Source organism: Pinus tabuliformis, chromosome 4_2 (assembly GCF_031772625.1).
Source record: "Pinus tabuliformis cultivar Carrire ecotype Pingquan chromosome 4_2, CPIR1, whole genome shotgun sequence".
Taxonomy (NCBI): domain Eukaryota; kingdom Viridiplantae; phylum Streptophyta; class Pinopsida; order Pinales; family Pinaceae; genus Pinus; species Pinus tabuliformis.
Genome location: NC_142304.1, coordinates 444122076 through 444266254, shown reverse-complemented (window position 1 = coordinate 444266254; position 144179 = coordinate 444122076).

The following is a 144179-nucleotide window of genomic DNA, read 5'->3' as shown; positions in this document are numbered from 1 at the left end:
CACACAAAGATTAGGATTTTATTCTATCAAATGATGCAGCATTTGAAGAAAAATCGGAGGAGTACCATACAGGGTACATGAATGCCTTGTCCACCCAACAGAAGCAATATTCATTAAGAAATCGAGATGTGCCCATGAATCCCATTCAGAAGAAAAAGGAGATTTCGGCAAAAAATGTTTCATCTGTACCACAGAAGAAAGGAAAATAGGTAATTGATCCCACGCCAAGTAAATCTTCATCAGCAGATAAGGTAAAACAGCTACCAAACACAATGAGGGATAAAGCTGAAAAAAGAGAAGTTCCGGTCAAAGAAGTTGAAAAGGTTTAGGCATTTAGTTTGGAGAATGAAATTTCAAAACTGAAAGTATCTATTCCCTTGACTGAAATCACGAAGAACAGCAGCTACCGAGGTCAAGTCTCCAAACTTCTAAATTTTGATCCAATGTTTGACACAGTAAGTGTTGAAGATGATCAGCCAGAAATGATTTTTGGGCCTGCTTTAGATGGTGAGTCTCCTGAAAGTGATGTTCCTCCCTTTTATATCAGTTTGAGGTTGCATGAATATGTTTTACACAATGCTATGTTTGACTCGGGTGCTTCGGACAATTTGATGCCAAAAGAAATCATGGAAAAGTTGGGATTAGTCATTACAAGAAAATACCATGATTTGTATTCATTTGATTCCAGCCGTGTAAAGTGTATCGGATTGATCAAGGATTTGGTGGTAAGCTTGGATCAAATTCCAGCGAAGAATGTCTTGATGGATGTGGTTGTGGCAGACATTCCTCCGCGTTTTGGTATGTTGCTTTCAAGATCTTGGGGAGCTAAGTTGAAAGGTACACTACAGCTAGATTTTTCTTATGCTACAATTCCAGTCTTAGGTCAAATGAGAAAGCTATATCGAGAGCAGAAAATGAAATACATGATAACAAGCAAAGAAAAACCAATCAATCACCCTGTAAATTATGTACATACAGCTTTGGAGTCGTTTGTTTTGTTTGTTGATAGTTTCAATGAGATAGATAGTCAATTAGTTCAGGCAGAGGATATACCAGAAATTGATGAGAATTTTAGAGAAGTTCTGCAAAAAGAAAGAAGTGAAAAGAAAGCTATTATGAAGTAGGAAGCCGAAGATAATGGGGAGCAAATGGGACAAACGGAGCCGACACAATTTCAGCACTTGGAGGAGGATGAAGATGGTCTTTGGACCATGGATTTTGATGGTGCAGTAGGTAGTGATGGTGCTGGAATTGGAGTGTGGATTCGAAGTCCATTTTCCACTCAAGATAAGGTTCCAATCAAGGTGAGAGTATGTTCCTACAAACTAGCATTTGATTGTTCTAATAATGAAGCGAAATATGAAGCTCTCATTGCCGGCCTTAAGATTCTTCGAAAGCTGAAGGCAAAAAGAATTGCAGTATACGGTGATTCAGAGTTGGTGATAAAGCAGGTGAAAGGTGAGTTTCAAGCCAAGCATCCTCGCATGAGGGCATATTGAAATGTAGTTTTAGATATTTTGAAACTCTTTTTGATCATACTTTGACATGTGTGCCTCGCATACAAAATGGTGTTGATGATGGGTTGGCTAAGGCAGCAAGTAATTTAAAAATTCCAATGAATTCCAGCAACAAATTCGAGATTCATGTGAAACACAACCCCACAGTTCCGGATAATCAACGATGTTGGCAAGTCTTTCAGGATGATGAAGAGATTAATGATTTTCTGCAGAATAAGGGTAAGTTTAAAGATACCTCCATAGATACGGAACATGACGACGGTAATATACAAATAAATCAAATGGATGTGCTGCAACTTAAAGATAAGATTATTCCTAAGGGATTGATTCCGTTGGGGGAGCTGTTCGACCAAGACGATGTGGCCCACAAACCGACATTGAGACCAACTGAAAAAGGGGTTGAAGAGGTAAATATTGGGACAGCTGAAACTCTCAAGATGGTCAAGTTATCAAAATCATTATCACCAAAGGTAAAGGAACAGTATGTCAGATTGTTGTCTTCATTTTGTAATGCTTTTTCTTGGGATTACTCAGATCTGAAAACATATGACACTAATATCATCCAGCATACTATCCCTATAAAACCAAATCAAAAGCCTTTCCATCAAAAGTTGAGGAGAATCAATCGTAAGCTGCTGCCATCAATAGAAAAAGAAGTGAACAGGTTGTATAAGTCAGGAATTATTGTGCCTATCAGATTTTCCGATTGGATATCAGATTTGGTACCCGTAAGAAAGAAAACCGGTGAGATCCGTTTATGTATTGACTTCAGAAATTTGAATAAGGTGTCCTTAAAAGACAATTATCCGCTGCCCAAAATGGACCATATATTGCAGCGAGTAGTTGGAGCATCAAGGATGTCACTACTCGATGGCTATTTGGGATACAATCAGATTTTAGTGCATGAAGATGATCGTGACAAAACTGCGTTCACCACTCCATGGGGAACATTTCATTATGCAAAGATGCCGTTTGGTTTGAAAAATGCAGGTGCCACTTTTCAGCGTGCAATGGATATGGCTTTTGACAATGAGAAAGATGTATTTTTAGTGGTTTACCTTGATGATTTAACCGTGTTTTCAAATTCTGATGAGGAGCATTTATATCATTTGAAAATTGTTTTCCAAAGGTGCAACAAATATGGTATTTCGTTGAATCCAGAAAAGAGCCTTTTCACCATGGATGAAGGTAAGATCCTTGGCCACATCATATCAAAAGACGGTATTCGTGTGGACCCTGCACTTGTTGAAGCCATCCAGCAAATTGAACAGCCCCAGAACAAGAAAGAAATACAGTCATTCAATGGCAAACTGAATTTTCTGCGTCATTTCATTCCAAATCTTGCAGAGCATCTTAGAGAAATCACGAACATGCTGAAAAAGGACAGTCATATAAAGTGGACAGAAGAGGCGGTCAAATCATTCAATTTGGTAAAATTAGCTCTTTCTTCAGCAATACTTTAATTAGCCTGGACTACACACAGGACTTCATTTTGTTTTCATTTGCTTCTGAACACACTTTGGCAGCTGTACTAATGCAAAAAAGGGATGGAATTGAGAAGTCCATTGCCTTTTTCAATCGTATTATAAGGGACGGAGCATTGAAATACAACATTATTGAAAAACAAGCACTTTCACTTGTTAAGGCCTTGAAAGACTTCCGTGTGTATATATTGCATTCCCACATTATAGCATTTGTTCCTAACGCAGCGGTAAAAGATGTTTTGGTACAGGCAGATCCAGAAGGAAGGCGGGGTAAGTGGATTGCTGCGTTGTTAGAATATGATGTGGAGATTAAACCAACCAAGTTGATCAAAGGTCAAGGACTTGCCAAATTAATGGCTGAAACAAATCTGCATGTTCTAGATATAAATTTGATTGCGACCATGTTTGATGAAGATGAAGAGAGTTTGGTAAATCAGGTATCTGATATGTTTGTTTCTTCTCCTTGGTATGCTGATATTATATAGGTACTTCAAAATTTGTATTCACCTCCCAGGATGCCTAAAAATAAGAGTAGAACATTGAAATTGAAAGCTGCCAAATTTTGCATCCTTAATTCTGCATTATATTGGAAAGACCCTGGTGGAATATTGCTGAATTGTTTGGTAGAGGAGGAAGCCAAAAGAGTTGTGGAGGATTTTCATAGAGGTGACTGCATAGGCCATCTTCTTTGGAAAACTACAGCGAACAAGATTCTAAGGGCAGGTTTTTATTGGCCTTCGTTATTTTCAGATGTGTATAAGGCTGTTAAGAATTGTCACGAATGCCAAATTTTTCAAGGAAAGTAGAAGCTACAGCCATTGCCTCTCAAACCAACTGAAGTCAGCGCACCATTTTAGCAGTGGGGTTTGGATTTCATAGGGGAAATTCATCAGGCATCATCAGGACAACATATATGGATATTAACAGCTACGGACTACTTCACCAAATGGATCGAAGCAATTCCCACCCGACAGGCCACGGATGCGGTAATTATTTCTTTTCTTGAAAATAATATACTGTCACGTTTTTGGTGTCCTCATAAGCTAATTACAGATAATGCAACGACATTCAAGTCAAAGAGAATGGTTGAATTTTGTTATAAGTACAATATCAGCTTGGGGCATTCGACCGCCTACCATCCGCAAGGCAATGGGTTGGCGGAATCTTCAAATAAATCCTTGGTAAATATCACTAAAAAGTTGCTGGAAATCAATAAAAAGAGCTGGCACAAGAAATTAGTGAATGCACTGTGGGCTGATAGGGTAAGTCAGAAAAATTCTATTGGCATGTCTCTTTTCGAGTTGGTGTACGGGACGGACACGGTTTTTCCTACTTCACTTGCTATTCCGGTAGTCAAATTGCTTCAAGAAGCTGATAGTGAGGAAGATCCCATGTAGCGGCGGATTAATCAAATGATTCATTTACAGCAGACACGAGAGGAAGTATTTCAAAATACTTTTAAATTGCAGGGGCGCATAAAGAAGATTTATGATAGGAAGGAAAAAACAGATAAGTTTCAGCTGGATGAGGTGGTTTTGAAATGGGACGCCTGAAATGAAGATGAAGGAAAGCACGACAAATTTGAAAATTTATGGAAGGGTCCTTATAAGATTGCAGCATATCATGGTCAAAACGCTTTTCTTCTCAAGGAAATGAATGGAGATGATTGTTTTGGAGGGCCGGTCAATGGTCGGCTGCTGAAGCGATACCATTTCTGAGTATTTTCTGCTCATTTTATCATCATTGTATATATCATTCTATTTCTGTTCGGTTGCATGTGTGTACTGATCTCTCATCTTCAGTCTGGGGCCCGCAATGAAGGCTATAATTCTGAAAATGAAGGTTAGTTGGTTTGAGTTTCATCGACTTTGTTTTTTTAGTCCTTTCAGTTTTTAAAGTTGAGTCAGTTTAGCCAGAATTGTGTTCAGTTTTCAGTCAAATCAGTGGTCAATAATTGTGTCAAAGTTTGAAATAATGACTCCATCGCCCAATGGATGAAAGCATTGGTCTGCTCTCCCAGAGATCTGCCGTTCTTGGCGTCTCCAAGGAGCCACCATCCCCATTGGAGCCAATGTTAGAGTTGGTCCTTACAGCCCTCCGTCAGAGATCTTTTCGCCTTTGCATATCAATTTAGGTGTCTCGCTTGTTCCACTTCGTTGCATTCCACACGGGGTATGCCGTTGACTAACGAGGGGGTTTGGTTGTCTTGTGTTTCCTCATGTTTGTACCTGCAGGGTTAGTGAAGAAACAAATTTTCTCAAAAATCACTGAAGTCCATAATCATGCATTCATTGTCATAAAAGTTTTGTTTCATTAAAAAGTCCTAGAGTCTAGGGTTGTTAGTCCTTTGCATATACATAATACGAGCCTGCAGGTCATGAGGTTGATATCAATAGATTCTTATGTAATGAGTTTTTCATAAAGCATTTTAAAACATTTTTAGTTCAAAACCCTGTTTTGGACTTAAAAATTGTTGATGTAAATAATTGTATTTGTTTTATCTCAAAGAGTTTCAGAGCAAGCCTTTGATCTTTTCCAAAGCCAAATTGCCAGATCCCTGCAAAAATCAACAAAAGGTGATTAGTCCAAACCTCAAAAAAGCATGAGAAAATCAAAAAGCAGTGTTGTATTAAAAGACCAAAAGTGAAAAAGTGCCAAACATTACAAAGTGGGTTTTAAATCAAATCAGATATGGAGAGATATTTTGTTTTCATATAAAAGGGAAAACAAGTCCATTTGATCACAAATTCCCAAGGCGAAATCATGTTTAAGTGTTAGAAGGCCGAAACAGTGATTACATACCTCGTGGGTAGCATTGGAGGTGTGCGCTATGCGTTGGAGGTGTGCGCTACGCACCGAGCTGAGCGCTACGCATTGGGCTCATGCGGCCAGTGTAAAAATACATAGGCGCTATGCACTGAGAAGTGTGCTACGCACTGGGTTTTTGCGCTACGCACTCAATCACAGCACCAAAATTATTTGTGCATACAACCAAATCTTATCAAATCGCTTCTAAATCGTGCAAACACCATACATATTTCAGACATTGTATTTTTAAAGCCATGTCAGACACAGATTCAGTTTATGAGCAGGAGAATGACAGTGATTCCACAACAGAGGGTAATGTGCCTCGGAGGCCTCGCGGAGGTGGCAAAGGTGGAAAGCATCTCAAAGAAGAGCCCACTTCTTTGGCTCAATTGCAGGCTTTCCCGCTTGCAATGGATTGTTTTCGCCACCAGTCATGCTATCACTATTGTGAGCTAATTTCACAAATTCAGCATCATCATGAATTAGCTCGCTTGTTTGTTCTACATTTACATGATGGCCATGTAAACCTTGCCGGAGTTAATTTCATTTTGTCACCATAAACTATTGCTGAGGCCACTGGGATACCAAATATTGGAGAGCAATGGAGTAAGCGTCAGCAGCTAGAGAAATCCTATTATGAGCCATACATCAAACCTGGGTATATGAGGTACTTGAGCAGAGTTTTTCCTTTCCAGTACCTGAATGATCAGTTTGCACCCTTGATGAAGCTCATCATTCGGTATTTCAGTTGTGAGGGCAGATTCTCTCGTCTTTATGTGTACCATGTCCGTTTGTTGATGCATTTTACAAGGTACGTCTCATCAACATTCCATACTTCATGTTTCGCAACATAGAGAGGATGGTTGTATTAGTACAAAGGAAGACCCCAGCACAGCAGCACAGGAGTATTTATCATTATGCGTTGATCAAGATCATAGTGGTTCAACAGTTGGCACAGCAAGGAATTACTTGGGAGGATTTCATTTCTCGTGACTTTTTCACAGTGCCACAGCCACCTCCCGAGATAGTTCATGATGAGGGAGGGACTTCACATCAGTTTGACATTCCTGAGACCAAGCATGTCAGCATTCCAGCATGTGTGACATATCAGCGAGGCCACAGTGCCTTATTTGCAGCTACACGGTGAGTATTATCTCCACATGGTGTGAAAGCGGTCTCGCCTTCTTTTTCAGTACAGTTACAGGTTCAGGACAAAGGCAAGGGGCCAATTTATGAGGAGGGCCATTCAGGTGGTCATGATGTTGATGATGCATTGGGTGATGTGGATAGGAGCTCTCCTAGCTCGAAGCTGAAAGAGATCATCCAAGAGCAAAAGACTGAGATTGATAGCTTGAATGAGAAGTTGCTAAAGGCGGAATGTCTAATCAAATACTTGGAGTAGCGCACTAAACAGTTAGAGGATGAGCACACACTTATAGAGCTGCAACGAATCCGTGAAGACCAAAGGTTGGCCCGTAAAAGGCCTAGTGATTTGACACTTGTTGCGCAGCAATTTTTGCTTGAGAAAGTCAATCGACATTTGGAGGAGTTGTTGGTGAAGGCCAATAGAGACAAAGACTTGCTTCGTCACACGAAGAATCATTATTGGGCTCGCATGCATGTTGGCAAAGCAAAAACGAAAATTTTGCAAAGGTGGTTGAGCAAAGCACTAAAATGGCGAAAGAGGCTAGATCCACTTCGAGTTTTGGCTGAGGCTTCTCTGGCTGAGCATGACACATGATGGAGGGTCTTCGCTCCGAATTTGAGCAAATTTGGAGAAAATTTTGTCATTTTGAAATTTTGGTCTCAAAAAACAGTTTTTTCCGCTCAATGGGTAGCGCGCCCGTGCGCTCGCTTTTGATTGGGGCACTTGCTGGAGAAAAACCTTATATTTTTGGGTTTGTCATGGTGAAATATACATGCTCAGTTATTTCCAAGGCATTTCATCAAATTCTGGATGATCAAAAGGCCTAAAAACACCATGAAAACCACCTTGCTGCCACCTTTTGCAACAGCAGGAAGTACTTCTGGGAGAATGCAGTTTTGGAGGGGCAAATGAGCTCCAAATTGGAAAATTCCACTTGGGTTGGAAAGTAGACATCTAGGGATTTCCAATGAGCTATCATGAGCTCAATTTGGATGTCAGGAAGTGCCCCCAAAATAGGCTTAGAGGTGCGCTATGCATTGGGATCAGGGCGCTACGCATTGGGGTTTTGGTCCAGTTTTCATTCTCCAGCTCAGGAATTCGGCCAGTTTTCACCAGTTTCACTCCTTGATGTGATTTTTGACCCAAAATGATGTAATTTTATGTATGTAAGGTAACATGGCACCTATATACCTTCTTCTAGATGATTCATTCACAAATTAGCAAACAATTAATGTAATGAATCAGTTTCCTTCTTTTTAGAAGCAGGTTGTTTTGGTCACCTAGATTCCTGCTCCATGTTTAGAATTTGTTGAAACTGCTCTTAGAAGGAGGAGCTCGACCCCTAGAGGTTAGGGAATGAGGTTAGCTTGATCTATATATGTAAATTTTCATTCAGTAGCAGAGGTTGGACTCTTGGGAAGATTTTGGACACTATTGTACATATTTTTCATATTTTGGCTAAGGAAAGATCAGAGATTTTGCAGCACCTGTTGGGATCCTTGTGGCTTTGTGTGTTGATGGTGTGTTTCTTTCTGTAATTTTAAGTTGTTAATGTGTATTATTTTCCTTCTTTCATCTTCTATAATTGAACAAATGAAGTGTTAAGGTAGAATCCATAGATTGTTATGCTCTGCCTTTAAGTTTGTTTGATTTTCCATGTTTTCGTCAATTTGAAGAGGATCCATATTCTCTTTTTCCCTCTTCAACTCCTTGTCATTCTGATCCGTCCATACACCTGATCAAAGGCATCAAGACTATTGCCTACCTCGCCCCAACTTGATTTCTGCAAAGATCTGACCTCAATCCCCGCACCCAAAATTGGTTTTCCCATTTCTCCAACGAGAAACTCAAAAATCTAAAACAAACTTTCCTATCTCTTTACTAGCCTAAAATCAGTATTAAATTTGAGTAATCTCAGCCCCTTTGAAAACTTGTCTGCCGAGATAGACCCCGAGAGAGCCCTCTCCTATCCTCATAGAGCTAGCTACGAGGCTGAGCTTGGTTTGATGTTGCCTCGAGTTTTGCCTTCCTCAGCCTGAGGCAGATTTGAGTGCTAACAGATCACATGCTAGGGAATATTTCAAAGAATATTCTCTATGAAGAATCTTTAAGAATCCACAGGAGCATAACTTCGAAGGTGTCAAAAATGTGTTGAGTTTATACTCATTTGAGCTAGTTTTTCGCATGGAATGTGATGGCATGATTAGTTTCTTCATCTGAGTAGCCAAATTTCAATCAACCCACATAAGAGGATATTTGAGGAATCTTTGAGATTCCTAGGTAGACTATATTTGACCGAGTCAGAAAGGGGTCAAGTTTGTATTCATATTTCATGGTTTTTCACTAGGAATTCAACTGTGTAGTTCGTTTCTTTAACAGATGTGTGTATTTTTGGGCCATTTGATCCAAACGTACATAGGAATGCAACAAATTATAAATGTAACCATAAATATAGAGATGCATCAAAAATAACACTCCATTTCATTAATATCGAACACTAAAATATGCTTACAAACAAAATGGAAATAAGACTAGCTCGGGCGATGGTAGCTTATCTCTGAGAAGAGATGTGGCGGCTACATGCCACTGAGTTGTTTTAAAATGAGGCTCGAAGGCCTATTTATTATTTAGAAACAATGGAAAACCATAAACATCCAAAAACCTAACCCTAGGAGATGAAGCGGCAAAACTATGGGCCATGTTTGGGTAAATTAGTACATCAACTTCCCAGGGTCGTAACTTTGGCATATGATCTCCATTTGATGTGTACAATACCTCGTTAGAGAGATCTGTCTAAGGAATACAACTTTTGAGTGGAAAACATATGTTGATCACTCATTATTTTCTATGTTTTCCCAAAAACATTCGTTTAGGGCCTCAAAATGGCTTCGCGAGTTCAGGACCCAAAAAATGCCAAAAATAGTAAACTATGCTACAATTAAGGAAACTGGAAAAATGAGAGAGACAATGGTGGGGGATCCAAGTCGAATAGGCGGGTGGCCACCAACATCCACCTGGATCACAATTCTCGGAAGTGGATGCATAATATGCACTAATGTCGTGTCTTCTTTTGATTTTTGCTGAGATGATGATTTGATGTTGAAATCCATGTATGCCACTTTGTGAGAGGATCACTGTATGCCACTTTATATGAGGGTTTTGATATTTTTTCATGTCAGAGGAGAGATTTTATGAGTGAGAGTTCTTATAGGAGAACATCTCATGGAGAGACATGCCACTCTAGTTAAGAAAGTTCATACTTGTATTTGACAAAAAACACATAATGTAGTCATCATCATCTTGCACCATTTATTGAAGTGGCCTCCTAGCTTGTGATACCACACTTGGAGACGTAACCCACACTGGGTGAAGTTTAGTGTTCTTTGATTTTAAGGTTTAATTTATGTTTCCTATTCATTCAATTATGCACATGTGGTTTTTTGTACTCTTTCACATGAAATTCTGCTAACATCACAAAAGTAAAATATCTTGGTTAATTCTGGTAGCTGAGTGAACTCAGATCACCTTGCAAAGTCCTATTTACAAGAGTGGATCAACTTCTCATCCCATATCAATATTAAATCATCAACATATAAAACAAGAATAAAAAACTTATCATCTACCACAATGTGATAGAGGTTTGCATTTGCTTCACTTTTGGTGAAGCCCAACCCACTAAGATAATTGTCAATCTGAGTATACCATTCCGGGGTGCCTGTTTGAGATGATACAATGCTCTTCTGAGTCTGCACACATGTGATTCTCTATCATATGTTTCAAACCATTTTGGATGATCTATTTAAATTTCCTCATCAACAACATTGTTGAGAAATGCAGTCTTCATATCTATATGGTGGATTTTGCACCCCATCTACGCATCCAATGCTAGAATGGATCTGATTGAGGAATATCTCGCAATTAGTGAAAAAGTTTCCCCACAATCCACTCCCTCTACCTGAGACAATGATTTGGCCACAAATCTATCCTTTTACTTCTCGATGTTATCATCTGCTACATGCTTCACTTTGTAGATCCATCTAGAACCAACTAGTAATTTCACTTTTGCTCTCAACAACACCTCCCATACACTATTCTACATGATGGATTGATATTCTTCCACCATGGCATGAACCCAAATAGGTTGAGAAACTTCTTCCTCAAATGAAGAAGGATCTGTCTCAATGAGATTTGTCATGAGAGCCATGTAACCAGTGTATCTATCAAGTTACCTCCTTTTCCTACCCTATGATGTGGGGGCTCCCACATTCTCCCTAGCATCCTGCAAAAATCTATTAGCTTATCTATTTCTGTTTATCCCCTCTCTGAAAGATTCTGGTAGAGTGGGTGTCTCCACTATGCCTCATGTCTGCTCCTCTACAAGTGGTTGCTCTATAACCTCTTGAAGCTCACCCTAGGGCTCCTCCTTTAGAGCTAGATGCTCCTACTCTGGTGGGATACTCAAGTCTCATTCCAGAGAGCATCTCATAGCCTTGTCCTCATCCAACTTGTCATCTCTCCTTACAATTGTCATCCTCAGTGGCGGAAAATACACCCAATAATTGTGTGGAGTCTTGGTGCATACTACAAAAACTCCCAACTCTATTGTAGACTTAAGTTTCTTCCTCGAATCCTTGGAGACATGAAAATAAATTGAAGCTCCAAAAATTATGAAATGAGACACATAAGAGTTTTTCCCAAAGAAATCTTCCTTAAGTGTGATCATACCATGTATTCTATGAGGACTCTGGTTCTGCAAGTAGACTATGGTGTTGCATGATTCTTCCCATAGATGTAATGGTAGCCTCTGGTCATGAAACATGGCCCTTGATTCTCCCACTATCTCTTGTTCTTCCTCTTAGATACCCCATTCTGCTATCAGTTGTGGGGCGCTATCACTTCTCTTTGAATCCCCTTTTTGGCACATAAATCTTTGCACGAATGCAATTTTTTTTTACCTCCATTGTCGCTCCTGAGAGCCTTCACCTTCTTTTGAGTCTGCTTTTGAACCATTACCTTGAATTCAACAATTTTTGAGAAAACTTGATCCTTATTGCACATGAATAAGATCCATCATTTTCTAGAGAAATCATCAATAAAAATAACATAGTATTTATGTTTTTTTTGTGGAGGTTGTACAAAAAGGTCCACAATCATTAGGATGGACTCTCCAAGATTGAATCTTCTCTACTATCTCATCCATAGAAGGTGAATTTGACATATTTACCCCATGTGAAACCCTTGTAGTCATCTCGATGGTCAAGAGAGACTTTAGGGAGAGTAGTGGTACTTTGTGCATGATTTATAAGGCACCATGGTGTAGAAGACCCAATATCTTGTGCTAGAGTTCTCCAACATCTTCACTCTGCACTTTTTCAACCTTACTGCTCAATGTAGTGCAATCTCCCACCTCAAGTTTGTATATGTTCTTCACTCGAACCTCGATCTACTTCACATGCTTGGTATCTATGTGTCTCAAAAATGATTTCCCTTTACTGAAAATAAAATGATAGTCATGATCCTCCAATACTGCTCTAGAGATCAGGTTCTTCTTTAGCCCAGGTACAAAGATAACATATTTGAGGTGAAGAGGGGAGGATTTCTCCCTATCAAAAGTGACAGTACCAATTCTTGTAGAAATGTACCTCCAATCATCCCCCAATTTGATATGCATATAGAGATCCTTCTCCTCCAAGCAACGTAAAAACTCCTTGCACCCTATCATATGGAATGAGGGATCAGAATCAAGGTACCACACATTACCCATAATAGTGTTAGCCATGCATCCTATTAAGGTGAAGCCTAATTCAATTTTTAAGCCAGTGCTTTACCTCATAATCCTCCTAAAGGCTTCTTGGTAGACTTCTTGTGCAGATATTTTGCTGCATAGTGCCCATATTCACGACAGTGGAAGAATTTTATCTTGCTCAATTATTTCTTCTTGCCATTATTTTGGCTAGATTCAGGTTTTCTCTGGGTCTTATTTCCTTTTCCCTTCTTCACATTTCCAACCAATGCCAAATTCTCTTCATCCTCAGCTTTGGATGATGTTCCATCTTTGTTATTTCTCCTGAACAATTCTTGAACCAAATTAAATCACAAGCTTTCCCAATTCTGTAATTTTTCCCTTCCATTGAAAGAGTCCTCGTAGTTGTGCGAGGATTTTGGAAGGCCTAGAAGAGCTAGGTTCACTAGGTCATCTTTTGCTAAATTCACGCAACCCCTCCAACCTCATATCGAACTTGTGTAAACCTAGAGAGACACTACAAAATAATGCCATTTTTCTGCATCCTGATGTTTCAAAATTTCTCTTTCAGGGCCAAATTTTTGTGGTAACTACTATTTTTGAATAGCTTAGTTAGTTCCTTCCACATAACATATGGAGTTTGTTTGTGATGGATATTTGAGATCGCACAGTCTCTCACACCTTTCAGAATAATTCTTTTGGGCTTGGCAACATCCTTTTTCCACTGGGTTAACTATTGTGCATCCGATTGTGGAGGTTTTGCAATATTAGTTTTAGCATATTCTAACACACCATTATCATCAATCAGTGCTTCCATTCAATCCTTCTAGGATATGAAATTCGAGCTATCCTCTAGGGAATACTCCAATCTTAGTTCGTTGAAGGACATTCTCCTAATCCTAAAGAACAATTGTTGCAGGGAAGCTACAAATTCGTAACGCTTGAGAGACAAGTTTAAAATAATGGTTCCAATGTGATTTCAGGGCTCTAATACCATGTATAAATTTGATAGAAATTGCAACTGCTCAAGATTTCAAATTGAAAAACAAGAGACATAATTCTACTCTATTCATCTACAGAATGGAAATCACAACGTAGAACAACATGCATAGACATGTAATAAGAAAAAACAAAAATACCTAGTGATTTATAGGGGAACCCAAATGGGAAAAAACCCTCAAGCCTCTTTGCATTAATAATTTGAATAGAGAAATGATTGCAATTTATTACTCCAGCTTTGAGCACAACTTGCAAAAGAATTTTTTTTTTTCTCTTTGCTGAATGAGAAACTCTAGCCAACACTTCGCTAATTATTTCCTCATCTAGCCTCCTATTTCCTTGCATAATTCTTGAGGAAATTAGCCCCGAAAATATAGGAATTTTCTCCTATTTTCTGGATAAATTCTCAAGGATTGATCTCCTAACTTCATGCAACACCTATACCCTCAAACTAGTATACAACTCATGTTACATTGCCTTGTCATCCCCACTTCAGCTGAGAATTCAAATTCCTTGCATGAATTAGCTATTTTGGGTTGATTGATTAGTTAACTGATAGATCTCTAAGTTAGAATGTTGTCCCATTGCACAATTGACTTTCAACTAACTCTTTCAATAGTTAGAGGTCATTTAATTGAATACAACTAAAATTAACTCAACTAGATTGCTATAATTTAGCAATCACACATGCATAACTGAACTCTAAGCCCTCTAACTTGAATTTACTGAGATAACTAAGTGACCAGAGCCATGTCACACTAGTTACCTGTCTCCAAGTTGTCCTGTTGATGTGAAAATTCAATTTACTCAATTTTACTAAGGCTAAAGTCAAATTGATCATTTCTTGCTACATTTTTTAACATTGAGCCAAAAGAGGAAAATAATCAAGGTGGTGACAACAAAGAGTGATATGTCCTTGTGTTATTTCATCATTTACACTATTGTTGTATGTTTGTTTTCACTAATTATATTATTTTTTATTCATCTTGTTGACATTTTATATAATTGGTAAGATTCACAAACATTTTTATACAAATTTTTTTAATTGTTTAGTTTTATTATTATTTTTTTCCAATGAAAACATTTTTACACTTAAAACTGAGTATTTCCATGTGTAATATATAATTTTAAAATTAAAATTTTAACATATTTGTTTGATTTTAAGTTAGTGATAAGTTTAATTTGAATTTTGTGATAATTTGGTTTTAAACTTAGTTGTTTGTTAGCTTACATACTTTTATCATTTCTTTTGGAAATATTTGAATTATGTCCGCAATGTTGACTAAAACCACAATTAATGAAGTAATTTAAAATTTCGATAGTAATCAAATTACAAAATAATGACAAGAACAAAAAATATAGGAATATTTGCATCCATAAAATTTTAGGGCCAATATAATGTTTATGATTAGAGATCATAACTTTTTTATAGTAACATTTTTAAGTTAGAAGAGTCTATTAAAACAAGAGTAAATAACACAATGGAAAATAACATTTATTGACATCTAATTGTTTTTTGAAAAATAATTTAATTAGAATGAATAGGTATGAACTATCTATACAATAGAAAAACATTTATGGTAATTTTAGAATTATAGTTTCAACCATATTAAACTTTCTAATTTATAAATGCATTTTTTATGAAAGTAAGTCGTGAGTCTTTTTGCATGTAATTTCATATATAAAATCTTGATATAAGTTCACCAATAAATAATTTTTAATAAATATATACCATTTCATAAAAATAAACATGATGATGGTAACCATCTAAAAAACATAAACATGGACTAAAATACACATTCAAATTCACTAATATCATCTAATTATATATGCCTCTAGCACATATAAACATCATTAGCTAGCATATAAATCTAATAATTGCGGGAATAATCATCATGACCACATTTAACAATATGCCATGCTAATTGTATTGTTTTTTATTTGTCTTGTTGGCATTTTATATAATTGTTAAGATATTAAATTTAATTTTAAATCGATAAGAGTTGCTATAAATATTAAATTTAAATTGCTTGAAACTCTCCTAACTTTAGTGATAAATTAAATTGTATTAAAATAGAATTTTTTAAGTTATATTAAATCTAAATTAATTATAAAAAAATCGTGACTTTTCTTTTTCAATTTAACAATAGTTTGAAGTTTATAAATAAACTTAAAATATTATTTCTATATTTTTAAATGAATATTATTGATCATAGCTTATTGATTGTATTTTCTTATTTATTAATTTAAACATTAGAAATACAAAAAAATAATTATAATCAAAATTTAAAAATACATATTAATTTAAAAATTATATTTTAAATTATAATTATAATTAATAAATATATATTTTTAAAATGATGTTTCATTCATAATTATTATTAATAAATAATCTTTAATTTATTAAATTTATAAAATCAAAAGTCCACAGGGTCTTGGATAGACGATGATTGGGTACTCTGTTAAGGCACTCCTTGATGTGAAGTCATTAATTCAATTCCCCACCCCGATTGAGGTGATATATTAGACATGATGATGATGTGGTCCCACCCAAACTAACAAAAAATAAAATTAATTGTAATGCTATTTTTATAATCTAATATTTTATGAACATTTTTTTAATTAATCATAGTTGATTTATAGATCAATAAGTTATATAATTTAATTTGATTAGAAATAATTTGAAATTTTTATTTAATGATTACATATAGCAATATACATTTTGAAAATTAATTGCAAAGATTAATTATATATTGTCTAACTCTTGTAGTATAAGTATAGGTCACAACTTTATGATTTCTACGCTTGACTATGACTAGAAAGGTAGTTTTGTTTAGAGTTTTGTACAATTTAATTGTGTAAAATTGATTTTGTTTTGCGGTGACTATTTTTTAAACATGCTATTTTTTGTTCCAGTGTTTGGTATAAGTAGGAATATGTTGCTCACAACCCTTGTTTGCATAAGAATTTAGTTAGAATGAATATGTATGCAATATCTATGCAATTGAAAAATATTTATGGCAATTTAACAATTATAGTTTCAACCATATTAAAATTTGCAATTTATAAAAATATATTTTCATTTTTTGTTTAAAGTAAATCGTTTTGCATGTTAATTTCATATATAAAATTTTGAGATAAGTTGACCAATACATAATCTATAATAAATATCATTTCATAAAAATAAACATCGTGATGATAACCAGTTAACAAACAAAAAAAACCTAAAATACACATTCAAATTCGCTAACACCATCTGTATATATACACGCCTAGCACATATAAACTTCATTAGCTAGCTCACAAATCTAATAATATAACATGGCATCATCATCGTGAACACATCTAACAAAACACAACTATTGTCTAACATCATCACCACGCACATCCTCTGCAGCATACAGGAACTCAACTTAAATAATAATCCTTATTTTTATATATTTTTTATTAATGAATAATGAATGATACATTACAAAGTGAGGGCTCTTAGATTAAATACAACCTTGGGTACCTCTTGTTGAATGGGCATGATCTTTGATCATTCCCTTTGCCTAAAAAACTAATAATTACAATTAGTTTTTACATAACATTGCCTTCCTCCCAAAATATGCTTTGTCCTCAAAGCATATGTAATGACAGATGTTGTTGATGAAATGCTTCAGCCTCCCAAGAAGCTCCTTCTTTCGATAAGACCTTCCACTTGATTAGGTATTCCTTGATTACATGAGATCAGAGCTTCTTTTTCCTAGTGAATATGATACCTTCTTGCTCTAAAATGATTCCTTTTTCATCATCTAAGCACGGAAGCATTGTTTGTGTTGATTGATGGTCACCCAGTGTCCTTTTTGAGGTAGGATACATGGAAGACGTTGTGGACATGGCTTTTATTCCGAAGGCTTAAACTATATGCAACTTGGCTAATATTTTTGTTGATCTAGTGTGGTCCATAAAACCTTGGTGCCAATTTATGTTTTCCTTTTTGTTTCAAGGACAACTGTTTTTATGGCTGGAGCTTGAAAAATACCCATTCTCCAACTTCAAATTCTCTCTCAGTTTTGTTTCGATCATCTTGCTACTTCATACGGTTTATTGCATTATCTAAATTTTGTTTTAGAGTTTGGACGACCTTTTGGGTTTCTTCTAGGTAGTTTTATCTAGATGATAGGCAGGTCCTTCCATTTTGGAGGTTCATACCTGTACAGAGCCTGAAATTGAGGCATTTTTGTTGACGTGTGGTAAGTATATTTGTACCACCATTTAGGGAGGTGTAACCACTTAACCCACTTATTTTGTTTTTTTGTGGCGTAACAATGAAGGCAAGCTTCCAGACATTTATTGACAACCTCTGTTTGTCCATTTGTTTGAGGATGGTAAGAGGAACTCATATTGAGGTAGGTTCCTATATGATTGAATAATTCCTTCCAAAAATTACCCTTAAATTTTGCATCTCTATCTCTTACAATGGCCTTTGGAAATCCATGTAATTTGTAAACATTTTTGCAAAATATCTCAGCAATTTGTTTTGTCGAGTCTGATTTATTCATTGAAATAAAGTGAGCATACTTGGTGAGTTTGTCGAATACTACCATAATTTTATCCTTACCATCAAATACAGGTAAACCTTTAATAAAGTCCATTGATATTTCTTCCCATTTCTGATTTGAAATGTTTAAGGGATGAAGTAGTCTGGGTGTCATAATGTTTTCACTTTGATTCCTTTGACATTTATCACATTCTGCTACATATTTCGGAATATCGTGATTCATTCCCTTCCAAAAGAATGATTGATGTGAATTATAGTAAGTTTTAAATAATATACATGTCCAACTGATAGTGTATCATGTGACTCTTTGAGGATCTTGGTTTTAAACCTGGAAATTGAATTCAAATAGATTCTTCACTTGTACCATAGAATATCAATCTTCCATTCAAATTTTGAGTTGTGTAGAAGGTTATTTATTATAGCACTTATTTCTGGATCATTTGCATACTCACTTCGAATCTCATTAAGCCTTTCAGGACAATAACTGAAACTACAAGTAGTGTTGGTTCTTCATCTATCCCAGACAGGGCATCTACCACTACATTGTCCTTTCCCATTTTGTGTAATATCTCCATGTCAAAGGCAACAATTTTTTCAATCCACTTTTGTTTTTCTTCAGAAAGTGTTTTTTGTTGGAGGAGGTACTGGAGACTGTTATGGTCTGTTCATATGGAAAATTTCCTAAAAGAGATTGCCTCCACTTGGCTAGTGTGCGCATAATAATAAGCATTTCTTTTTTGTATGTAGATTTAAGACATTCTTGTTTATTGAGTTTCCTACTCTCAAAAGCTATTGGATGCCCATCTTGCATTAACATTGCTCCTATATCGAAATCTGAAGCATCACACTCAATGATAAATGGTTTAGAGAAATCTGGAGTTGCCAATACCGAGACATTAGACATAACTTCCTTCATTTCTTCAAAGCACTTTCTTGCTTCCTCATTCCATTGAAATGAGTTTTTATTTAAAATTTTTGTTAGGGGTGTAGTTATATGTGCAGTTTTTAATAAATATTTTATAATATCTAGTCAATCCTAAGAACCCTCTTAGCTTGGATATATTAACTAGTTTGGTCCATTCCCTTATAGCCTTGATTTTATTAGGATCCAATTTTACTCCTTCATGGGATATTATGTGTCTGAGATATTCTACTTCTTCCTTCCCAAATGTGCATTTTGACTTCTTCGCATAGAACTGATGCTCTTCCAATAGCATAAGAACTTTCTCCAATTGTTGTAGGTGCTCCTTCCAAGTTTGACTATAAATTAAAATGTCATCAAAGAACACTAACACAAAATTCCTTAGATATGGATGAAATAACTTGTTCATAGTGGTATGGAATGTTACCGGTGCATTGGTTAACCCAAAAGCGATTATTTTAAATTCGTAGTAACCTTCATGTGTTCATAACACATTTTTTGGTATATCTTCCAACCTTATTCTGATTTGGTAATACCCTAACCTTAAGTCCAATTTTGAGAAGTATTTAGCACCGTGTAGTTCATCCAGCATTTCATCAATGAAGGGATTTGGGAACTTCTTTTTAATTGTTATTTTTTTAGTCCTCGATAATCGACGCATAACTTGAATAATCCATCTTTCTTCCGCACCAATACAGCTGGAGCATCATACAAAATTTTACTTTTTGTGATGATGCCACACCTTAAAAGATCTTGGATTAATCTCTCAATTTCATTTTTTTGATGATGTGGATATCAATATGGTTTGATGTTGACGGGTTTGATCTTGCTTTGACTTCTATTGTATGCTTGATTTCTCTTTTAGGAGGAATTTTCATGGGAAAGTCTTGGAATAATTTTTTGTGCTTCTGAATTAGTTCCTATACTTCTGGTGTTTCTTCGCTGATCAATTTTAAGGTTAACATTTCTAATCGATGACATTGTACTACATACGCTGCTGCTCCTTTTCGAATCATTTTCATCATTTGGGATGATGATATGATTTGTTTCTTAGGTGCTTGAAATCCATATAACTTGTACCTCTTTCTTTCCCATTTAAATCTTATAAATTTCTCTTGATGGTTGGTAGAGTAGGTTCCTAGGGTTTGTAGCCATTAGATACCTAAGACCATGTCCACTCCTCCTAATGGTACAGTGAAGAACAAAGTTTCTAAATTAAAGTCTTGAATCTACATTTTGACTTTATGGCATTTCCCTACCTTTTCAATTTTATTACCGTCAGCTACCATCACCTTCATGTTGGGCATGGGGAATGAGAAAATGTTGAGTCTTTTTGCCATGGTTGAATCCAAAAAATTGTGAGTGCTACCTGTATCGATCAAAACCATCACATTTTTCTTCTTAATATGCCCTTTTAATTTTAGTGTCTGAGGTTTTGATATACCTGTCATGGCTGACAGTGACACTTGTGGAATACTCTCATCATCTAGTTCTAGAGTGAATTGTGGTGAGTCTTCAATTTCTTCTATGTCAGATTCTTCATTGTCAGAATCATTGGTTGCTTCACATGTATACAAGTTCTTGGTTTCTTTCCCTTTAGCACATTTGTGTCTCGGGTCCCATTTTTCGCCACAATGCTTGCATTTACCTTCTTTCATTCTCTGCATTTCTAGATTGGTTTTGTCTCCTTCACGAAGATGTGGTGGAACATATCTTGTATTATCTATGTTTGTAGCCTGGGGAAATATTTGTCTTGAATATACTCTTTCAACTTTTGTGTTCTAAATCTTTTCAAATTTCTTTTCAACAACTTTCACTTTTTGTCTTGCATCTTCTATTGTAGTAATGTCATGAAGCTCAAGTTCTACATGTAGATGGGGTTTTAGTCATGTGATGTATGATTGAATGAGACAAGATTCTGATAATCTAGCTACTCGTGTAGCCAAGGTTCGCCATTCCCCTGTGTTTGTGTCCATGTCTCCTTTTTGTCGCAATATGGTAAGTGTTGAGAAGAACTCTTCTTACTTGACACCTTGTAAAATTTTAAAGAAAACATCCTTAAATTTCTTCCAACTTATAGGAAGTGTTGTATTCTTCCACTACATATACCAATTATATGCTTCACCTTCCATTTTCATGGAAGCATGCCTAATATTTTCTCCATCATTGTCAATATCGTAAATCTTGAAATATTCTTCTGCTTTATTGAGCCATGCAACATTGCATTTTTCGTTACCATCGAATTTGGATAGTTCAAGTTTTTCTCTTCGTTGATATGTAGCTATCATCGGGGTGAAGAAAGGGTGTTGACTTGAAAATGACATATTGGTGTATGGATTCCAGAGCTTCTTATTTTAAACATTCATGTTACTATTTCCTTGATTAAGCGTGGATGATGCCTTTGGAGACTCGAGATTCTCATGTGCATTAGATGATTTTGACAAATTTGGAGAATTGAGATGTTGAGTAGCCTCATTGTTCTGGGGTATTTAATCAGGTGTAATTTTTAACTTGTCACAGATACAGGTCAGTACCATCATCACTTGACTATGATTTTCATTCACCGTGTTTTGAAGGATTGCATGATCCCTTTTAAATTCGTTATGGTTCTGGTTGAGCTGTCTTTCTATCCTATTTGTCGTACCATGTAGCTCCTTGATCTTGTTGGAATGGATGGTAACCTTATTATCAAGATCAATTATTTTTTTATTAAAATAATTGGAATGGTTGGTAACCCTATTCTCAAAATAAGTTAATTTTTTTCTAAAATCATTCATTGTCATAGATGACGACATTGAACAGGTATGCGGTGATGTGTATTTGTCATCTAGTTTTAACTTTTTCCTTTATTTGAACCTAATTTTTTTTAATAAATTACATAATTATATTACTACATAACTATATAACTTAATTATATATTTATATAACTATATAATGATATTATTATATTACTATGATTCTGAAGGGGTGACACACGTCGAATGGTCGGATTATGGTTGAAGGGCGTGACAGGTTCCTGATGGCTGTTGGCCCATTGTGAAAGCCGACAGTCAATCGCCGATGTCATGGTAAGTCACGGTAGACAAAATCATTGGAATTCTGCAACCAGAAGATGGATGAGAAACATGTCAGGCAGAATAGATAGACATCATGAAAGCGAATGAAGGGACATGAGACAGGGGTGATCAGAACTATGGAGGCAGAAGTATTGGAACGAGACGTAGACTAGGAAAGTGAAAAAAATGGTTTGTGGATGACGGAAAAAGAACAACATAGCAGTTGATCGAAGGTAGAATGATAGAGCAATGGGTCATTGGTGGTTCAACTTGTGCAACAATAGAGTAACAGAGGATAGTCTAACTATGATACCACATGAAACATACAAGAACTCAGCTTAAATAAGAATCCATATATATATATATATATATATATATATATAGATATATAGATATATATATATATATAGTTAATGAATAATGAATGATGTGTTACAGAGTGAGAGGCCCTGGCTTAAATACAACCTTGGGTACCTCTTGGTGAATGGGCATGATCTTTGATCATGCCCTTTTCCTAATAACCTAATAATTACAATTAGTTTTTACATAACATCCTCAAATATACATCTCATGTCAAATAACTACTATAACATACACATCTATCTGCAAGCACATTAAATGAACATATCTAACATGACCTAACAATATACACATCAACACCAACATATAAATTAAGTACATCAACATGAACAAAAAAAATGCACCATATATATATAAACAAGTCAAATAATTGCTATAAAATATCTCGTACAACAATACTAGTGGATGCCTGGTCTGTAGAAAAAGACAATGGATGGTCAATTGCCTCAAGAATTGAAGTAGGAGGTGGAGGAGGAGGTGTTTTCTATGTTTTCTGAGGAGAAACAGGTAGTGGCCAAGGTGAAGGAGGAGGAAGTGAAGTAATAACAGAATGATCACCATCTTGATCATCATCTGATGGGGTAGTACTGGCTGGAGATTGTGTATCTACATGGTCATCCCTCCTCGTTATCAGTAGCTTGTTAGCTCCGATGATATGACACATAAGTGTTAGATCCCTATAATGCTAGTATACCCCTATTATTGTTATTGTCAGTGTGTCCCTCATATTGTTATTATTGTGCCCCATAGAAGCCCACTATTATTATTGTTATTCCCTTACATTATTATTGTTATGCAGACTTTAATTACATTGTGACCCCTTAGACTCTTGTATATACCAAGAACGCCTTTTCATTTATATCATTGAATAGTTGTTCATTTACGTGATGTAAAAGAGGTTCCCCCTTCAAAGAGGTTACTTTTCAAGTCATTTATATATCTTTTCATCTATTTTATGATCTAGTTGCATAACATTTGGTATCAAAGCTTTGGATTATATGGATTTGTTGCTTCAAACAGACCATCTTGAAATTTTCTCTATAACATTTTTGCTACGAGGATTTAGAAGATGAAATTTTGACCATGTGAAGTCGAAAACATGGTGACCTTCGTGTAAAAATTTTAAATCTTTGTTCGCTATATTTTATGATATAATTTTGAAAGAAGTTATGGTTTTTACATGCTCTAGAATTCAATCTCAAATGGGAAACCTAGGAAAAAATGTATAACTTTCCCTAACACAATCAAATTTGAATTTTGTAAAATGTGACTTAAAGTGCATATACTTTAGTTTGTTGTGTATCATTTTTAGAGCCCAAACTTGAAACAGTGACATGTGGAATTCTCTACAAGTTCGCTCTACTAAACTAGTTCATAATCAAGCCATCGTGGGAGATTAGGCATAAGTTTACCTTGAAGAATCCAATATCAATCTAAATTGTGGCATTGAAAAGAAGATTTAGAGGGCTACCATAAGATGGAATTCAGACCTTGGAGAGGTGAACTTATAGATATAAAATTGTTTCAATATTGATCTCCTAAAAGCAAGAAAAAGATGGGTAATTAAAAAAAAATTGTTTGAAGTGATTCAAAGAGAATAGTGAAGCATATCAATCATTATTTGTTACCAATATGCCTCATAACAAGAAAATGGATACATCTAGTAAGGAGAAAAAAATATCTAGTATGACTCATGAAGAAGAGGAAGAAATGAAACATGATATATCAAAGTTATGAGACCAAGTGCAACAAATTTTTCTATCGCAAAGAGTAGCAAAAAATGAAATGGAAGATAAGATGGATGACTTGAAGAATGGTTTAAAATATGAAATGGAAGTAATGATGAATTTAAATATGGAATGTTTGAAGGATGTTTTAGAAACAAAAATAAAAAGGGACCTAGAAGGTTTGACAAAGTTGCTACAAGATATGCTTCCTAGTTGTGACAAGGTACCCCATGAAAATCATGATGAGGAAAAAAATGAATATGAACTATGATTTTAAATACTCCAATAGCGAGATGAAGACTAACCACATTCAAAATATCGATGTGAGGAATTTTTATGGAAAGGATATGGTAACATGGATACTACAGATGGAACAATTATTTGATCTACATGATGTGCCACACACACAAAATTTTTGCATTGCATATTTATATCTAGAACAAAATACGTTTGTGTGGTATCAATGGATTTGTTCTCATAAATCAATTGTCACTTGGACATTTTTATGAAAGAATCGATAGCACATTACGAGGACACAAAGAGTAATACCTTCTATAGCCAATTGATAAATGCCAAACAAAAGGGTTTAATGGCGGAGCACATTGATGACTTCCAAACATTGGATATCAAGGTAAATGATATTCTAGAGGAGCATAGGATTGATGTCTTCATAGGGACTTTAAAGGATACCATATAACATGAGGTTCGCCTTTGGAAACCTAATTCATTGGAGAATGCATTCAAGGTGGCAAGAAAAGTTGAAAGCAAAATTATGGGAACAAGGAAGTCTACCACTCACAACTATAAAGTTGGAAGTCTTGCTACCCCTAACCTCCCACAACCTACAAGGTTGACATCACAACAACTGGAGAAAAAAATAGCAAAAGAGATTTGTTACAGTTGTGATATAAAATACACTAAGGGTCATAAGTGTGCTAAGAAGAAATTATTTTATAGAGATTGTGAAGATGAGGAAGAAAAGGAACACGAAACACCAAAAAAGAGGATATACACTAGGAACCAACCCCAGAGAAAGAAGAAATGAATCCAACCATATATTGAAATGCATTGGCAGGAATTACCACTCCTCAAACTCTCAAGATAGAAGGATATATCAAGGAAAAAAGGTAACAATGTTGATTGATTCTGGTAGTACCCATAATTTTATTCATTGTAAGATAGCCAAGGAATTGAATTACTTTCTATATCCAGCACCAAAGTTTCAAGTGATGGTTGCAAATAGAGGAACTATAAATTTTTTAGGGAAGTGTCATAATATCAATATAACCATGGGGGAATATGTAATGAATATTCCAATGCTTTCCATTCCAATGGGTGGTATTGAAGTTGTATTAGGAGTCCAATGGTTATAATATTTTGGGATGATAGCTTTTAAATTTCAATATCTTGAAATTTTCATAGGAAGTAAAGGAAATTCAATTAAGGGGAATCGTAGGGAAACTATGGAATATAATAAACTCTACTTGCCTGATTTTTTTTTGAAGAAATAACAATGAGGCATAATTGCACAATTGTGCTCAGTAGATGTTCAAACATCAAAATAATTTGTTCCTCCAAATCTCCAAAGAATCTTGGACAACCATTCCAAGGTATTTGAGAATCGCAAAGGCCTCCCACCTATTCATGATCATGATCATGGTATCCACATGATTCTAGGAAGAGTTCCTCCAATCAGACCTTACATATATCCCTATGCCCAAAAGAGTGAAATTGAACGTATGTTTGTAGAAATTCTAGGGGTAGGTATAATTCAAACTACACAAAATTCTTTCTCTACTCTAGTAGTATTGGTACACAAGAAGAATGGATCATGGCATATGTGTCCATATTATAGGGAGCTCAGCAAGTTCATTATTAAAGATAATTGTCCCATTCCTTTCATTGATGAATTGTTGGATGAATTACATGGAGAAATTTACTTCACCAAGTTGGATATTCATTCACGATATCATCAAATTAGAATGACGAATGAGGACATTATGAAAACAACATTTATAACTCTTGAAGGTCATTATGAATCTTTGGTCATGCCTTTTAGCCTTACTAATGCACCTTCCACATTTTAAGGTTTGATGAATTCCATTTTCCAACCCTTCCTTAGAAAAATTGTGTTCATATTTTTGATGATATACTAATTTACAACAAGTGTTGAAAGGATCATGTTCAACATGTTGACGTGGTGTTCAAACTATTGGAGGAGAAACAATTGTATGAAAAATACTCCAAATTTTTCTTTGGGTTATAGGAGGTAGAATATTTGGGTCATATTGTATCTCATGAGGATGTTAAGGTAGATCCTAACAAAATAAATTCATCAGGGAATGGAAAATCCCCACAACCCTAAAGCATATTCTAGGATTTCTCGGGTTGACAGGGTATTATCACAAAGTTTGTTAAGAATTATGGGAAAAAAACAACACCTCTAACAACCTTAGTAAAGAAAGATGCATTTTTTGGGACTCCAAAAGCAACTAAGTTCTTTGAACATATTAAAGACGAAATGTGCCAAGCTCCGATTTTATATACTCCAATCTTCACAAAAACCTTTATGGTGAAATGTGTTGCATCAGGAAATGGAAATGGAATTCGTGTTTTTTTAATGCAAGAAGGAAGACCCATTTCTTTTGAAAGTCATCCAATAAAGGGAAAGTATTTACAGAAACCTATTTATGAGAAGGAAATGTTGGCAATACTACATGCCTTGAAGAAATGGTGCCCTTACCTAATGGGAAGACACTTCAAGGTAAAAAAAAATCATGATAATCTTAAATACTTTTTGGAACAAAGATTATCTTCAGAAGAGCATAAAAAATGGGTCACTAAGATGTTGGGTTATGACATTGAAATTATCTAAAAAAAAGGGAAGCAAAATGTTGTTACAAATGCACTCTCAATAAGGGATGAGGATGTGGAAGCATTTATCTATGTCATTTCTATTATCCAACCTGACTGGATAACTGAAGCAAGGGAGGAATGGAAGAATGACGAAGAGGTGTGGACACTCGTTCAAAAGTTGAAACAATATCCAATTACATATGATACATTTATATGGAAGATGACTCATTATGGTCCAAAGGTCACTTATATCTATGTAAGAATTCCCAAACAAAACAAAATCTTCTTTTGGAATTGCACACCCCTTCTTTAGGAGGGCACTCAATATTTAAAAAAAAATTACCACAAGGTCAAGAAGAAATTTTTTTGGGATGGCATTAAATATGATATTCATAAGTTTGTGGAAAGATGTTTGGTTTTCCAAGCAAATAAAGTTGAGAAAGTTGAGACCTCATGTCTGTTACAAAATTTAGTTATTCCAAGTCTACGTCGGGAGGAGGTCTCAATGGATTTTATCATAGGTTTACCCAATTCCGAAGGAAAGAGTGTCATCATGGTGGTAATTGATAGACTTACTAGCTATGCACACTTTTGTGCATTATATCATTCTTTTAAATCTAGTACAGTTGCTACTACGTTTATGGAAACAATTCAAAAGCTACATATAAACCCAACGATTATTGTAAGTGACAGAGATCCCATTTTCAATGGAAATTTTCAAATGGAATTATTTTCTTGCCTTGGTACTTAATTAGCTCATAGCTCATCTTATCATCCTCAATCTTACTGTAAAACTGAGATAGTGAACAATTTTTTGAAAGTATATATTTTTTTCTTTGTATCTAATAAACAAACACAATGGGTTAACTAGATACCTTTGGTTGAATGGGGGTATAACACTTCCTTCCATACTGTAGCAAAAATGACCCCATTTATGGCAGTTTATGGATATCATCCACTGTCCATTACATCATATTTAAGAGAAAATTATAAGGTTCAAGCAGTTTAAGATCACATCGAGCATCAACAACAAGTTCTCCAACTCTTAAAGGATAACCTCACTCTCGAATAGAATTGATTGAAACAACATGCATATGAGCATCATAGTGAAAGAAGTTTATGTATAGCCCCCTTTCTTTAATTGTTAGTGTATCCTCTTTATTGTTATTGCTAGTTTATGTTGAAAATAACAACAAGAAATGTTAAAAATAGAATCTAGAAATTCTAATTTAATTTGTCCTTGAATTAAATTATGAATTAAATCGAAATTCTATTCTCATAGCAGCTTGTAATAGTTACCTATGTTAAATTGACTTAGTCTGTTTATGAAATTCAAGTTGGAAGTATATCTAGAGTCATGTAGAGTGATTCATAAATTTTAAGGGTCCACGTTGAGTTATTTTGAGTTGTAATTAATTAACTCAGACTAACTGAGTTATAGTCAGTTAAACTAGTTCTAACTGTTGGAGGAACTAGTAGGAGGTCTAGTAATGGGGATGGGCACTAGTGCATCCTCAGTGCCACACCAGTTAACTGAATATTCACTCATAAATAATTCATGCATGTCTGTTTAGAGGAAGACGCAGTTATGATTAGTGTTCAGGGACAATGTGCTATTGGTTGTATAATTTTCCAAGTTATACAAATAGTGCATGAAATCAGTTGAGGGCCTATGGATGGATTGCGTAGTTATGGAGTGAGGATTTCCCAATTAAATATAGGCTAATTCTCTCAGTAATTGTGCAAGGAAGTAGGTGTTTGGCAGAAAACAGAATTGGTTAAGTGTTTGCTTGAGATGGCTTGTGAGGCAAAAAGATAGATTATGCTAGTGTACTAATTGTTCAGGGTTGAACAAGAATTGTATTTTCTTCTCAGATCTTCTAGTTAATGAAATATAGATAGTCGGGGTTTTTAGCAGTTGCTTTCCCCAGAGAAATATTGTGTTATGTGTGATTGATATTCTTCCTTTTCTGCTTATTGTTTTCATTGATCAATTTTGGTTTCCGCTGAAGAGTAGAGTAGATTCTTGTCTTGTGTTTGATCATATCACATAAGATGTTGAATCTAGAGTAAACACTAGTACAAAATGACTAATTAGTTACTAAAAAAAACAACTAAAATTTGCATATAAACGACCATTTTTTAGTCATTGACCAATAGTAGCTAATTTACAGTATCTTATAACGCAACCAACTTTTAGTCATTTTTAGCTTAGTCATTAATTGGTTTCCTCAGTTTTACCATCTAGTAGTATATTTAGTCATTAATTTTTCATTGGTTTAGTCATTAATTGTCGTAATTAATGACCAAATATAACCAAAATATATTACTATATGAATCCTTAAGAAAAAAGATTAATGACCAAAGAAATATTACCAAAACGTTGGGCATGTTATAAGATACTGTAAATTAGCTACTAATAGTCATATAGATGCAAATTTTAGTCATCATTTAAAACCAATTAATGACCAAAGGAATATGACTAAATTTTAGTTGTGTTATAAGATGCTATGAATTAGCTACTAATAGTTGAATATATATGCAAAATTTAGTCATCATTTAATAATAAAAAATTTATCATTTGCAGTAGTCATTTATCTTTTTTAGTATGTTCATATTTATTATATAAACGACTGACTTAGTAGTTTTTATTCATTTCATTTATTCATGTTCATCATTAATTAATGTAAACTATTAATTTAGTAGTTTTATATTGATTTTATGTGTTTATTATTAATCACCATAAATTAATTAGTATGATTTTGCGACTAAGTTTTAAGAAAATTTCATACAATGTGCATGTTTATCTAATATGATAACACAAAGTTACATATGTTAATTACAAGACTAAATAATATCAAGTGAAAGTTAAAATAATTTCAACCATATAAATTTTATTATATAAAATATCAAGTATTACAATATGAGTTTCCAACTTAATATGGATTGGACTAAAATTTACACATGAAATATTGTTTCGTCATTTCAAAACATTATCACTGTGTTGCCAAAGCATTGCAAGTGAATTCACTAACTCTGAAGGCTTGACCATCAGTCTCTATGAGTGTGTCTTATGCAAGATATTGGCTCTAAGGGTATCACTAGACAGATTCTTTTCTCTCTCGTTTTGCATTTGTCACTCCAGTGTTATTGTTCTCCTATTTCTTCAATTGTTGCTTCTTACCATCAATATTGAGTTTCTCTCATGAAAATGAAAGAAGATATAATGCAGAGTATAAGACATGAAAGACGATGAATACTTGAATATAAAATAAAGTAGGCTATAAAAGATTTATATGACATATACCTCAACATTTGATAGTGGCCACTATGTGGCTAGATGACTTGTATAAACAAAGAAAATAAAATGTCACCATAGAAAATGGAATTGGAGGGGGATTATCATGCATGCTAGGATTTTTTGTGTGTGCGCACATCATATTTCTCACTTCTAATTGTATAAAAAACAAAGAGTATGCACAATGACATGTATTGAAATGTGGGTGTCTATTTGACTCAATGACATGCTTGATTTTTTAACCCATTCCAATCCTACCACAATGAAATTAAGAGAGTCAAGGACAAAATAAGGACTATCAATAAATGAAATTAGAGACTTTAGAATGCAACTCAATTGTACTTGAATGTAACGATAAGTATTTGTAGCTTCCTAGTCATCGATGAAAATAAAATCACACTATGAAAAATTCCTTGCATTATGATAATTTGGTTTCACCTGCACTAATCCTCTATAATAGACCCTTGACTGGTCTATAGAGATAATTTTAGAAACAATCCTACTCTTGCAATTCTTCCCTATATGGATCATCTTTGTCCCCCCCATATTGATAGTTATTTTTCAAGGAAACAGTATAGAACTCTCCAATTGCATCATTTCCTTTCAAAACAATACTTGAGTATTTCCAGGTGATTGTTGAACAGTCTCTACTCACGTCCATGAAATCCTTGATTTGTTTTCATGGCAAAAACATATTTTCGTAATAAAATTATAAATCCCACATCTGCATTCCTCATCCCCAATATACCAATTCTTTAAAGTGGAATACGTTATCATTGCTCCCTCGGTGCAATAGAGATCCACTACTGTGGCGTGGAGATGATTGGTGTCATAAAATGGTATAGTTCATCCTTCAATATATGTCACAAAACTCCTCTCACCTCACAAAACTCCTCTCATCTACAAAAATAAGAGTCCTCTCAAAATGCCTGGTCTCCATCTCATTCATCCTGAAATAAGTGGATATTTCCATGGGTGAAAAAGTATGCTTGGAGATTTAATAGAAGGAGCTATCACTAAAAAAATAAAAAATAAAAATGTAGCATAATAGTTATCACTAGGAGCAACAACCCTACCAAGCTACTTCCTAACTAGATAAAGATACTCTTGAATTACCTCTTATAACGAACAAAAGATAACCTCAACTACCTATAGAGTCTACATATGCATGGTAGCAATGAAAACACTGTCGAAAACAACATCTACAACAATGTTGGTCAATCTCTTCTTATAGTCAAGGGCATGCCCTTTTGAAAAGTATCAAGCAGGTCAGGGTCCACCTCATCCAGGCCCCTCTTCTTCTTCTACTCTCTCTGTTTAGGTTCAGAATAATACTAAAGGTCTTCGAAATTGATGGGTGGGTAAAAGCTATCAAACCATTGAGTTCTTCCATTTTTAATCATTGATTGTAAGAATTGAATCTAAATTGCAAAAGTCGTTCAAGTTCCTTCTTTTTAGCTGAAATTAACCTAATCTTTGGAGAGTTGTAAGGTTTAATGGATCTAAGTATATTCTACTTAAAATATAGTAACATGGTTTATAACTATAGCCATTGAGATCAGAATCTAAGGATGAAACATAAAAGATTTTATGTTCATGATTATGGTAAATTTTAATTTCATGTAACAAAGTTTGAGCAAGGTCTAGCATTTGCATCCTACCATAAAATTTTCTTGCATCACTTGAGCCCTTTCAATTTGGGCATGGTAGAGTCCATTACACAAGCAATAAACCACTAAAAAAAATGTGAAAATAAAAAATAAAATCTCATGTATTCTGACCCTAGAAAAGTTAGGGAGGAGCAATTGATCTGTACAATAAGGACATGCAAAATGCTTACTTGTGCATTATCTATCATAAACATTAAACCTTTCGTACAATAAGGACATGAAAAATGCTTACTTGTGCATTGCCTTTTGATGAATTTTTGGCTGTAATCAAGATCCTCATTATCATAATCATTAAACTCTCAACTCCAGATAAAATTTCTGATTTGATCATGTAAACCCTTAAAATTATTTACCCATAAGAACAAAAATCCTCTTTAGTAAAAAGGAAGAACATAGTCCAAATTCATACCCATGTACAAATTACCAAAATATCATAATCATTAAACCCTCAACTCTAAATAAAATTTATTCTTTGATCATATAAACCTTCGAAATTATTTACCCATAAGAACAAAAATCCTCTTTAGTAAAAAGGAAGAAGATAGTGCAAATTCATACCCATGTACAAATTTACCAAAATATCACGCACAATGACCTTGCCCTTATCATAATCATTAAACCCTCAACTCTAGATAAAATTTATGCTTTGATCATATAAACCCTCGAAATTATTTACCCATACAAACAAAAATCCTCTTTAATAAAAAGGAAGAACAAAGTCCAAATCCATACCAATGTACACATTGCCAAAATATCCATGCCCAGTGATCTTGCCTTTGCTCCATCTAATTGTTGATGCTCTCCTAAGGTGTTTCCCATGAAAACTCCATCTGGGGTTCGAATCCCATGAAAACCATAGATCACGTTGATGGCTTTCCTTCTTCTGGAATTTCCATGCAGATATACACAAGGCAGAGAAAAATACAATGCTACAATGTGATGTTGTAATCTTTGAATATTTTATTTGAACCTAGCCCTAAACTGAAAATGAAAAAGAAAAGAAATATTTATAATAGAAAAAATAAAAGAAATATTTATAATATCAAATAAAATATATAATTTGCAATTAGGTTAAATGATTTATTTTTAATAAGAATTTGTTATTTTTTCCTAAAGTGCTAAAAAAAAAAAAAAAAAAAAAGTTAAAAATGATATTAGGATGAGTTTAAACATTTAAATATGACGTCAATTAATAATAAAATTTTAAATTAATAAAAATAATAAAATTTAATTTGTTATATTTTGATTTTGTTATTAACTTGTGAATAGGCTTTGTTACAATACCATGGGCCAATGCCACGGCTTATCAATACTACAAGTCCAAAAACATAACTTATTTCACAACCAAAATATTTTACAACAATATGACAAGATTCTTAACCATGAATATTCACCCCCACATTATGGTAGATATTATTAACTTGTAAAAAATAGCCTTTGTTACAATACCATGGGTCAATACCATGGATTATCAATACCACATGCTCAAAAAACATAAATTATTTCACAATCAAATATTTTATAATATGAAAAGATTGTTAACCATGGATATTCACCCTCACTTTACCATGGATATTAACTTGTAAATCCCTTTGTTACAATACGATGGGCCAATACCATGGCTTATCAATGCCACATGTCAAAAAACCATAACTTATTTCATAGTAAAAATATTTTATTTTTATTTAATTTTATAGCATTTTTTAAATTGAATCTAAGAGGGAAAATGTTACAATTTGATATATCTAAACCCTCTATCCTCACGACTACTAAAAATATTCCCATAGAAACTAAATTAGGGTTTTAATAAAATTAAGCTAAGATGGATCTATGCCCGCAAATCCACATAGATCCATCTTAGCTAAGGATCCAAGGGACGGGAGCAAGCAAATTGACTAATTATAATAGATTAAATATAGTGCCTGATTTGTTTAAAGTTTTTCATTATTTTAATTTTTTTATTGATCCAAAATATAGGTTTAATATTTTACAACCAATACCGTGGGCCAAAACCATGGCTTATCAATACTACAAGTCCAAAAACCATAACTTATTTCACAACTAAAATATTTTACAATAATATGACAAGATTCTTAAGTGTGGATATTCACCCCCACATTACGTTAGATATTATTAACTTGTAAAAAATAGTCTTTGTTACAATACCATAGGTCAATACCATTGATTATCAATAGCACATGCCCCAAAAAGCATAAATTATTTCATAATCAAAACATTTTATAACAATACCATATGCCCAAAAAACATAAATTATTTCACAATCAAATATTTTATAACAATATGAAAATATTGTTAACCATGGATATTCACCCTCACTTTACCATGGATATTAACTTGTAAATCCGCTTTGTTACAATACCATGGGCCAATACCATGGCTTATCAATACCACATGCCAAAACCATGACTTATTTCATAGTAAAAATATTTTATTTTAATTTAATTTTACAACATTTTTTTAATTGAATCTAAAAAGGAAAATGTTACAATTTGAGATATATCTAAACCTCTATCCTGACTACTAAAAGTATTCCCATAGAAATTAAAATAAGGTTTTAATAAAATTAAGCTAAGATGGATCTCTTTGTACGTATATATATATATATATATATATATATAAAAGAACCGACATCGATCCATCATAGCAAATTGACTAATTATAATAGATTAAATATAATGCATGATTTATTTTAAGTTTTTCATTATTATATTTTCTTTGACATGATTGATCCAAAATATAGGTTTAATATTTTACAACAAATTAAGTTTTTCTAATTTACATAATTTCTTAAAAATAATACAATGTGATCAAATTTAAGAGAGAGTTGGGGAGGGGGTGGAGAGAGGGAGCGAGACGGTGAAAAAGTTGGAGGATAGAGAGAGAGAAAGAGAGAGTGATGGGGGGAGAGAGAGTGAGGTGGGAGAGAGGGAGTGAGAGGGAGGAAAGAATAAAGACATAGAAGATAGAGGTGGAGAGAGAGAGGAGTGAGAAGGGAGAGATGGAGAGAGAGTGAGGGAGGGAGGAGAGGAGGGAAGAGGAAGAAGAGGAGAGGATAGAGATAGGGAGAGAAGGGTAAGGGAGAGAGATGGAGACATAGAGATGGAGAAGGACAGGGATGAGAGGAGATAGTGATAGAGTTGGACGGAAGAGACAGAGAGAGAGGGAGAGTGATTTGGGGGGAGAGATAGAGGGAGGTGGGAGATAGGGATAGAGAGGAAGGAAGATAAAGATGAGGAGAGAGATATGGAGTTGGAGGGGGTAGGAGAGGGAGGGAACAAGAAAAAAATAGAGGGAGAAAGGTGGAGAGATGGAGGGGTTGACAAGGGACTCATGGAGAGAGAGTGAGGGAGATAGGAGAGTGAGAGGGAATAGAGAGAAGGATATAGATAGAGAGGGCGAGAAGGGGAAGAGAGGGAGAGAGAGTGTGTATGTTTGGTGGGTGAGATAGAGAGAGGGAATAAAAAAGAGACACAAATACAAATATAGATATTATATAGTATTATATAACCAACTTAGATCGGTATTAACCTTATAACTATCAAGTGCCGAGAGGGATCCAATCTCTCGAGGTGAAAATATTTCCTCAATTTTTGCACTAGAAAAAAAAGTTTGCACCTAGAGAGATTAGACCTCTCTCAATGCTTGATAGATCCGGGGTTAAGATGGATGTAGGTAGGTTAATATGAAATTAAAGTAGTTTTTATTTAATATTATAGTCTTAAAAATTAAAATTTCCCTTTAAATTAATTTCAAATTAGAACTAGATCCGATTAGATTCAATGAATAGATTTTTTAAAAATACATAAAATAATTTTTTTGTTAAAAAATATATTTTTAAAATTATAAATTATTAGAGATACATAGTGAAAATTTGTCTCACCTATACACCATGTGAGGATGAAGAAGTGTTTAAGGAAGGACAACATTTCAACTAATATTTAACAACCTTTCAATCCCCTATCACTTGTAAGTTTAGATTTCTTGACACAATTAAGATGACTAACATAAAAAACTGATTCATATTATTGTAGTACTTGTTAGGTAGTTGTATTTTTGTTCTTAGACTAAATTAGTCATTCGTGTTAGTCATTTTTAGTTGTATTACTTATTAGCTAGTCACATATTTTAGCTGTTGACTAAATTAGTGATTTATGCTAGTCGTTTTTAGTTTGGGCACTTAAGATTGCTCATTTTTGGTAGTATTTCACTTGGAAAAGCTGTGGTGACTAACTTTTTTAGTCACCTAGTCACTAATTGCTCATTTTCTACTAGTGAAAAATCTACATGGTATCGGAGTTGAAGAAAGTATAGAAGAGGACAATTTGAGTTTGGTTTGCAGGTGAAATCGAATTTGCAAGTTCATACTTCAGAGTCAGCAATATGTCATTCTATGGTTTGAGACTTGATTATGCCCTGGAAGGCAGCTCGAATTACATAGCTTGGAAGGACAAGATAGAGGCAATACTAGAAGACAATGGCCTCAAGGAATTCATAGATCATGATATTTTGAATCCTCTAGCATCTGATGCTAAAGATATGGTTGAATGGAGAAAGTGTGCTCCAAAAGTGAGAAGGACTATCCCAGAAGGAGTTCGAGATCACATTGTCTCGAATATCCATGGTAAGGACACTCCATTTGTAATGTTGAAGGCACTGATGGACCTATTTTAAAATAGCAATGACCATAGGAAGTTGGCACTGAAGGTCAAACTTAGAAAGATCAAGATGGAGAAGGGCGACTTAATTCTAAAGTACTTGACCAAGTTCACCCATTGTTGGGATGAGATTGGAAGTGTCGAGATTACTATTTTTGATGATGATATGGTGAGCGTAAAACTTCTAGGACTTCCCAAGTGTTGGCACAGTTACCAAGAATCGGTTAATGGGAGGGAGAAACTACCAGAGTGGGAGCGATTTTGTTAAATTGGCAACTAGGGCCAAACTCCATGTGGGTCGGCTTATTTATGGCAGCTGATATTTTTATTGGATCCCTCTCATCGAGAGGTGTAGGATTGATCCAAATATCATCTAATTCCGATAAGTATTTATGGAGATATGAATTTATTTTGTTTATGTAATTATTACCAAGCCGACCAGCTCTTATGTAGGCTCTAGAAGCCCAACCAACGTGTCTATTCATCATCCTCATTGTGGTATAAATAGATGAGGATTTGATATCATTTACACACTCATTCTTGATTGATCTCTTCCTCTCCACGTCTTGGGTTTTGGGAGGAGTGAGACACCAAGAGTGATACGCTAGTCTTCAAGTGATGCCCTGATGCCCTAGCTATTGTATGTTTCCCTAAGCCACAGTCAACGTGAGAATCTGCTCCTAGAAGAGCCGCAGTCATAATGGAAGAGCCGCAGTCATAGCACTAGTCATTAAGACCTACACGCAGATTATGAAGACATCTACACGCTGGTCAGATTATGAAATACGTTGATCATGAAGACCAACACACAGGAAATGACATCTAAATGCAATCCTAGCATGGAGATATGTTCACGGCAATGGAAATATATACGCTGGTAATATGAAGATAGTGATACGCAGCCTACGTGGACAGCCCCAACAATATACGCAACAACACCACATGAATGCGAAACGCACTTGGAAGTTAAGGCAGCGTGGTTGAACAACACAGTCACTCAGGCAACACGTTATCACTCAGTGAACATATTTACATGCATCATTATGGATACGCAGGAAATGATATAACATGAATACACGCTGGGCATTATAGATCATATACGCAGGAATATATATATACACGTTCATATATATACACGCTGTTTCATATAACATACATCAACGCTGTCCAATGTTGAATATATACACGCTAACCACTTGACATACAACTGTTCATAAAGATCTATATATACAGTGCATGAAGAGAAAATTTTACGCAGCAACCCTTCGAAGGACATACGCAGATATGGTATACGTTGCTGTGGATATAAGAAGCCGCAGTCACATAAAGAAGAGCTGCTGTAGGGTTTGACTGCACCTAGGGTTTCAGTGTAGTCACAATCTCAATGCCAAGGACAATGAATAACATCATCGCAGTGAAGAATAGTCTCAGCAGCATAACAGTGACAAGGGTTTCATAATAAAGTAGTAATGAGACTCACTGTCTCAACAAATATATAATGATGACAAACATGTATTGCAATAGTCCACATAATGATGACTTCAACAATCACTGTCTTAGTGCATCAATGACAACATAGATATCACAATGAGTGGAACACGTTGATATGAAGCTAGAGTGAAGATCTTCGTAATAATGGCTCCAATGGTGCTGAAATAAGGAGGATCTCAGCAGCGATGAAAAAGAGGATTAGAGATCTGTTATATGGATCTCTGTGACATGCAGTAGTGACTTGGAGTACATCATGATGATAAATATAGTGTTTATGTAACATGATGAAACTGTCATTATAATAATGAAGCTCTAAATGAAGTTATCTAACAAAGAGCACAGTGTAGATATAAATAGATCTCATCATTGGAAAGATGCTGCTATAACAACTTCAAAAGGTACAGCCAGCATGATCTCAGTAAAGGTACAACAATGGTGCAACTATGATGAATGATGCAACGGGCAGCATCATGATAAGTGTGATCATGAGCAGCATGATGATGCTACACAGTAAGGTGCAGCAAATGGATGAGATGCAGCATGATGATAGGTGAAGGAGTCACCTTGGAGGATCAGTTGAAGCAGAATGTCTTCAACTGATCTCATCGCTATAGAAGATGATCTATGCTCAGATCTAGACAAGTCAAAGTGTTGACTTCTGTTGTAATTGTACTCTCTCTCTCTCTCTCTCTCTCTCTTTCTCTGTTGAACTTTGAAGATAAAAGAATATTTGATCAAAGGGTTTCCCCACACATTGTGTGGTTTGTCCCTGGCTTGCGCCATATCTTGTGTCCTCTTGTCTTGGCTTGTCTTCTGCATATTATATTTATGTTCTATCTGTAGTTTATCGTAATGCTGATGTGATTGCTAACTGTGAAAATTTAAATAAATTGCTCTAGCATAGAACATACCAAAAATTAACATGGTATCGGAGCTAAGGTGAAGACAATGCCCAAGCAAGAGTGAAAGAGCAATCACCAAATACAGTTGGGACAAGACAAAAGGATCAATGGGTTCCTCATAATTCACCTAGGGTGAAGTTGAAGCAGAGAATGTTATTAGAATGGCGCAACAAAACTTCTGATGGCATCACTTCATTGGGAAGTTCAGATCTAAGGGTAGGAAGGAAAGGTAGATGTCTTGGTTATGAGTTCGGCCCTTATGCGAAGGAGTGCCTGAATGACAGAGATGCGGGTCATCAAAGACAATGGTCGAATCTTCCTCGAAAGCAAGGAACCCCAAAATCTCTTTTATGTACCTGATTGAACCTGATGTCCATCTTGGAAATGGAAGTCAAAGGTTACAAGGTGGCACTTATCGATGGAAAGGTACGTGTTTGAAAATAGATATTTTAAAGATGTTTTTGAGTTCAGGGTTGTATCAAGTTGCAGGAAGTCCACTGGGGACCATGTCCATTGACTCAGCACCGGAGGTCTGTGAGACAGATGGTGACTAGGATGCCTGAATTCAAAATGAAGCATGAAGGTACATGTCTGAAATGTACCGAAGGAAAATATTATAAGGAGACCATTCCCCTCATGCAGCAAGTTCACAGGTTTGGAACAACCCGAGGAGTTTGAGAATCATGATCAAGGAATCTCATGTATACAGGTGGAAGAAAGCCCTCTATGGCTTGAAGAAAAACACCTCGGGCATAGTATGAGAGGATTGATAGCTGTCTAATGCAGCTGAGATTCACTAGGAGTGAAACCAATCCAAACCATTACTCGAAGGTTGTGGATGATAAACCTCTCGTACCAGCACCTATGTCTGACGGGTGAAAACCCTCTCATGTATAAGAGATAGAGGGAGTTGGATTCGGAATGTGGGAAGATAAGCTGCAAGCTTGTGACTGCCTCGAGGATCTTAACTTTCAGAAGTTATATGGTAATGATGTCGGACCAGATTTGGGAAATGCCTTTGAGTTTCATGAACTCATTCGCATTGATGTTCTTGGAGAACCTCCGTTCGAACATATGTGTTGCAGTTAGCATGGTGAGCTCATATTTGGTTGAGCCTCACTGGATTGGTACCAAGAATCTTCTGAGATATCTTCAGGGGCGCAATCGCTCATGGATTGAGATACACTGCCGAAAATATGAAACCACATGATTATTCGAATGATGAGTGGGCAGGCAGTGTGGAGGATCACTAGAGCACTTTTCAGCGTTGGTTCTCTTTGGATTCTGCTTCGATGCAGGAAGCAGAATTCGGTCACTATAAGCACCGCCAAGACCGAATACATGGCTACGAGTATGATCTTGTATGAAGCTGCATGGTTGCGAAATTTCTTAGCTGTTTTCAATTATTGAGGAATCCTGTATTCGACAATTGCTCTAGCGGACAGACATCAGATACTGCCTTATCTGGGATATGGAAAGTCGATGAGCAAGGAGGCTCCATCGCACTGAGATGATATACAGGTCGCTAAAGCCCCTGGGGAAAGATCAAATTTGTGATTTTCCCGAATGACTTGGAGTCATCAAGAGACCTTTGTAAAAGGGTCCTGCATGTTGCACACATTGAGCTCTGGGAGCTCTGTGGGGCTTACAGAATCTACTAGAGCAACATACGACCACAGGGTGACTCACCCTCCCCTAGTGGTGCACACTGGAACAAGATGATTCGCTCTCTTATGGGACAAGATGATTCGCTCTCTTGTGGAACAGGATGATTTGCTCTCCTGTGTAGCAGGATTGATGTGTTCTACTGTGAGGCCTGGATTGATGTGTTCTCCATGGCGATTGTAGCAAGATTGATGTGTTCTCCTGTGAGGACAGGATTGATTAAGTTCTCATGTCGAGGCATCCTACCCATGCAGTCTGGGACTCATGGGAAGTACCTCTCATCTGATCAATGAGCAGGGAAATGAAGTTAGGGACCATAAAAGTACCGATGGACGCATCGTTGTATCTACCGTACTCCCTACGCTAGGATGTCCTCCATTGATCTGGGATCAATAGTACTGGTCTGGGACCAGTGGTAGGAGTTGTACATACTATGACACTGACTTCGGGTTGGCTGAGACTGGTTTGGGACCAGTGGTACATACTCCGAGACTGACTTCGTGTTAGTGCAGGACTGGTCTGGAACTAGTGAGAGTGGTACATACTATGACGTTGACTTTGGGTCAGTTGAGACTGGTCTAGGACTAGTGGTACGCACTCTGAGTCTGACTTCGGGTCAGTGGAGAATGGTATGAGACATTCTCGATCAATTCTTCTTCTTCATAGTTTAGCAGAGCCAGCAGAGTAGAGCTAGCAGAACCAGCAGCGCTGAGCAGAGCTGAGAAGAGCAGAGCTAGCAGAGCCAGCAGAGTTGAGTAGAGCAGAGCTAGCAGATCCAGCAGAGCTGAGCAGAGCCAGCAGAGCTAAGCAAAGCAGAGCAGAGCTAGTAGAGCCAATAGAGCTGAGTGGAGCAGAGCTAGCAGAGCCAGCAGAGCTGAGCAGAGCTAAGCAAAGCCAGCAGAGCTGAGTAGAGTAGAGCAGAGCCAGCAGAGCTGAGCAAACATGAGCAGAGCAGTGCAGGGAACTGATGGCAGAGATAGTACAGTCGGACATATGGATCAGTAGATGGAGTTCCCCCTAGTTGAGAGGGAGTGTTAAATTGGCAACTAGGGCCAAAATCCATGTGGGTTGGCTTATTTATGGTAGCTGATATTTTTATTAGATCCCTCTCATCGAGAGGTGTAGGATTGATCCAAAGATCATCTAATTCCGATAAGTATTTATGGAGATATGAATTTATTTTGTTTATGTAATTATTACCAAGCCGACCAGCTCTTATGTAGGCTCTAGAAGCCCAACCGACGTGTCTATTCATCATCCTCGTTGTGGTATAAATAGATGAGGATTTGATATCATTTACACACTCATTCTTGATTGATCTCTTCCTCTCCACGTCTTGGGTTTTGGGAGGAGTGAGACACCAAGAGTGATACGCTAGTCTTCAAGTGATGCCCTGATGCCCTAGCTGTTGTATGTTGCCCTAAGCCACAGTCAACGTGAGAATCTGCTCCTAGAAGAGCCGCAGTCATAATGGAAGAGCCGCAGTCATAGCACTAGTCATTAAGACCTACACACAGATTATGAAGACATCTACACGCTGGTCAGATTATGAAATACGCTGATCATGAAGACCAACACGCATGAAATGACATCTAAATGCAATCCTAGCATGGAGATATGTTCACGGAAATGGAAATATATACGCTGGTAATATGAAGACAGTGATACGCAGCCTACGTGGACAGCCCCAACAATATACGCAACAACATCACATGAATGCGAAACGCACTTGGAAGTTAAGGCAGCGTGGTTGAACAACACAGTCACTCAGGCAACACGTTATCACTCAGTGAACATATTTACATGCATCATTATGGATACATAGGAAATGATATAACATGAATACACGCTGGGCATTATAGATCATATACGCAGGAATATATATATACACGTTCATATATATACACGTTGTTTCATATAACATACATCAACGCTGTCCAATGTTGAATATATACACGCTGACCACATGACATACCGCTGTTCATAAAGATCTATATATACAGTGCATGAAGAGAAAATTTTACGCAGCAACTCTTCGAAGGTCATACGCAGATATGGTATACGTTGTTGTGGATATAAGAAGCCGCAGTCACATAAAGAAGAGCTGTTGTAGGGTTTGACTGCACCTAGGGTTTCGGTGCAGTCACAATCTCAATGCCAAGGACAATGAATAACATCATCGCAGTGAAGAATAGTCTCAGCAGTATAACAGTGACAAGGGTTGCATAATAAAGCAGTAATGAGACTCACTGTCTCAACAAATATACAGTGATGACAAACATATATTGCAACAGTCCACATAATGATGACTTCAACAATCACTGTCTTAGTGCATCAATGACAACATAGATATCACAATGAGTGGAACACGTTGATATGAAGCTAGAGTGAAGATCTTCGTAATAATGGCTCCAATGGTGCTGAAATAAGGAGGATCTCAGCAGCGATGAAAAAGAGGATTAGAGATCTGTTATATGGATCTCTGTGACATGCAGTAGTGACTTGGAGTACAACATGATGATAAATATAGTGTTTATGTAACATGACGAAACTGTCATTATAATAATGAAGCTCTAAATGAAGTTATCTAACAAAGAGCACAGTGAAGATATAAATAGATCTCATCATTGGAAAGATGCTGCTATAACAACTTCAAAAGGTACAGCCAGCATGATCTCAGTAAAGGTACAACAATGGTGCAACTATGATGAATGATGCAACGGGCAGCATCATGATAAGTGTGATCATGAGCAGCATGATGATGCTACACGGTAAGGTGCAGCAAATGGACGAGATGCAGCATGATGATAGGTGAAGGAGTCACCTTGGAGGATCAGTTGAAGCAGAATGTCTTCAACTGATCTCATCGTTATAGAAGATGATCTATGCTCAGATCTAGACAAGTCAAAGTGTTGACTTCTGTTGTAATTGTACTCTCTCTCTCTCTCTCTCTCTCTCTTTCTCTGCTGAACTTTGAAGATAAAAGAAGATTTGATCAAAGGGTTTCCCCACACATTGTGGGGTTTGTCCCTGGCTTGCGCCATATCTTGTGTCCTCTTGTCTTGGCTTGTCTTCTGCATATTATATTTATGTTCTATCTGCAGTTTATCGTAATGCTGATGTGATTGCTAACTGTGAAAATTTAAATAAATTGCTCTAGCATAGAACATACCAAAAATTAACAGATTTTGGTCCAACTTGGTATAAGAGGAGTTTCGGTGGAACACCAAAGATGGGATCTCTTCCAAAGAAGTGGAAGAGGACTTTGCATTAGTCCGTAAATAAAATAAATACACGGGAAATAAGTCCCAAGGTAAGGATGGTGGAAAGAAGAAAGACTTGTTGAAAATAAAGTGCTTTCACTATCATGAGTACGGGAACTATGCCACGAATTGTACATAAAATAAAACAAGAAAGAAATAGCCCGTAGTAGCAACAACATGTGAAGCTCTAGCTTCAAAATTTAAGCTTGATTTGACTCCCATTGCATGCATGACCAACACTGTAATGGGAAGCATGTGGTATATCGACAACGATACCTCGTTCCATATGGCAGGGAATAGAGATCTCTTAAGTGACTTTGAGTCCGAGAAAGACCTCAAGCAAAACATAAAGTTTGGAGATGATGGGAGGTATAGTGCAACCGACATCAGTACGGTTACCTTCCAGAGGGATTTTGGCTGCCCTCAAAGAATAAAAAATGCGATGTATGTTCCAAGACTAAAGAAGAATATTTTTTCCTTCGCAGTACTAGAATATTGTGGCTACGATGTGAATTTTAGTAAAGAAAATGTTTTCCTTAGACACATCGCCATGAGACAAGTGAAATAGATCGGTATGCGAGTCAAGAAACTATATGCACTTGAGGTACAAGATGCATGCAAAGCCCTGAGGAGCAAGGAAAAGGTTAGAGAATTGGTGGTTGAGAGGAAGAGTGAATTACCTCTCAACATACAGACCTAGAAGAAACCTTAGAAGTAGCCTCAGAAAATTGTGGAGTAGCGACAATTGGAGAAGTAGAGAGGAGACCGAGTGGAGACATCCACTCAAGTAGAGACCTCTAGTAGGGGGGAATTTCGAGTCAAGTGGGCAGAGGGAGCACATGCAACCATACCTCCAGGTGAGATGTGGGGCAATGTGAAGTAGTAGTCCTAAGGGTACAAAAGTTTGGGCAGGATCCATTGAGATGTTTTGTCTCATGGATCATTACCTTTATATGGGAGCCCACACTACACAGAAGCAGGATGGATCAGTGGCAGTGGATGTAGTAAGATGTCAGAGTGAAAGAGGAAGAGACTAATAATAGTTAGATATTGGGGAGTGCAAAGCAGAGTTGACAATAGTGCAGATGGCACAGTGCAGAGTCATCAAAAGCGCAAAGTTTTCAGTAGATTGTGCAGTAGCTAGTAACAGTCAAAGACTTTGGTGATAGATGCATCATATTGATTTATTTTGAATGCTTTTTTAGTTTCAAAAGTTGCAGTAGCAACAACACTAGAGAGAAGTGTTGCATGAAGAACATTCCAAAGGTACTAGATTAGTACAGAGTTGAATCCCTTTCTTGTTGAGAGGGAGTTGTTGAAAATAGCAACAAGAAACGATCCGAATAGAAAATGACATTAACCCATGGTATTCGTCCACCCATGGTATTGTAAGTGACATCCACCCATGTTATTCATTCACCCAGGGTATTGTGACATCCACCCATGGTATTCATTCTCCCATGGAATTAAGTCGTGGTATTGTGACTTCCACCCACAGTATTCATTCGCCCATGGAATTGAACCGTGGTATTATAACTGAAAAAGACTATAAGTAACAAGTCGCATTTTGTAAAAGGGCAGCTTATCCAACACAATGTAGCTTTTACAGTTATTCTCCATTTTAGTAAAAAATTTCTCTATGGTTTTGTTTATTGGGCATTCTCCTCTTTTTCTTATGGCATTTCAATTTTTCAGATCTTGGGGGCCTCACCCCAAGATCTAGATAAGTGGTATTAGAGTAGGTTATGATTCCATGGGAATGAGGGTTTGATGCATATTTTAGTTTCAAAATTTGCAGCAATATTCAACAAACTTCAGTCATGTGCTACGTCCTCCACGAAGCATTTTCTTGGGCCAAGCGGGAAGAATTTTTCTTTTTTCTTTTTTTTGCATGAATGTTTTTTGGCAGCAAGTTTGCAGATAAAATATGAAATTTTTGGTGAAAAATTCACAAAAAATAACCGATATGGATTCCTTACAAAAAAATAGCCAAATTAAAAAAAAAATCGGCTGAATCAGAGTTCGGATGAGGGAGATATCACTGATTTAAAATCAGCTATGTTGCAGAAATATTTTTGACGACAATTCATGGACGACGGATCTCCTATCTTTTTTTTTGCAATTTTGGTGTATAATTTCAAAAAAGTGATTGTATATCCGAGTTCCTCTCAAAAAATATCTCAATTTCAAAAACAAAATGGGTCGAATAAGAGTTTGGATGTGGGAGATATCATTGATTTAAAATCAGCTATTTCTTCAAAACTTTTGTGACAACAGGAAAGTTGCAGCACAAATATGAGATTCTAGAGTGTCCAGATAAGGATTTCCAACACATGGGAAGAGGAAAAATGGTCCTTGTGTTTCCAAAAATAGGTTATAATAAATATTCTGAGTTATATTGACTGAGCTATGTCCATTTTAATTTTGGAGCAGCGTTTAGAGTGGGTTCCCTTTGGAGACGTGCCCTCCTACCCCACTTTAGTAGGCACTTGCTTCACATTCATCAGTTTCAGCATAGCAACATTCGGCTTGGGTTCTTTGGAGACATGCCCTCCCACCCCAGGCTATGTAGGCACCTGCTACTTCATCAACAACCAACATCACAGTTATGGGTCAACCGCACAAAATCCTTGTCATCGAAGTCCATTTGCTAGGTCACACACTGTTAGTATCATAGTTGGTCACAAGCATTACAGGGTATCTCTATCCTCAGATCTTCATTTTTCATGTTTATGGGTCATCCACAAACCCACACTTCATCGAAGTCTATTTGCTAGGTCACACACTGTCAGAGTCACAGTTGGTCACAAGCATTACAGGGTATCTCTATCCTCGGATCTTCATTCATCATGGTTATGGGTCATCCACAAACCCACACTTCATCGAAGTCCATTTGCTAGGAAACACACTATCAGTATCATAGTTGGTCATAAGAATTACAGAGTATCTCTATCCTCAGATCTTCGTTCATCATGGTTATGGGTTAGCCATATAAAACCCTTCTCTTCAGTGGCTCTTCATATTCAACAAAGGCTTCACAGGAGGGAACTTCACACAATGGGGACCATTTCTTCTTAAGGAGGGAGAAATGATCTGGATGGAAAATGGCATCAACCCATGGTATTCATCCACCCATGTTATTCATCCACCCATGGAATTTACCCATGGTATTGTAAGTGGAATCCACCCATGGTATTGTAAGTGACATCCACCCATGGTATTCATTCACCTATGGTTTTTTCCCATGGTAATGTGACATCCACCCATGGTATTCATTCAACCATGAAATTGACCAGTGGTATTGTGACATCCACCCATGGTATTCATTCACCATGGAATTGACCGGTGGTATTATGACATCCACCCATGGTATTCATTCACCCATGGAATTAACCCATGGTATTGTAACTGAAAAATACTATAAGTAACAAGTCGCATTTTGTAAAAGGACATATTGTCCACCACAATGTAGTCCTTACAATTATTATCTATTTTAATAAAAGCATTCTTTGTGGTTTTGTTTATTGGGCATTCTACTCTTTTTCTTCTCGTAATTCAATTTTCCAGATCTTGGTAGCCTCTCCCCCAAGATCCATTTCATTTTTTTAGATCTTGGGGTCTCCCCGCAAGATCCGGATCATAGGTTACTAACGCAAGTTCACCTTCCTGCAACTCATATATTGCAAGAGTTAGTTCAATGTGTTGACATTCCAGGATGAGAAATGGTTGAGAAATGTGTTACTTACATAACCTATCTAATACACCACAATGCATATAGATACATGGATACAAAGAGGCAATGCGCTAGTTTGGTGGTCACTTTCCAACCAACAACATTTCCCTAATAAAATAAATTCAAATCACACCATATTTTATATGCAATGCATGAAATCGATCAACAATATTTTTCTTATTACAATCCACAAATTACACTCACATAAGCACATGCAGGGGTGCACTCAGTGAACCAACGAGATCACAATGTTTGATTTCGTTATTTACCAAACCCAAAGCATGTGTCTTCTTTTATGCATAGAAAAATACATTATAATAGTAATAAGACTCCCATCATAAACTAAGTAAAATGAAAGAAGTCTAATGACCCATTTTCATATTTAGAATGATAAAATAATGGAATTCCAAACTTGAGAGGATGCACCTATGTTTGGTTCAACAAATTTGATATAAAAACCCTAGCTCCAACCATATCTTTCTTGTGGTTGATATCATATGTGGAATTCTAGCTAATCCCTAGTTGTCAACTTTGGGTTTAGATTAACCAATGGAAAATCATCTTGAGGGTGTCGCTCAAAAGACCCATGTGCTCGTTTTGGATATGAGGATGCACGCATATGCTGACCATGGAGTGTGGTTGTATAAAGCTACATTGATTAGAGGACTTGCTTGATAACCTTCATTAGTGGACCTAATTAAGATCAGTTCCTTGAATGAATTCAAAACTATAAACTTTCAACAATAAATGACGTTTTACCTTAAACTATTTTTTTATCATAGTTTTCCTTAATTGCACAAGTGATGAATATATATGGGAAAAAGAAGGGTTTAAAGGTGTCCAAAATGATCAATTGAAAGTGAGGATAACATCAATTTCAAGCCTTGAAAAAAATCCTAGAAATATTAGCCTTCATTTTCCTTATATCTTCTACAACAATTTCTTCCATTGGTGAGGTAGTCATATTGCTCATAGATGAGGGACAAGCATCATGTATAAGACACAATCCTCATGTAGTTTCACCATTTTGATAGTGTAGTGAGTTTTTCCTTAGAGTAGTGGATCTAGTAGTTGTTAAGTTTAGTAGTATTGGGGATATCCTTTTACTCTCTTATGGATATCTACCCATGAGGTTTACTTCATTATTGTTTTACCATATGTTTAATCATATAAATTGGCTACGGAAAATAGTTATTTTCTTCATATTAGGGATTATATATTTTGATAAATTCTTCTTCATAAGTAGGTTTGGGAAGATTCTTAGGGAGGTATTCATTTATGGATCAACTCACCTCTAGGTTTATGGAATTTTTCCATTTTAGAGAAGTCTTTTTGAAATGGTTTTCATGGTAGTAATGAGGATTTTTTCCATGGACACATCAACCAATTTTATATTCAAGTTATTCACGAGAGGATTCAAGGATATCAGTGGAGGTTTGTCACTATAATAAAATTCCATAGGCTATATGAATATTTGTTCCCACCCTAGTGCTCATGTTAATGCTAATGACCTCGTCAGTGAACCTCTTGATAATTCGTTATAGATATCCTAATCTAATGTGCTCCTCTTTTTTTTCTTAAGCCTTTTGATGGGATTTATTTTATGCTTAATTTTTTTTGGGTTTTCCCATTTTGATATGAATTTATTCACATCCTATCATATCATGTTTGATTTTGTTGGCCTGAGTTACAATTTCTAGCATGGTTTCTTTTGTAGATATTTCTAGTGATATAAACATAGGAGTAGGTAAAGTGTTAGTAAGAAAATCCTTCTATAAAACAAGAGAGGGTTACATTCCATATTTGATCCTATTTAATGTCAACATATACCTTTGTACAAATTATTTTACCTTTTTAGTGGTTTCCATGGCTAGAGTAACAAATTCAACCATTAAGGCTACAATAATAACTAATTTGTCAAGCTTTTCAAGAAATAGGTCTAGAAGGTGTTTCAACTAGTGAAACATATGATAGGAAAGATAAAATATCATGTGGATTATTTATTCTCAAATGTATCAAGGAAGAGGCACTAAACAATGTCTTCATGTTACACATTCATCAATCAAATAACTAGGTTAAATTCCTTTATATGGTCCCACTCAGGCTTCTAGAACAACTCTCCTCATTTTATGATTTTTTTTCCCTTTATGTCCTTACCTTATTTAAAATGAAGCAACTTGTATGGTTTCTCTTCCTTGGCATTTTATGGTATTTGTTCTATTTCTTTTGATTTTTTAAGTCAATTTTTTGTTGGATATGCTAGCTCGAGATTTCTCCTTTATTTTATTTTTATTGTTAATCTAAACATTATATGTATATTGTTATTTGATTTTTTTCATTTTTCAAAATTTGTCTTCATTATAGTCTTGCTTTAGCGACTACAAAAATCCCCAAAAATTTCACCCAGTACATTTAAAATTTTTCGATCCCACTTGCTTTTCAAAGTTTTCATAGATGTTTCTATTGTATTAATTATACCAACTCTCAAATGAACCATGATCGTGATAGGAATAATACACATTATTCCTTGATTTACCCATGTATTTACAATTATAGTGCTTGGCTGAGGTTGCAATCGGTTTCAAAGCAATTGCTCCCTACTCTACTAACTTAATTTTCTTGTAGATTTGAATGGAAACTTTCACATTTCTTATTAAGAACTCATGAATCTGATTTGAATGGTTTTGATCTACTTGAAAACTCTAAATACTGAGGGTATTACAATGGTTGTGTTGTAGGAAATATGGGTACTATACTTATCACATTAGCAAATATGTGGGTTGGATTTCATCAAAGAAACTAATGTCGAAAAGGTCTTACAATGTTAGAAAATGGGATATTCATTAATTTAAATAATATAATTTGCAGGTTTCATGGAAATGAACTAAGAAAATTGAAATCCTCCTCATCATTCAATGACTCCTCACATCCTCTCAATGAAAAGTCCAAGGATTTACAACATCAAAATGAGTGGCATCCGAGAGAGATTCTCACTGTTGAGAATTATTCACCAATTACATATAATTATGGACACATATCCCATCATGATATATGCTTCCTTACTATTTTTATGATATTTTTGTTGGAAACATATCTAGTGAGTGTGATTTTGATTAATCATCATAATGGAAACTAATAGCAGCTATAACCATAATTCCAACAATTGTCCGAGAGAAGTTGATGACCACAGTTTTAGATTTCAAAAATATGATGCACCATTTATTAACAGAAATGAATTTAACAGTAAATAAATAAGGCTACCCATATCGATCTTTAATAAATTTCAATTGCAATTTCAACATCTAAGACATCTTTCCAAGGAATTGTCTACCGAAATTGCTAAGAATATTTTAGCCTTTCTCTCATGATTCCTTCATTTCATTTTATATTAACGTTATGTGGGGTTATGCTTTTGGTCATCTATCCGAATAAAGACATCATTGATATGAAAAATTATAATTCTTCATGCTTCTTCTAACACTATTAGAAGAAACATGGATTTTTTATTGATTTTACAATGGCTTAACTTTATTTCTTTGTCTACACTTGGTTTCCTTCACAGTTTTCCTCTACTTTTCCCATAGGAATGGTAAAGTTACACCCAATTCAAATATTGAATAATATAAAGATTCATCTGGGAAAATTAGTGGGATTGATTGTTGTGTATGGAAAGAAGACCTATGGGTACCCTCTTACTATGGAGTAGCCATTCTTGCAATTGTATGGTCTATAACAACAATGTTTAAGGCTCAAGTTTATGCAATTAGTGGCACAATTTCAAAATGGTACATTCAAATAATTGGAAACTCCTCAATTGCAACCATCATACATTCTGTTAGAAATTCATTTGGTCCTTCACTTGGCATGGGTTGCTTCTCAGGCCTAATGTTTTTAGTGGTTGAAATGATTCTAGTAGTTCTAGAAAAGGAATGCACCAATGGAAAACACACTAGTATATCGTCAGATTAAGGGGCATCCAATTTTATACTTGGTTTTTGTATGAATCTCATATTGTCAACCATAGTAGACAATAGTAATGTTCATGTATGGGGACTAGCACACATAGTCTAGCAAGGTCATTTCTATCTTCAATATGACCACAATAGATGATTCTATAGAGGATAAAGGAAGTTAGGAGGTTGAAAGAAAGAATCGTCACCTAAGTTCTAAATACGACATGGAATATAGAAAGTGAGTTTTATCCAAAGAAAATGATGGAGGTGAAACTAAGAATTTAATAGTTTACATTTTGGATCCTCTAGGATTGGAAAGAGAATTTGAATCAAGGACTTTTGTATCATCCCTAAGTTAAATTTGAGAAAGAGATAGATGTGTCTCAAGATGAAATTGTTGAAATGAGAATGCGTATTGACAATCATCCTTCTGGAATAAAAAAAACAAGTAATGTAAGGGATAAAAACCTCATTAAAAAAAACCACCTAGGCACCCATCCAAAGGTGGAGTATATGCTTATAACTAGAAGACTCTTAATCAAAAGTGAGAATTTTGGTATGTCAAGTCACTTTTTGGTGGGATACAAAGGTTTTTTAATAATCCTTTCTTCATTTTCAAGAAAGTGAGCTAGGGATACTTTGTGTGCTTGTGGTACTCTCGATATGCGAAGAGATAGTTTTATCTTTGCATAAATTAACTTTGAAGCTTCCCGTTGATTTCTAGAGATGTAGTATTTTGATTTATATAAGAATAATCATCACTCAAGGTCACTACAAAATATGGGTTTGACTTCATTCTTGCATGTTCCTTTCATAATATAGGAGCTTTTGAGGTCATAGGAAACACCCAATTTGGCTAATGTGAGGAAAAAGGAAATTGATAATTATTGTAGGAGAGGGCTTTGATCATTGTGTATATGACTTAGTGATGATATATGTTCATGGATTTAATATAAAATTGTGCTTAAAGGTTATGCTTGTTGGTTTTAAGTCTATTGTGTGCTTGAATGCTATGCTTAAAGGTTGTTGTGCTCAAAGGTTATGTTGCTTCCGCAAAGGTTATCCCTACTTCCTGAAAAAATTCTTTGCATATTTTGATTCAAATAGATACTTTCACATAACACATCAGTTTTCATGGCATGGAAAAGAACTGTATAATTGATAGTGGATATTTCATTGCTACAACTTTTCATTTGAACAAATTGGAATGTGAGGAGAATTTATTTGTTACATTTTCATACTTTGACAATCATGGAAGTGTTAATATTATGATTTATGAGCTCTATTCCCATGGATGTAGTTAAACGGTTAGGTGGAGAGGTTTCTGTCCCCATAGGTCTTGTGGTCCAATCCTAGGCATGACTATGTATGCTTGAGACCTTATTAAGGCACAATTTCTTCAATTGAGTTTAGCAGACATGTTTACAACATAATCTAACCAAGTATAAATAAATAACACGATGGATTCTCTAATCTTTCTTCAATATATCAACCCTAATTTAAAACAACATTATGATTCATTTTAATAAATTCCTTATGGCTAACCAATAGCATAATAAAAAACAAACCTAAGAAATACAAGCATTATAGCAATAATTCAACACTTAATTGAATAAACCATTGTAATTTAATTTAAATTAGAATATAATTAAATGGCAATAATTAACTTTATATTAAACAATATAGAGTGACTTTATTTCAAACACTTCACCCTGTATTAAATTAACCATTAAATTTAATTAAAACATATTTAATATTAATAAAGCATCTTTATATCTTAACCCCTTACATATAATTAAACAAACTAATAAAAATTTAATTAGAATATAATCCTAATAAATCAAATTTACATTAAACACTTCAATAAATTGTCTTCATATAAATCATTAGGAGGATTCATTTATTACCTTAGAAAACTAACCATTAAACATAAACAAATAAATCTTAAACCTATTTCCCAAAATAAAATAATAATTTATGACCATAGTCAAAACAAACTAAGGATAAATTAATTGAAATATAATTTCAAATAAATTAATTTTTATATAAAACACTTCTCATAAAAATAACAAAATTAAAGAAACCAATCTCACAAATAAAAAAGCATAAGGTAAAGTATATTAATAACATAAGTATTATAACCATAAAATATAATAATACATCAACATATCATTATCAAACATAATAAATAATAGAGAAACTGATAAAATAATATAGAAAACAATAAATAATTAAAATAAAATTAACAAAATTGAACTAGTCGGCTTTCTTTACAATTCCTTGAAACATATTTATAACTAGGGCTTCACTTCTTTGTAAATTAGTCCTGAGGATGAGTCTTGTTCTAGACTCAAAATGTAGACAACACAAAAATGAAAACTGTGGAATATCCAAATTCTGAAACTCAATAATCTAACTCATACATATCTATAAAGTTATCCATGAACTAGATCAAAGCAATAGAATTATTAGTTTTTGTACATATGACTTTGACAGTAATGATCATGAGTAAGAACAAAAGTGAATTCCAAGAGGATGGGCCACAGTGGTGATACAACTAACAAGTCTATCCCACATAACCAATGAGTAAAAAATGTGTCATAACATTACACAATAGACAAGCATGGTAAACAAAGAGAGGATTTTTCATGGTGACGGTGCAATGGACTACTATACTCGACTTGCCAATTGCCGTAAGATGCATCACAGTGCTACCTAGTTCAATCCAGAATGAAAATTTGGGATGGCCAATTTAATGATCAACGTGCAATCGTCAATGCTCGAGCTCAATCGAAAATGCACATTTTGGATGCACAAGCTCAATTAACAAGTATGTGAAGCGACATTGTAGACTACAAGAATGATGTTGAAGTTGTTGATGTTTGAAGGAATCATTCAATACAATTCCCATTTTGGTTGATATTTGTGAGTTCCCATCTCTCTTTACATATCTTTAGACAAAGTAGCAAGTTTTTTGGGTAAAATTTCCTTGAATTCCACAAAGAATCATGCGATCTTTAACTCAAGGAGAAGGTTAGCCCTAGTGGAGAAATGGGACGAGGAAAATCAAGTTTTAGGCCATTTGAAATGGTGAGATATGGGTTTCCTTATCAAAAGGGCTTGAGTAATTCATTCATGTAGAAGATGCATTCTTAAGGTGATTTCTTAGATACTAGAATTAATTGTGCCCTTAATGCTTACTTAAATAACCCATTATAGAAACGATCTCGATACGAGTATGATGTTGACAAAGATCTAACATTACTAACATTTGTGGATGCTGAGCTGGGATTTATTTGGAAGTTTTAACTCATTTTCAACACATGGGACTTCAATGAGGTGAACATATTTTCTAGTTAGTGGCGAGAACAAAGGAAAACAAGAAAATTCTCTTTACTGGTTTCCCATTAGATGTTTTATCATTATTTAAAGTCTAAATCTTTTAAATGGTCATCTTGAAATTTACAATGTTGATGAACTTGAGACAAAAAAAAATGGTGAACACTTCATGGAAACTAATACTAAGTGGAATGTTACTCGAAGATATGACCCAACATCAATTATGTATGTTCATGAAATGGAATTAGTTATAGGTGAGGATTTTCTCCATGAGCATGAGTTCATACAGGCACCAGCTTGAATAAATACTTAGGTAGATTAACAACTCAGGACAATCTCATAATACTCACTTGTGATTATTATCTTCGACGTAACAAACTCAATTACCAACAAGATTTCTTGAGCTGATACAATAGGAAACATCGTAAGACATAGTGGGAGTGATCCAGGTGGTTATTGGTGACCACCCGTCAATTCCACTTAGATCCCCACCATTGCTTCTTTCAGTTTTTCAGTTTCCTTAATTGTAGCACAATTTACTATTTTTAGCAGTTTTTCGGGTCATAAACTTCTGGAGTGGTTTTGAGGCCCTAAACAACGTTTTTTTGGAAATCTACCACCAGCATTTATTTCTCTAAAATCGTCTTTTTCGTCGTAGTCCTCGGAGAGATGTTTCCAACGGGCTATCATGTGTGTCAAACAGAGATAATATTACCAAGTCACGACCGCAGGAAGTTGGTTGTCAAACTCACCCTAATGGGGCCCGTAAACTCTTGGTGTTACATCTCCTCGGGTTAGGGTTTTGGTTGTTTAGGGTTTTCTCTTATTGTTCAATGATAAAAAGGCCCTTGAGCCTCATTGTAAGGTAGTTCAGAGGCATGTAGCCGCCACATCTCTTCTCAGAGATAAGCTACCATCACCCTAGCTGGTTTATTTCCATTTATGTTTGTAAGCATATTTCAATATTTTACATTAATGAAATGAAGTATTATTTCCACTCCATCTTTATGTTTATGGTTATCTCTGTAATTTGTTGTGTTCCTGTTTAAATCCAGATCAGTGGTATCACAGCGGTCTGCTTTTTTTCTCTATTTTTCTTTGCATGTCCCCAACGAGGTCGGGATATAAGGAGTTAGGGCTTGAACTGGTTGAACCTTTGAAAGATCAGCTTCACAAATCCCGATGGCCTCCCATGGCAGATGAAAAGAAAGACGAGGGGGCAGGATATCCTATCAAAATCTTTCTTGAGGAAGCCCTTAAGCAACAAAGGAATGCAATGATGAACAACTTTGCCCAGATCCTTCAACGGCTACCCAGGGGCAACGCATCAGCTTCCATTAGCTACTCTGGACACGCCACACTGTTTAAGGTACAAGTTAATTTTGAAATCCCCATATTCAAGGGTCATATAGATGCAGATGTCGTCGATAAATGGTTAAATCTGTTATAGGGTTATTTTTCTATTCATGATTTTTCTAGTTGAGGAAAGATTATTTTAACTCTTCTCAAAGCAGCCCCCTACGTTAAGGACTAGTGGGAAACCTACTGCGAGCAGAAGGATGAAAGTATAGGCTCACTATTTTCAGCTACACCCACTTGGAATTCATTCCGAGATGCCATCAAGGAGTAGTACTACCTTGTCAGAAGCTATGAGGATCAATACATAAAGTGGACCACGTTGCGGCAGGGAAGGGACCAAGACATGCCGGAGGTTACTAATATTTTCCATGCCCTTCACACAAATTTGGGTACCAAGGATATAGAGCAGCATTTGGTACTTAAATACCATGGCTGCCTGCACAAGTACATCCAGGAAGAAATAGAATTCCTGAACATATCCTCACTCGGCACGACATATCAATATGCCGTCAAGGTCGAGAAAAATTTTAAACAGAAGAAGTGAGACTTTGGATCTATGAATCCGAAGCAAGGGAAAGGTGCCCCCAAACTGTAGAATAAAGGACAAAGCCAAGGCGGGGCAGCCCAAGACAACCCTCCAAAGCTGTAATCAAAGAATAGTTTCGCGAAGCCGAAAAAGGACATGGAAAGTGGTGTGAGTTCCATAAGAGATCCACTCACAACACAAGTGAGTATTGGCCCAAGTAGTCACTTGTGTTCGAGCTAAAAGTTTCAGCATCATATGCATGTTTCGACTCTGAGTCAGAACCCAACAAGGGGAATGACAAAGGGAAGGATATTATCAATGTGGAGCCCAAAGCCACCGTTGCCACCATGAAGATCCAGAAGGATGAACCCGAAGATCCAGAGGAGGAGGAGCATCTCTTCCACTCCCAGATGTGGGTAAAGGGCTCCCTGCTACAGTTCATTGTTGACAGCGGGAGCCAAAAGAACCTCATTTCAGCAGAGGTCGTGAAGCAGCTAGGCTTACCGACCATAGTGCATCCACAATTGTACACCATCGGGTGGCTTCACCAAGGACAGGATCTTCGCGTGAGCCAACAATGTCGCCTTCCATACAACATCAAGCCCTTCACAGATGAGGTATTGTGTGACATTGCTCCCCTTGAAGTTTGTGATGTATTATTAGGACAACCATACTTGTGGAAGTGACATGTTGTGTATGAATCAAGGCCCCGTGCTGTTATTGTTACTTTGGGAAATAAGTTGTACAGGATACCAGAGGTAGCACCGCCTACCGCCATCTCTTTGGTTACTGCAAAACAATGCAGTAAGCTCATTTCCAAAACTGGGAAATTTATTTTCCTGATGATACACCCTCAAGAAAAGAAGAAGACAGTGGCCACGACCTCCAGACAGGGCCCCTTTGCATGACAACTATAGATGGACAAGGTCATGGAGGAGTACAAGGATATCTTCACCTCCCTTGTAGGGGTTCTGCTGCACTGTACGGTCAAGCACTCCATCGATCTGACCCCAGGTGAATCGCTACCTAATGGGCCAATCTATCGGTGCTCTATTCTAGAGAATGATGAAATCAAGAGGTAGATTCAGGAGCTACTGCAGAAAGGTCACATCTGCCTGAGTTCATTGCTGTGGGAGCCCGATCGTGTTGGTACAGAAGAAGGATGGGACTTGGAGACTCTGTATTGACTATCGAGTGCTGAAAAAGAACACTGTCTGTAATAGGTACTCAATCCCACGGATTGATGACCTCCTGGACCAACTAAAGGGGGAAAATATTTCAGCAAGATAGATTTGAAGTCAGGATATCACCAGGTACCAATCGAACCCTTCAATGTGTGGAAGACTACATTCAAAGCCAAGGAGGGCCTTTTTGAATGGTTGGTTATGCCTTTCAGATTGACAAATGCTCTTGCAACCTTCACGAGGCTAATGGATGACATCTTGCAGCCATTCATCAACTCATTTGTAGTGGTATACTTGGATCACATCCTAATCTTCAGCCAAAGTTGGGAAAAGCACCTCCACCACATCCGAGAGGTTCTCCAAACACTGCAACAACACAAGTTATGTGCCAATTTGGAGAAATTCACTTTTGGCATGACCCAAGTTTAGTATCTGGGATACATTATTGATGAACATGGGCTGCATGTGGATCTAGCCAAGATCCAAGTCATTCGGGATTGGCCATCTCCAACCACTTTGATAGAGCTTTGTAGCTTTCTAGGTCTTGCCAACTTCTACCATAGGTTCGTGTTGGGATTTTCTCATATCACTTGGCCCTTAAGTCAAGTCACCAAGGGAGGAGCGAAAGCAAAATTCTTTTGGTCTGAATCTCAATAGAAGGCATTCACAGAGTTTAAAGATTGCCTCTGCTTAACACCAGTGCTCGTATTACCAGACTTGCAACAACCATTTGAGGTCGAGATAGATGCCTTTAACTATGCTATTAGGGCAGTCCTCACTCAATATAGGCATCCAGTGGCATATCACAATGAGACACTTTCAGACACAGTCCGAAAGTATCCCATTTATGATAAAGATATGTATTCCATTATGTAGGCCTATCGACAATAGAAGCATTACATTTTGGCGAAGGAAACAGTCATCCAAATAGACCACTAACCCCTGCAGTTCATATAGACACGAGGGAAATTGCAGAATGATCGTCATCAAAAGTGGTCCACATACCTGCAACAATTCCATTTGAATATCAAGTATAAGAATGGTAGCACCAATAATGTTGCAGATCTCCTCAGTCGACCACTGGTCATGGCGTTAACCACTCTGCTCAACTCTTGTGGGCACGAGACTTCTGATTGGCCACTTCTCTACAAAAGCGACCCAGAATTTGGCCACACATACTAGACACCCTTAGAGGGTCAGCATGTTCTAGATTTTCACCTCCACGTTGCCCTGTTATGCCACCTGGGTCACCTTTGTGTTCCTTCAAGTGAGTGTGCTAAGATGATTTGGGAAGCACACTACAGTTAGGCTGCTGGGCATTTCAGGGTCGAGAAAACGGTGGAAGTACTATAGAAGTATTTCTATTTTCCGAATATTTGACAGGATGTCGGGAAGTACATCAGATCATGCACTACCTGTGCCATTTCCAAACTGACCATCAAGAAGCAAGGCCTCTATAGCACGCTGCCTACCCCTAGTCAACCTTGGGAATCTATCTCCACAGATTACATGTTAGGCCTTCCTTCCACTAAGCATGGAAATTACTGTGTTTTTGTGGTCATTGACAGGTTCTCAAAGATGGCCATTATGACAATCTGCAAGAAGAATATCACAGCAGAAGCCACTGCTAAACTCTTATTTGAACGAGTGTGGGTACACTTTGGGATCCCACAGTCTATCATCTCATATCGGGACATCAAGTTCCTCAGTACATTTTGGTTTAGTCTCTGGTTGATGCTGGACACCAAACTCACTAAGTCTACAACCTTCCATCCTCAAACTGATAGCCAAATAGAGGTTGTCAATAGAATGATCGTACACATTCTACGCATGTACAACTCAAAGTATCCACACACATGGGATGAGATCGTCCCCTATGTTCAGCATAGCTACAACTGGGATCTCCACAGCTCGACTGGCCACAACCCATTTCAGGTGGCCTTGGGATTCCAACCACTATGTCCCATTGATGTGGCCATGCCATTTGCAACTACTCACGTAGATTCGGCTCATGTCCAGTCTGAAATAGATAAGGCAAATAGCTTCATTGAGCACATCCAATGTATTTTCTAGTAGGTCCATGACATTATGGAGAAATCAAATGCAAAGTACAAGCAGCAACATGATCAACATTGGGTGCCACACACGTTTCAGGTGGGCAACAAAGTCTGGTTGAATTTGCAAAAGGAACGCCTTACCGGAACTTATCGGAAACTCAGACCACTTTGATATGGTCTTGTTGAAGGCCCGAAAATCGGGTCTACAACAAGGGGGATACCCACCCGGTTTGGACCTTGGTTAGCAGCTCCTTTTCCGTTTGGTATAGTGGGTCTGACTGGGGATATGGGACCAGTTTCCCAATTTATGTGTGTGTGTCTGAAGAATTGAAGTTTCCTTTCTAAAAGTTCCTAAGTGAGATGCTCTAATTCTAACTCTAATCTAATAACATGCAAATTTTATTCTAATAAACAGAAACATCTAATTCTACACTAACCCGGGGTGTAATCCTTCTGTTATGCGATCTAAAATGATTTCAAATAACAATTGGTAATAAAGATAATTCAACTGCTATGAGAAAAGAGTTCAATAAAGATGAAACACTTCATATAAAAATTTAGATGAAACAGTTGTGAAAAACATATCGCATAATAAACTATTCATACATTAAGCATAAATAAATAGCTATCACCGTACAAAAGTGCCAAATGATAACTTAAGCATTCACACATTAATATATAAACAACTAAACTTGAATATCAATTTTGACACAAAGGCATAAATAGTTAAGAGATAGAAGTACCATTTATAACTAGTCCTACTCATGAGCTTCAAGTGATAATGATTTATCTCTTCTTAATCCAACATCCACTAAGAGTATAGAAGTGCAACATCAGTAGTAGATATCAAATAAAGATATCAATAAATCATGTTCCATTCATTCATCAAAACCTCCTCAGAGGGTACAAAAGTGCATGTTCTGGGGATAAGTTTTTGACAAATTTCAGGACCCTTCTCTAAATGCATGAGAAGGGTTTAAATACTACTTAACTAAACCTAAAAATAACTTATTACAAAAATGTAGGATGCGGTTTAAATGACCGTCCTCACTTTGGGCAAAAATAAAACTAAATTAAAACTAAAAAATTAAAATTACTAACTAACTATGTATCTGATCCTTGAAATTGCACGCGTTCAGCATCTGTTTGAGAAGAGTCGGCTGGCCGACTTCCGATTTCAGCTGTGCTGAGAAAACAGAATCGGTGAGAGCTGGCACCATCTTCTCGGCAGAATTGATGATACACTTGAGAGTCATCCACTGGCTGTGTGGTTTTACCAAGTACATCCAGTAAGAATCCCAATTCAACTTGGTTAACCTTTGGATTGATTCTGCCTTTTCTTGAGCCTTCTATCTCCAGTCTGTCTGTAGTTGCTGTGCCTATGTTTATACCATTTTGAAGATATTTCTAACAAATACCAGTGGTCTAGGATTCAAGTTTTACTTTTTACCTCTATCGTTGCTTTCTTGCAAATTCTTGGGCTTGCAGGTGACTGAGCAATTAGAAGCTTTCCTTTTCAAGAAGTTTTTCTCAGCGATGTGCAATTAGCGCTAGGAAACTGCCTCCATTTCTTGATCCGGGCTTCCTTGGTGCGTTTTTCGCCTTTTGCACTTTTTCTTTCAGCAGATATAAAGCTAAAAATTTGTAAAAATAATTACTCCGTAAGCTCTTGACCCTGAGTCTTAAACTATCTGTTTCTGATATCCACACTGCCCAGTATCCATTTGACCATGACTGTGTATGGAAGAATTTTGGGCCTCGCTGCTATTTGGTGTAAGAACGAACAAGCTAGCTCTGTAAGGGATGCTTCAGAGGAACTATGTTAGCCTGCAATAGCCTCAACCTCCATTACTCTGGGATTCTCTTCCTCAAGTAGATTGTACATGCCTTCCCAGGTAGCAATACCAGCATCTTGGTTGTAGGCGGTGTCTGTATAAAAGGGTGCCAATTTCCTTCTCTTCAGAGCTCGGGGCTTTTCCTTTCTTTCCCATAGTATCCCGCGTACTGCTTTGTATCATTCTCTGTTCTTCGTTCCTGTAATTTACAAGTGAACTGAGAATAATGATAAGGAAAGGTGACAAGAAATCTTTAAATACTGAAGGCATATAAAATACACCACCTTACGTGAAATGATTTTTTGATAAGCACGAACCCCTATTCCATTAATTACTCGCAACTAACTCATTAATTGGCATTAAAGCGCATAACCAAGTCTCGGTTTATGGAAACTACTTTTTTGAACAACGAGCCCGCGAGATCTACGATGAAGTGATTTTGCGATTTGCTTCGCAAGATCACAGATTGCAACATTGCAGAATCATGACATCGCGTGCTTGCCATATCGTAAATTTACAATATCGCATTATCACAATCGTGCTATCACATTGCCGCTTTTATCGCAATATTGCAGAATTGATCTATCGCAATATCGCAATATCGCGATATCGCGGGAGCATGGCATATGACAATTTTTGTTAATCTGTTTCCTGTGATTTGCGATATGCGTCGTCACATATCGGCAGTTTAAAGTTTTTCAATGTAAGCGGTGTTTGACGCATGTGATGCGATATATGTCCGTAGTCCCGTATCGCGATTTCGCATTTTTAGAATTCGGCTTGCAAGGGGGTATTCATGATCCTTTTGCGATGCGATATTTCCCAAGGAATAATGCTACTTTATCATAAAACTTAGGATTTTTTTATTTTTTAAGGGTTTTCTCCTAAGTTTAAGATGGTAAGTTTTATTGAAAAAGGAAATATAAGCACTAGTTGATTTTTTTAAAATTTTGACTAAGGGTCCCCACTTATTTAGTATTAGTAATAACACCAAATAAGAAGGGGGGTTGTTGCTGGACACAACAGGTCCTTATACCATTACCAAGACTGTGGGAGACAATGAATTTGAGCTCAACATTCCCCCATTCCCTGGCTTGCACCCAATTTTCAATGTGGACTACCTTCGGCCATACTTTCCACCATTACTAGACACATCCGACATTGCAGAAAAAATCACACCCATAGAGTTAAATCCAGATTGCATGGAACAAGCTACAATTGATCGGATCATGGACACACATATTAAGCACACTTGCTAGCAGAATATCCAACTCTATCGAATTGTCAAAGCAGGCCAACTCCTTCACCTGGGCAAGTGGCTCACCAGGGACCAAGTTCAGCAGAATTTCCCTCACCTCATGGAGGAACTCAACGCAATGGGGACCATTGCTTCCTAAGGGAGGAGGAATGATCCAGGTGGATATTGGTGGCCACCCACAAATTCCATTTGGACCCCCACCATTGCTTCTTTCAGTTTTTCAGTTTCCTTAATTGTAGCACCGTTTACTATTTTTTAGTAGTTTTTTGGTCTTAAACTTCAAGAGCCATTTTGAGGCCCTGAACGACGTTTTTTTGGAAATCCACCGTGAGTGATTTTTTGTCTAAAATCATCTTTTTCGTCATGGTCTTCAGAGAGATCTTTCCAATGGGATATCATGTGCATCAAACAGAGATAATATGACCAAGTCGCGACCCATGAAGTTGGATGTCCAACTCACCCCAACGGGGCTCATAAACTCTTGGTGTTACATCTCCTCGGGTTAGGGTTTTGGTTGTTTATGGTTTGCTCTTATTGTTCAATAATAAAAAGGCCCTTGAGCCTCATTTTAAAGCATTTCAGAGGCATGTAGCCACCACATATCTTCTAAGAGATAAGCTACCATCACCCTAGCTAGTTTATTTCAATTTCTGTTTGTAAGCATATTTCAGTATTTTACATTGATGAAATGAAGTATTATTTCCACTGCATCTCTGTGTTTATGGTTATCTCTATAATTTGTTGCATTCTTGTTTAAAGCTGAATCAGGGAGGATAAAAAACATGTAATTAAATTGTGCTACCATAGTATGTATGATACTGCTGGATCCATAATGCAATAGGTATTATAATCCCATGAAAGTAGGTTCCATACTCCTAGAATGTGAATCGTGAACATGAAGTAGTACCATGTTATGGAAAATGGAAAATTCCACTTAATAGGAATCCTAATTATAAAGTGAAATGGTATCCACCTATCATTAACAATCCAAACTATAAGGAATCTGGAAATCTCTTCAAATTCCTAATCCATATTATTTTGGGTTGGATTGTCCAAACATGGAAACAACTGTTGCTATGGAAAGTTAGATCTGAAGTGTGAAAAATAGAATGTTATTTGACAATATTTTGATTGTTGTTTGTTGAAGCTATTGACTTTACAACTATGGCTCATTTGATGAATCTTTTAAATTGAAGACTTAATCATGGAACTTCATACTAGGGAGATCCCTTGACAATAATTGGTGGTGCATTTCACCTTGTCAACAAGTCCAAATATCTAGGATTTGTATACATTTTATTTCATTATGATTTTTTATTTATGATTTAATTTTTGGTCATCTAAATTGAAGGTAATATTTAGTAAGTATTTCATGAGAATCTCAAATAACTAGAACATGGATATTCTAATCTAGTTCATGCTTCATTACCAAGGAATCATTCAAATATCAAAATTTTGGATTTTCATTAGAAATAAAATATTTATTATATAACCAGAATTAAAAATTTGAATCTTTCATATGATAGAAAATCCATTTAGGATTTGAGTTTTGGACATAACATTCTTACATAAACAATTTTCTAGATCATTCCAAATTCCACAACGAAAGCCTCAATTCTATCAACATTTCACATTAAATACCATAAGTTTGTAATGGAACATTAGTTGGATTATTACTTTAAAGTATTATAAAATTGACAACTATATTTATAACTTTTTATTGTAGGTTCCTGACGTGTCATCAAAGATCTAAGTTTTCAATTAATTTATTTTCTTTGTGTTGTGCTTTTCCTAGATGATGAATATGTAAGGAATCGTCATTTCTCTTTTAATTTTATGTTTATATTTTAAAATTACTATATTTATAACCATTTTACCTTAGGAAAATAATTTATTTTAACATAATTCTAGAATTTGAATATTCAGATTTGTTATATTTCATGCAATTCTACAAATTTTAGAATTTTGAATTTAAAACACTGTCATAGCCCAATTGTAATAAGCTTCCTATTCACCTGAAATTTTTCCTACCTCTAAGCACAATTGTTTTTTGTCATAACAATTTGACATGCCTTAGGACTAGACTTTGACGTGTCATCTAACATGGCATCTAGGATTTGGGATTAGATGATTCCACACATTATTGACCTTTCTAGATTCCAAATATCTAGATCCTTATTTGTGGTGTCATTTCGACATTGAATTTTTATTTACCCATTAAGAATTTGATTTGTAATCACATTTTGTCATTCATCACACCTATCTCACATGCATACAAATTTTATTTTTCAACTTATATTATATTTTTGAATAATCCAATCATATGAATTACAAATATCTAGTATCCATGTTAAACACTATTTAAAACCTTTATCAAATTTTCGTTCCAATAATTGGATTTCATACCATTAAAATATTTGTAATGTTTAAATTCACTTTAAATGGAATGATCATCATTATTGTTTAATTGTTTTAAACAGAATGGTACTAAAGTTAGAGCTTATGGGAAATTATTGCCACTCAATGATATAGCCTCAAACAACTTTTCCACTTTTCCACTCTATTCGGTCATTTCTAGAACCTTCTCCTCTCTAATCCAAAGACTTCAAAGAAAATTGCAAGCCTTCTACATATTTGACATGAGAAATTTCATTCACAGGCTATCTCTAGTAAGAAGTAGTCATCCTTCACTTTAACAACTAAATTAATTTTGTTCTTCATTTGAATTATTTTCTCTATTAAATTCTGCCCCTTAATTAATGCATTAGTGTGGGTTTTGTATATATAAGATGTCCATGGAATTGCAAGGGGAGAAAGCTAAGGCAGAAGATGATGAAAATAAGGAATTTGAATAAGACAAGAACCTTAATGGTGACATTTACTATAATACCATCCATAATACGATACATAGAGGATTTCTAGACTAGAGACAAATTTATTAAGTATTCACAAATGATGCTTTTTTGGAGGGTGATGATTTGGATAGTGTATATTTATTATTGTTACGAAATTAGATATTCATCTTATAGTTGCAAAGCTAACAATTCTACCTTATTATGAAATGATATGATGGATTTTCACATACATATTCTTTCATATAGCCACAATGGTAAGTGAATCATATAAAGTGATAACATAGTTTAGACCAAAGGATATACTATAAGTATAAATTATGAAAACTTAGTATTAATATTAAATTTCTTGAATAATTCCAATTCTATGAATTAAATATTTTAGTATTAATATAAAATTGGTAGTATGATCAAGAAGTAATAAAAGAAAAGTCCAAGAGTCTGTGTGTAATTCAATATTCCAAAATTTCCAATTGTGATAATTTTATTTTCATGTGAAAATTATCTTTATATCCCATTTGAGAAATATACATGTTTTGATCCTTGAGAGCCTATTCATTCTTAACAAAAAGGCTTGAATTATCATGTCACATACATAAATTGAACATCAGTGGGGAGGATCACAATCATTCTTCCCAACCATGTTAGATAAAACCACTTCATATTTTCTTATGTGATAGTTTCTACTATGTTATGCATATTGTCAGGTGAAAAAGACTCCCAATTTTTCAAGTTAGAGTGGGTATGTCTTGCTCACTAGGTGAAGTTTTCAATTCAACACCGAATTTATCCTCAAATGTTATTGATGCCATTAAAAAATCACAAGAATTACCCCCTAGTTATGGAATTGGGACTTTTTACATCAAAGTAGGTTTTTTTTATGTCTTCTTACCTAATTAATGATGTTTGTGTTTAGAATTATTTTCCACTCAATGGATTTTGTCTCCCTCTCAAATGATTGTGCACGTTTATTTCTTTTTACTTTGGAACTATACATATAAGACTTGAATATGTTCGATATCATTTAGTTTTAAGAGACATTGATTTCTAGAAAATTATATTAAAGATAACTAATTCTTTAGCCTTGAATTTGAAGGAATTATTGCATTATTTTGCAATTAATATTGTATATATATTTTGTTGAACATCCACCATGACAAAAAGGGGGTGAAACATTTTGAAGGTCACTAGTTATTCATAGGAAATTTCAGAAGACATGATACCAAAGGGATTTTCAAAAAGCACTACAAGATGATTGTATGCTATAAACCCTATCAATATTAAAAATGTCCTCTTTACATTATTTTTCAATGTGTTGTACATACAAAGAAGTCCAATATAGGATTAATAATATTAAAGATGATAGAGAAATAGATAAATTGTTAGCCTTCCTAGATAACGTTTTCTAGAGGAAAGGAAAGTAAAAATGGGTAACTAAAAAATAAAAGAGAAGGAAGTGCTATGTAAATAGAAATTAATGTGAAAAAAATAGGGGAAAAAATAATACCCACACACACACACACACATATATATATTAAGTTGTAGGAGGATGCATGAGTGTGGTTATATATATATATATATATATAGATATATATATATATGCATCCTCCTACAACTTAAAGTAGCCTCTTGCCACAAAATAGAAGGTGGAATACCTTTAAGATACTCCATAAAAGAAAGGTCTTTTTTTTTTTCATGCAAAATTTTCGTGCTAGGAAGTTGATTCTTAGGAGAAGTTCATCCACATGTGCCTCAAATAGGTTTTCAAAACTAGAATTTAATTTTTTGCAATAACACCAACCAACACCCTGATTTTTCTATTATCAAAATCCCAAGCATGCTTAAAATAGGTTCTCATCTATTGATTTATTGTTTTCTTAACAAAATTATGAAATTAAGAGGAGGAAATTTTTGTTGGGGTCAGTCCTTAGTTACAACCTCAAGACTTTCTTGTTTGAGTTTATCTTGAATGAAATTCTCCTTCGAAAGTAATGTAACCACAATCCACTTACCCCGGTGGAATGGATATTACTAATCTAATTAGCATGTTACTGTTAGAAGAATGGGATAATATATTTTTTCTCTTAAGTTGATTTTCCTTATCAATTCCTTTATGCATTTACATTACTCACTATATATAAACATATTGATTTACTTCCCGTGTTATATATCTATCTATCTATCTATCTATCTATCTATCTATATATATATATATATATATATATATATATATATATATATATATATATATATATATATATATATATGTATATATATATATATATATATATATATATATATATATATATATATATACATATATATATATATACATATATATATATATACATACATATATATATACATACATATATATATATATACATATATATATATACATATATATATATATATACATATATATATATATATATATATATATATATATATATATATATATATATATATATATATATATATATATATATATATATATATATATATATATATATATATATATATATATATATATAGTGCTAGTAATTAGTGGATGGTGGGACCCATCGCACATAGCAGTGTGACACACGACAAGTCAACATAATAGCCACCAATGGGGGTCTAATGTGCTTACATACATACATACATAAGACCCCATTGGTGGCTATTATGTTGACTTGTCGTGTGTCACTCTGCTATGAGCGATGGGTCCCACCATCCACTAATTACTAGCATTACTGATAGTTTTCCAAGTCTGACCACTTTGGCGATCCCCACCATCCACCACTATATCTAACGGCTACGATTTTAGTGGGAAGATTGATGGTTTGAGTCGGCAGTACTCCTCCCTTCTAATGTCACAAGGGGGCACTCCCAAGATCATGACCATCGATCCCAAAAATTAGATGGACAACATGCATGGAGGGTACCTCTCCCATGATCATAGCCCAGATAAACAAATTTCATCAAGATAACATGCCTGAATGTTAGAGGGTAGTGGGTGGAGCAAAATTGTTTGTCTAAACCCGTCCATCGCTAAATTTATGGCTGAGATCGATTGCGACCACCCTCCATCACATTCCCTAAAACCGTTGTAGGGGGTGTCATAAGGTTGGTTTTTTTTTCCTGAAACTACCTACGATTTAACTGACCTACACATGATGACAAGTTGGTCCCTTTGGCCTATTAATCAGTACTAACCAACCATGTCATCTTGACGCCTCTCCTCCATTGTTAACCTTTGTACCTCTAAGGTGGGACCTTTGGGACGCATCATCTCAGTCCTGTCACCCCAATGATTCTCCTCACTTTCTCCTCTTGCACCTCTGAGGTGGGGACCTCCAAGACATGTCATTCTAGTCCATGCCATCCTAATGGCTCTTCTAGCATGTGCCTCCTTTCTTTTGGGAGTAATCTCTAGGACACATCATCCCAGTCCTTGCTACTCTAATATGTGTATGTGTGTGTGTGTGTGTATTCTCATGATACGCACACTCCCCAAGTGCACATTGAAATGGCCATGACTATAACCAATGAAGAATTGGCATATACTGCACATAGTGGCATGAATTTTACACTAGTGTATTTATCAATTACAACAAACATTATACCATTACATTGAACCAAGGTTACTCTAGCCAACAAGATTTCATTGACTATGACCAAAAATAATAACAAGAAATCATCACATATACTAATTCCAATTCCAAAATCTAAAGGATACATACATTCATGAATATCGCAGATATAAAAATAACACTTATCTTAAATACTCCGGGAAACTGAATCTGGGACAAGGAGTCTCCACCCAACCATAAATAGCAACAACTAAAGCTCACTTGCAGGAGTCACCCTTGAGCCTGATTCCAAAGACTGAGGGGTTTTATTGGATGATTTAAACAACTCTCTTAGAGTTCCCTATGTATACCAAAATTATATCACAATTTCACAGAGGACCTCCTTCCTCCACACCTGAGCCACTCAACAATTAACCACTGTATAAGGAATCCATGGTCCAATTGCCTCCACCCTCCAACTATTTAATGGTTTCCAACAAATACACACTCAGAATCTAGAGGCTTGTCACCTTCACCCAAGAATGTCAAAGGAGTCCAAAGAGACAAGTCTCCATGCTTTAAACAACAACACAATGGTTCCACTCACCTAAGGATTCCACAATCCACTATAAAACCACACAACAAGGAAGGCTTCAGAGATATTTCTTTTAGGGTTGCAAGCAATAATCCTCCACCCCAACCATTAAGGGACTCCAGAGGAAGACTATCTCCACCCAGTGGCTATACAGGGAATTGAGAGGCCATTATTCCTCACCCGTGAGTGATCTTCCTTCTTCCAACCTTATCAACCAAACTGATATCATTGTATTTCCTTATTTTCCTCCAACCTATGTCATTGTTCCCCTCTTCTGCTCTCATTGGTGTCTGAATGACAAATCAAATCAATCCCCTTATCCAATGCTCAACCTTCTCTTCTTCATGCGTAGTGACTGAATTGAAGGTCCTTATTGTTAACACAATCAAATATTCATTAAAATCATCCTTTCTAACTTGTAATGTTTTCCAAAGAGCATGATCCTCATACTTCAGCTCTAGCCCAATTAAATTCCAAAAACGCGTTCATTAAAAGCACACCAACCAATCTTTAATGGTTATTATAACTAGTTCATATTTTCCTGCAACAAGGAAAATTGAACTTCCCAAGCAAGCAACCTCCTCAACTCTAGAATATGTGACCCTTGACTCAACCCCTTTTTAAGTTTTTAACAATATTTCCATTGCATTTCATGAGAGAACCATGGTTGGGGTTTTCACAAGTAACTTTTGGTATGGTAGAAATAAGTGGTCATTAGCCATGATTGGGGTCATTTACTCATCAATTGTAGGCAACTTAATAGAACAATTGTCCTAGATAATGTCAATCTTGTATGTTCCCAACCGGAAAGTGAAAATCTCGAATGAATTCCTTATATCTAGAATAGAAAAAAGGGGATAAATCAACTTCTTTACACTTATTTTTCTTGATGAGTTTACCTTTCCATTTGGTCCATTATTATTGAATCAAACATGTTTTTTCTTAGTGTAGCATGAATTTAATTTTAATTAATCCCATTAAATAGACTTAATTAGTGAAGTTTTTCCTTAAAGGGGTCCTACCAAATTTGCAATATAGTCCTCAATGTCTTGATTTCAAATTTGATTGGGAGGATTCCATTCTTACCAAATACAAATTCATATGGAGTGAACCCTATAGTACATCTCCTGATACTCTTATAGGATTATAATGCTTTAGGAATCCTATGAAAACACCCCTTGCAATTGTTTTATATACTATTGGTTAAGTAGGCTTCCAACACTTTTCTTTTTGTAACTTCCACCTATCCATTTTCTTGCATATGGTATAGGGTGTATATCTAGCATTTGACCTTGAATTGTTGGATGATATCCCTAATGAGTTATAATGAAATTTGGGCGAATTGATTAGTACCAATGTGATGGGGAGCCACAAAGTAAAGAAAAAAAATATTCATAAAGGAAATTAGCTACTACTCATTCCATGGCCTTCACTATGGTTTTACATTCTATGTATTTGGTACATAAATGCACACTAATATGTACACTTTTGGTTTTGAAGGAGGATTTATTAAAGCACCATTTCTCAAATGACTCCATTAACATTTGATGTTGTAGTGGAAATTTAGTACATTTACCAGAGGACCCATGCACTGATAGCTATAACAAATTCAGACATAATTGTTGGAATCCTAGGTCAATATGATCACTTTATTTACAATTATTTTTCAATTAAATTTCCTCCACAAGACTCATCATTACAATCTTTGGGAATGTCATAGATTCCATCCTTCCTAACACATTCCTAGACAACAAGTTATAGCCCTATGTGAAATATATGACCTTCTTTCCATGAGTACATTCTTCTTTGTGTCACAACATGTTGACCCTCTTATTTAACAAAAGTTGCAAGATTTATATATCTAAATAATTAGCTCTGCCTACAAACCATTATATATTAATACACAAGGTAAATAAATGTCCATTTGTAAATTTAGTTTCCAGAGAAATGGGTTTACCCTTGTGAGTAGGATTAAAAATCAAGTCAACCATTATCTTTTATATCACATTTTTGTAACAACAACCATTGATTCAACAAGCCATTAATAATAGTTTTATTCATGAGATATTGAATAGGAGAATGATTTGTATGCATAATCATAGGATAACTAGTATATAATGACAAAACGTATATAACCATTGTCACAAATAGTGTCAATATTGTATGGTTGCAACTAGAAAGTACAAAAATTCCATTGAATTCCTTATATCTAAAATAGAAAAAAGGGGCTCAATAAACTTATTTACACTTTTTTTTTCTTTATGAAATTATCTTTCAGTTTGGCCCATTATTATTGAATCACAAAGTTTTTTTGTAGTGTAGCTTGAAAATTTTCATTAATCCCTTTAATTAGACTTAAGCAGTGAAGGTTTTCCTTAAAGGGGTCCTACCCAACTTGCAATGTAGTTCTCAAAGTATTCATTTCAAATTCGATTGGGAGGATTGAATTATTAACATATACAATTTCATATGGAGTGAACCCTATAGTAATTCTCTTAGTGCCCCTATAGGCTTAGAATGATTTAGGAATCCAGTCAAACCAAACCTTGCAATGGTGTTGTATACTCTTGGTTATGTAGGCTTATAGTACTTTTCATTTTGTAACTTCCACCTATCCATTTTATTGCATATGGTATAGGGTGGATATCTAGAATTTGATATTGAATTGATGGATGATATCCATAATGAGTTGGGATGAAAGTTGGGCTCATTAATTAGTAATGATCTCATGGGAAACCAGAAAGAGACAACAAAAAAATTATTCATAAAGGAAATTAATTATTGCTCATTCCACAACCTTCAATATGGTTTTATGTCCAATGTATTTTTTACATAAATTCACACTAAGATGTACACTTTTTGTTTTAAAGGAGGATTGATTAGTCACATAAGTCAAGGGACCATTTCTCAAATGGCTCCATTAATATTTGATGTTGTAGTGGAATTTTAGTACATTGTACTATATGACCCACTCACTGATAACTATAGAAAATCCAGACATAATTCTTTGGAATCCTAGGACAATATGATCACTTTATTTTCAATTATTTTGTCAATTAATTTTCCTCACTACAAGAAAAAAGGTCAATGGTGAGGGTCATGCCTGTGACAGACCTTTAAGGTCCATCACCAATGTCACGTATGGTAACGGTCTTTAAAAAAGCGTTGTTGTAAGTGTATATAGTGATGGTCCTTTAAGGTTTGTCACTAAAGCCATTTTCAATGACACTTTTGGTGAGGGTCATTAAAGGCCTGTCACTAATTCTCTCTTTGGTGACACTTTTGGTGAGGGTCGTTAGAGGCCCATCACTAATTCTCTCTTTGGTGACACTTTGAGTGATGATATTTTATTGACTCTCACCAATGATATTTTTCGTTATTTTTGGTGACGTTCAAAGAATATTCGTCATCATTGATCACTCCAATGAGTTTTTGATGACGGTTCATGCCTGTGACGGACCTTTAAGGTCTGTGACCAATGTTGCATATGGTGACGATCTTTAAAAAAATGTTGTTGTAATTGTATATTGTGATGGTCATTTAAGGTTTGTCACCAAATCCATTTTCAATGAAACTTTTGGTGAGCATCATTAAAGGCCCGTCACTAATTCTCTCTTTGGTGACACTTTTGCTCAGGGTCATTAAAGGCCCATCACTAATTCTCTCATTGGTGACACTTCTAGTGACGATCTTTTATTGACCCTCACAAATGCTCTTTTTGGTTACTTTTGGTGACAGTAAAAAAATGTTCGTCATCATTGATCATTCCAATGAGTTTTTGATGACACTATGTACCTGTTACTATATTTTTTGTCAAAAGATAATGATTTAAGACCATTGTTGTGGAGTCTTTTTCATTATGTGTCCAAGGTTATAGTGGTTATATTCAGTCAATTTGTTAAGAAGTAATTAGTGTGTATCATTTCTCTCAAGTCATAGGAATATAGTTTTCCTATGAGTCAACACATGAACTAGGAAAAGTAATGCTATGCAAAGGGGACAATAAAAATAAAACCATAAAATTAAATCAAACCATCAGACCACAAAACTTTCTGGCATGTGTTAGCATGCCTTTTCATTCCTTAGCACGCCCTGGCAGTCCTTAGCTATCATGGCCTCATAACTACCCTTACATTTTTTGCAACATGGGAACCCAACAAAATCCTACCTCAACTATAACAACAACTTAACTATAACAATAGCTTGACCAAGTTACAATTACTACAACTAGACTATGCCTTGTTCACCCAAGATCTTCCTATAACTCATCTTAGGCTACTGATGTATACTTTCAACTTATCCAACTTAACAAGTTACAGAGACAAGGCTCACATCCAAATATGGTCAGAAAATTAAACAACTAACCAATAAATTTTACATCTTGACATGCCATAACATCTGGTGCACCTAATAATTGCTTAGCACTATGTAGAACATGTTAGCATCCCTTGCATTTCTTGGCATGCTTTGGCACTCCGTAACACTCCTTGACACTTAGCACACCTCGTACTTGTTAGATAACACTCTCTGTCGCACTCTTATTCATCCATTTCCATGCATTTGAAACTACTGCTACCTTGTGTTTCCTTGGAACTTGGCCCTAACACTCCCTAACATATGTTGGCGCCAGACCCTGGCGCCTGGAACTTCTTGGCATGCCTTAGCACTTGGCATGTCTTGGCATGCCTAAAATTCCTTGGAAATATCTAGCATGTGTTAGTACTTCCTGGCATTCCCTGGAACACCTTGGAACTCCCTAGCTATCATGCCCTCATAGATAACCTTACCTTTTTTGCGACTTGGGAACCCAACCAAGTCATTGACAAAACAATGTTTTTCCCAACCCAAATTCTCCCTTTGTCTGAAACTACTTTGTACACACCTTATCACAACCATAGGCTTGCCTCCTTCAAGTACTATTCTGATCTTATCCTAACAAACTTTGTCCTTGGGACACCTGGAATTTGCTGAGACTCCTTGGCACACTGCACTCTTATTTGTTCATTTCCAAGCATTTTGACCTAGTTCTCCCTTGTGATGCCTTGGCATTGGCTAGTATACCTTTTCTATACCTCCTTAGCACACCTGGAATTCCCTAAAAATTAATTTCCATGCATTTGAAATGATTTCTCCCTTCTGTTTCCCTGGCACTTGACCCTCACACTCCCTATCATGCATGGATAAAATATTTGCAAAATTTTCCCATATCCTACTATTTAGGGTTTGGTTTTTGACTAACTAAAAATGTGATAGCTGAAGATCTAATCATGGGATATGATAGAAAAATCCTCAAAATTCATTATCCAAATAGATTTTAGGTCAACCATGCCAAGTTAGAGGTCCACCAAGTCGAATTTCGAAAACTTCTAGAACCCTGTCATGAATCCTAGCCTGGAAAAATTGTAAAAAATGGGTCTCAAAGTGCCACTTGTAACTCCAAGATAGTAACTTCTGTGTAAAAAATGAGAGAGGATTTTTTTTGGGTATGTTATGAACAAAAAACTCCTCCCATTTTCAAAAATACTTTCCCATTTGTTCAAAATCCAAGCTTGAAGTTGGTCACATAAAAATGCAACAAATCCTGAAAGAAGCGCAACAAATAGTTGACTTGAAAGAGATTTTGAGTGTTGTTGAAGACCTATGAAGAAAATTGGATATTTCCACTACACCATGGAGCCTTTAAACCATGAAAAAACAATATTTTAGCCTCTTCAAACTTGATTCCAAAACTGATCGTCCAGAAGCGCAATGAAAAGAGAAGCGAGGAAGAAAAAATCATATCTCTTTAACCATAACACCTGTGTAAAAACGAAAGGAGGTTCTTGTGCTTGGTTCCATGCTTAAATAAAACCTCCTTTTGTTTTTCAAGATTCATCTCCATTTGGCCATAAATATCCTTTGAAAATGATGATAAAAACAGAGTCAAAACCGCAACAACTCTCATGTAGCAATTGTAGTTTGGGAATATATCCCAAATGGTAAATCCAAATGGGCTGAAATTAAAAAAAAAAAGTTAATATCATCATAATGAACCTCCACAAAACATTTCAGCCCAGTTAGAGTCACAAATATTGAGAAAATCCCAAAATGGTTATAGATGACGATGGCTCATTTCTCGAAAACGTGCATCATTTTGAGTTGAAATTGAGTGGGTGTTTTCATTTCATCCCCATGCATCTCCTGTAACAATTTCATGGAAAACGGATGTGAGGTTTAATAGATATGACGAGAACATGGTGACTAGGTAAAAGTGCAACACAAAAGAGCAAAAACTTAGGGGAAGGGAATGAGAGGGAAGGGAGGTAGGAAAAATTATGGGAAAAATATGGGGGATAGATATGGGTGTTAGGAAAATACTAGAAGTGGAATTTATCAAAAATAGTGAGAAAAAGGGGGGAAAAAGGTCAAAACACAGACCTAGGGTAAAAGCGCAACAAATTTCTTTGGTTTTTGGTAAAATAAGGAAATGAAAATATTTTGATGAGGGGAATGATGGAGAATGGTCAGTGAAGGATGATGAAGGAGGTATAAGCTTAAAATGAAGGCCTTTGACTCCTGAATGAAGCTATGAACCATGGAAAAGGGAAAGCACAATAAAAACCCTAGTAGTAGAATTTTGACTCAATCTCTGAGGAAAGAGGGTGAAAGTATGATTGATAGGCTTTTATTGACCATGATTAATTAAAAGACTCGTGAAATATGGAGATGACCTGCCATGATGAAATGATATTCATTTTTGGAGTGGGATTAGCAATTATATCTATACAGTGAATCATACACTTTGCTTTATAACTTGGAAAATTTTGCTAGTATAGAGCAAAATTTGAATTTTGACCTTGATTGACTTGAAATATTAAGGAAACCTGATTACTATGGAACAGAGGACCCTAACAGAGACTATATCAAATGTTTATCAATATCCAGGTTTTATGCACAACTTTCATGCTTCTATACATTGAGTACCCATATGGAAGAGTCCTTATTTAATCTAGTATTTAACCAAGACATACCATGCACATGATTCCAAATATATTTCTGCATCTAACTCTTCCTACCATATCTCTAAATACATGAATTATACTTTCTAAAGAAGAGCTCTTATCTAAAGATGCGCATACCTCTTTCCTTCATTTTGTCATGTAGTCAACCTCTTTCACGAACTGCCTCTTTCTTTGAAGAAAGTGTCTATGATGAGGCTCCTTTCTCAAGATGATAAAATACTTCAATTATGCCTTCATGCTGCAAATAAAATAGTAAACTTTTTTTATGCTTGCTTCCATAATATGCTAGACTACATCCACAAAATTCTAGTGGAATATACACTTTCCAAGATTCTTCCATATATTGAAGAACCTTCTCATTAAGGATCCTTGTGATCTTTTCCTGCTAGAAGACTATTTCTATACCATGCTATGCCTGTAAGAGGACATCTCTGAGGTAAAAAATCTTTGTCAATGTATCATCAGTGAGCAATTCGGCTTGCTGCAAACAAGGCAACATCCTTGTCCCTACTATAGTGATATGAAACATAAATAAGGATCCTTTAAAAGGGAAAAATGGTGGTTGTTACCATCTCCCATGGATATGCATGAATTTGCTTTTCAAGGAACTTGGATCATTGCTTTATAACATGCAATCAATGGGACTGTTTACTCTTGGCTCCTTAAGCTTCAAAAAGAAGAAACATGCTCGGTCAGGACTTAGGAGTCAGGACCTCAGAATGTTGACCATTCATCACATGTTCTGGGCATTAAGCACACTCATTCCTGCAAGCAAATAACTTCTATGCATATTCTGTCTCAAAGCCCTCTACGATATAAGGACCTTACAGTCTCAAAGAACATGAGAACTAATATCCTTGTGACATCAGTAATTCTAGAAATCTGTCCCAAAACTTGATTTGAATGTAGTCAATGTGTACATAAAATAAGCCACGATCTTCAGATTCTCTACACCAACATATACGGAGATTGAATCCTTAGATCAAATCATTATCACTAAACTAGCTAACTCATACCCACTTAGTTATATGCTTAGGTCAACCAAACTTGTGTTATAGGTCTCTATATAAGGGATCCGACCTATTATATTAATTTAGGAATAAACCATAGATTTGTACACAATACATAGACTGGCTGAACTGTTTCTTGCATTTGATCCCATAGAACTAAGATTGTGTCTATATCCTCAAGGTTTATTTTCAACATAACACGTTTCAACACTTTGTCAAGTATGTGAATTCCAAAAAAATTCCTTAGATAGTGCTGGCATCAGAAATTTATATCAGAATTTAAGCATTAAAACACTTGAGAGAAACATTGTCATGATAGCGGACTTCACAAGAAAGGAACTAGTGTGCTCGAGATCATTCATAAGTATATGAGTTATGGAACTGAGATTGAATACATATGTTAGCACTCAGATCTACAAATTAGTGTGTATGACAAACAATTGTCGGAGTTAGCAGTATTAGCATACATGTATGTAAATTAGTGTTGCATTATATACAGGCCAACTTCTAGAAATTAAGCTATCTTTGCACAGTAGACTTCCCTGGATAAGGGGTCAAGCCATACCACAAAGAACATAGAAGTGTGTGTGTAGAAGTCTGAAATATCCCATTGAGTAAACCATATCGAACCAAAGAAAAAAAATAAACCCAAAACAATCATTAACACTTCGGCCTATCCACTTCAAAATTGCATTGAAATTTTAGAACAAGTGAATATCTATGTCAACAAGGCCGCAAAGATTGAATACTTGATAGAGATGCTTCACCTGTAGTGTAGTCTTTTAGGGGGGCCAGCAACTTTATCTCCAAAATGATTACCTAGCCAGAGAGACTTGTCATAATTACATTCAATGCTCCTTGGCCTTGTCCTCAACTTGGCTCTGATACCATGTTAAATTTAAGATCACATGTTCTTTGCTGAAGACAGAAGCTTCAATATCTCATTAGCCCAATCATTAACTCATTAGCTGAGAGATCCCTGTAATTTCTTTATAGAACATAACCTTTGAAAGGATGACAATCAAGCTTTCCAGAGTTCATATCTATCTTGTTCACAACTTTGATTGTGAACAAGACTGTAACGTTGTCATCAATTTATAGGAATTATAATGTATCACCATTGCTACTAAGCAGTACTGATGTCATACTTAATGTTGGGCCATAAATAGTGGTGAGATTGAGGTGACATACATAGAACAGTGCCACGTACATATAACTGTGAGGGAACCAAGAAAGATCACTACTCATGATTCTATTTTTTTTTACTTTTATGATAGCTTTAGGTCTTGAAAACTTCCAAGAGGACTACTTCTTCTTGAGAGATGACTTCAACATAATTCCTATTCTGCTACTTGATGCTGGGTATAGAATATTTCAGGGAGACTAATTATCCTCAAACTGAGAGAGGATTGTCTTTGCAAAAATCAAATGCTTCCACTACTTGTGACCAAACATTTATTGAGGTCTATTTCTAGGATCACAATGAACCTACTGTAAATAAACATCTCCACAGGTTGACTCACCTGATATAAGCAGTTTGAATTGTGAATATATATATATGTGTGTTGATCAGGTCACTGTAGGAAGTGAAAGATTCATACTATCAACACATATTCTTATCACTGCATTAGTCTCCATATATGTTATTTCCCTCATCTAGGAAAGTCACCGACATTAGAATTTATGAGGTTAAAATAGATTATTGTCCAGAATTTAAGTCACTGTTATGAGTTTTGCTGAGTGTTACTGTCCATATGACATATACATCACTAATACCTTATTCACCATGTCATGGCTAATATAGGACGACCAAGAATTTCCATTAACAGAGTCTAGAGTGTAGGTCTAGAGGATACACACAAGACTTAGATAAGCCATACATTAGAAATATACGAGCCTTAACGAATCACATCTGGGTTTGAACAAACTTCTTGAGAAGGTGCATATAGAGGCGATATGTAGTCATAGTGAGTTACTGCCACACCATTATAGATCCATTTTGATGAGCCATAGACCATAGAAGAATGATTATGCTGAAGCTATCATGGATAGGGGTATAACGAGGCATTGCTAATACAGTGATGCAAAATAGAGCGATGCATGTAGCTTGATTTTGAGGAAATAAAATACTGCTTGAAGTGAACCCAAAATTTCCAAGGTTAAATGTGAATGCCAATTCCTCTCTCAGGTCCATTACCACAACTCAACAATGCCTTTTTATTTTTCACCTTCAATCAAATTATTACATACTTTTCCCTCAAGACCACACATTCAGGGAGCTATCCATTCACTTTTATAGGAAAATATGTGCAAAATTAGTTTCAGTAGAGAGTCTTGACAAGTTGGAAAATGATATTGTGGAGACATTGTGATTCCTTGAAAAGTACTTTACTCCTTCATTCTTCGATATAATGTTGCATTTGAATGTAAATTTGGTACATGAGCTTCAATATTGTGGCCTAGTTGCATAAATATGGATGTACCCCTTTGAGAGGTACATGAAACTTTACTTTTTATCAAGCACAAGAACAAGATGATTTTTTTTAAAGCTTTTGACATTACTTAATTCTATTATGTTCATTTTGTAGGAACATAAAAGTATATGAGTTATGTTAAGAACAAAAATAGGCCTGAAGGATGCATTGCTGAAAGCTATACTATGGAGGAATCAATAAAGTTTGTGGAGTTTACTTGAAAGGTATGGAAGCTATTGGATCCACACATGATCGAAATGAAGTGTGGGATGAGGAAGTTGAAGAAGTTATCCTTAATGGAAAGCCATTATCTGCTCCAATTCCTTCAGAACTGGATGACATTAGTTGGGAACAAGCCCATAGGTGGGTTCTATTTCACACAAATGAAGTTGATCCATGGATAGAGTAACATATTTGGCCTGTAATTTTTTGTTTGTTTGTTTATGGTTTAACAAAACATAGATCCATGGATAGATTAACATATTTTACCTTTAAAAATATTTTATTCATATTTTATCAAAACACATTAACCACCATATCTATTGTCCATAATTGTTGAATTAGGATGTACAGAATGGAGATTGCCAACTCAATTACCCAAACAAAAAAAGATGAAGATCTATTGTAGAAACTCCACACCCATAATTTTACTAGTTGGTTAAAAAAACAAGTAACAATATTATTTATATTATAAGTGTACTTAAAAATTAGTATATGGGAATATTGTCATGTAGGAAATTAAATATTTTTTCAGAGGTTGAATGTATGAATTCTAACTACATTTAAAAATCTAAAACTATACAGGTGGAAGGAGATGGAAAGGTGTCTGATACACTTAAATGGCTAGTGCGTGGCCCCAGGAAATTCATGAATAAGTACAAGGGATTCCTAATCAATGGTTATAGATTCCATACAAAAAACATAGAGAATGAGAGAACAACCCAAAATAATGGCATGTGTATGGAAGCTCAAACAATGATGAGGTCAAGTTCCAAAGATGCAAACCATGTACTTCAAAACACAACATTTTATGGAGTGGAGAGCTAAGTATCATTTTCCAACTAATATACATGCATCTATATCTAACTCATGAATGTATCATTTGTTTGATGACACCTTTCCTTGGCCATCTAGGACCCTAGGTGTAGGAAGAGGTTGCTTTAGCTACCACATTTAGCTTGATATATATGATCCATGTTTATATGGCATCTTTTCAATGTGTATTATTTTTATTGGATCACTTAGGCACTCTATTCTAACTCTTAATGCTTTGGTTATACGTTCTAAGCTATATTGTTCCATGTTGTTTCATAATTTTACTCGAAGAAGTGTGTCATCTTGATGGTTTGGGAATATACTTGGTGAATTGAGAAAGTGTTAGACATCAATCTTATTGTACCCCTAATTTCATTTAGTCAAATTTTATCCCATGTCATTCCAAAAGATGTTCATTCATTTTTGTGAAATGACAACTTTACGATTAAGCATTCAAATATTTTTGACAAATTATTTCCCTTTTTGTCATTTGTGATGAAAGAAAAGAAAAAATCGAAAGCCAAAATCATTAAAGATACACTAGAATGTTGTATCTAAGTCTAAACCCTAAGGTTGAAGTGGAAATTCATGTAAATGTTATATATATGAGTTGTTCCATACTAATAAAAACCTCATTCCCTAAGTCCTAGATATAAGAAAAAAGAGGAAGGAAAATAAGGCCCAGTGAATGGTAACCCATGATAATGAAACCCAAGATCTCAAAATGACAACTGCAAATATTGCTAATTGTTTCCTTTGAACACTAAATGAGTGGCATGATGAAGGAAGTATCTCAAGTAGAAATCAACTAGCCTCAAATGAATTCCAAATTCTTGAAATATAATAATGAGAAAGGGTGGCTGTTGGGTAATATCTTGGTTGATAATTCACATTCTCTAGTTCAAAAAAACATCCTTGAATCCCATTTATTTCTATTGCCACCAACATCAATCTAATAGAACAAGGGTCAAAACATAGTGTTGATGATATAAAATAAGTTTGGGTTGGAGAACCATGTTGAATGCATGGAGGGTTGAAATGCCAAATGGAATAGAAGTGGGAAGATGTTGCATTTATCTTCAATGTTTATGTAATAAAATTTTGTTGTGAGGGATATAACACAAAGTAAAGGTGAGAGGACTGGAGTGGGGTTGAACAACAAATGAAGCACATAGACATTGAGAAGAATACATTGGAGTGAGGAGCTTCCCCTTTGTTGATAATGATTATGTTTACAAAGTTCATCAAATGCATGGATGAGGGTTGCATGCTAAGTGTTGTGGGGGAGGGAAAGTAATTAGCACCCTTGGGTGGCTCTAATGCAAAGGGTTAGACATAATCCACATTAGATGTGAGTGTGGATCCAACACAATATCACTAATTTACGATTCCATTGATTATTCTCCAAAGATGGTCTAGGTGTCTAACAGTCCTGAGGGTTAGTTTAAGTAGCCATGAGTAAGGTGTGAGATCTCTCTCCCCATTTTGGTGAGGTCACAAGTTTAATTCTCTTGGTCCTTTAAATGCGAGATGCTTGGAACTTGGGCATTAATGGTCTACCTAAGTTACCATCCATCAAAGGTGGTGAAATATATGGAATTTTCCCATGCATATATGTGTGTAAAATAAGGCCAGACATAAGGTGGGTGCTCTCCTTGTGCTTTGACCCCATTGACACAAGCATTTATGTCACAGAAGGCCTAGCCTGCTTTTTTGGAAGACTATTGTTGAAGGAGAAACATAGAAACTTGGTGGAGAAGAAGAAAAGGTCCTTGTCATTGGAGGGTTGTATTTTTATCACATAAAGGAAAATCAATTCTTGTGGTAGTAATTGGCATTAGGATGCAGTGTTAAAGGTATCATTTGTATTAGAGTTCGATGACTTTTTGTTGAGAGAAGGGATTTATGCAATAAGGTAGGCATGACATAAACACAACAAAATCACTTAATTGTGAAAACTCTAAGATGTTATGTAATACACACCCTTTATAAACATAAGAAAAATAATTATTATTTCAATTAAATCCTTAAATTTATCCACACATATTACTAATTACACCAGACACATTTGTTTTTGTAGCTAGGTGGAGCCTAGGTCAGGGCCAACATGCTTATTGGTTGGAAGAAGACCGATCTATCCATGATGGGATGTTTATCACCAAGATTGTGTGAGGCTTTGGTCAATCTTGGATGCCCCTTGGGAAGTTTAATTCCCCCAAAGTGATTTCCACTCCTCAACTCCTCCCCATGAGCTTTGACCCTGTGACGGGGATTAAACCCCACATAAACAAGATTGTGCAAGGCTTTAGTTAAGCTTGGATGCCCCTTGGGAAGTTTAATTCCCCTAAAGTGATTTTCACTCCTCAGCCCCTTGCCATGAGGTTTGACCCAGCGATTAAACCCCACATAAACTAATTGGTCTATGCCTTATGAATACACTACACATTTTAAAATAAAATAAATTATCATCTATGACTAGAAGAAATTATTCCTCAAAAAAATTAAAAAAATTAAAAAAATTATTTACCGCTTAACATCGAATTAGAAAAAATCTAGCTAGATTCCTCCCTATTTACAACATTTCACAATGTCTAACGGTGGGAAACAAAACATTTGAAAACAACTAATTGACCACCCATTACCTTGCACAATAGTCTAAGGGTGGGAAGCAAAGCAACTTCATGTTTAAACCATGACTTTTCTATCAGACCATTGATTTAGAGTCCATTAAGAAAAGAAAACATTTTTAGTAGTCTAACAAAGTGTTGGGTTTGGTCAGTTACCCACAACTAGCTTTGAAATCAACCATGATACCATCTCCCATATCTATGGTTGCTTCACTCAATACATAACCCAATCATAAAAACATTTTTAGTAGTCTATCAGAGTTTTGGGTTCGGCCCGTTACCCACAACTAGCTTCTGAAATCAAACCTTGATACCATCTCCCATATCTACAATTACTTCACTCAATACATGACCCAAGAATAGGGCTTCTATGTATTTCTGCATCTACCTATTTGGACTTGTATTCACGAGAATGAGAGCGTGCTTTAGGATTCAGGGTTTAATTTTTCTTATCTACATGCAGGGACAAGACAAAATTACCGATCTTCTGTGATCTGGAAGTGTTGGAAAACGACCCAAGCATAGGGCTTCTACGTATGTCTGCATCTACCTATTTGGACTTGTATTCACGAGAATGCGAGTGGGAAATGTTAATTCTATTTCAAAAATTTAGAAGACAATTCCAAATTTTTGGGATTCTGAGATCCCCCTCCCTCTTTCAGCGGAATACCATGGGTGTCTGAAGAATCAAACCTTGGACATTCCTGTTTTTGTGTTGGGTCGGAGCCACCAGATCTTCTTATTTTGAGTTTTTAACAGAAAATTACTGCATACATTTTTCTTTCTGGCATGCGGCGAACCCCTGCACTGCACTGCTTCCAAGGATCCAAGCCCCTGTTTGAAGAGGGGAAGGAAGGGTTCTGGAATTTGTCAATAAAAGAACGAATTCAGGGTCCAAGCACCAGTTTGAAGAGGGGAAGGAAAGGTTCTGGTACTTGTCAATTAGAATACATGTGTGGAGAACAAGGCTCTTTTCCCTCGAAAATGTTGATGATATAAAATGAATAATATCGATGGCCTATGTTTATTCCTAGAAAATGAGAATACATGTAGGGGAGAATGGGGCTTTTGGCACTCAAAAATGGTGATGGCAGAAATGAAATAAAACGACCAGCATGTGCTTACTCCTGGAAGTTGCAAGGGTCGTATCCCCAGATAAGTTTTATTAATAAATCTGAATTTCTTTTAGTCGACTTATGAATTTTGTTTTTGAATGTGATATAGGTTGTTTAGTTGTTTTCCTTCCATGAGAACGATGCACTTTGATTTGTGGCATATAGGTCACAACACAATCTCAAAGGATATTTTTACTATGAATCAAATTAAAAAACTGTTGACCCATTTTGTTTGCAAAAATCGTTACTAGCAGTGGTTCCATTATCCACAAAATTTTAATATAGTTACCTTCTCATTGAGCCCCTATTTTCACCGGAGTTTGAAAGATCTACGCCCACTAGGCATGAAGCTTTTTTTTTGTGTTTCTTCCACTAATATAAGATTACCTACAGGCCATTTAAGTTGCATCTAGGATCCATTTCAATGGATGTAACCAACCATCTTAGATTTATTCAAAGCCTCAGATGAACCCATTTTTCTTCGGCTGACCTTAGCTTCAAAAACTAAGATACCTGTTACTGACAACAATCTAAGTGTATTGGAAACATACAAAACCTCCGCGGGTTTTCTACCAAAAGAGGCTCCTCACCAACAATCACCATTGCTGGTCTCGTTTTGATACGAATGGAGAGATTCTATAGTACAGTTGGTGAACAAGATTGCTTTATAAGTATACGGGTTTATGCAGCCCGTTAAAATGTAGGTCAATCTGATCCCAATATAAGTTGCAGCTCTCCAAAGCTTCAGCAAGCACGTCCAAGCACAAAGCAACTGATCTTGTAAGTTACATGATTTGTCTTCAAAGGATATTTTCAGGCCCAATCACCAACTTACCATTAAGTTCTTTAGCGTTCTAATCAATTTCCGCCACTACAGGTGAGATGGACATCGTATGTTGCGAGATCCTTATGCTATCTTTATATTGTCTTCAATGCATTTTGACATTTTTTCTTCCTACTTAGGGAAAAAAATTCATTGAGTTGGAACGAGAATTAGCTTGGATTTAGGTAGAGAGACAATCAAAGAAGCCTCTAACTTAGGCATTAGAGCCTGAAATGAAGTAGTTGTAGCAAAACATTTTGGTCTTAAATAAACAACAATCTGATTTGCAGGCTGAAGTGCGGAATCTCTAAGAGAAGATTAGCCTGAATAAGCAACAATCTGATTTGCAGGCTGAAGTGCAGAATCTCTAAGAGAATATTAGCAAGTATAATAATAAGGCATGATCTTGGAATTTATGGGCTCTTTTATTTTTGGAGTATTACTTGTGTAGAACTTGGAAAATCTGACTTGGATTCAATTTCAGGCTCATTTTATTTTTGAAACCTTTAAATCTATCATCCTTTGTTTAAAAGTTGTTAGTGTCAGTGTCTTCACACTACCATCAATGATCAAAATTTACACTTTTGCATTTCATACTAGGAGTCCCATTCCAATGAGTTGCATTCCATTAGGTCATGGATCTATTGATGGTAGGGTTCATTTCAATTTTTCCCTCATGATATATATCTACTGACCTCCTTTCATACTTTTACGTCAATGGTTCATGCTTATTTTTAGTCCATTTCATCAATTGCTTAAGGTTTCAGTCTCATTAGGTCTTAGGGTTTTACCATGGTCAAATTTCAGTGACTATTGTTAATAATGATCAGCAGACACATGAGGATGATAATTATGATCAGGAAAGTTCTAATCTCTTAATTTGTAATCTTAATAAAGTTCTCACCTCAAAACTAGTTTTGAGGTGAAAACAGAGGATTTGTATATTATTTTTAAATTTCATGTAATTTCATTGTTCTCATATGTAATAAATGGTTCCATGTTGCTCTTGGTCACCTGGTGATATTGCCAAGTACTTGCCACTGCAAAAATCAAAGAAATTAAGCATCAGTCCACCTATCAAAGCAAAAAGGTCAAACATCAAAAGCGCATAGACATTACAAAAGTGGGTTTTCACCATCAAAAATTAAAAAGTGAAAGTCATATAAAGCCTTTTCCTCTATTGATCATTTCATTGTTAGAGTTGAAGTCAAAAGTGCTAAAGGAGAGCCAAGAATGGGATTTTTAAGTGTCATTGAGTAAAGGTGAGCAGTTACTGTGTTTTTGAAGGAATTCGGACCAGCGCTGCGCATCAGAGGCCGACACTGGGCACCTAGCAGTCACTCTTAGTGTAAAAATACACGGGCGCTACGCACCTGGGAGGCGCTGCACACCTGGGTGAGGTGCTGCGCACCTGGCAGCCAAGCCCCAAATCGCTCCAAATTGCCAAATTCGCCCCAAATCATCCAAGTTTGCCTCTTTGCAAGTAAGTACACCAATGTTTCTTGTTGAAAAGGGTTTTTACATAAGTCTTGGCGATTCTTTCACTCATAAAGTCAAAACCCTAGTGTCCACACAAATTGTCTCATAAAATTAAGAAGCTCACTTTGGATTTAAGACTTCTATGGTTAATATCTTCTAACTTCATAACCAGAGAACCCTCAATAAAAACCATTTTTCTGTCAATGTTTCAAATCCCAACAGGGATCCATCATCAGGACTATTATTGAATGTTGATAGAAGAAGAGCTCAATTGCGAGATATAAATAGTTATGAGGTAAGTTGTTTTAAAGAAGGTCGGCTGTTTTGATTAAAGGAAAAAATGGAGGTTGGCTGCTTAATAATTATTATTATCAAATAATTAATTAAATTAGGTTTATTTTAATTCTAATTATATAATATTTAATTTCTGATGATAGATTAATACTAATAATAAATAGTAAAGGTGGAATTTCTTAATAATATATTTTCTCTTAATAATTAATAATTTTCTCATAATAAATAATAATTTTTATATATAATAATTTAAAATAATTTATAATAACAATTTCTTATAAATAAATTTATTAATATAATAAAAAATAATTGATAATAATAATTTATGATAATTTAAAAGAATAATAAAATAATAAATAGTTGAATTGAGGCTTCTGTGATCCATATTAAGTTTAAGAGAAATTTTTCGGTGTGAATCACAAGATAAATCATTTGTTGACGCGTTTTGAACCAACTAGTGTGGTTCATCGTGAGGACAAGTTGAAGAAACAGATCCAGCTTAGCATGTTAAATAGTCTGCCCAGAGCCTCCAACGACTATCTTGACACAACGACTAATTTTGACTTAAAGACCAGAGTCATAAAAATTATTATAATTTAATGGAAATAAGTTATAATAGGTGACCAAAAAAATATATAAATCTATAAAATAATTTAAATGGTGTTAAAGGTTAGTTAAAAAGGTATTGTTTGATAATTAAAAATTAAAAGCTATTTAGTATTTAAATTGGAATTAGTTATATAAAGGACCTTTTATTATAATATATGTATAAATTATATATATATATATATATATATATATATATATATATATATATATATATATATATATATATATAAAGTAATATACATAAAAGTTAGTTAGAATTAATAAAAAATATTGGAATGAAAAAAAAAATTAAAAAAATAAAAAAAATAAAAAAAAATAAAAATAATATATATGGTTTAATTAAGAAAGTTCTAAAAGGTACTAATATTGAAAAAAAATAAAAAAATAAAACAAAAATAAAAAAATAAATAAAATTAATTAAAATGAATAAACAAATAATTAATATATATATATATATATATATATATATATATATATATATATATATATATATATATATATGTATATAAATAACGAGGAAATACTATTAAGTAAAAAAAAAAAAACTGAAATACAAAATAATAAAAATAAAAAATAAATAAATCAAGCGAGCGGCACAATCTAAAAAGAAGAAGGATAAGATCAGGATCAAAAGAAAACAACAAAGTCAATAGGAGAAACCCTAGGAGGAAGGAAAAGACAAGGTTCCAAGGAAAAGATCCGCGAAACTAAGGGAAACAACGAAAGCTAGAAAAAACAAGACTAGGAAGAAAGGGTCGGGATCCAGTAGCTACTGGTCTTCCTGCTGTCATCTCTATTGAGATTGCTCGGCCTTCTTTCAATTTCAATAGCTTCCATGAATTTATGGTGATGGAACTGCGCAACCTTGGTAATAACCTTGGCCTCCTCAATACAAACCTGATGCTTGGTCTTTTCCGCATGCTCTGCTAACGCTGAAGACTTTGTTCTCCCATGTCTTAAGTCAGCTGCATGTTCACTGATCCTTTGATGGATGGAGTGCCCTATTTCCCCGATATAGGGGGTCCCACAAGAACAAGGGATCAAGTAGACACGCTTGATGTCTTTGTGGAGAATGGCTATAGTAGGCGCCTAGGACAGAAGGCTTTCCTTAAAGCCTCTAAAAACTCGTTAATAAAAAAGAACCTAAAGAGCGCCGGCTAAGTGTCCATATTCCCTATATCTAGGGAACCACCTACAAGATTACTCAGATTCTTAAGAAGTATGATATTCCCTCAACCTTCAGGCCCCTCAACACTATTCGCAAATCCCTCCGATCGGTAGAAGATCCCATTGACCCTAAAGATATGAAGGGTGTCTACTTGATCCCTTGTTCTTGTGGGACCCCCTATATTGGGGAAACAGGGCACTCCATCCATCAAAGGATCAGCGAACATGTAGCTGACCTAAGACATGGGAGAACCAAGTCTTCAGCGTTAGCAGAGCATGCGGAAAAGACCAAGCATCAGGTTTGTATTGAGGAGACCAAGGTTATTGCCAAGGTTGCGCAGTTCCATCACCGTAAATTCAGGGAAGCTATTGAAATTGAAAGAAGGCCGAGCAATCTCAATAGAGATGATGGCTGGAAGATCAGTAGCTGCTAGATCCCGGCCCTTTCTTCCTAGTCTTGTTTTTTCTAGCTTTCGTTGTTTCCCTTAGTTTCGCGGATCTTTTTCCTTGGAGCCTTGTCTTTTCCTTCCTCCTAGGGTTTCTCCTTTTGACTCTGTTGTTTTCTTTTGATCCTGATCTTATCCTTCTTCTTTTTAGATTGTGTCGCTCGCTTGATTTATTTATTTTTTATTTTTATTATTTTGTATTTTAGTTTTTTTTTTTTTTTACTTAATAGTATTTCCTCGTTATTTAATTATTATATATATATATATAATTATATAATTATTTATTTATTCATTTTAATTAATTTTATTTATTTTTTTCATTCCAATATTTTTTATTAATTCTAACTAACTTTTATGTATATTACTTTATATATATATATATATATATATATATATATATATATATATATATATATATATATATACATATAATTTATACATATATTATAATAAAAGGTCCTTTATATAACTAATTCCAATTTAAATACTAAATAGCTTTTAATTTTTAATTATCAAACAATACCTTTTTAACGAACCTTTAACACCATTTAAATTATTTTATAGATTTATATATTTTTTTGTCAACTATTTTTTTTTTCCCGGTGGTTCACGAACATCCGTGGTCAGGGGGTGCAGGCTACATCCACGAAAATTCTAAGGCTGATCTCTAGGATCAAACCCCTCGGTCATCATAGACCTGACCCCAACGGCTTCGGGTAGAATCGACCCTGTGACCTCCCGTTTTGGCGAGGCACGACTTGACCAGTTGGGCTAACCCTTGGGGCTTTTTGGTCACCTATTATAACTTATTTCCATTAAATTATAATAATTTCTATGACTCTGGTCTTTAAGTCAAAATTAGTCGTTGTGTCAAGATAGCCGTTGGAGGCTCTGCTCAGACTATTTAACATGCTAAGTTGGATCTGTTTCTTCAACTTGTCCTGACGATGAACCACACTAGTTGGTTCGAAACGCGTCGACAAATGATTTATCTTGTGATTTAGGCCGAAGAATTTCTCTTAAAAATAATAAATAATAAGTATTATAATTGTTATGGATTATTATTATTTATAGTTATTTATAAATAATAGATATTAATAATAATTAATAAATGTTATGTTATGTTATAATAAATATTAATATTATAATAGATGAGATTATTTATTAATTTGAATATAAATGAGATTATTTTAGGGGTTGATTGGATTTATTTTTATTTTTATTTTTATTATTTTTATTTTTTCCTTTTTGAATTAATGATAATACTAATAGTTTATAATAATCTATAATGATAATTGGTGATAATTTATAATAATTTTTATTAATAATAATTCTTATTGTTTTCCTATCTCATCCATTTCCTATTGTTCCCTAAACCCCATTCCCTCATATATTTCCCCAAATCCCATTCCCACATACAAATTTCCCAAACCCTACACACTTTATCTTACATTCTCCCCAAACCCTACACACTTTATCTTATATTCTCCCCAAACCCTACACACTTTATCCTACTCACTCCCTATACCCTGTACACTATCCCCAAACCTTACTCACTCCCTAAATCCCATTCACACTCCCATTCACTCTCACCTACTCATTTATAAAATCTATTCATACTCATCTTTCATTCATCCACCCTATCTCTTCATTCACCACACGTGTTCACAGCTAGAAAAACAATGGAAAGAGACAGTGAATATGAGCTTGAAGAAGACACCCTTAGTGACCGTTCCAGGGAGAGAAACATACAACAAAGGAAGCCTCATAAAGGAGGAAGGATTATCAGAGAGGAGCCCACCAGTTTGAGGGAGTTGTAAGCCTGTCCACTTGCCATTTCTTGCTTTAAACACCAGTCATGCTTTGGTTTTTGTGAAATGGTAGAAAGAGTTAAATTTCATCATGAGTTGGCAAGGTTGTTTGTGACACATTTGCACAATAATGAAGTAACCCTTGCCGGAATTACATTCACCTTATCACCAGCTGTCATCTCAGAGGCTACAGGTATTCCAGATGTGGGTGAAAAATGGAACAAAGGTCAGGATATTGATAGGGAGTACTATGAGCCTTACATCAAGGCTAGATACAAAGACAAACTCAAGAGAGTATTCCCCTTCAAGTTTTTGGAAGACAAGTTTGCTCCATTGATGAAGATCATTATCAAGTACTTCACTTGTGAAGGTAGGTTCTCTCGGTTGTATGCCTACCACATTAGACTGCTGATGCATTTCACTAGAGTAATAATGATGAATATCCCCTACTTCATGTTCAAAAAAATTGAGAAGATGGCACTTATTGTAAAGAAGAAACCATACCCCCAGTAGTTGAATAGCATTTCCCACTACTCTTTGATTAAAATCATTGTTCTACATCAGCTGAACCTTCTTAACATGCCATAGGAGACTTTCATTTCTCATGAGATGTTCAAAGGCCCACAAATATTTTCATTAGTACATCATGAAGAAGGTGGACCTTCAAGAAATGAAAAGGTCAAAGAGACTGAAACTATTGGAGTGCTAGTGTTTGTGACATATAAGAGGGGCACTAGGAATCCTTTTGCAGCTGCTAGGCGAGTATTATCTCCACAAGGTGCGGAAGGGGTCTCACCTTCATCATTAGGCTACAGGCAAATGCTATCTCCACAAGGAGTGGAAGGGGCTTTGCCTTATTCTTCTGCTAAACAGGTACAAGTTGAGCAGAAAAGAAAGGGAAAAGGTAAGGGCAAGAAAAATATGCAAAAGAAGGATCTTAATGATGAGCAAGAAAAAGATTTTGACCTTTTTGATCATGAGGAGACACAAGGAGTTGATGTCATTGACTTGGAAACTCACGATCCAAAGACTGCCAAGGACATGATCATAAAAGAATAAGAGGCTGAGATACAATTCTTATTAGATAACTTAGAGAGGGATAAGTGGGTCATCAAATATTTAGAGCAAGAAAACAAACAATTGAGTGACAAGCAAGTCCTCATGGAGCTACAAATGATCAAACAAAATAGGCAAAAGGCCAAGAAAGCTAAGGTCAAGTTGACTTCAATTGAACAAGAGATTGAGAATGACAGGGAAAATTGGCTTGAGAGGGTTAATATACACCTTGAGTGGCTGATTGAGAAGGCCAATAGAGACAAGAAGATGCTTCGCCACATGGCCTACCACTACATGACTAGCAACAAGATCTGTAATATTATAATGAGGAAGCTTAAGGCTAGGTTGAGGAAGGTCTTAAGGAGAAAAAAGGAGCAAGATAAGTTGAAAATATTGGCTGAAGCCTCATGAGCCCAGAAAAGCAACTAATGGCGGTGCCTTGTGCCAAATCTGGGCAAGTTTTGATAATTTTTTGTTTTTTTCAAATTTTGGAATTTTTAAAACAGGAAATTGGCATGGAAATAAACCATGATTTGCAACTGTTTTTATGGAATACTTGTGGTAAAGTGTTTTTTCATAGTTTCTCCTTCTGTTATTAGCTTTTCTCATGTGTTATGTGTGCCACAATCTAATTTATTTCTTCTAGCTGAATGATATCAAGATAGATAGGTAGAATACATTGCTTACAGTGCTTTGCCTTGGGAAACCATTTAGTTTTTTTGATGTTTTCCACTATTTGAGAAGGACACATGATCTTTGCATGCCATCCTCAGCTCCTCACCAGTCTTAGATCTACCATCTCACTCAAATTCAAGTGCCAAAGCACCTACCTACCTCGCCCCATAGAACACCTTGCATCCTGGCTTGATTTCCCGGACCCAAAACTGCCTGCTCCATTTGATCCAACAAAAACCCAAACAAAATCAATCAAAAATCCTAGAGCTACTATACGTAGCCTAAAATCCATATTTGATCCAGTCATCTTGAGGGAGATTTTCAAGGAGAGAGCCCTCTCCCGACCTGGTAGGGCTAGCTACCAGGTTAAGCTTGGTTTATGGTTATCCTAGGATTACCTTCCTTCAGCCTGAGGTCAATCTAGGCTCTAACATAGTGGCGACCATACTGGGGAAGAAAGACAAATCACCCCAGTACTATTGAGAAGTTTTAAACTTTTGGATGATAAGTTTATAATCCATTAGGCTGAAAAGTGGAAAGTTGTAAAGCAATATAAAAAATTTGAGAACTTTGAACACACTGGCTTCAAGAAGATACCCCAGGTCTAATCCTGATCTTGATCCTCCTCCCGTATTTGAAAATCCTAATCTCATTTCGAGGATACTCAAACAAGAAAGTTCACTAAGTCCAAGACCGATTTTTAGATCTCGTTCATGCCCTGTGGAATGGCTATTCCTTGAAGATCTCCCTTTCGACGAATTTTGTGGTCTCTCCCTGTTTAGAACCACATCTGATAGTGAGTTGCTGGACATAGTTCTAGACCCAGAATTCACCAAAGAAATTGAAATCTAAAGGGCCAAATTGCTAACTGAAATCTTCAAAACTCTCCTCAGTGATCCCTCACTACTGATCGAATTCCTAAACTCTCTGATTCAGCTTCAACATCTTTTGCCTCATCATCATTTCTCCATATTTCAGAGAATCATCTGTCATCTCCTTTTATACCTTCACTCCCTCACCAGCCTATGATTACCCCTCAAACACCCATCATTTCTGTTACATAAACTTCCCTTGTTGTCATAAATCCCCCTCTTTCCCCAAGACCAGTTTCAAATCTGCCTCAAGTCATGGCATCCAGATATGCACCTCTCATTCTACCTTAGAATTTGGATGATATGCCCACTGATTACCAAAGTAAGATACCTCTGTTTGATGCCACTCAAAGTATCACAGTGCATCAGCATGTTGATAAGATGAATGATTTCTTTGACCTTCATGAGGTAGATGCAGAAAATGTGTCCATGAGATTATTTGTACAGAGTTTTGGAGGCGAGGTTCGAAAGTGGTTCAGAGCATTACCAGCGAGATCTATCAATACTTTTTCAGTTCTCCATAGACAATTCTTGGATCGATGGGAGGTAAAGAAAAATCCTCTCCAAATTCTATCTAAGTATGAAAATATCAAAAGAAATGTAGGTGAAAGTGTCCAAGATTACTGTGTAAGGTTCAATGCAGTTTATAATGCTATTCCATCTGATATTAAACCATTAATGGGGTTAGCATTGATCAAATTTCCATATGGCTTCGATGTTGATATGACATATCATTTGTGGGAGAAAGATCCTACCACACTTTAGGACATGCAGAAGAACGCAGTGAGTGTAGAGGCAAATCTGCTGGCCAAAAGAGTAAGGATGAAAACTGAAAATAAGGTGACTATAAAGGAAGAAGCATATTCCTTAGATGTTAAGGCAAATAATGTTCTTCGGAAAATTGAAAAGATGTTTGATCTTTTGAAAATTTCAGACAAGCCTAAAATGACGATCAAAAATCCCAACTTTAGACGGCAGCAGCATCCGCAATTCAAGATTAAACAAAGGGAGCAGAAGACACAAGATCAGTCATCGCAACAGCAGGTCAAAACTCCTTTGCAGCAAAACTATGTACATGGAATAGAGGATGAGGATGATGATGATCTGGTGGTTGAGGTGAATCATTTCTTTACTGCTGATGGTTTTCCCATCTATCTCATGGAAGATGAAGAATATTCGGAGGTCCCTGATGCTCAAAAGGATGAAGATTACATACTAGCAAATGAGGCAGTTTTGGAGGATGAGTCGGACGATTATCAGCGAGGATATATGAATGCATTGATAGCACAGTAGAAACAATATTCATTGAGAAGCAGAGATGTACCAATCAGTCCAGTTCAAAAGAGAAAGGAAGAACAACCCAAAAATGACTCCTCAAACATTCAGAAGAAAGGGAAGGAGCCTACTGACCCAACTTCCAGCAAAGGATCATCTGAAAATAGCAATGCAAACGAGAAGAATAATCCGCAAAGTGCAGCAAAAGAAAAAGTCGAAAAAAAAGACCTTCTAGTCAAAGAGGTAGATAAAATTTCAGATTTTAGTTTAGAAAATGAGATTGCTAAATTAAAAGTTTCAATTCCTTTGACTGAATTGATGAAGAACAACAACTATAAACACCAAGTGTCCAAATTTTTTCACATAGATCCTTTATTTAATATGGTCAATGTAGAAGATGATCACCTTGAGCTCATCTTTGGTCCTGATTTAGAAGGTCAGTCTGAGGATAGTGAAGTTCCTCCATTCTATATAAGCCTTAGACTACACGAGTATGTCCTCCATAGTGCCATGTTTGATTCCGGAGCTTCCCATAATCTGATGCCAAAAGCCATTATGGAGAAATTTGGCCTTGACATTACTCGAAAATATCATGACCTGTATTCTTTTGATTCTGGTCAAGTCCTTTGTATTGGTCTTATCAAAGACTTGGTGGTATCTTTAGACCAAATCCTTGCAAAGAATGTTCTCCTGGATGTGGTTGTTGCAGACATTCCACCACGGTTTGGTATGCTTTTGTATAGATTGTGGGGTGCAAAGCTTAAAGGGACTTTACAACTAGATTTCTCTTATGCTACCATTCCCGTGTTTGGTCAATTGAGAGAACTATACAAGGAGAAGAAAATGAAGTACATGATTACAAGCAAGGAGAAACTGCTTAATCATCCAATTAATGTTGTACATACAGATTTAGAGTCATTTGTATTATATTTAGATAGTGATTTGAATGATGTTGATAGTTAGTTAGTTAAAGTAGAAGATGTGCCAGAGATTTCAGAAAACTTTTAGAGAAGTCCTTGATCAAGAAAGACATAAAATTGTAAGTACCTTTGAGCAGTCCACATATCGACAGCAACAAAAAGGTAATGAATAGCAGCAAAATGAAGAGGTTAGTCAAAGTGAGAAAGAGAAGGAAACAAAATTTCAACATTTAGAAGAAGGAGTAGGTCTATGGAGCATGGATTTTGATGGAGCCGTGGGTAAGGATGGTGCTGGCATAGGGATTTGGATTCGCAGCCTTGTTTTCCAACCAAATGAAGTCCCTAGTAATGTTAGAATTTGTTCATATAAATTGGCGTTTGACTATTCTAGCAATGAAGCTGAATATGAAGCGTTGATTGCAGGTTTGAAAATTCTCAAAAAGATGAATGCTAAAAGGATATCAGTCTATGGAGATTTGGAGCTGATAATTAAGCAAGTCAAGGGTGAATATCAAGCCAAACACCCGCGGATGAGAACCTATCAAAATGTAGTTTTAGATATCTTAAGGATGTTTTCGGATTATAACTTGACAGCAGTACCTCGTGCTCAAAATGTTATTGCAGATTCTCTTGCCACTGCTGCAAGTAATTTGAATAATCCGATGAATTCCAACAAAAATTTTGAGTTCCATGTCAAACATCGCCCTGCTGTTCCAGACAATTTGAGGTATTGGCAGGTGTTTTGGGATGATAAGGAGATCAATAGTGTTTTGCAGAATGAAGGGAACTACAAGGATGGTTCCATAGATGTTGACTATGATACCGATGAACCGGAAATTGAGGTGAATCAGATGGAAATATTGCAGCTGAAGGACAACATTATCCCTAAAGGTCTCATACCTTTAGAAGAACTTTATGATCAGATGATGTGGCCAGAAAGCCAAGCTTGGTGCCTACAGACAAAGGTGTTGAGGATGTGAATCTTGGAACAACAAATAAGCCCAAGTTTGTGAAATTGTCGAAGACATTATCTCCTAAAGTAAAGTCTAAATATGTTAGATTGTTATCTGAATTTGCTGATGTGTTTGCTTGGGATTATTTAGATCTAAAGGTGTATAACAAAGATATAATTCCGCACACTATTCCCATCAAGCTAAATTAGAATCCATTCTGACAGAAGCTGAGAAGAATCAATCCCAAGTTGCTGCCGCCCATTGAAAAAGAGGTAAACAGATTATACAAGGCTAGTATAATTGAAACTCTGATTGGATTTCGAATCTTGTTCCTGTGAGAAAGAAGACCAGGGAGATCAAATTGTGTATCGATTTCCAGAATCTAAATAAAGTGTCATTGAAGGACAATTACTCGTTGTTGAAGATGGTTCACATCCTCCAGAGAGTGGTTGGAGCATCACGCATGTCACTACTTGATGGATATTCAGGGAATAATCAAATTTAAGTGCATGAAGATGACCGAGAAAAGACTGCATTTACCACCCCTTGGGGAACTTTTCATTATGCTAAAATGCCATTTGGGTTGAAAAATGCTAGAGCCATATTTCAGTGTGCAATGGACATCGCTTTTGCCAATGAAAAGGATGTATTTTTGGTTGTATATTTAGATGATTTGATAATGTTTTCAGGTTCAGATGATGAGCATCTTCACCATTTGAGGATTGTGTTTCAGTGATGTAGGAAATTTGGGATATCACTCAATCCAAAGAAAAGTCTCTTCGTCATGGATGAAGGGAAGCTACTTGGCCATATTATCTCAAAGGAAGGAATTCACATTGATCCTTCAAGAGTAGAAGCAATTTAGCAGATAGATTTTCCCAGGAACAAGAAAGAGATACAAGCTTTTAATGGTAAGATGAATTTCCTACGAAGATTTGTACCCAATCTAGCTAAGCATTTGAGAGAAAATACTAATATGTTAAAGAAGGACAACGTGGTAAAATGGACAGAGGATGCTATGGAATCATTTAATTTGGTAAAGTATGCTTTATCTACAGCCCCAGTTTTGATTAGTCCTGATTATACACAAGATTTCATTTTATTCTCATTTGCATCTGAGCATACCATGGCAGTAGTTTTAATGTAAAAGAGAGATTAGCTAGAAAAGTCCATTGCATTTTTCAGTAGGACCATTAGAGATGCTGCTTTGTAGTACAACATAATTGAGAAACAGGCTCTTGCTCTTGTCAAAGCTTTGAAGGACTTCAGAGTGTATATTCTGCACTCTCACACCATAGCATACATTCCTAACGTAGTGGTTAAGGATGTGCTGGTACAAACCGATCCAGAAGGAAGGTGGGTAAAATGGATTGCAGCAATGTTAGAATATGATCTGGAGATAAAGCTTACAAAGCTAATCAAAGGACAAGGCCCGACGAGACTAATGGCGGAATCAAATTTGCATGCTTTAGATATAAATCTTATTGCAGCCATGTCCGAAGATGAAGAAGAAAGCTCCCTATTTCAAGTGTCTGAAATGTTCCTTCAGTCACCATGGTATTCGGATATTGTGTATGTACTTCAGCACCTCTCACCACCACTGGGCATGGCAAAGAACAAAGGTAGATCTCTCAAACTTAAAGCTGCTAAATTCTGCATTTTGAATAATGCCCTTTATTGGAAGGATCTAGGAGGTGTTTTGCTGAACTCTTTAATTGAGGATGAAGCCTAGCAGGTGATGAGTGACTTTCACAAGGGTGATTGTGGTGGTCACTTGTTCTGGAAAACAATAGAAAACAAAATATTGAGAGCAGGTTATTACTAACCAACCTTATTTTCAGATGTTTACAAAATAGTCATGAGCTATCATGAATGTCAGTGTTTGAGGGTAAAAGAAAATTGTTGCCTCTTCCTCTAAAACCGGTTGAAGTCAATGCACCCTTTCAGCAGTGGGGACTCGATTTTATCGGGGAAATCCATCCAACATCATTAGCTCAGAACAAGTGGATCCTAACAGTAACCGACTATTCTACCAAGTGGATTAAAGCAATCCCAACCAGACAGGTAATAGATACGGTAATCATTTAATTTTTGGAATCAAATATTTTATCAAGGAAAATTTTAAGGGCGAATGTTTGCCCTTTGGCGAAATTAAGGGGTTTTAAATTTTTAGTGGGCGAATATTTTGTATCATAGTACATTTTTACAAATCACCTCAAATAGCCCACCTTATTTTAAGGGAGAGGGTAAAAAAGGTAAATTTAGCCCTTGAAATTAGGACTTACAACCTTCCATTCGCCCATTTTCAAGAATAGGTTTTATTTAAGTGAATCCATTCGCCCATTTTCAAGAATAGGTTTTATTTAAGTGAATCCTATGGGCCAAATACCATATTTATAAAAGAGGTATGGTAAATTAATAAAAATATAAATAAATGAGAGGTATGGTAAATAAATAAAACATTTTTTATATTTACTCCATAAGTCACTTTATATACATGTAAGGGTGTAAACAAATAAAAATATAAGTAAAGTGGAGGTATGGTAAATAAATAAAACGTCTTTTTATACTTACTCAAAAGGTATAGTAAATAAATAAAAATATAAATAAACTAGACGTATCGTAAATAAATAAAACCTCTTTTTATATTTAGTCCATAACCCTCGTTCTATTTATGAAGGCTCAAGAAAGAGGTTTTATTTAAGTGAATCCTATGGGCCAAATACCATATTTGTAAAAGAGGTATGGTAAATTAATAAAAATATAAATAAACGAGAGCTATGGTAAACAAATAAAACATTTTTTTATATTTACTCCATAAGTCACCTTATATTTACGAACACTCAAAAAATGGGTTATATTTAGGTGAAACCTATGGCCAAAATACTATGGGACAAATACCATCGACTAGATTGTTATTAATACCATGTAAAAAACCATTATTAACCCTAATATTAGAATTAATAAAAATAAAAATGGTACATGGTATTGACCCATGGTATTCACCAAAATGGCACATGGTATTGACCCATGGTATTCACCAAAATGGCACATGGTATTGACCCATGGTATTCACCTGGAATGTAGCCTATTTAAATGGGGGAATTAAATCAACATGTAGCATATGCTAAGATTCACTAGGACTTTACAAAGTTTTATTATTTAGTGAAAGACTCGCCAAGATCTTACAAGATTTTATAATTGAGTAAAATATTTGCCATGCCTGGTGAGAGATTCGCCAAAAAATTATATATACATATTATATTATTGATAAAATCGCCTTCCATTTTTCCTATATACCATGGAGATTCGCCCATTTATTATATTTATAAATTTAGGGGGGGTTCTTAAAATTTTCCCTGTATTTTATCTCATTTTGGTTGTCCTAGTAAAATCATCACAGATAATGTAGCTGCATTCAAATCCAAGAAGATGATCAACTTTTGCAACAAGTATAAGATTACCTTAGGTCATTCTACAACATATTATCTGCAAGGTAATGGTCTGGCTGAATCATCCAATAAGTCATTGGTGAACATCATCAAGAAGCTACTGGAAAAAAATAAGAAAGGCTGACATAAAAAGTTAGTTAATGCCTTGTGGGCTGACAGGGTGAGCCAAAAGAAGTCCATAGATATGTCTCCATTTGAACTAGTTTATGGCATTGACATAGTCTTTCCGACATCTCTTGCAATTCTGGTTGTGAAACTTTTACAGGAGGTTGGTAGTGAGGAAGATGATTTTCAACGAAGAATCAATCAGATGATCCATTCACAACAGAAAAGGGAGGAATTTTTCCAAAACACTTTGAGACTACAGGAGAAGATCAAAAAGATCTATGACCGGAAAACAAAAGCAGATAAATTCCAGCTTAAGGATGTAGTGTTGCGGTGGGATGCTAGGAATGAAGATAAGGGCAACCATGGTAAGTTTGAAAATTTATGGAAGGGACCCTACAAGATTGTTGCATACAAAGGACCAAATGCATTTCTGCTCAAAGAGATGGATGGACAAGATTGTTTGGGAGGACTAGTCAAGGGTAGGCTCCTAAAGTGCTACTTATAAGGTGATTTCTGAAATCATGAAGTCATCATTGTATATACAATTTTCCTTTTCATTGCAAGTGTTCAAAGGTATATAGTCATTTCAGCTTGGGGCCCAAGGTGAAGGCTATAAAGTTGAATGATTTGTATCAGTTTGTGTGTTTAATTCAGTCTTTGAGTTTTGAGTCATTTTGAGTCTTGAGTCAGTTTTCATAGTGTCAGTTTCAGTTTTTGAGATATTTTGACCGTATTTCCCAATGGATGAGGCACTAGTCAACTTGTTCCCAGGGATCTATGGTTCTTGGCACCTCCAAGGAACTACCATCCCCATTAAAGCCAATATTAGTGTCAGTGTCTTCACACTACCATCAGTGATCAAAATTTACTCTTTTGCATTTCATACTAGGAGTCCCATTTTGATGAGTTGCATTACATTAGGTCATGTATCTACTGATGGTAGGGTTCATTTCAGTTTTTCCCTCATGATATATATCCGCTGACCTCCTTTCATATTTTTTAGTCAATGATTCATTCTTATTTTCAGTCCATTTCATCAATTACTTAGGGTTTCAGTCTCATTAGGTCTTAGGGTTTTACCATGGTCAAATTTTAGTGACTATTGTTAATAATGGTTAGCAGACACATGAGGATGATAATAATGATTAGAAAAGTTCTAATCTCTTAATTTGTAAGCTTAATAAAGTTCTCACTTAACAAAGTTCATGGAACCATTTATATATTATTTTTAAATTTCATGTAATTTCATTGTTCTCATATGTAATAAATGGTTCCATGATGCTCCCGGTCACCTGGTGATATTTCCAAGTACTTGCCACTGCAAAAGTGAAAGAAATTGAGCATCAGTCCACCTATCAAAGCAAAAAGGTCAAACATAAAAAAAGAGTATTTGAAAAAGCACATAGACATTACAAAAGTGGGTTTTCACCATCAAAAATTAAAAAGTGAAAGTCATATAAAGCCTTTTCCTCCATTGATCATTTCATTGTTAGAGTTGAAGTCAAAAGTGCTAAAGGAGAGCCAAGAACATGATTTTTAAGTGTCATTGAGTAAAGGTGAGAAGTTACTGTGTTTTTGAAGGAATTCTGACAGGCGTTGCGCATCAGAGACCGGCGCTGCAGACCTGGTAGGCATTGTGCACCTGGCAGTCACTCTTAATGTAAAAATACACAAGCACCGTGCACCTAGGAGGCGCTGCGCACCTGGGAGGCACTGTGCACCTGGGTGAGGTGCTGCGCACCTGGCAGCTAAGCCCCAAATCGCTCCGAATTGCCAAATTCGCCTCAAATCATCCAAGTTTACCTCTTTGAAAGTAAGTACACCAATGTTTCTTGTTGAAAAGGGTTTTTACATCAAGTCTTGGTGATTCTTTCACTCATAAAGTCAAAACCCTAGTGTTCACACAAACTGTCTCATAAAATTAACAAGCTCACTCTCTTATTGTTTTCCTATCTCTTCCATTTCCCATTGTTCCCTAAACTCCATTCTCTCATATATTTTCTCCAAATCCCATTCCCACATACAAATTTCCCAAACCCTACACACTTTATATTAAATTCTCCCCAAACCCTACACACTTTATCTTACATTCTCCCCAAACCCTACACACTTTATCCTACTCACTCCCTAAACCCTATACACTATCTCCAAACCATACTCACTCCCTAAATCCCATTCACTCTCACCTACTCATCTATAAAATCTCTTCATACTCATCTTTAATTCATCCACCCTATCTCTTCATTCACCGCAAGTGTTCACAACTATAAAAACAATGGAAAGAGACAGTGAATATGAGCTTGAAGAAGACACCCTTAGTGATAGTTCCAGGGAGAGAAACATACAACAAAGGAAGCCTCATAAAGGAGGAAGGATTCAGAGAGGAGCCCACCAGTTTGAGGGAGTTTCAAGCCTATCCACTTGCCATTTCTTGCTTTAAACACCAGTCATGCTTTGTTTTTTGTGAAATGGTAGAAAGAGTTAAATTTCATCATGAGTTGGCAAGGTTGTTTATGACACATTTTCACAATAATGAAGTATCCCTTGCCAGAATTACATTCACCTTATCACTAGCTGTCATCTCAGAGGCTACAGGTATTCCAGATGTGGGTGAAAAATGGAACAAAAGTCAGGATATTGATAGGGAGTACTATGAGCCTTACATCAAGGCTAGATACAAAGACAAACTCAAGAGAGTATTCCCCTTCAAGTTTTTGGAAGATAGGTTTGCTCCATTGATGAAGATCATTATCAAGTACTTCAGTTGTGAAGGTAGGTTTTCCTGGTTGTATGCCTACCACATTAGACTGCTAATGCATTTCACTAGAGTAAGAATGATGAATATCCCCTACTTCATGTTCAGAAACATTGAGAAGATGGCACTTATTGTAAAGAAGAAACCATAACCCTAACAGTTGAATAGCATTTTCCACTACTCTTTGATTAAAATCATTTTTCTACATTAGTTGAACCTTCTTAACATGCCAAGTGAGACTTTCATTTCTCATGAGATGTTCAAAGGCCCACAAATCTTTTCATCAGTGCATCATGAAGAAGATGGACCTTCAGGACATGAAAAGGTCAAAGAGACTGAAACTGTTGGAGTGCCAGTGTTTGTGACATATAAGAGGGGCACTAGGAAAATTTTTGCAGCTGCTAGGTGAGTATTATCTCCACCAAGTGTGGAAGGGGTCTCACCTTCATCATCAGGCTACAGGCAAATGCTATCTCCAAAAGGATTGGAAGGGGCTTTGCATTCTTCTTCAGATAAACAGGTACAGGTTGAGCAGCAAAGCAAGGGCAAAGGTAAGGGCCAGAAAAATATGCAAATGAAGGATCTTAATGATGAGCAAGAAAAAGATTTTGACCTTGTTGATCATGAGGAGACACAAGGAGTTGATGTCATTGACTTGGAAACTTAGGATCCAAACACTGCCAAAGACATGATCATAAAAGAACAAGAGACTGAGATACAATTCTTATTAGATAACTGAGAGAGGGCTAAGTGGGTCATCAAATATTTAGAGCAAGAAAAAAAATAATTGAGCGACAAGCAAGTCCTCATGGAGCTGCAAATGATCAAACAAAATAGACAAAAGGTCAAGAAAGCTAAGATCAAGTTGACTTCAATTGAACAAGAGATTGAGAATGATAGGGAAACTTGGCTTGAGAGGGTCAATATGTTGGCATTATGATTCTGGTATGGCTCTATGATACAGGTGTTGTACTTGATGGCAACTCATTCAAGTGGCAAAACTCTGTTCAGGCTCTCAAAATGATGGAAATCAAGAGGTTCATAGGTGAATGGTTCAAAAGGTGCGGACCCGCAGGTTCGCCGTCCAGGAAGTGCGGTCATACCCGCTAGTTATCCGTTTAGAAGGTGCAGTCCCCTAGTTCACTCACTTCAAGGCAGAGAAGCGCGCTCACATGGGGTTTCTTATGTTTGGCCCGTGGTATTTAGCCCGTCGTTCATGATTCTATGGTTTTGGCCCGTGGTATAGAATCTAATTTAGCCCCGGTTTGGATCCCTTGTTTTGGTTATTTGATGGTTTTGTCCCATGGTGTGAATGAGGGCTTGACTATAAATAGGGAAGGAGATCACTTGGCCATTGTATCTTTGCAAATTGAATATCTTAAGATCTGAAATATTGGGTTATCAATGTTAAATGCTTAATATAAATCAAAATAAGTTTGAAGGTGAATCTATCAAGTCATGATCTCATGGGTGCATGATCAGATCTATGCATCAGACTGTCGGTGGCACATTGAAGGGCTGCAAGTTTGGTTCAAATCAAAGGTCCGCAGGCAATTCATAGTTCAGATGCGGAGGTTCGCAGTTCGGTGAAAGGTGTGGTGCGGGGGTACGCGGTCTGCAGAAAGGAACAGTGCGGGGGCTCGCAGCACGATCGAAGGCGTAGTGCGGAGATACAGTTGAGGTACGTGGCGTAACAGAGGATACAGTGCGGAGGCACGCGGCATGACAGAAGAAGAAGTGCGGGGTGACGTTTAAGGTACGCGACGCGAAAAAAGCAGAAGGTGCGGAGGTATATAGAAGTACGCGGCGTGATAGAAGAAGCAGGTGTGTTGGCACAGTAAGGGTACGCAGCAAGACAGAAGGAGAGTTTCAGAGATACGCAGTAAAGCAGAAGACGCTTTGCGTGGATACGCAGGGAAACAGAAGGCGAGGTGCGGAGTCACGCAGTCCAGATAAGGAAAAACTGCGGATCTGTCTTAAAAACATTTGTTGGTTATCTTTTATCTCTTGTTGCAAAGTTCTGGGTTTATATTTCTGGTACTATCTTTCTGTTTACAGCATTCTGAGAAGTTGGGTGATTCTTGGTTGATTGTATAAGGAGTTTGGGTGATTTGCATGTATTTGATGATTATTTGATATTCTTGGATCTAGTTTGAAAATTTATGAAAAGTGGTCCTTGAAAGAAAGGAAGTAGGGGGTTGTAACTCCTTTCCAGGAGAGACTGGAAAACGAGAGAGAGTTGTAGCTCTCTGCAGGTTGCAGCCTGTGTACTGGTAAAGGACTGCACCAGTACAAAATCATTGTAAAAGGAGTTTCTAATTGAAAGAAGATAGAGACATATTGTAGCAGGTGGTTTTCACCCACATTGGGTTTCCACCTTATATCTGGTGTTCTTTGGTGTGACTATCTGTTTTTCTTGCTCATTATTTTATGGTGCTGACATACAAGAATAATTCAAAGTATAAATAAGGAAGATTTATTGAAAAGAATTTAATAATACTGATTCACCCCCCCTCTCAGTATTATTTCCAACAATTGGTATCAGAGCAGGTCCTTCTAAAGGAGCTTGATCGCTTGAAGGAAGATCTAGCATCATGAGCAACTACGAGAGGGAAGCATCAATCAGGCCACTGATTTTTTGATGGGACAAACTTCGTATATTGGAAGGTAAGAGTTACTGCCTATCTTCAATCTCTTGGTACAGACGTATGGGATATCATAGATACAGGGTACACTTTTCCTTCAGCTACTCCTACAGATCCGGCTGAAAAGAAGAAATATGAAACAAATGCCAAAGCAGTCAATACTCTATTCGGATGCCTATCTCAATCAAAATTCATGAAGGTTATGCAATATAAATCGGCAAAAGAAATATGGGACAAGATTGTTTTGAGCTACGAAGGAGATGATCAGGTAAAATGGGCGAAACTTCAAACCCTCAGGATTCAATATGAGAATCTCAGAATGTATAATGATGAAAGTGTGGCTAACTATTTCCTTCGGGTAGATGAGATTGTTAATTGCATGAAAAACTTGGGTGAAGAAATAAAAGAAGCTGTCGTGGTTGAAAAAGTCCTAAGATCATTGTCCCCCAAGTTTGAATCTAAAGTGTCTGCAATAGAAGAAAAGGAAAATCTACGAACTCTTACTATGTCTCAGCTACACGGAATTCTAACTGCTTATGAAATGAGAAAAGGAGGTCCATCAGACAGGAGAGAACCTGCTTTTAAGGCCTCAGGCAAAGGAGACTACTATGAATCAAGTCACGTGCCAGAAGAAGAAGAAGAGTCAAATTTTGTCAGAAATCTTCAACAGGGTACTGGAAGGTTCAGAGTTAAGTTACCTTTTAAATGTGGAAGAGTAGGTCATTATGCTGCCAAATGTCCTCATAAGGATAAGATTGACAAAGGAAAGGAACCTGCTAGATGGAACAAGAAATAGAATGAAAATAAGAAAAGCTACTACACTAATGAAGACAGTGATGGTCTATCAAATAGTGATGAAGATGAACGAGGTAATGACTATAAACTCTTAATGGCATTTGAAGATGATGATTACATGGATGCTATAGATGTGGATAGCTTTTATGAAGAGATTTCTAGACTCAAGACATGTATAGAAGAAAAGAATGTGATCATTGATACTCTACAATTTCAAATTGATGAAAAAGAAAAAATTCTTGAAAAGTTAGAATGTGAAATTGTTGGCCTTAGAAAAGAAATTGAGAAAAAAAAGGCTATTAATCTTAAGTTTGTCAAAGGATCTGAAACTCTGGATGAGATCATCAATGTACAACGTTCTCCGCTAAACAAGATAGGTCTGGGGTATAATGGAGAAACATCTCAAGCATCCACCTCAAAGAGTTATCTTGATGCAGCAAGAAGGAATGAGCAAAAGCACAATGGAGATCACCAGGTAAAGTAGGGATGAATTATATCAAGAACAAACAAGGACTATCAGGTAAACCAGGGGCAATCCGTCTTAAGGGTGAACAAAAGCTACAACCAGCCACAGGTAAAATCTTCTCAATTTGCTTCAAGAATGGATGACAATAGAAATTACAATCATTTTGCCAGTAGATTTGATAATCGCAGAAGTTTCTTCAATGGACAATGTTTCTCTTGCCATAACTTTGGTCACAAAGCAGCTCAATGTGTTGCATATAAAACAATCATGACTAGAGAAGCTCAAAAACAAAGAAGTATGATCGGGATTACAAAAAGGACCTATAACAACTTTTCGGATCTTGAAAATGAAGTTGAATGTTCTATTTGCAATAACTTTGGTCATGAAGATTCTGAATGCAGGAGCAGGTTTCAGCAGATAAAGGAACAAGCCTCAAGCACCAGAACATGGAGAATAAAGGAACCACAAACAGAAAGATGTGGGATAGCATTTTATGCAGAGGGACAGGAAAATCTATGGTACATCCACAGTGGATGTTCGAAGCATATGACAGGTGATAAAGAAAAACTTGAATCATATTCTGCTTTAGAAAAGGGAAAGAAAGTTTGTTTTGGAAATGATACTCTTGCAGCTATAAAAGGAAAAGGCACTGCTCAGTTAAAGGAAAAGGTCAAAGCTGGAAATGTTTTGTATGTTGATGGATTGAAGCATAATCTTCTGAGTGTCAGCCAGATGTGTGATCAAGGAACCGAGGTAATATTTAGATCAAATGGATGTCGTGTTCGTGATCTTAATACAGGTGAAACAGTGATCAAAGGTAGAAGAACTCCAAATAATCTATACATATTTGAAGAAGGACAACAACAATGCTATTTGAGCAAGGATGATGAACATTGGTTATGGCACCGGAGGTTGGGGCATCTAAGCTTTTCACAAATAAGTAAAGCATGCAAATATCAGGCAGTTCGTGGTCTTCTAGATATCAAAATTCCAGACAACACCATATGCAAATCATGTCAGTTTGGAAAACAAACCAGAACTAACTTTCCGGAGAAGGAAGGATCAGCTAGCATGCCTCTTGAGCTAGTCCATACAGATGTATGTGGTCCATTTAGGAAAAGGACACCTTGAGGAGAAGAATACTTGATATTATTCATTGACGATTTCTCCAGGTTTGTTTGGTTAGGACTTATGAAGCACAAAGACGAAGCATTCAAAAAATTCAAATCCTTCAAAGCCTTGGTTGAAAATGAATCAGGTTACAAAATTAAGTGCCTCAGGTCCGACAGAGGTGGGGAGTTTACCTCAAATGAATTTTTCGATTTCTGTGAAGAACATGGGATAAGAAGAGAATTCTCTACAGCTAGAACTCCTCAGCAAAATGGAGTGGTGGAAAGGATGGACAGAACAGTCCAACAAATGGCTCGTGCTATGCTTGATGAGTGTGGAACTCCCACAAATTTCTAGGGTGAAGCTGCATATGCTGCGGTTGTTATTCTCAACAAAACAAATGTCCGAGTGAACAACACTCAAACTCCTCATGAGCTCTGGTATGGTGAGACTCCTTCGGTAAAGCACTTCAAAATCTTTGGGAGCAAATGTTATATTAAGAATACTGATGAGAAACTTGGCAAACTTGAACCTAGAGCAGATGAAGGCATTCTTCTTGGTTATTCTCCACACAGCAAAGCATATAAGTGCTACAATAAAAGACTTGGAAGAATTGTTGACAGCATTGATGTAGTGGTTGATGAAAAAGGATATATTCCTAGGCAAGTAAATCATGAAAATATTGAAGAAGATGAAGACTACCCTCAAAGACAGAATGATGAAGAAGAAGAACCTCAAGAAGCACCAGAGGAACAGATAAGGATAGAAGAGAAGACTCCATCCAGGTACGTTCAGAAGAATCATCCAGAATCTCAGATTTTGGGGCAGAAAGAAGCAGGTGTACAAACAAGAAGAACAATTGCAAAAGCTTCAAGCTACTTGGAATTACTCTCCTCCACTGAACCACAAAATGTAAAAGAGGCATGCAAAGATGAATGCTGGGTCAAAGCAATGGATGAAGAACTTGAGCAGATCGAAAAGAACAACACTTGGGAGTTGGTTCCTAGACCAAAGGATAAGAATGTTATAGGGACAAAATGGGTCTTCAAAAAGAAGTTGAATGAAAATGGGGAAGTAATTAGAAACAAGGCCAGACTTGTTTGTAAAGGGTATGCGCAGCAAGAAGGAATAGATTTTGAAGAAACTTTTGCTCCTGTTGCAAGACTTGAGGCCATCCGAATGTTCCTTGCTCTCTCAAGCTTTCAAAAGTTCAAAGTATTTCAAATGGATGTGAAATCAGCCTTTCTGAATGGAGACTTAGAAGAAGAAGTATACATTGAGCAGCCAGATGGTTTTATTCTTGGAAATGATCCAAATCTTGTATGCAGACTAAAAAAGGCTCTCTATGGTCTTAAACAAGCTCCAAGGGCTTGGTACTATCGTTTGGACAAATATCTTCATCAACAAGGTTTTTCAAAAGGATCAACATATAGAAATCTTTATATAAAAATTGAAAATGACAAATTGCTAATACTTCTTGTGTATGTAGATGACATTATCTTTGGCAGCAATGAAGAAGCTATGAGTCAAAGCTTTGCCTTGGTGATGCAGAAAGAATTCGAAATGTCCTTGCTTGGAGAACTGACATACTTTCTTGGATTGCAAATCCAACAAAAGGAAGGAGGGATCTTCTTGTCACAAACCAAGTATCTCAAGTAGATTTTGAAGAAGTATGGCATGGAAGATGCAAAACCAGTATGTACACCCATGGTCACAGGATGTAGCCTCAGTGCAAATGATGAATCAGCAGTAGTGCATCAACCAACCTACAGATCTATGATTGGAAGTCTACTTTATTTGACAGGTACCCGACCAGACATCATGCATGCAGTGGGAATAGTTGGAAGATTTCAGGCAAATCCAAAGGAAACTCATCTTCAGGCAGTGAAGAGAATTTTCAAATATCTTCAAGGGACTCAAAATTATGGCTTATGGTATCCTAGAGATACGGATCTCACACTTCATGCTTATACAGACGCATATTGGGCCGGAAGTGTGGATGACAGGAAGAGCACAAGTGGTGGTGCATTCTTTATGGGTTCCATATTAGTATCTTGGTTCAGCAAGAAATAGAGTTCGATTGCCTTGTCTACAACTGAAGCGTAATATGTTGCTGCTGCATCTTGCTGCACTCAACTCCTTTGGATGATGCAGACCTTGCAGGATTTTCAAATCACTTGTACACCACCTATCTCCATCTTATGTGATAATACAAGTGCAATCAGCATTTCGAAGAACCCAGTCATGCATTCAAAGACCAAGCACATACCGATCAAGTATCATTTTCTCCAGGAACAAGTGCTTGAACAAAAGGTCAAGTTGGAGTATGTTCCTTCTAAGGAACAAGTTGCTGATATACTCACCAAACCATTGCCCAGGGAGACCTTTGAATACCTCAAGAAAAAGCTGGGGGTTGTTGATGCATCATCTTGTTGTTGACTCTCTTCTGATTGTTGGTGGTACGCAAGGTTCATCTAGGGTATATGCGTACATTTGCTGAGTTGCGGACCGAATGGCACAGGTTCAGGGGGAGCATATAATGCATTGTTGGCATTTTGGAGGAAGGACAGAAGGAATATTGCTGCAATATGTCTCTATCTCTTTCATGGTCATTTATGGTGTTTGGTGGATTATGGTTCTTCTTTGCAGATCTGGTTTATAGTCAGGGGGAGCATGTTCTTAGGGGGAGCATGACCCTTTTGCCCTTGATGTCAAAGGGGGAGAATGACATTGAGGATCTTGAGGTTGCCATCAAGTCCAAAGGGGGAGATTGTTGGCATTATGATTCTAGTATGGCTCTATGATACAGGTGTTGTACTTGATGGCAACTCATTCAAGTGGCAAAACTCTGTTCAGGCTCTCAAAATGATGGAAATCAAGAGGTTCGCAGGTGAATGGTTCAAAAGGTGCGGACCCGCAGGTTCGCCGTCCAAGAAGTGCGGTCATACCCGCAGGTTATCCGTTCAGAAGTTGCGGTCCCCCAGTTCACTCACTTCAAGGCAGAGAAGTGTGCTCACGTGGGGTTTCTTATGTTTGGCCCGTCGTATTTAGCCCGTCGTTCATGATTCTATGGTTTTGGCCCGTGGTATAGAATCTAATTTAGCCCCGGTTTGGATCCCTTGTTTTGGTTATTTGATGGTTTTGTCCCATGGTGTGAATGAGGGCTTGACTATAAATAGGGAAGGAGATCACTTGGCCAATGTATCTTTGCAAATTGAATATCTTAAGATCTGAAATATTGGGTTATCAATGTTAAATGCTTAATCTAAATCAAAATAAGTTTGAAGGTGAATCTATCAAGTCGTGATCTCACGGGCGCATGATCAGATCTGTGCATCAGACTGTCGGTGGCACATTGAAGGGCTGCAAGTTCGGTTCAAATCAAAGGTCCGCAGGCGATTCACAGTTCAGATGTGGAGGTTCGCAGTTCGGTGAAAGGTGCGGTGCGGGGGTACGCGGTCCGCAGAAAGGAACAGTGCGGGGGCTCGCAGCACGATCGAAGGCGTAGTGCGGAGATACAGTTGAGGTACGCGGCGTAACAGAGGATACAGTGCGGAGGCACGCGGCGTGACAGAAGAAGAAGTGCGGGGTGACGTTTAAGGTACGCGGCGCGACAAAAGCAGAAGGTGCGGAGGTACATAGAAGTACGCGGCGTGATAGAAGAAGCAGGTGCGTTGGCACAGTAAAGGTACGCAGCAAGACAGAAGGAGAGTTGCGGAGATACGCAGTGAAGCAGAAGACGCTCTGCGTGGATACGCAGGGAAACAGAAGGCGGGGTGCGGAGTCACGCAGTCCAGATAAGGAAAAACTGCGGATCTGTCTTAAAAACATTTGTTGGTTATCTTTTATCTCTTGCTGCAGAGTTCTGGGTTTATATTTCTGGTACTATCTTTCTGTTTACAACATTCTGAGAAGTTGGGTGATTCTTGGTTGATTGTATAAGGAGTTTGGGTGATTTGCATGTATTTGATGATTATTTGATATTATTGGATCTAGTTTGAAAATTTATGAAAAGTGGTCCTTGAAAGAAAGGAAGTAGGGGGTTGTAACTCCCTTCCAGGAGAGACTGGAAAACGAGAGAGAGTTGTAGCTCTCTGCAGGTTGCAGCCTGCGTACTGGTAAAGGACTGCACCAGTACAAAATCATTGTAAAAGGAGTTTCTAATTGAAAGAAGATAGAGACATATTGTAGCAGTTGGTTTTCACCCACATTGGGTTTCCACCTTATATCTGGTGTTCTTTGGTGTGACTATCTGTTTTTCTTGCTCATTATTTTATGGTACTGACATACAAGAATAATTCAAAGTATAAATAAGGAAGATTTATTGAAAAGAATTTAATAATACTGATTCACCCCCCCTCTCAGTATTATTTCCAACATAATATACACCTTGAGTGGCTGATTGAGAAGGGCAACAGAGACAAGAAGATGCTTCGCCACATGGCCTACCACTACATGACTCGCAACAAGATCTACAATATAAGAATGAGGAAGCTTAAGGCTAGGTTGAGGAAGGCCTTAAGGAGCAAAAAGGAGCAAGATAAGTTGAAAATATTGGCTAAAGCCTCACTAGCCCATCAAAGAAACTAATGGCGGTGCCTTGTGCCAAATTTGGGCAAGTTTTGATAAATTTTTTCTTTTCAAATTTTGGAATTTTGAAAACAGGAAATAGCGCTAGGTGCGTAGTGCTACCGTTGCTGTGATTTTCCTTGGAGAACTTTTTGGAGGAATGGCTCATCTATTTGGATTCAACATGATGAGAGCATCGAACCCATAAAATCTCAACAATTTTGGAGAAAAACTAGGTCACCAAAAGGTCAAAATACTACCAAAAAATGACCTCTCTGCCTCTTTTTGGACACAAAGAAGCAGCCTTGGGAGATTTCACTTTTGAGGGGTAAATGACCTCCAAATGAAAAAAATTAAGATGTTCCAGAAACTAGGCAGGAAGACCGTTCCCATGAGCTATATTGGGATCAATTTGGATAAGGGGAAGGCCCATAAAAGTGGATGTGAAGTGGCGTTGCGCACTTGGCCAGTGGTGTTGCACATAGAGCCAGTTTGCCAAAAAATCCAATTTTCGCCTAGTTTCACTGCAAGTTGACTTTTTCTCTCTTCATGGATGAATTTATGATTTTAATTAATGCCATGTTATGTAAATTTAATTTTTAAATGATATTATAGAGTAGATTCATTAGTTTTAGGTGGTTTGGGGGTCAATGAATCAGTTTCCATGCTTATAGAGGAAAGTTGTTCCATTGCCTATATTCGTGTTCCTTGTTTGGAAATGGTTGTAGCAGTTCCTTATCTCTTGGATTCTACCCCTGATGGCTAGCATAGGTGGTTTGATGTCTATATTATTTATTTTTTGAGTCATTAGCAAAGGTTGGACCCTCTTGTATGCTCTGAGCTACATTGTACACTCTTATCTGCAGTTTGGAAAGGAAATAAACCAGGATTTACAGCTATTTTTATGGGATACTTGTGGTAAAGTGTTTTTGCATAGTTTCTCCTTCTGTTATTAGTTTTTCTCATGTGTTATGTGTTCCATAATCTAATTTATTTCTTCTAGCTGAATGATATCAAGATAGATAGGTAGAATAAATTGCTTACAATGCTCTGCCTTGGGAAACCATTCAATTTTTTTGATGTTTTATACTATTTGACAAGGACACATGATCTTTTCATGCCCTCCTCAACTCCTCACTAGTCTTATACCTACCATCTCACTCAAATTCAAGTGCCAAAGCACCTACCTACCTCACCCCATAGAACACCCTGCATCTTGACTTGATTTCCCGGACCCAAGACTGCCTGCTCCATTTGATTTAGCAAAAACCCAAACAAAATAAATCAAAAACCCTAGAGCTACTATACCTGGCCTAAAATCCATATTTGATCTAGTCATCATGACTGAGATTATCAAGGAGAGAGCCCTCTCCCGACCAGGTAGGGCTAGCTACCAAGTTATGCTTCGTTTGTGGTTATACTAGGATTACCTCCCTTCAGCCTCAGGTCAATCTAGGCTCTAACAAATTTTATCACCCAATACTTATAAAGTTTTGAGGTTTTGGATTGTTACTTTGACTGTATTGTATTAGTTTTTCTGCTAGACTTGCCATGGCTTAAAACACCTCTCACTTATACTAGGAAGCAATCAAGTAGTTATTGCTTCTTGCCTTGTAGTTCTTGGTGTTTGAAAAACAAGATATGTTCGTACAATTTGAATACCTTAAGGCAAATGTATCATTGTCTATCTAGAAATTTCTCGCAATTTTTCTTCAAAATCTTGTATTTTCTTCAAGAAAGCATTGGAAGACCTTTGTTGGTATACCTACACACAGTTACCACTACAATGACCCTAAAAAAGAGTCAATGAAGCATTTTTAAAGTAACTACTAATCTTAATGAAGGTTTTTGCTAACATCCCATCTTCATTCTTCTCAATTAAAACACTATGGACATCACATTTTATCAAACTTTAAGAGGTTCAAGCTTTCGATATATATATATATATATATATATGAAATGATTGTCAATGCCACAAGTTTAACTACCTAACTTTTAAGCTACATATTTGCCTTCCTTATTACTCGTGGCTTTTGTTAAACAATCACCTTGTAGCCAACAATACATCGTTGAAGAGAGCAACTAACTAGATTTAGAGTAAAGGGGATCAAAATCCATATTTGGAGTGCAACCATTTCTATGAATTCCCTCATTTCCAACTAGCTTACTATCATTTGTTCTAGTTCAATGAGTTTATTAAGGAAATCTAGTTCAATGAGTTTATTAATGCAAGAAGTCTATTTTATTTGCAACCACGATTCACAGTTTTGTACCTTGAACATACAACCTAGCATAAATTAGACTACATGCAAGTTTTTGCAAGTTTACAGGTTGAATAGCTACATAAGATTCATTTCTCAATATAATCTACATTACCAGCATTAATGGAGCACATAAAATATATTGGTAAAAGCACTTGGTGAAGATGATTCAAGGACTTTGGACTTTGAAAACTAGATCAAGACTTTTTAGTTTCGTGATGCATTGATTGTTGAAAGTTCAATAATCCTACACTTTCCTCTCAAAAGAGGCCCAAAAAACATTACATACATATTATATTTAGAAACAATTCGCTGAACTAAATCCAAAGCTTAAAGACTAAAGTAAAAAGTTTGTTTCCGTAGAAACGTGGGACAAGGTTCAAGCAATGTAACTATTTATGAATTGTTTAGTCCCCAACAATTGTTGAACAAAATTCTAAGAAAAATAATTAAGTGTGGGTTGGTTCTCGTTGGCTTAGAGGGCATAATTCTCTAAGAAATCTCTAGGATTCATTACAGAGATTTTACAAGGGTAAAATCTCATCATGAATGGCACACAAGTTCATTAAAAGAGGCACATTATCTTGGATGTATTGAGTGTTGTTACTAAGAATAAATTATGGGTCGATTGACCCTCTAAGAAAGGTGTATTAGTCAAGTTTTAGAGGGTGAATCTCTATGTGTTTTTTATTGAATGTTAACAAGGTGTATACCTCCTATACGGGTCGAGTTGCTATGGCAGAAGGGCACTCTTACAGGATGTAGTTGTCCCTAATTAATAATAGATAGTTAGAGAGCTTTCATTAGCATAAAAGGGGGATCACTTTGAAGAAAAGATATGGTTGCACCAACTGGTATCATTAGTATTTCATGAGATAAGCGAGAAAGTAGATTTTCTAGGGTCATTGAAGTCTGAAATATAGTGGAAATCAGCCCATACTTCTCATTATTTGCAAATAGAACTAAGGTACCTATTATGGGAGGTACATACTTGTGTTTTAGAGATGGAAAGTGGTAGAGAATAGAGGAACACAACTTTAGTTTAAGTTTGGGTGTGATTTGGACCAATAACAGTGATCTAAAATAGCCATATTTCTAGATCCATACAAACAAAATGATGACAACTTGTAATGCATTGGTTTATAACAAATACTTGGCCATTGTCTCTATGCAAATTGTTGTTGTGTTGGTGTATTATTATTAGATTTAATTTATCGTGTATTTGCAATGCCATACCAAAATATAAGTTGACACCCACAATAAAAAAAGAGAGAAAATAGTCAAATTGTTTGATGAAATGCGAAAACCAACAATTTTGTGAAAATAGTGAGAAATTTCCAAACCTTGGAGGGATAAGGGGTTGGTGCACTACAACAATCTAAGTTCCTCAAGTATTTCAGAGTGCTGAATCCATTTATGCATTGAAAAATTCATTTCAAACAATGAAAAATCGCAATCTTGATCAAAATTCTATAGTCGAATTCCAATGAAAAAAGTCAAAATGTAGAACAATTAGACTTCACCATTATTAAGCCATCCACTAGTGTCCATACATTTGGTCCAGGCCACCAGAATGGCATGTCAAAAAGGGATGGGTGAAGTGAAAGCATTGGGTGACATTCACAAAGTACTTACATCTCAAACTTGGCATATAAACTGCAGGAACTCTATTATGTGGTGCAGATTGCCACCAAATAAGTGTGTTTCTCAAAATAATTTATAAAATGGAAACATTGAGTTCTAGAAATTGTCGACACTTATGTATCATAAGAGATAGCGCTTTGTTACAAATTCTATGAAAGTCTTAATACCAAGGGAGAGAAAATATTTCAAAGTGATAGGTTCAAATTGAGGGATGATATGGAAGGTCCGTTGTTGGTTGTCAAGGTCACGTGTTTATTGCAAGTGACAAAGTAAAGGGATTGATTGCTATGTTTTTCTAGTGGATGCATTAGATCTTGGTGCTAGTTGAATGCTTGGTTTCCCCTTGCTTTGGCCTTTGTGAAGCCAACTCTATTGTTTCAGGTTCTTAAGATAGTTGAATTCCCCAACCATTTTTCTTATGTCCCCTAATGAATCTATATTAATGATGTGGTCTATGAATTTGAATGTTCTCTGCTGGCCCTCTTAATATAGATATCAAGAGGGGGTGTGGCATACAATAAGGGTAGGGCCTTTTTATATATATTTCGTCATTATTTTTTAGTGTAAGCCTCAGTGGTTGTTCTACTAAATTGACTGATAGATTGGGCATTTGACTATTAGGGTGGAGATCCTAGACCAATATTTGATATGATGGCCACAACATTGGAGAAGGTTTCAGTTGTGCCAATTTCAGCAAGGGCTATAATTGGATAATGTTGATTCTTTCTCAGATAATATCTTCAGTATCAGATCCGTCGTATGTACAGTGGGTAGGATAGTTTGCTAATGGTTTGGGTCTTGTGTTGATTAATAATACTTTATGGAATAGTGTCTCTTATGCATTCTCTGTCCGTTGTGAATATCTTAGTCTACTTTATTGATCCTATTAAGCTTGGAGTTGACTTTCTCGCGTGCTTGGTTTTCCTTTGTTTTAGATATTGTCTTTGTTGAGCTTATTATTATCCATTTTTAAACTACAAAATCTGTATGTGATTGTGAAATTCACAAGCACCAATTACTTTGAAAATCTACTTGGTTCTGCTGCAAAACAAGTCTAGTCTGATCCTTTGGGACAAACTCAGTTAAATGTGGTTAAAATTTCAAAGATTTGGTGAGTTTGACCAAATTACTAGCCCACTTTGACTGACTTTGACTATGTTTGATCATTATGATAGATTTGGCAAACATTTATGTAATGAAAAGTAAATTTAAGTTTGTTATTTGCAGATTTTTATGCTGAGTTTTTGAAGCTTGTACCTAGTCTGAGTTATACTTTCGTTGTGCACTTTTGGCAATTTTTATGTGAGTCTGGGTCATGTTCTTAATCTTTGGCTTTGCTGAGTTGTTCCAGAGTCTGAGTCATGACTTTGTTTTCAATTTAAATGAGTGTAGAATGGCCACCATAAGTTTTAGACATTGGCTTACCTGTATTATGAGCTTGGATCTATCGCCATTATGATTGGACCTTTTCAGTACCTGCCTACTATTATCAGCTCTTGATTAAATCATTTTCTATTATTTTAATGCAGTTAGACAGTGTTGGGAATGTTTCTTTTATAAGATCTATTTAATTTCAACATCTTATAGTATCATTTCATCTATTGTTGGAAGATTGCTCTCTGAAAATTTTGTTGGTGTTCGTTCAGCTGTGGTTGACCTAATCTATAGATATAGACCAGAATTGTGTAGTTTGTTTGCCAGGAATCAAGATGATCTACTATAATATTATGTTCTATGATGTATCAAACTAAGGGTGCTTGTTGGACCCATTGTCTAGTGAGGATGGATTTAGATGGCTAGCCTATAGTGACAATATTTGTAAAAGCTCTTAAGGGTAGCTATTATAGAATTTCTATTCACTTTATGAGTGACCCTTTTTGTAATTTCTAGTGACAAATTTTCAAATTATAGGTTTTGTTTAGAGAAAAGCATGGGAATTCTTTTATTACCTTATGTGTTAAAAAGTTACACTCTAAAATTTTACATGACAGGTTCTGTTTAGAGAAAAACACAGGGAGTATTTTTTGAGTTTACATGTTGAAAAGTTATAAACATGTTCTGATTTCAATGACGTTCAATTGAGCCTCATAAAGTTCAATAAGTCCCCTTCTAGCTAGCTAGACAGTCCTATTTGAAGAAGATTGAATGGTCTTCTAATTTTTCACAATGCGTCTTTCTTGGTAATATTATGAGAAAATTGATGAAAATTTTAAAGTCATGCTAAAGAACCATTGGGAAAATCTTAGTGATCTCTACAATTTTTTTGGTTTAATCAATGCATGGATTTCCACAAGCTCTTAGCTCTTTTTCTGTTGCTGATATCGTGTCTATAGGAGTTGCTTAGGCAATTCCATTATGTAGTTATAGTGGATGTACTATTTTAGTCCCATTGATCTACTTTTGTGGTCTTTTGCTAGACATTAATAAAGTTATCTTATTCTACATTCGATATTTTAAGTGTGAAATTAGAATATACATCATTCTGCCTTTTCAGGTTGGAACATAAGTCTTTAAAACTGTCCTACATCTAGCAGCTAGCCCTGATTCTATTCCATGACTATTTATAAATAGTCAGCCTAGTCTACCTAAAGGAAGCCTTCACAAAAAGAGACTTTTTCTTTCTACATTCAGCCAAAAGGATACAACAAGTACTACATTAGAAAAAGAAAGACACCTGAAACAAATGCTAGGGGTTTTGAACCCTACATCAGAACAACAAGCTTTCAGAAGTTGATAATTATATCCCTCCCCCAAACTATTGTTCAGTAAGGGACCCTTCCTGTAGTAACAAAGCCTTTTTTGATAATTGATCAGCCATAGCATTAAACTCTTTAGAGATATGTTCAAAATAAAGAACATCAAATCTCCTCTTAACTTCCAGGAACTAATTTATGATAGGTCAAGTGACAGATTATCTATTGTGCACTTATTATTAGACCAATCGACCATCAACTTTGAGTCTCAAAACACTTGTAGCTTTTTCATATCCTATATGTTTTTGTTGTCTAGAGTAGGCACATAGCATAAATTTTTGTTTGGTTGTTTGTGCAAGGTCCTACTGCTAACTTTAGTTTGAAATGGTGATGTCGATCCATAAATAGAATGACACCAACCCACACAAACCCATAACTCTCTGTCAGGCTCCATCAAAAAACACCCAAGCCTGGTCGTGGCTATATTTCTGTTTCATTTAGAATTCTGGCTGGTTACTCTTTTGAGGAAGATCGATTTCCGCTGCAAGTATACCTAATTTTATGGGAAACTTGTGCTGGTATCAACTGTAGATCTTGGAAGATCATTATGTTTCTAGATAATTAAATACCCCATATCACAAAAGATTGTAACGCCCTGAAAACTTTTACAGATTTATCTACAATGCAAGGATAAAAACATTCAGTAAGAGTCCACTGCTCCCATTTATTTCTCCCACGATAGCACCTCTAGAATCATGCTTTGATCAATGAACCAATCCTAAAAGGAAACAATGGTATGGTTTCTCAATAGGAGAATTGAAATTCAATGGAAGATCTAGCCTAAGACTTTAGATGGCTACTTCATGCATCCTTTCATAATCTAATATATGATTAATTGCTCCTAGAAATAGTACTGAATGAAGGTGAAAAACCCCCACCCCCATTATATATTGGCACCAGGATACCATGTTGATTTGATCTGGGACCAATCAGTCACTTGTCATCTTTCTTATCATTTCCAGTGTCTCTGTGCCCATCTGGACTGACATTATACTCTATTCATGCTTCTCAATAAATAATATATTACAAGCTATCCATAGGTGAGCTTCAAAATAGGAAATAATGAAGTCATCCATGGATTCCTCAATTTTCTTACACAAAAGACATCTTCCAGGACCCCCTTATCCCAATTTATTTTTTTTTTGTCTAAAGCTAACCAACAAAAGATTTTAGCTTTAAGAGGAATTTCTAACTTTCAAACTAAGTGCCACCATGGGGTGCCACCATGGGGATATTTCCCTCATCATGTCTTCTTCCATCTTTACCTTGTATTCTAGTTTGACAATATATTCATCAGGTCCCTCATTTTTTGACCACTTAAATTAGCTCATCTTGTTTAGAAAGTTTAATCATTAATGGCACTAGAATTTAAGCTATGGTTTCTTGCCTCAGTTTTTACCCCTCTCAAATTCAAATTCCATGCTCAATTCAAGCCATGAGATCAAACATTCTTGCCATCATTTTTTGCCACATTTTCCCTGGAATAAATCCCTAAGAGATGGATATCTCTTATTATCTTACACAGTTTGAAATTACCTTTACAGTCAATCTAGGGGTCTTCCTCTATTCTTACCTTGTTCCTTTGAATCCTCCATGCTGTCCATTTTCCAATTAATGAGAATTCTTTCACCAAATCTTTCCAAACAATAAAATTTCCATTAAAATGTTCCCTTTCTTTTGTAAACTAATCTTTTGTAGAAATCATTCTCAAATGTCTGGTTTTCGTAATTTTTTTCTCCTATAGACCTTCATTGTAGACTAACCTCTGCAGAATTTTAACAGCTAAAGCTATATTGAAGAGATTTATATTTTCTTATGCCCCACCCTCCAACTTCTTTAAAATTTACCACCTCGCTCCATTTAACTAAATAAATTCCTTTAATTTTCCTTATGTTTTCAATTTTTTTGTTATAATATATATATATATATATATCGATATATATATATATATATATATATATATATATATATATATATATATATATATATATATATATATATATATATATATATATATATATATATATATATATATATATATGATTGTGTTTATGATGCCTTTAGGGATATGGACAATGGATATCCAATGCATAAGAATACTTTATAGCACAGCCTTGACCAGCGCTAATCTCCCTCCCCTAGAGAACCATCAATTGCACCTTAATGAAATTCGAGCTTCAATTTTGCTCTACAACCAAGTTCAATCATAATAAATATAATCAGTAGGCTTTAAGATTCCAATTATATGTTTCCTTGATCTAATTCCATAAAATTCATAGGAAACAGATTCATTATTTAGGATTTTTCTTCCTCAACCAAAGCATTGAACAAAATTGTAGAATTCCTCATAGTGATTCCCATACCTGTAGTTTTGTAGTAAATATGTGTTATACCTTGTAAATCCCTTAGTGATTCTTGTCCAGATCTGATGATATCATCAACAAGCAACAGATGAGAATATTAAGAGTCAAAATTTTTTACTCCTTTCACTATCCCTCTTCTCCTTGCATCTGTAATCAACATACACCTTCAACCACTAATAGGAAAAGAAATGGTGATAGAGAGCACCCTTGGCACAAACCTCAATATACATTAAAGAAAATTTTGGGGGACCCGTTGATTAGAACTGTAAAAGGAACTGAAGTAAGGCATCCCATTAGCCATTCTACAATCTACAAGTTTATTCCCAGCTGAATCAGCAACAGTCTAAGAAAGAGCCAATTCATTTTATCTTATGCCTTTGCAAGTTCTAGCATCATTTCTACAATAGGAATCTTGTGAGTTGTAATTGTATGCATTCTTTCATATATTGTTCCCACAACAACATAGATTTTCCTATTATAAAGGAGCATAAATTCTTCTTTAGAAATTCAACTGTCCAACCATTGGGTATATGATTTTTAGTTTTTTGGAGTTTAAAACTGATTTTATCTCCTCTTTGGATACCTCTGCCTCCAAGTCTATGTTCATTTCATCACTGATAATGTTGGGAAATAGCCTGATAATTTTCATGATTTCACAAATATTTTCTTCCATTAGACTTTTAAAATGTTTCTTTCTCACTTCAATTATCTCCTTAAAAGACTTATTCACCCTAGAGCTATCTGGCTTATTGTTTTCCCAAATAACGTTAATGTTTCTTGTATGACTTGCGTACTTGTGAAAAAATTTAGTATTCCTGTCACTTTTAGAGAACAAGATGGTTATCCTTTTTAGCTTAGCTTCTTTTTCCTCTTTGGAAAGGTGGTTTGTTTTCCCTTCCAGCTCTTTGAGAGGATTGATTTCATCTTTCAAAAACACCCCTGCTTTATTATTATCGAAGGTTTTTAAATCATTTTTTGACATCCTTTAAATCTTTTTTAACAAAGCTTTGAGCTTAGTCTACAGCTTCACCTTTTACCCTTTTCAGATTGTCTATGAACTGCTTCATGTCTCTGTCCTCACTGTTACTATCGTAATGTCTTCAATTCTTGATGACCACAACCTTGGAATCCTTTTTATTTAGCTAGTAAGTGATTAAACTTAAAGGGGGTTGGAGGCTTCTTCCTCTCTAATTCAATTTCCTGCAATATAGGGCAAGATTCCCTAAACAAGTTATGATCTCACTATCTGAATCTAACATCAACTGAGTAACAACAAAGGATTTATCTAGCCTTTTTCAAATTCCACTTCTGCCTTTTTAGTTATTTCTCCAAGTAGGTGCTTATTTAATTGGTTCTACATCAATCAACTTTTGAACTTCAAAGAAATGACTGAAAAATCATTTAGAAATGGGGTTTTTCTTGCTGCAAGGGACCCACTGATTGTCAACCATGCCCTTTCCCTCCTCTTTTTTTGAAACCATGAATTTGCTTTAGATTTATTAGAGTTTCTTCCAATGGAGACTTGGTGGTGATCCTGATCAAGTGCTAAACCCCCTTAGAGACCCCAAAATCACCCACAACATTCTTTCTTTGATCTTGGATGGTAAGATGACTAGAACATCTCATCACCTTTATTTTTTTAGCCAATTTAACTGGATGACCACCCAAATAGGACAAAGAACGAATCCCTACATCATCTGATGAAGCTTCTGAATACTGGATTGCATGGTCTAAAGAATGGATAACTGGCATGAAGAGAATGCCACAATTTCCTGAAGAAAAAGATGGAACCAAATTCCAGTGGGGGGCCTTAAAGTCCCCTAAACCTTCCCTAATGGTACAAACAATTTTGGAACACCCAATAATGGAAGGGGATTCTTTTATTATTGTTTGATAGCATGAGAAATTGATAAAAGGGGACCTACCTTGAAAAGTCACAGGAAAATCATGTGTTCCTTCAACCACTTTAGGACCACATACCTCAGACTAGCACATATCACCTTCCAAAGCTGGAAGTTGGAACAACATCTGAATCAACAGTCTTGAGATTTGCCTGCCCTTTTTCTTTTACCTCGTACAGACTTCAAACTAGCCTCCAAACTAGAATCTGTAGACACCACCATTCACACTTTTTTTCTCTCTCTGCAATCTTCCTACAAGATTGTATGAGAGCCAACCCAATGAAATGGGACTTTTCATTGTTCAGAAGTCTAAATTCTAGTTTAAAATCCATTTTCCTTGGGAAATATTAGTATCTACAGGCAATCTTAGTATTTTCATGAATATTAGTTTCTACCAACATTTTAACCACTCTTCTATCTTTGAAACTGAAAATTTTCGCCAAGGAGATAAAATTGACCTATAACATTACTGACCCTTCAAAAATGTTTGAATTCCTCCACAACTCTAAAGGGAGCTTGAATCTATTGCAAATATGCTTGTTCCTCCTTTGTGTCAAAACCTAGTTTCCTCTTTTTAGGCATAGTTTGGAGGCCCCCCACATCCAATCTTGCTTGAGAAGTAGGTTCTCATCCTCCTAGCTTTTCACCATAAAACAAATCTAGCCGCGGACTAAAATATGTAATGCATGTTGAGTTTTGTAGCTCAGAAGGTACTTCTAGTCTTGTGTCTTGACTAGAAAGACCTTGATTTGACTTGTTATGACCTTGAAAAATGATGAGCCATGCATGTTATAATGGGTTCTCAGACATTTCTCAAAATAACCCCTACAATGTTTTCCATCTGCCATGCTAAGAAAATGAAACTAAGAAGAATGCAACTTAAAGCAAATTTCCAAACCTGAAATTTGCATAAGAATCTTCACCCTACTTTTCCATGTATGCAAAGCCAAAATGAAAATCAGGCAAACCCTCCAGAGATGCTCTCACCATTAATAATGTCCAATTACATGTAGCAGGGAAACCACCAACGACAGTGGGCATTAACTCTCACAAAGGGGATCGAACAGTTCTCCATTCCCATCAACTCAACACCTTTCACTCGACCAACAAATGAGTCACATATGGAGGCGGGAGGTATCTATGAGTTCATCCCTACATATTTTTTTTTAACGTGTCTCTATTTTTTTGAATTATATTCCCCTTTTTATAGTTAGAGATTTACTTATAAAACGTGAGTTGTTCATGTTTCGGTCTTTCAGTCTACCACATGATATTTGATGGTGAAGGCACTATGATATAACATTGGTGTAAATATTTGAACATAAAATCTACAAAAACATAAATGAAACCAGATGATATGAAAGGGAAAAAATTAAGAAAACAGGTTCCAAACTATGTACAAGCTGTGTGGTTAAATTATAACAATAATAACTGAATTATTCAATCCAAAACAAATTCCTTGTCTCCATGTGACTTCAAAATGTATGTACAATAGCTTCACATCCTCAGCGTGTCACTTTGGAACAAACCAGTTGAGCTCCTTACAGTCAAATAAATTGCTATGGCACATGGTACTTTTATAAATAGATTTCACAGAGTGGGAATTGTCAATGTAAGAAAGTGTCAAAAGAAGAATATCTCAAGTAAAAAATGAAGTAAAGATATCTGAAATCCGAAAGGATAAGTCACAAAATTTTGAAAGTTATTAATGTTAAGCAACAGATTGATAGAGGTCGCTAAAGTTGCAGTCTTTATAGATGGATTAAAGGACACTATTAAAGGTATGTCAATGACTCAAGGCTAGTTATCCAAATCCGCATAAATCTTTTTTTCAAATATTGCATCTAATTCCTGAGATCAAATTAATGTTAATCTACTCCTTGTCAAGCGTAAGGCTAAGTTTACCTGCAAACGTTTCTATCCTTGTTTAATTGTTTACAATTTGATGTGTATTTTTATGTAGAAATACTCCTTCTGTGATGATTTCATGCTTCTAACAGATGATTATTATGGTTAGTATGCCCTTAGCAGAAAGGTTTGTTTACTAGCTGGCTGATGATTTAATTCTTCAGACATAGATGATTATTATGCTTAATATGCCTTCAGTAGAAAGGTCTGTTTACTAGTTGGCTGATGATTTAATTCTTCATACATAGATGATTATTATGCTTAATATGCCTTCAACAAAAAGGTTTCTTGAACTTGCCGACTCTTGTGCTCTAAATTATTTTTAAATTTCTTACAAATTTGTGGTTTATACAAGTTGTTTCAAGACTTTATGGGCTTCTAATTGGTTGATTGTGGTCTTGCATGGCATGTTTGGTATTGTTTCTTGTAGATGTTGTGGAAATATTGCGCAGTCAAAGGAAAATGGATTATTTACAGTTTGTCTTTGCATTTGGACTTGTAGAAAAATTTCCACTTGTGCCTTTATTGAAGGCATATCTCAAGCATCAAAGGAAAGCATCAGAAGAAATAGAAAAAACAGGAAGAGATCATGTTGGGTCACTGGTATGTTTATTCTTATTGGTGTGGTTCATGCTCCCTTGTTAGTATAAACTATCAAAATATTAACTTGTCATTAGACATATTCTCTGAACACTTCCATGTCTTATTGCAGAATTCAATGACATCAAAAGAAATTCATTCATTGAACAATGTAATAAAGTGCATTGAAGTGCTTCACATCTATAAAATTTACCAAAGCTATTATTGAGTCTTTGGATGTGGTTATCTTTTCAAAGCACACATGTACAAGAAGACAAGAAATAATATGCTCGACTAATTTCAATTTATCTTCTTGTGAATAGGGAGTCCCCTTCCATAAACCTGACGACTCACTCAGCTTCTTTCTAGTGAATAAATATGGGACATTTCATGTATTGTGAGACAATTCCAACCCCATAAATATTAGATTCTTATTTAAAGTTATACCCACTAGATTAGAACCTGCACAAGGAGAATTCCATTCTTGTTTCAAAAGAACCTGCAATCGACTTATACCATGCTATTTAATATTTTATGTATTTCTTCGCATCCTTGGCCTGTGACATAAAGACACAATAGGGTACCTTGCATTTTCTATACTAACACTCCTAAACAATAATAAAATATGCCCAAATCTGTCATTTCAAATGATCTATGCAGCTCACCTTTTGGTTTTTCAATTATCGAAGTTGTTACCTATATTGATGAGATGATCTACAACTGAGGCCACAATGACAATATCTATTAGAGTTTTATCTGTGTTGCACTAAAGGTGGTTTTTCTTCAACAACACTATAATACATTGCAGTTTCCATTCAGCAGAGAAGTGTACCCAGTAGTAGCCTTGGTCTGTGTGCAAATGGGTTGAATTCACAGTAGACTTTATCTATTGTTTTGAAGGTGTTTCTCCTTCAATAGTTCTTCATCTCAGTAGATCCTTTCAATCTACACCTTCAACAGATGCATATAGCCTTGGGGTACATGCTACAGGTTCTAGTTTCGCTGTGAGGGTATAACAACGATGAAAGAAGTGCATTGATTTTAGGCATCTTATGGTTGTTGTATGCAAGCATGCATGTCTAGTGTTTCCCAAACTTATATAGAGCCATATTTAGTATAATTTTATAGTTTGACTTGGATGCTCACTTTTCTTGATTTAGGTGTTTTTCTTAGTACTATTTTATGCACGGATTTATCTTTAAGAAAAGTGCATAGTAGAGAAGGGTTCTATATTTGAGCAGGGGACAATCTTCTAGGTAGGCGGTACTCTATTCCAGGGTGCTTCTATCATGCATGTTAGGTGGTTTATCCTAGATAGAGTTCCAAGTTTCTGCCCCCTTGACAAAATCCCTGCTAGACAAGACACCAGTGGACAAAGTTCCAAGTCCCTAAATTTTCCAAAAACCCACCTGAGCCTAGTTATCTAGCCTAAAATCCTTTACATTCTATTCATCTCTTAGCTGTGATTTCATAGAGAGAGCCCTCTCTGGTTTGGTAGGGATATCTACCAAACTAAAATATTGTTCTGTGGTTACCTCCATCAATCTCCTCATCATCCTGGGACATTGTGGAGGATAACAGAGGGCATGACAACTAGGGAGTGCCAAGGTGTTCTGTTGAATGTAAGGTTCCCAAGTCATGGAAAAGTGTAATGCTAGTTGTGAGGTCACGATTGCTAAGGTGTGTTAGGGAATGCTAGGGCATGCTAACATGTTCTAGATAGTACAAAGACATGTCAAACAAGATAAGATGTGCCAAGTGCTAAGGCATGCCAAGATGTACAAGGGTTCTAAGTTCCTGCCTCCTCTTCTCCATATGCTATCCACTTATGACATTTCCTTTTCAATATTTGGTGCATTTTCTAGTTATAGGTCATTTATGGTTATAAATGTCTTTAGAGTTTCACTTCTAATTGAGTATTCAACTCAACATATTGATTCTCTTATACATAACTATTTTTCCCTCCACCCACTTTTCATAACTTCAATAACCATTAGGTAGGGACCTGTAGCTTCGATGTTGTTTTGCTTGTTTAGTAAAATATTACCAAGACTTTAATTTATTGAAAGTTGTAGAATTTACAATTTATGAAGTTTCAAGGTCTAATTTTTTAAAGTATAATTTTTTGAAGGGTGCTAGCTCAATGGAAGAGCACTTGCTTTACAAGCAGGAGGTTGGTGGTTTGATTCCATTGTGCCCTGACATCCATATGGAATGGCAATGATTAATTTTTGGTGATGGAGGTTCTTTTGACCATCACCAATGAGCTTTGGTGACATTTTTTGAACCTCACCAGAAATATGAAATGGTGACGGTCAAAGAATGCCACCATATATATGCATCAATAGTGACAACCCTCAAAGGTCCGTAACCATAAATATTTGTTTTTGATATGAAATGGTGATAGCCGTTGTCCGTCATTATAGTCATTATTCGTGATGTACCTTGAATGTCACCTTACATCTATACTTTTGACAACACCTATACTTCTGACAATGCAGCTTTTGGTGATGGTCAATGAATGTCACCATATATATGCACCAATAGTGATGGCCATTAAAGATCCATCATAATAAATCATTGTTGTTCATATGAAATGGTGACGGTCACTATCCGTCATTATAATCAATATTCGTGATGGACCTTGAATGTCACCATAACACCTATACTTTTAGCGACGCCACCTTTGGTGACCGAGGCTATGGTCTGTCACCATTGCTCATATGAAATGGTGACGGTCGCTATCTATCATTAAAAATAATTATTGGTGACGAACTTTGAATGTCACTACAACACCTATACTTTTGGTGACGCCACCTTTGGTGACATTCAATTTTTGGTGACGGAGGCTATGGTCTATCACCATTGCTCATATGAAATGGTGACGGTCGCTATCCCTCATTATAAATCATTATTGGTGATGGACTTTGTATGTCACTACAACACCTATGCTTTTTGCGATGCCATCTTTGGTGACGTTCAATTTTTGGTGACGAATGCTCTTTTGACCGTCACCAATGAGCTTATGGCGACATTTTTTGCACCTCACCAATGTCCTTTTTTCTTGTAGTGCCTCCACAAGACTCATCACTACAAGATTTGAGAATTTCATGATGTTATCCTTCCTAACACATTTCTAGATGACAAGTTCTAGCCCTTTGTGAAACATATGACCATCTATCCATGAGTACATTTTTCTTTGTGTCACAACCCTCTTTTGTAAGAAAAGTTGCAAGATTTTATTCATCTAAACAATTAGTGATTTCTACAAGCCATTATTTGTTAATAGACAAGGTAAATAAATGTTTGTTTGAAAAATTATTTTCCAAAGAAATTGCGTCACCCTTGTGAGTAAGATTAAAACTGAAGCCAACAAGTATCTTTTATATCAATTTTTTATAATAAAACAACCATTGACTCACCAAGACATTAATAATAGTTTTATTAATTAGATAATGAAGAGGAGAATGATTTGCATGCATAATCATAGGATAATAGTAATATAATGACAAAAACATCTAACCAAAGGAACAAGAATTTTTTCTCAATTATCATATGGTTTCTCTTTCTTGTATCCTATTATAGCTCTAATAACAATCTCTAATGCATCACTAAAAATATAAAATGGAAGAGACATGTTTGGGACTGGTAGCATTGGTGCAATCCAAAGCTTCTCCTTCAAAGCTTCTAAATCCAATTCTATTTAATTATTCCATGAAAATTCCACAATATTTGAAAACAATTAGAACAATTTAACTATTCCATGAAAATTCCACAATATTTGAAAATAGTTAGAACAATGGAGATGGTACTTAGGTAGATTTTTCAATAAATATGTGATAAGAACCTATATGCCCTAAGACATATGTACTTTATGTGTTGATGGAATTGGAAACTTTAGGATTATTTCAATATTTATAGGGTCTACTTCGATTCTTGTGCATGATATGTGATGTTATAGAACAATCCCTTTCGTAAGAATCATTTTAACCATTTGTATTGGTTCATTATGAAAAATGAGTATACATCATCTAATATACTAGATATTATGGATGGAGGGACAACAAATACATTTCTTGAATTACATCCATATAGAAAGATGTCAATATAATATTGAAACACTTCTATAATATATATATATATATATATATATATATATATATATATATATATATATATATATATATATATATATATATATATATATATATATATATATATATATATATATATATATATATATATATATAGATAGATAGATATAGATATTAACATTGAAAACTTTGAAATATTAATTGTACATAAGAACAAAATACTCTTACAAAAAGTATTTGAATTTCTTTCCATTTTTTAGGAATTGAATTAACATGGATATATTTTGCAAAAAAAGGTAACATAGTACTCCTATAAAAAAAACTAAATTTTTGTATATAGGTATGAGAAATTTCAAAACAAAATTATATATTTTATAAGTTAATTTAGTTGTAAATAAATCTTGAAATGAGGATGTGAGTTTGAAAGTAGTGAGATTGAAATTTAGGTTTTAAGAATATATACAATTTGAACTTTCTATAACAAGATAGGATAGAAAGCTAGATGAGATTTAAATTTTAATTTGCGTAGGATTTAGTCTTCATTATATTTGAGGTCAAATATAATGGGGAATAGTTGAGAGTCTTAGCCAATAGTGAGGAAAAAAAGCTATCTCAAGGGGGCATACATATGAATGTTATAGAAAATTCCATTTGTGATGAAAGTGGCATAAATTTGAATGAATACTTGTAACAAATTCTATCTATGATGAAAGATTGATTTTTTGTTAAATTTTATGACTGTTCAAATATCATAGGAAGAACATAAAAGTAAGAGCCAATAGTATCTATATGCACTGAGAATATACCTTATAAATTAAAAAATTGTGGATATTTAATAAGAAAATAGTTATGTTTATATGTTAAATTAAGTTGATAAAAATTAAATACACAAACTTGAACATTTTAAATCTCAAACTATATATATAGATATATATATATATATATATATATATATATATGAAATTTTATGTTTTTTTGAATTTGGGGTTACTTAATGAATGAATTTTCATTATGTGCATATCATATAAATACATATTTCTATATAGGTGCATTAGGACCATCCATACAAAAGTCAACATCATAAAACATGGTAACAATAGAATACCTAATCAAAATGTATATAAAATCAAATAGTAAACAAGAATAAAGAAAAAACATTCACTACACATAAGATATAAGATATATAACAATGGTTGCAAATCATCACAAACAAGGCAAAAGAAATAGACTTGGATTTAACTAGGTTATAAAAATAATTCATTACAAGGCATTCAAAACAAAACAAAACAAGGACATAAACTTGAAACACTTATCATATACAATTGTGATATTGGACAACTAGTTTATCATACTCTCATTTAAATTAAATCTTAAGACATTTGATAAGATTTAGGTCCTATAATTCCTTTTTGAAATTCACAAAGCATCATTAAAATTGTTGAATGTGGACAATGTTCTTTGTAGGCATTTCTTTTCCACTAACTTTTCAAATCCTATTCAAAGTATATGAATAGTAAAAATATAACTGTAAAACAAATTTGTTTGCATGTTTATATCCTGAATTAAATTCGTCAAAATTAAAAGCAAAAAATAAAACATTTTCATTCTTTGATCTAAATTCAAAATAAATAAATAAATAAAACAAAATAAAATTATAATTATAGAATTGTAAATTTTCTGACGATGGAATTACTAAGTGAATGAATTTCACTTTGTGCATATTGTACAAGCATATATAGCTATATAATTGCATTAGGAGATTCCATACAAAAATAAACATCATAGAGTATAATTGAATTAGAATAGCCAATCAAAATGTACATAAAATCAATCAATAAGTATGTGCTAAACTATAAATCGGAAACAAGAATAAAGAAAATAATAATTGCATAGATGATATATACCAATGGTTGTAAATCATTACACATAAGGCATAACATATAGAGTTGGATTTAACTAGCTTAAAAAGATAATTCATTACAACTCATTGCATACAAAACTTGGACATAAACTAGAAGAACTTATCATCTACAATTGTGATTCTAGTCAACTAATTTATCATACTTTCATTTAAATTAAATCTTTGGACATTTGATAAGAGCCAAGTCCTAAAAGTTCTTTCCTTTGAAATTCATAAAGTATCATTGAAATTGCTTTTGAAATTCAATAAGCATGGTTGGTGCTACATCCAGGCGAATTTTCTTTTGAGATTGACAAAGCATCATAAAAGTCGTTGCATCCTGTGCAATCTTCTTTGTAAGCATTTCTTTCCCACTAACTTCATGGAATTCAGTGGAAGAAATGTGAAGAGTAAAAACATAACTGCAAAATAAAAAGAAAGTCAGAACAAATTACTTTAAAATCTTAAATGAACCAAACATTTTACTTAGACATGTCTAGTCACCTTCTTTTGTGAGAATTGCCTAGCTCTGCACACTTAAACACTCGAGATGGCCATTTGTTATTTTGGCAAATTTCATGCAACAATTTGTGTGCACCTGGTTGAACCTTGGGTGGACTTGCTTAAAGAAAGGTAAGTATCTAGGTTAAGTTTTTTTTTTTTTTTTTTAATGTTATTACCATAAATCCTCGCTATTCAAAAAAATCTTTACAAAATCTAAATATACATATTTATATTAGAATAATATTACAAACTCCAAATATAAATATTTATATTATAATATTATTTTTTAAATTATATTTATATTATTTATACTTTTGTAAATATTGGTAACACTCCTAAATACTAATTATATAAAATCTAATAAAAATTTAATATTGTAAAACATACTAATATATTAAATTTTACATAATTGTTTTGATTTCTAAAACTCAACTTTTGCTAATAAAAAATACTAATCTTATTATTCTATGAGTACTTACAAATTTAACTTAAAGCTAAAGTCTATACAATTCTTATCAATATAGAATCAATTGTGTGGAAATGTACACATTCCAAGTGGGTAATGCACATTAATGCCACATTAAGTTGGTAATGCACGTTAATGGTGTGGGATGGTATATTCAAGTGTATTTGATGTTGTGAGAAATTAGTTTATTTTCACCCTAATATATTTATTCTGATTTTCATATATATATATATATATAACATTCACAATTCTTGAGGTAACTGTAATTTTTTCATTTTGATCAAATTTTGTTAGAAAAATAAATTAAAGTTATGGTTGAAAATAAGTGGGTGAGTAGCATTGTAAACAATTATTTAAATGTTTTCACTCATCTTTTTATTTAGCATGTTTTTCACTTTCAGCCTTGGATAACTACTTTCAAAATATTTATTTAGTGAATATAATTTAATGCATATTGGTTTTTATAATTTAATGCATATTTTCTTGCAAATGTATTTCTTTTTCACCAATCATGAGAATTGTATATTGCAAATTTATTTTTCATTGTAAATTTAATAATGATAATTAAGAGGTTCCTCTTAAGCTGATTTAAATTCTTGGTATTCAAATAACATGTCAATAATACCAATATGTTTTCTTTGAACTCTTTATTTTATTGAACAATAAGTCAGCGTGAAATTTCAAATATACTCTAAGTTTTAAAAACAGATTAGATGTGTGAGGCTTCCCGAAAGAGTGATGGTGAGTTATGCACCTTGAGAAAAGCCTGATTGACCACACGGTATACTGTTTTTCTAATCTCCATGACAAGTTATAATGCTGCTAGCCAAACCATCTAAATTGGTCAACAAAAAGCAGATAATAAGTCTGCAATTACTAATAAAATAGAGATGCGAATACGAAAATAAATGGCAATAATACAAGAATTTACATCGTACATTCAACTAATATCATTCATTGACTCTATCTAAAACCATTGTGATAACAATAGTTTCACCAAACAAGAGTATACATTATCTATAGAGAGAGTTCTGTTTTTTATCTTCTCGTCAATGTTCATGAAACAAATGACGGAACTCCTAACAACCATTGTAACGTATGAGGTTTGTGAAAAACCTCCATATAACAATGCTCAAACATGAGACATTAGAAATTTGTTATAAACTTTAAAAAGCAATATGGTGCTTTATCAGGTTATCCAATACTATTACGACAATTTAGAACCTAAAGAAATGTAAAATAAGTTTTAAACAACATACCGTCAGGACACCTGTTCTGATTGACATGATCAGTGTCATGCTGAGATGTTTTGGAATTCACTGAAGTCTCAAAAAAACCTTCTAACTGCCTTGGCATTGGGACGAATGGGCTCTTGCAAGGTAAACTGTCTAGTTGTAGACTGTGGGTGCCTAGTTGAATATGCATCACCACCCTCCACAAACATCATTATACTATCACAAACTGGACGGTCAAATTTCTCAACAGCATCATGCTGAGATGTTCTGGAATTCACTGAAGTCTCAAAAGACCTTTTGGCTTCCTTGGCATTGGAACCAGTGACATCTTCCATGGTAAACTTTCTAGTTGTAGAGTGTGGGTGCCTAGTTGAATATGCATCACCACCCTCCACAGACATCATCATGCTATCACAAACTGGACCGTAAAATTCCTCAACATCATGATGCTGAGATGTTATGGAATTCAATGAAGCCTCAAAAAACCTTCTGGCTGCCTTGGCATTGGAACCAATGGCATCTTCCAAGGTAAACTCTCTAGTTATAGAGTGTGGGTGCCTAGTTGAATATGCATCACCACCCTCCACAGACATAATTATGCTATCACAAACTGGACCATGAAATTTCTCAACAGCATCATGATGAGATGTTCTGGGATTCACTGAAGTCTCAAAACACCTTCTGGCTGCCTTGACATTGGAACCAGTGGCATCTTCCAAGGTAAAATATCCAGTTGTGGACTCTAGGTGCCCAGTTGAATATGCATCACCCTCCTCTACAGAAATCATTATGCTATCACAAACTGGATTGTCTTGATATCTCTCTCTTGAAGGGTTGATGTTCTGAAACAACCATCTCAGGTTCTTCCATTTGTACACATGCACTGTCTTCATATCTCTTTCTCTTGAGAGGCTGAGATTCTGAAACAACCATCTCAGATTTTTTCATTTGCACACATGCACTGTCTTCATATCTCTCTCTCTCTTGACAGGCTGATATTTGGGAACAATCATCTCAGAATCTTCCATTTGTACACCTGCACTGCTAGCAGTTACCTGTTCTACTTTTAAATTAATATCTGCATTGATTGTAGCTCGCACTTCCTCCACGGGCTCATGTTCACCTCCATTAGTATCCAAAGTTACCTTGTCAATATCATTCCCGGCGGCTATGATGTAAACCTCTTTCCTGTGATACAAAACAAGTATATTACTTTTCAGAAAGAAAAACACAAATAAATTAATGTAATTTATCTCACAGGTGGGCAGATACGGGCAGATCATTTTTTCATTCAACTGCTAACACAAATAATTTGATTTAATATAATTCATCTCGCACGTGGGATCATTTTTTCATTCAACATTGTGGCTAGACTCAACTTAACCTGAGCGTAGATAGAAAATAAATAAATGCATGTAATTCCTAGACCATAAACCATGAAAAGTAAATCGTATTACCTCCATTAGTAATGTAATTTGGTGGGCAGCGTTGATCTTTGCAAATCGTTTGCTTTCCTTCATCCCTGTTCCAACTATATCTGATTCTTCTAAATGAAATACTCTGGTGGCCACAACTCCTTCCACCTGTTCCTCAAAATCCCATTCAACGTTAAAGTGATGTTTAGAACAGATTGCTTGAAGCTCCCGCAGTGGCTGCAACTACAGAGTGTGAGGTGTAGCAATAGGAGACAAAATACAATCGAATTGGGTATCCAGGAATATAGCACCTGCAATGCTTTCTATTATATCTCCCAGTGCCTCGTTCGAATAAAAAGAACAGTCAAAGAGCAAGAACCAAACAAACCACTACGAAAACATGCCTTTCATTCTTTTTTTTTTAATAACACAAAAACTTTAGAAAAATTGACAGAATTTACACGCAGAGAATTTAGGCGGAGAGGCATAGGGCTATGACTTTCACGAAGCTTCTTTGGCGCAGATCACCTTCGGGCACAGCAGAGGTACTTTTGCGGAGGTAATTTCGCGCAGCTATATGACATTCGCTAAGTTAATTTGGCGCACCTGGATTTCACGGAGCTATTGCAGAGACTTAATAAATACACAAAATTCACTTATGGCAAAAACAAAGGTAAAAGCTTCGAGCATCACAAATAAAACTTACGATTGATTTCTAAATCTTGCAAATGCAATTTCATGTAGCTCTATGACATACCCTAAGTTAATTTGGCGCCCCTGGATTTCAGGGAGCTATTGCAGAGACTTAATAAATATACAAAATTCACTTATGGCAAAAACATTTGAGCATCACAAATAAAATTTAGGATTGATTTCTAAATCTTGCAAATGCATTCACATGAGACTACAACTCATTCACCAAGTAAAAACAAAGCACTTCGAGTCCACCAAAATTTGCTCAACCATTTTCTCCTCAGAGACTCTAGCTCTCTTTCTCTCCAATTCTCTTCGTTTCTAATACACACAAAATGACTTTTACATTCATATTTAACTCAACATACAATTTTACATTTAATACATGACAAAGAAAAATAATTAATATGATATTGTTTTTGAATGTGATTAGAATAGCACAAGTGTTTGTGGAGTGTGGGCAATAGTCGCTGAATGAATGCTTGCCCATATCTATTTACCAAAATACATTAAATGCTCCTTGTTGCATTTCAGAATGGTTCACTCTTGGCTTTAGTCCTTCCATCTTCAAACAGAGACGCAATCTGCAAAAATACTTCTGACAAGTATCCCTATTGTTAGGGTGTTTATTGCGGTGGTTGGGATTATTATTTCCAACACTCCCCTTTAATCACAATTGGTGCCATTGACAATTCTCAAACAGTTTCTGAGATAAACAAAGCTTTCACGTACCAATGGATTTTTGAAGATATCAACAAATTGATCCTCTGATTTGTAGTGCTGCAACACAATTTCATCATTGTTAATCAACTCTCTAATAAAATGATATTTAGCATCAATATGCTTGGTCCTTTTGTGGAAGACAGAATTCTTTGACAATGCAATTGCTGACGTGTTGTCACAGAAAATAGTTGTCACTCCCTCTTGGTCATAACAAAGATCCCTCAACATCCTTCTCATCCAAACTGCCTGACATGCTGCTGCTATTGCTGCCACATATTCAGCTTTTGCTGTTGACAGTGACATTATTGGCTACTTCTTGGAGGCCCATGAAATGGCTCCAGAATCCAAATGAAAAAGATATCCTGACTTGATTTTTTTGTCATCAACACTGCCTGCCCAATCACTGTCAGTGTAACCAACCAGCCTAAGATCACTTGTTGTTGTGTACAAAATGCCATACTATTTTTTCCCATTGACATACTTAAAATCCTTTTCACTGCTTGCTAATGTGTCTCTTTGGGTGTCTCCATGAATCTTGACACCAAACTTACTGCATACATTATATATGGCATACTGGCTGTCAAATACATCAAACTACCTACCATGCTTTTGTATAATGTCAGATTGACATTGCTGCTACAATCTTCTTTGCTTAACTTCAACCCTATGACAGTTGGAGTTGGTGCGGACTCGTTGTTTTGCATTTTAAACCTCCCCAAAATGTCTACCACATACTTCTCTCGAGAGATAAAAATGCCATTTTCTATTTGCTTCACTTCTATGCCCAAAAAATATCTTAGCAATCTCAAATCAGTCATTTCAAATTCACTCTTCATGACTTGTTTGAAATCATTGATGAGAAAATCATCACTGCTTGTAAAAATCAAATCATCTACATATAAGATGACAATGAGAATCTTACCTTCACTCTTTTTGATGTAGAGAGTGGGTTCACCGTCACATTTGTCAAAACCATTGTCCAACAAGTAGGCATGTATCCTGTTGTACCATGCACACGGTGCTTGCTTTAACCCATAGAGAGATTTTCTCAACCAATACACTTTTTCTTCTTGGCCTTCAACCTCATAACCAGGGGGTTGCACAACATACACTTCGTCTTTCAGCACTCCATTCAAGAACGTTGATTTTACATCCTGCATGCACTGTCTCCATCCGCGCGACTGGCGTGAACGTCTCTGAGTAATCTCTTCCATGCTGCTGCTTGTATCCTTTGACAACTAGTCTTGCTTTGTGCCTTTCAATTTTTCCCTCAATATTGCTTTTGGTCTTATAGACCCACTTCACTCCAATGACATGTTTTTCTTTCGGAAGGCTCACTAACTCTCATGTGTCATTCCTTTCTATTTCTTCTATTTCTTCCTCCATTGCCGCAACCCACTTTTCTTCTTTGACTGCATCTTCAAAATGGATTGGGTCATCTATATGACAAATCAAGGCAAATAAGAAATTCAGACAAGTGTTATTGTCAACTTTATCCTGGTCATAAATTTCATATAAATCTCTGAATTTTGGTCTTCTTGTGTTTGTTGAAGATGGGCTTGACATGTCACTTGGTGTCGCACTTCACGGTGTGCTTGGAGAAGCACTTTCTTGGCTACGTGAAACTGTCCTATTATTTGTTGATGGCGTTGCTTGTTGTCTGCTTTGTTGCACTTGAATAGGAGAAGAGGGAGTCACTGTTGAGGAATTACTTGCTGCTGTTAATTCCTCTTTGTCCTGATTTGGTATACATGCTTTCACATTGACTGTCTTCTCTAAACTTCCATCCCATGCTTCCTCTTCTATGAACTGCACCTCCCTACTAATTGTGACCTTCTTGGTTGATGAATTTTAGAGCTTGTATGCCTTAGATTCATCACTATATCCAACAAATATACATTTCTCCCCCTTGCTATCCAACTTCTTCCTTAACTCATCCGGGACATGTGCATACTCCACACATCCAAAAACTCTCATGTGAGTGACATTTTTCTTTCTTCCACTCCATGCCTCTTCAGGAACAATGTTCTCGACACTTTTGGTTAGACATCTATTCAAGATATGTGCTACACAGGCGACAACTTCAGCCCAGTAGTCATTTGGAAAAATATTTACCTTTAACACACTCCTCTCCATCTCCATAATGGTCCTATTCTTCCTTTCTTCCACACCATTTTGCTGAGGTATATACCTTGTTGTAAATTTCTTCTGAATTCCATGCTCCCTGAAAAATCGAAAGAAATAATTTGAGATATATTTGCCACCTCTTTCAGTCCTGAGGACTTTGATGTAGTGTCCACTTTGCTTCTCAACAAGAACCTCATATTGGTGAAAGCGCTCAAACACTACACTTTTCTGTTTTAGGAGAAAGACCCATGTCTTCCTTGTGTAGTCATCTATGAAGGTCAATACATAGTGGTTGCCACCAATTGATGGTGTCTGCATTGGTCCACATAAATTTGAGCGGACAATCTCCAAAGGTGCCTTTGCCCTTACTAACTCTCTTGCTGGAAATGTCTCTCTATGTTGTTTTCCCAAGATACATCCTTCACATAGGGTGTTTGGTTTTTCTATGAGTTGTAAACCCTTCGCCATGCCTTTTCTATGCAACAAATTCAAACCTCCAAAGTTGGGATGTCCAAATCTCAAATGCCATAACCAGTTTTCAACTTTTACCTCTGCTTGAAAGTTTACTTGTATGACAACTGCCTCTTTTTGCGTAGCTTCTTGTGAGTTCATAGATAGTTGTGCTTCTACACCTTCTTACTGCGAATTTGATTTTAATTTTAAGGGAAACATTCTATTATTTGTCATCTGAACCTTTGCAATCAGTTGTCTACTTGGAGGCCTATCCAAAATTGGGCATACATCATTCTTGAAAAAGACATTGTAGCCCTTTTGCATGAACTGTCCAATGCTTATGAGGTTATGTTTCAGACTGGGGGCAAATTAAACATCTGATATGTACTTCTTCTCCCCCTTCTTTGTTAGGATATTAACTCTTCATTTTCCCATGATAGAAACTTTGCTATCAGTCCTTAATGTCACTTCAGATTTCACACTTCCATCTAGGTTTGAAAACATTTCTATGTTTCTTGACATGTGATTGCTACACCCTCAATCTAGATACCATATATCACTATGTTTTCATTGTGCTACATTACAAGCTAAAAACATGCTATCATGATTCTAATTTTCTTTTGTGAAATTTACACTTTATTTGTTACTAATGTCATATTGCTTCTTTCTACATTCATTTGCATAATGACCATACTTCTTATAGTAACGCCATTGAACTTGAGATTTATCATACCTCTGACCTTGTGCTTGATTTTGGCTTGGGCCTTGAATTGGATTTTGAATGCTGCCTCTTCCATTTGAGTTTGAAGGGCTGCTTCTTCCGCCTCTGTGTGGGCTTCTTCCTCTTCCTCTAGTATATGATATTCCTCTGCCTCGACCTTGACCAAATGATACATGTGTCTTGAAGGCATGCTCCAATGACGAGCTTGTTGCTCTATTCAGTATATGTTCATGAGAAATCAGTGATGCATTAAGCTCATCCACTGTGAACTCTGAGAGATCCTTTGTTTCTTATATTGCCACAACAATGGCATCAAACCTTGCTGAAAAACTTCTCAAAACTTTCTCAACTATTGTTCTTTCTTCAAGTGTCTCACCATGAAACCTGATTTGAGTAACCAACCCACTTAAATGTGTAAAAATGAGTCTACATTCTTAGACTCTTTCATACAAAGTGTTTCAAAATATCTCCTCAACATTTGCAGTTTTGTTGCCTTGACTTTTGCCATGCCTTGGTAGGCTATCTGGAGGGTGTCCCATGTTTGCTTGGACTTCATTGTTGCTGCAACCCTTGGGAAAATACTTTCATGAACTGCTTGGAAGATATAAAATAGGGCTTTTGAATCTTTCTTCCTATTGTCCCTTAACAAATCTCTTTCTTGTTGAGATAAGGCATTGTATGCTGCTACATCTGCTGGTTCTTGAAAACCATTCTCCATCAAATCCCAAATGTCCTGAGAAGAAAACAAGGCCTTCATTGTAATAGCCCAATAATCATAATTTTTTCCATTAAATTGAGTTAGCCGAGGATTAGTCAAGCTTGTGCTTGATAGTTCCATTTCGGAGTGAAAAAAAACTTTCTTCGTGTTGGTAAATGTGCTAAAAAAATTTGCCCTCAAAACAATTCTTACTGTTAGTACAAACACTTGGTTTTACACTAACAATATTTAACCCGCTCTGATACCATGTTAGAAAAATTGACAAAATTTACACGCAAATAATTTATGCGGAGAGGGATAGAGCTATGACAAGTTCTTTCACGCACCTCACCTTCGCGCACCGCGGAGGTAGTTTGGTGTAGCTCTATGACATTCACGAAGCTGATTTTGCGGATTTCGTAGAGCTATTGCAGAGACTTAATAAATACACAGAATTCACTTATTTCAAAAACAAAAATAAAAGCTTGGAGCATCACAAATAAAACTTAGGATTGATATAAATACACAGAATTCACTTATTTCAAAAACAAAAATAAAAGCTTGGAGCATCACAAATAAAACTTAGGATTGATTTCTAAATCTTGCAAATACATTCACATGAGATTGCACTCATTCACCAAATAAAAACAAAAAAATTCATGTGGAATAAAACATAGTAAAACACGGTAATGTTGTTTTCACGCACCCACCAAAATTTGCTCCACCATTTTCACCTCACATACTCTCGCTCTCTTTCTCTCAAACTCTCTTCTTTTCTAACACACACAAAATGACTTTTACATTCCTATTTAACTCAACATGCATTTTTACATTTAATACATGACAAAGCAAAATAATTAATATGATGTTGTTTTTTAGTGTGGTCAGAATCGCGCGAGTGTTTGTGGAGTGTGGGAAATAGTTGCTGAATGAATGCTTGCCCATATCTATTTACCAAAATACATTAAATTCTTTAAATTCCTTGTTGTGTTTTGGAATGGTTCATTCTTGGCTTCAATCCTTCCATCTTCAAACAGAGATGCAACCTGCATACAACTACACTTCTTAAGCTTAGCATACAAATGATGCTCTCTCAAAAACCTCAACACTGCTACTAAATGATCAACATGCTTTTCCTCATTTTTAGAATATACCAATATATCATCAATGAGCACAATAAAAAACTTATCCAAATACAGACGTAACACACTATTCATCAAGAAGCACATGAATGTAGCTGGAGCATTAGTTAATCCAAATGGAATAACAACAAACTCATAATACCCATACCTCATCTGGAACGCAGTCTTGTAAATGTCCTCCTCTTTGATGCCTACCTGATGGTATCCAGATCTCAGATTAATCTTCAAAAACATTGCTTCTCCCTTCAGCTGATTGAACAAGTCGTCAATCCTCGACAAAGCATACCTATTCTTTATGGTAACTTTGTTCAACTGCATTTAGTTAATGCATAATGTGAGTATTCCATATTTCTTCTTTACGTACAATATCGGTTTGCCCATGGTGACATGCTTAGCCTATCGTCTCCCTTGTCCAACATTTCCTTCAACTGCAACTTTAACTCAACCAACTCAGGTGTGCTCATCTTGTAAGGTTCTTTTGATGCTAGAGTTGCCCTTGGTACTAACTCAATATAAAAGTCTACCTCACTGGGAGGTGGAAACTCCATAATGTCCTAAGGAAATACATCCTTGAACTGTTGTAAAACAGGGTACCTACAAAACACATCTACATCCTCAACTTCCTTACCCCTATCACTAGAAATGTGCACTGCGAATATCTTACACCCTTTCTTACGAATACCCCT